The 144,179-nt window shown below is 42.4% G+C and overlaps 3 protein-coding genes and 1 long non-coding RNA gene across 20 annotated transcripts; 2 read left to right on the forward strand and 2 right to left on the reverse strand.

Moving 5' to 3' along the window:
* Positions 1–8,806: 8,806 nt before the first annotated feature.
* ZNF613 (zinc finger protein 613) lies at positions 8,807–35,699 on the reverse strand. 5 transcript variants are annotated; one of them, XM_023182373.2, is made up of 6 exons: positions 35,297–35,699; positions 32,981–33,146; positions 16,490–16,693; positions 14,097–14,223; positions 13,724–13,816; positions 8,807–10,446 (listed from the first exon to the last, which is right to left on the reverse strand). In XM_023182373.2, the coding sequence occupies exons 3-6, from the start codon at positions 16,502–16,504 to the stop codon at positions 8,828–8,830; spliced, it is 1,854 nt and encodes a 617-aa protein (XP_023038141.1). In that variant the 5' UTR covers positions 16,505–16,693; positions 32,981–33,146; positions 35,297–35,699; the 3' UTR covers positions 8,807–8,827. The 5 variants fall into 5 exon arrangements, with proteins under 5 accessions (XP_023038141.1, XP_023038143.1, XP_023038142.1 ...); XM_023182375.2 differs by lacking the exon at positions 32,981–33,146 and having other exon boundaries at positions 16,490–16,615; XM_023182374.2 differs by lacking the exon at positions 32,981–33,146.
* ZNF649 (zinc finger protein 649) lies at positions 35,475–72,757 on the forward strand. 7 transcript variants are annotated; one of them, XM_031934810.1, is made up of 6 exons: positions 45,514–45,553; positions 46,175–46,267; positions 62,021–62,222; positions 65,361–65,487; positions 65,771–65,866; positions 71,027–72,757. In XM_031934810.1, exons 3-6 carry the CDS (start codon positions 62,208–62,210, stop codon positions 72,379–72,381), a joined length of 1,593 nt encoding a protein of 530 aa, XP_031790670.1. In that variant the 5' UTR covers positions 45,514–45,553; positions 46,175–46,267; positions 62,021–62,207; the 3' UTR covers positions 72,382–72,757. The 7 variants fall into 7 exon arrangements, with proteins under 7 accessions (XP_023038148.1, XP_023038147.1, XP_023038149.1 ...); XM_023182380.2 differs by lacking the exons at positions 62,021–62,222; positions 65,361–65,487; positions 65,771–65,866; positions 71,027–72,757 and adding exons at positions 35,475–35,988; positions 44,926–44,983; positions 46,849–48,926 and having other exon boundaries at positions 45,427–45,553; XM_023182383.3 differs by lacking the exons at positions 45,514–45,553; positions 46,175–46,267 and adding an exon at positions 57,158–57,459 and having other exon boundaries at positions 62,021–62,517.
* LOC111519993 lies at positions 61,852–77,748 on the reverse strand. The gene is made up of 3 exons (XR_002724534.2): positions 77,647–77,748; positions 66,043–66,178; positions 61,852–62,192 (listed from the first exon to the last, which is right to left on the reverse strand). It is a non-coding gene; the product is annotated as an uncharacterized LOC111519993 (long non-coding RNA).
* A 26-nt stretch (positions 77,749–77,774) lies between these two features.
* Positions 77,775–111,796, forward strand: ZNF577 (zinc finger protein 577). 7 transcript variants are annotated; one of them, XM_023182367.1, is made up of 7 exons: positions 77,775–77,877; positions 78,927–79,018; positions 85,306–85,504; positions 85,783–85,861; positions 87,627–87,753; positions 88,735–88,830; positions 92,858–94,557. In XM_023182367.1, the coding sequence occupies exons 4-7, from the start codon at positions 85,802–85,804 to the stop codon at positions 94,015–94,017; spliced, it is 1,443 nt and encodes a 480-aa protein (XP_023038135.1). In that variant the 5' UTR covers positions 77,775–77,877; positions 78,927–79,018; positions 85,306–85,504; positions 85,783–85,801; the 3' UTR covers positions 94,018–94,557. The 7 variants fall into 7 exon arrangements, with proteins under 7 accessions (XP_023038135.1, XP_023038139.1, XP_023038138.1 ...); XM_023182371.1 differs by having other exon boundaries at positions 93,035–94,557; XM_031934813.1 differs by lacking the exon at positions 92,858–94,557 and adding an exon at positions 110,655–111,796 and having other exon boundaries at positions 77,822–78,417; positions 78,461–79,018.
* The last annotated feature ends 32,383 nt before the right edge of the window (positions 111,797–144,179 follow it).

Consider the following 144,179-nt stretch of genomic DNA (forward strand, 5'->3'; position numbering starts at 1 on the left):
AAGGAAAAAACAATAAATGCAAAGGTGTGGATTGGCTCTTTACTGTCTACTACATGATCTCAGTATAATAATGATAATATTGTATAATATTTAATGATATTAGATTCCTTAACATAATAAAATACTTATATAACAATATATTAAGGAATCTAATGCAATTAAATTTTATAATATTAGTATTGTAATTACTATTTTTTTTAGATGGAGTCTTGCTCTGTTGCCCCGGCTGGAGTACAGTGGTGCGATCTTGGCTCACTGCAACCTCTGCCTCCCAAGTTCAAGCAATTCTCCTGCTCTAGCCTCCTGAGTAGCTGGGATTACAGATGCATGCTACCACACCCAGCTAATTTTTGTATTTTTAGTAGAGACAGGGTTTCACTATGTTGGCCAGGCTGGTCTTGAACTCCTGACCTCATGATCTGCCCGCCTTGGCCTCCCAAAGGCTGTGAGCCACTGTACCCGGCCTATAAATACTATTTAATAATGTTCCTTATCTATGGGCAACTGGTAAAAAAAAATTTACACAAACCATGTGGCAAAAGCAGTAAGTATACAAGCAAGCTTAAATAACTCACAATGAATATAGATTTGGCTAGTTTCTAAATATCATCTTGAAAAACATGCAGAGACAGTATTAAAACAAACAAGAAAAGCACCTTTAGATGAGAGAAATAGAGGTTAAAGGAAAACCTGATCCAAAATTATGAGGGCTGCATTCAGTTATTCTACAAATCCTTATTAAATGCCCATCAAGTACTGGCCATGGTGCTGATGCTGGTGACACATAAACATATTCTTTATTCTTAGTGAGCTTACGTTCTGGTTGGGGAAAACAAAAACACAAGCAAACTAAAAAATGAGGTACCTGCAAATTATGAGAAGTGGTCTGAAGGAGCAAAGGAGACAGAGAGAGGGGGAAGAAAGGAGGATATATAATGGAGGAAGACAAGGCTCACTGATGAGTTCAAAACGAGGGGATGAAGAAAGTGAGGAATTAAGGTTTGCTCCTAAGTATTCTGCTTGAGTCAAGAGATAAGTGGAAACTGCCTTTGTGAGAGTGAATATTACTGAGGTTTGGAATGTAGGAGAAATAAGTATAGTTTTAAAAACATATACATATTTAGATTTTTATTAGATATTAAAGTACAAAGTACCCAACTGGATACCTAAATGTTGAGAAAGGGCTTGAGAAGGGCACTGTGGAAAATATCAGGACATAAATATTTAAGGATAAAAGACTAGATGAGATCATGTTCAGAGAATGCCAAAACTGAATAAAAATTAAGGCAAAGAACCAAGATGTTAATCATTTAAACATTTGGCTTGGAAAAGACCACTAAAGGGAACCAAACACTCATCAGGGAAATAAGCAGACACACTTATTTTAAACAAATATCGTGGGAGAGTCAAGTCAGAATGTCAGATTTTGACTTCAACTTATCTGCGACACTCTTAGATGGCCATCCTGTTTTTTAACATGTATGCCTTTTCTTCATTCTGTATCATCAAACTAATTTTCCCAAAGCACCAATCTCACATTTAGAGTGAAACTTATTCTCAGTGTTCAACCTTTAGCTTCACTGTGGGCACATTCTCCTGTGCTTCTAAAGAAAGAGGGAAATATGAGAAACAATGATCATTCGGAAATTTTGCAACAGGCCAATGAACCATGTTGATCTCTCCAGAAGCAGATGTGCTTCTGAATAGGATAAGATGTATTACTGAATGGGTGCCCAGATGTGTTGTCTGTCACCTTCTTCAGTCACATTTGGCATGTGGTACCTACACAGATGTCACATCTGAATTTTTCCCATTTCATTGTCCCTAATACACTGATCCCTTGTCATGTAACTAATAGCATCTTCTATAATTCTACAATTATGTCTTGGATGGCATCACACAATGGGCCTAAGGGACCACCTTCTTCCTTTTAAACCAAGACTTATGCCACCTTTAAATATTTCTTAGAGGCCGGGCACGGTGGTTCATGCCTGTAATCCCAGCACTTTGGGAGGCCAAGGCGGGTGGATCACCTGATGTCTGGAGTTTGAGACCAACCTGGCCAACATGGTGAAACCCCATCTCTACTAAAAATACAAAAAATTAGCTGGGTGTGGTTATGGGCACCTGTAATCCCAGCTACTAGGGAGGCTGAGGTGGGAGAATCACTTGAACCTAGGAGGCGGAGGTTGCAATGAGCCAAGTTCACACCATTGCACCAGCCTCGGGACAAGAGCGAGACTCCATCTCAAAAAATATATGTAATTTATATATATATACACACACATACATATATATATATTTATATTTATACTTATATATGAAACTCTGGCTGTTCCTTATTATTGCATCATTACTGTCACTGCGTGAAAGATAAGACTACCCATAGGCTAGAAAAATACAAAAGAAACTTACCCTTTACCATGCTACCTCAATTACTAACACAAAATCCAGTCAGCCTGGCAATAAAAGTTAATGTTGCTATGATTACCCCACTTATCCACATTTCCATTCTACTACTTCCCCTACAGACACCTTCTAACATTGGCTTTCATATGGCTGGCTTCATTTTGGCAGTCTCCCCCATGGCCTGACAAATTTTCCATTTAATCTCTTCATTCTCTGCCCTTCATTATCTTTATTCAAAATTTAGATATGCCTTTTACATATCATGCCATCATTCCCTATGCTCTATATATCACTTTAACCTTTATTTCCTTTACATTTCTACCATATTCCCTATCTTTGCTGATCATTTTTTAAACTGCCCTGATTTCCCCACAGAACTGATGTTAACAGTCTTTTTGAATAAATATAGACATTGACCCTCCTAGTCTTAAAGCTTGAAACTTATATTTGTCTTATCTGAGTTCGTTTCTCCTGAAACCAACCATCAGGCCTCCCAGATAGTATCAAGGAACTGAAATTGACCAGATCACTGGACCTAGACAATGAGATAGGGGACCCCTCATCCATCATGATTGCCTAACCGACCACCTGATTCCTGTTAGCCATCTCCCCTTCCTTACCCTTCCCTAATTCCTGTTTTATATCCTTGCCTGTTATATAAGCCACCAATTTCAGTTGGTTGTGGGGAGACAGATTTGATATTTATCTTCCTCTCCCACCTGATGTTACCCAAAAAAGGCTTTCTTCTCTTGCAATACTCATTATCTCAGTGATTGTCTGTGTGGCAAGGAACAGGACCTAGACCGAACCCTTGGCATTTCAGTAACATCTTGACATGTAACTTCACACAACCTAGAATTCTAACAATACCTTGTGTTCAAATCCTGTATTAAATATAGATGTTTCATATTTTTTCTACAAAAAATAATCACTATTAGAAGATATTTTCTTGTTTCTCACAAAATTCCATCCATTTTAGCATATATTAGGGCTGTGAGTTACCAAGTATGTCACAACAGCATCCCCTAGAGAATTTTATCAACACTATCAGGGATTGTACTCCAAATCAAATCAACCCAGACTCTCAGAGGAATAGGCCTTAATACATGCATTAGGTAGGCATACTCCAGCAAATATTTGGATTTAAGAAATGCTTGACTAGGAGCAGTGGCTCATGCCTGTAATCCTAGCACTTTGGAGTCTGAGGCAGGTAATGCCTCAGGTGGATCGCTTGGGCTCAGGAGTTCAAGACCAGCCTTGGCAACATGGTGAAACTTCATTTCTACAAAAAATAAAAAAATTAGCTGGGCATGGTGGCAAGTGCCTGTAGTCCCAGCTACTGAAGTGGGAGAATCCCTTGAGCCTGGGATGTGGAGGTTGCAGTGAGCCAAGATCATACCACTGCACTCTAGCCTGGGCAACAGTGTGAGACTCTGTCTCACTTTTTTAAAAAATGACTTCCTCTTCTAGAGGAATTATGAAAAAACAGTATAAGCTACTTAAGAATAAATGTAACCATAAGGTCTAGGACATAAAAAAGTGAACCACAAATCTTGGGGTGGGAACGGAAGAACTTGGGTAATTAGAGAATGAGAATGTTATATATAGAGAGAAAATATAGAAATAGAATTGAATATTTTATACTTGTCAATTCCGTCCTAATTAAGGCAAACATTTAATGTGACTCCATTTACTAAGCCACTGGTACAACCTTCTGATATGATACAGCCACTGAAAAATTTTATATGTAGTCCCAGCTACTTGGGAGGCTGAGCCAGGAGGATCCCTTAAGCCTAGGAGTTGAAGGTTACAGTGAGCTGATGGCACCACTGTACTCCAGCCTGGAAGACAGGGCAAGACTGACTCCCTCTGGATAGATAGATAGATAGATAAATAGATAGAGACAGATACATAGATATATATATAGAGAGAGATATACTATATATACATACATACATACATGTATGTATGTTTGTGATGAGAATTATAAGTGATGAAATCAAATATTTACCCAAAGTATTGCAATTGTGAAAACTGTAGGAAGAAACGAAAAAAAAAAAAGTTCCTCAATAAGAATCAGAAGTGTGGGTAATAGAGATTTTTTTCTTGTGTTGGAATAAATCTGAAAGAAAATATTTATGAAACGACACGGTAAAGTTGGGAACAAGAGAGAAAAAAAAAAAACTCGACTTTAGTAGCAAACTCGTAATTACCTCGTCCAGAAATTTCTAGACAGTGATATGAATATAGGAAGGGAAATGTTTTTCATTGTTATTTTTAAGACAGACTTGGACTTGAAGAACTGAACTGCATGTAGATCCACTAGGTAAATGTAGCTTTAATCACAGCTGTAACCAGCAGTCAATTATTAAGCCTCAACCCACCCACTCTCCAGGGCCCTTGGGCCTCCAAAGCTCCAGCCTCCTCAGGCCCCTAACCCACAGACATGTACAGGCCTCCTCAAACATTGACTCCAAATTAAATCTGAAACCTCTTTCACTAAAACCTTCTCCAGCCCCAAGCCTCTCTATCACATTAAATTGCAAACCCGGACTGGACACCAAGTTCATTCATTGACACACACTTTCCCACTCCGTTTCTCAACCACTGATTCCCAGGGCATTCCCTCAAGGACCATAAACCTTGACAGTTGGGCTATCAATCCTTAATATCTTCCAGTCTCTTAATTACTGACCGCCAGGAGCCCTATCACCAAAGCCAGTCTTCTCCAATGAGTAAACCCAGGGAGAACCCCAGGACGCAGGGTCCCACATGGTCTCAGAAGAGGAGGCTCCCCTTCATTGACCCCCACAGGCCTTTCACTTGGAGCCACATCCAGACCCCAACCCATCTGATCCTGAGTCTCTCCCGACTCCACCTAACGCTGGGACCACTGAGCCTGCGTCCAAAACGACTTCCATCTCCCTCCGCAGCCGTTGCTAGGGACTTTGAGGGCCCTCGGCATCTGGTCGGGAAACCGGGCCTTCCCAGACGTCAGAGTTCCTCCCTCAGCCTCTCATTGTGACGTATCCTGGCCACGCCCATCTCGGCGACTCCCGCCAGAGAACCCGGAAGTTACTACGGCGTTGGAAGACACTGAATTAATTTCAGGGCACCTCAAGTCACTGCGCAAACTGGATAAATTATCAGAAAATTATAAAAACTTGTAACAGACGGAGCAAAAAACTAAGATGGCCGCGCACTCTACTCCATACTGAGCCGTTAGGAAGAAGCATCATGGCTGCAGTTCATTTTAGGAGGTGTAAGTTTGCATTCACTAGGAAATAGTCTGTTGGGCGTTTAGGCCGGAATCGTATTTCCGAGGGCCTCTTCAGGACCAACAAGGTGTGCCAAAGGCGAATTGGCTGAAGGGGAATAGGGGGACAGCGGTCACAGAGTGGACCAAATTTGTGGACATTGTGAATCTCCTTCAAGGGATGCAGAAAAAAATGGGCAAGGCTAGTCTAGCCGAGAATTGTCTTGAGGCCAAATATGGGGGCGATCTCTATGAGGATCAATGCCCACGTGCAACTGCATACAGTGTGTGGTTACCTGTAATAAGGAAAAAGGAATGAGGCCTCAAATTTAATCAAATATTTCCCTAAAACACATGAAGATGGAAATGGAGCATGTAAGAGCGTTAGATTACTAGAGGCCAGGTGCCATGGCTCAAACCTGTAATCCCAGCAATTTGGGAGGCTAAGGTGGGAGGATCACTTATGCCCAGGAGTTGGAGACCAGCCTGGGAAATATAGCAAGACCCTACCTTTACAAAAAATAATAATAATAATAATCATACAAAAATTAGCAGAGTGTGGTGGCACGCACCTGTAGTCCCAGCCACTTTGGAGGCTGAGGTGGGAGGATGGCTTCAGGCCAGGAGGTCAAGGCTTCAGTAAGCCATGATCAGGCCACTGCACTCCAGCCTGGGCGACAGAGCACGACCCTGTCTCAAACAAAACAAAAACAAACAACTGTTTAAATTTTTTAAATTATTAAAATAATGCAGTCACCATTTGGCAAACGGCACGCTTAATAAATGTCGGCTACAATTTTTATGAAGGCAAGGGGCGATATGCCTTTTAAAAGAGGTAACCTGGAATTGAGGACCCAGTTAAATTTATTTAGCTGGGATGCCAACTTCTGAAGTGAGTTCAATACCTGGTCCCAAGGACAGGCCTGGGCAGCCCCGTAGCACATCCTGATTTATGTGTTCAGGGAGTAAGAAGATGCTACGACTGCTATGATGGGATGTGCAGATTCACAAGGCAAGAAGTAGAGAGAATCTGAAGTCCAGGTTGAAGAAGAGTCCATTTCTTATACTCTTAACTGCAGAGCATCTGTACTGAATCCCTCCTGTTACAGGCCACTACCTTTATATTATGTTCATCAGTGTATCCTGTGTGTACAAGTGTTTGCCACAGTGCAGATGCTCAAAAACTATTTGTTGTGATCACCCAATAACCCAGAGTTTGGGTTTCAATTGTGAGGCAGCCACTTTAAGCAAATTTCCACTTTATTTTTCCTTGTGAGCAGGACTGTTTCTAACATGGATATATCTTTATTAGATCAAAGGAAGGAACTCTGACTACAGGAGAGGACAAGGGTCTTAACCCCAGGTGAGAAGGAATGATGAAGATAAATCATATGTTCCAATTCAGCATACCACAGAGGAGTCAGGATCTTTCAAACAGTAGCAACTCTCCAAGGTGAAAGATCTGTAGACAAATTTCAGGGTTCTTATCCAAGATACCCAAAAGTATCTCACCTTTACCCATCTTACATGCTGTCCTTTATTTTTAGAGAATGAAGTTATTTTGTTCTTTTAATTGGGGTTATTCTGTGAATCCTATTCCTTCTCTGTTCTGCCCCTCTTATGACAGAAATGAGTCTCTATTCAGGATTTTTTTTTTAAGTTTTTTTTTTTTAGAATAATACTAATCCTTAGAATTTTTTTGGGGTAGCTCCTTTCCTTCAATGGCAAAAGTAATTTTATCAATTGTCCACTGGGTTATTCATGCACCTTCATTCATCTTCCAAATCTACATATAATTAATTTATATTTTGGTATCTGCTGTGGTATACACAATTGCCTACAAACTATCAAGGAATTTATAATTTAGGTAGAGATAAGACATGAACACTTTTTAGAAAAGTATTCATATCCTGTTTTATGTAAGGAAAATTGAGTCCTTTCCCCTTCCGACTCCAAATATGTCCTCTGAACAAGAAATTATCAGGACAATTTGATCTTTATACTGTACATCTCTTTGAACTGATACAGGCATATGCAGTTTTTAACTACAGCTGCTGGAGGGTAGAATAGCTTCGTGCATATAATCCAGCTTTTTAAAAATGCTAGCTTGAAATTTTGCTTTGTTTCCCACTGCCATCATCCACGGTTCCTACATAAAGGAAACAGTTTCGGGTAAAGAAAATAGATCATTCAAACTATTCTGAATGGTGTTTATGCCAACAATAAGACAAACCACAGGGTTAGGATGAGGACTACCTTCTAAATTAAGAGTATGGCCAACTGGTTATTCACGAGTTTTGAACTTCATTCCTCTGGGGTGATATTTATAAAGTTAAACAGATCCAAACTTGTATTACATTATTAAATTAAATACATTTTTCCTTTTGAAGAGCTTCAGTAGTCTCAAATAACAAGTGAAGAAATTTGGAATCAAAGAAACACAAGAGCTAATCATATAATGATCTTGGTTGGGAATAGAAGACTCATATCAAAAAAGAGGGAAGAGGTACATTGTGTTACAAATTTAACCAATGATGTGTAACACTGACAACCCCTTTTAATTAGTCATTGATGTATCAACTAGTGATTCGAGGTACATTGTCCTAAAATACACATCCTGTATAGTATCTGCTGTATAATGATGCTAGATTTGTGATCGAAATCTCTAAAATATTCCTTTTCACAGGACTTATTTGCTCATGTGTTCTTTCATATTTTGCTGAAGATGTTCTAGTTACTATTTTCATAGTTTTATTTCTATGATTTCCTCTGAGGATAACGCAGAATGTACCACTAGCAACCCTGCCACATTCACAGCCTTCGAAGGTCTTCCAACAGTTTCTCTCCTGTGAAAACCCCCTGATACCTACTAGGCTATTATTTCTGAACAAGGACTTTTCCATGATCATTATATTTCTGCCAACTATAAGCTCACTGATGATGTGACCTATGGTCACTGATGAGAGGATCTATCTTCCCATAAAAGACTTTCCCAGTCTCTACTTCATACTATTTTTCTCTTGAGTATATGCTTGTCAACCATAAGGTTTTACTCAAGGGTTTTCCACCTTGAATGTATCACAGTTTGCTCCTGTGTTTTTTGTGACATAGATGTAATTGATCACTGAAAGCACTACCACATTCATTGCATTCATAAGATTTTTATTCTGTGCAAATTCTTCTATCTGCTGAGACTGAACTTCTGGCAACAGGCTGGCTCACAATGGCTACTTTGCTATCTGCTTGGAACTCACTGTTAGTTAACGAAGTCTGAGCTGCCACAGAAGGCATCTGCACAGTCGCCATGTTAACAGAGTCTTTATCCTGTATGAGATCACTTGTATGTGATAAGCTATGACTCTCTGAGAAAGGATTTTCCAATTTGACTGAACCTACACGTTTCTCTCTTGCATGCAGCATTCCCTTATGATAAACAAGGCATGACAAGTGGGAGAAAGCTTTCCCACAATCAGAGCATCCATAGGGTCTCTCCCCTGTATGAGTTCTCCGATGTATGTTGAGAGATGATTTATCTCTGAAAGCTTTCCCACAGTCACTGCATGTATAGGGTTTTTCTCCTGTGTGAATTCTCTGGTGCTTAATGAGACCCGACTTGTGTGAACAGGATTTTCCACACTCACTACATAAAAAGGGTGTCTTTCCTGTGTGAAATCTCTGATGGGATATTAAGCATGTCTTCTGGCTGAAGCCTTTCCCACATTCATTGCATACATAGGGTTTCTCTCCAGTGTGAGTACGTCGATGAATAAGGAGATTACCCTTTTGGATGAAGCCTTTTCCACATTCATTGCATACATAGGGTTTTTCTCCAGTATGAATTCGCTGATGTACAATGAGATTTCCCTTCTGAGTGAAGCCTTTTCCACAATCACTGCATATATATGACTTCTCTCCTGTGTGAGCTTTCTGATGCACATTCAGCTGTGATTTCCAGCGGAATGCTTTGTCACATTCAGTGCATTCATAGGGTTTCTCTCCTGTATGAGTTCTCTGGTGTTCAGTGAGCCTGGACTTTTTGGAGAAGGCTTTTCCACACAGGCTGCATCCATGTGGTTTCTCTCCTGTGTGAACTCTCTGATGATTAATGAGCTGAGACTTCTTGATGAAGCCTTTTCCACAATCACTGCATATATATGATTTCTCTCCTGTATGAATTTTCTGGTGCGCATTGAGCTGTGATTTCCAGCGGAATGCTTTGTCACATTCACTGCATTCATAGGGTTTCTCTCCTGTGTGATTTCTCTGGTGTTCAGTGAGCCCAGACTTTCTGGAGAAGGCTTTCCCACATATACTGCATCCATGAGGTTTCTCTCCAGTGTGAACTCTCTGATGATAGATGAGGCGAGACTTCTTGAGGAAAGCCTTCCCGCACTCAGTGCATACATGGGGTTTATCTATCTTTCGAGTTTGCTGATGCTTAATGAACTGTGAATTTGTATTCGTAGAATTTCCACCTTCGGGGAAGTTCATTTCATTATGAAATTGTTCATGGTTGGCGTGAAGGAAGGATTTCCCATCTCCATGAACCCCCACAGACTTCTTGATTTCATACCTTTTGTTCTGGTTGATTAAACTTAAATTTGATTTCAGTATTTTCCCACGTAAGTCAAATGTATCATGATTTTGCCTTAAAGGAAAATCACTTTTCCTCTGATGAATGATGTTTCCAAAGGCATTATGTTTATGGCATTGTTCCACTCTCTTCAGACATCTTTGGTTTTGTGAGTGCATCTGTAGACGATTGTCAACTTTCTTGATTTCTAGGAAAGAAGAGAATAATAAATCTTTGCATGAGCATGGAATAGAACTGTTTCACAAATAGCTTTGTACAGGCTGGCTCTACTGACCACACTATTTCCATGGTTTAAAAAACTCCAAGTAGATATGTCTATTGTCACTTTGATAAGAATAAACCATTATAATTTAAACAAAGAAAACAAAAAATAAAAGCAGTCAGTGTATAAACAAGGTAAATTTCTCAGGAAATGGCAAGTTAATTCCTGCTCACACTCATGCCAGAAACCTTACTATCATCTTTCATTTGTATGTTTGTCTCACACCCTTTGTCTACTTCAATAGGAAATTCCATATGTCCTCCTTTATAAATATATAGTAATCCCTCATCTATGGGCGATATGTTCCAAGACCCCCCCAACCATGGATGCCTGAAACTTTGAATCATACCAAACCCTATATCCGTTATGTTTTTTCCTATACAGTGCATATACACCTATAATAAAGTTTATAAACTAGGCACAGCAAGAGATTAACAATAACAAATCATGAAATAGAAGAATTATAATAATAGGCCAGCATCACACTCTTGAGCATTGGAGACATTATCAAGTAAAACAAGGGTTACTTGAACACAAGCACTGTGATACCTTGACAGTTGATCTGATAACCAAGACGGCTACTAAGCGACACAGGTGGGTAGGGTACACAGCATGGATATGCTGGACGAAAAAATGATTCCTGTTCTAGGATAGAGCAGGATGGTGCAAGATTTCATGCTCCTTGGAATGGTGAGCAATGTAATTAAGAATTGTTTATTTCTGGAATTTCCCATTTAACATTTCCAGGCCATAGTTGACTGCAGGTAACTGAAACTGTAGAAAGAGAAACTGCGGATAACAGGGGACTCCTGTATTCTGCAACTAACTAACACTCACCCCCTCTACCTAGGTGGAAGAGAATCACTCTGTCTGGTACTATAGCAATAGCCTCCCAAGTGGACTTCAGGTTTCAACCTCTGCCTTCTCCTGTATACTTTCTACAAAGTAGTCAAAGTGATCCTTTTAAATATAAATGACATCATGTCACTCTTCTACTGAAAACTCCCTCATGTTTCCTCATCTCATAATTTTTTTAAAAAAGTAATGGCCGGATGTGGTGGCTCATGCCTGTAATCCTAGCACTTTGGGAGGCCGAGGCATGCAAATCAGAAGGTCAGGAGATCAAGACCATCCTGGCCAACATGGTGAAACCCCATCTCTACTAAAAATACAAAAATTAGCTGGGCATGGTGGCATGCAACTGTAGTTCCAGCTACTCGGGAGGCTGAGGCAGGAGAATTGCTTGAATCAGGTTGAATCACGGAGGCAGAGGTTACAATGAGCCGAGATCGTGCCACTGCACTCCAGCCTGGCGACAGAGAGACTCTGTCTCAAAAAAAAAAAAAAAAAAAAAAAATCAAGTCATTAAAATGTCTTTGAAAGGTCATAGACCTGTCTACCCCAAACTCCAGATCCCATCAAACTCCATATTATCTCCAACCACTGCCCCTCTTGTTCACTCCTCTGTATTCACACAGGCTTCCTTAAAGTTCCTCAAACGCACACCTGCCTTAGGCCTTTGGACCTGCTATTTTGTCTACTTGGAAGGTAATTCACCTGAGGGATGTACTCACATCTCTCATACAGCTGCTCAAAGGCATCTCACCAAAGACCCATTCCCACTCCCGTCATCCCTCATTATGCTTTGTTATTGATCTTCCCAGCATTTTTCACCACAAGACATTTATCCATTTTGATTAATTCCATGCCTCTTCCTTTTAGCACATAATCTCCAAGAAGAATTTTGTTGTTGTTTTAGATGTTCACAGCTGTCAGGGCCCGTATGTAATAGGCTATCAAAAAATATTTAAGGCAATGAAACAAGGAAAGTATGGGACACACTGGGGAGACTACTTTAAATGTAGTGCTTTAAATATAGTTGGCTTTGAATTTATGAAAAGGAAAAGGAAAGCAAACTCTGTGTAGGCAAGATGATACCATATCATGGAGATTCAACTAGAATATCACTTGACAGATGAGAAATTTCCATCTTATATGACTGCTATGATTCACTGGGACTCAATGACATCAGACTATGGTAAGAACAGAAAAGCTTTAAGGGAATATGCCCAGCAATATAATTTAAGAGAAACTAAATAATGGGCAGAATTAATGATTCCAAAAGAAAATTGAAGCAAAGCAGGCATGAGGTTTAGTAATCTGGTTTGGGTTGGAAAGAGAATGAGAATTCTTCAAAAATCAATTGAAAGAACAAGGACTTTAAATACAGGAGCTGAGGAGGCAGGGAAGTTTCAAGGTAACCCTATGATGGCCAGGTCGACTCAAGTAGTTGACATGCAAGTGGGTAAAAAATATGGTACAAACATGTAAGTTAGGAAATATTAGGGGAGATGTCAATCTGAGAGTCTCCATAGAGAACAAGAACTTAAGTCAACAGACCAAGTTACTAAGAGGGCACAGAGTCGAAGATAGTGTGGGAAGACCTTAGGAAAAAAACTCAACATTATCTAAAGGGGCAGAAAGGTATAGTGGCCAGGAGAGAGTGCTGATATCCAAGATCACTCTTTGGAGACAGACATGGAAGGAGGAATTTCATAGCAAGAGAAGTAGAATGAACAGGTAGAGATGCTCTGATGGGGGAATAAGAAATGATGAGATTTGAGAATCCTAAAAAGGAAGAAACCTTGAGAAAAACAAATCAAACCTAGATTAAATGAAGACTGATGAGGCCTGGCGTGGTGGCTCACACCTATAATCCCAGCACTTCGGGAGGCCAAAGCGGGTGGATCACCGGAGGTCAGGAGTTTGAGATCATCCTGGTCAACTTGGTGAAACCTCATCTCCACTGAAAATACAAAAAAACTTAGCTGGGTATAGTGGTGGGTGCCTGTGATCCCAGCTACTGGGGAGACTGAGGCAGGAGAATTGCTTCAACTGGGAGGCAGAGGATGCAGTGAGCCGAGATTGCACCACTGGGCTCCAGCCTGGGTGACAGAGTGAGACTCCATCTCAAAAAATAAAATAAAATAAATAAAAAATAAACAGTGATGAAATCCAAGAGGAGATAAAGAGGCAGATGTTCCTCTAAACACCTGAAGGAGAAAGAGCTTTTGTGTGGGGAGAGGGATACATGGAGGCCCTGTCCACACAGCCTCAGATGCCCTGACAGCTCAGACACTGCTGAACAACTATCATGTGACTTGCTAGCCACCCTCCTTGCTGGCTCTCACCCTGAACTCACCTGGACAGATTTGGCTGTGGATTTCATTTTCTACTGTCCATGGTTCTCCTTGTTCCAACTTGGAGAGTGCATCTGGCTTGCTGGCTTGATACCCTGTTCATAGGAAATGATAGACAACTTAGGCTCACTGAATTAAGCTGTGGTCTATCAACATGGGACCATGTTCTGTTTTAGGAACTATGTAATTTATGTGTCTGCAAAGCAAAGGGATTTCCCCTGTGAAGGGGGCACATTATACTCTTTTATCTGGGGCTACGGAGAGGACAGATCTACCACTTGAGAGCACCACAAGCCCTCCACAGCTTTTGAAAGCTGAGAGAGCAAAGGCCTTTGACTGGGTACTCTCTGAGTGACACAGGGCAGCTGTCCTCACCCACTGACACCAGGTTGCTATAGTTCTCCAACATCACGTCCCGGTAGAGGTCCTTCTGAGCAGGGCCGAGGAGCTGCCACTCCTCCCAGGTGAACTGCACAGCCACATCCTCCAGGGTCAGTGATTCCTGTAATAAGAGAGTCCTGCTTAATATGAAGTATTTCTCTTATTTATATGGAAGCAATGTGAAGGACATTGTTCTGCTCATTTTCATCAAATAGTCTGCATCTATATATCTAGGTGCTGTGATTTTTTAAAAAATACATTGTCACAGAGGCAAAATCCATCTCCAAAGTCTATCTATATTCAAAACCTATTTCTAGCAAAATATTCTGTAGTTGTATAATTATCTATCATTTAACAAATCAGAAGTTTCTATAAGAACCAATCATTTAATCCTCTTGCTAATCCTCTTTTTTTTTTTGAGCACATATTTGCCAGACACTAAATATATTTTAGCAATATCAGGATGAATAGAGCATACTCCTTTATTCACCATGAATCTTCAATAAATCTTCACGTGCACTATCAGAATCAATCAGGAAGAAACTCCAAACACTACAAGATATTACATAATAAATAAGTGTATTTTATATGTTAGGAGGAATAAAAGAATCTTTCCAAAACATGTCCAAAGAACAAGAGACAAGTATTATTACCCCCTACTGCTAAATGTGACTGGCTTAAAAAATAAATAAATAGGCCAGGCATGGTGGCTCATGCCTGTAATCCCAGCACCTTGGGAGGCCTAGGTGGGTGGATCACCTGAGGTCAGCAGTTCGAGACCAGCTTGCCCAAAATGGCAAAACCCCATCTTTACTAAAAATACAAAAATTAGCCAGGCATGGTGGTGCATGCCTGTAATCCCAGCTACTCGGGAGACTGAGGCAGGAGAATCACTTGAACCCAGGAGGCAAAGGTTGCAGTGAGCTGAGATCATGCCACTGTACTCCAGCCTGGGTGACAGAGCGAGACTCCATCTCAAATAAATAAAAATAAAATAAATAAATAAAAAAATAAAAAATATTCAAAAACCATACACACACATATGGTTTTGAAGTATTTATATTTACATTATCAGGCATGTAAGCAGCCTAACTGAAGAGATAGTCAATGAACTGGTAAGTAGATCTGAAAAAACTACCAAAAATGCAACGAAAGGACAGAATGATGCAATATATAAAAGACAGATTAATAAATACAGAGGATAGGTAAGGTCTAGCACGTACCAATTTAGTTTGTGAAAGAGCAAATACAAGATTCAATTCTGACACCAACTCCTGGAAGACCCATAGGTTAAGGTTTCAGTCCCACAAGACCAACCTTACTTCAGACACCAGTCACAAGTGTGAGGTCCCCAGGTTACAAAGACTTTTGTCCCTTGGCTACAAATGTGGGGATTTCTGCAACCCACCTTGAGGTTCAATAATCTACTAGAACAACTCACAGAACTCAGGAAAGCACTTTACTATTACTGGTTTATTTACAACCCCCAGGAACAACCCAATGGAAAAGCTGCACAGGGCACGGTATGGTGGTGTATGGGCATAAATTTCTATGCTCTCTCTGCATGCACAAACCTCCCAGCACCTCAACGTGTTCACCAACCCAGCTCTCCAAACCCCGCTGTTTACGGGTTTTTATGTTACACAGGCATGGTTGAATAAATCATTGGCCACTGGTGACTGAACTCAATCTCCAGCCTCTCCCTACTCCCTGGAGATTAGGGGTAGGACTGAAAGTTCCAAGCTTCTAATCAAGGCTTGGTCTTTCTGACAACCAGTCTCCATATTGAAGCTACCTAGAGGTCCACTGAGGGTAGTCTCACTAGAAAAAAAGAGCACCAGGCATAGTGGCTTACAGCTGTAGTCCTAGAACTTTGGGAGGCCAAGGGAGACAGACTTCTTCAGCTCGGGAGTTAGAGACCAGTCTGTGCAACATGGTGAAACTCCATCTCTACAAAAGAAATACAAAAAATTAGCTGGGCCTGGTGGCACACACTCCCAGCTAGTTGGGAGGCTGAGATGGGATGATTGCTTGAGCCCAGGAGGCCAAGGCTGCAGTGAGCCGAGATTGCACCACTGCACTCCAGCTGGGTGACAAAGTGAGACCCTGTCTCAAAAAAAAAGACCCTTATTCAGGAAATTCCAAGAGTTTTAGAAGCTCTATGCCAGGAACTGCAGACAAAGACCAAATATCTTTCTATGATACCACATGTGAACAATATAGTCCTGATCCTACTTTGCCTCAATGTTGAAATTAAAATCTAAATTTACTGATGCACAAATCCTAGTTTACCAATTTATAATTTTTCACTTAATTCAATTGACTTTTAAAGTCTTCCAGAAATCAATCATGTGATGAAGGAAAGAATAAAACAAACCAAAAGTCACCTGGGACTTGATCATTTTCTTCTGTTACTGGGAAATAGCCAGTAAGTAGGATGCTGTGTCTGTAGTCTCTCCTTGAGCTGCCCTCAATTTCTGGCTAGAAATCTTGGTCTCTGGTGAATTATATCCCTGCAAAAGATGGTATCCAGGTCCTGGAACCTCCTCCTCACCTTGAAGTGTCTTGCCCCTGGAGTCAGGAACTGCGGGCTGAAGAGTAAATTTATTTGAGTGTACATTCCCTGCAGGCCCAGGTGCTGTCACTGCTGCTGTGTACTCACCTTAATGCAAGGCCATCTCTAACTGTCCCTGTATTTGGGGCCCCAGAAGTTTTTACCCACCCTGGGGCAACAACAAATCCTGGGGCAACAAAATATAACATTCTATATGTATGACCAATACATTTACAAACCGTCTTTCTTCTGTGACATGGAAGTGGGGTGACTGTGAGAGAAGAGTTGGGAAAGGAGAACCAGCGCCAACATGATGCTGCAACACGAAGAGACTTCTTAGATCAGGTTTTAGAAAAAGGACAGAGAAGGTGAGGATTTAGATATTTATTTCTTTTTTTTTTTTTTTTTTGAGACGGAGTCTTGCTCTGTCACCCAGGCTGGAGTGCAGTGGCCGGATCTCAGCTCACTGCAAGCTCTGCCTCCCGGGTTTACACCATTCTCCTGCCTCAGCCTCCGGAGTAGCTGGGACTACAGGCGCCCGCCACCTCACCCGGCTAGTTTTTGTGTATTTTTTAGTAGAGACGGGGTTTCACCGTGTTAGCCAGGATGGTCTTGATCTCCTGACCTCGTGATCCGCCCGTCTCGGCCTCCCAAAGTGCTGGGATTACAGGCTTGAGCCACCGCGCCCGGCTGATATTTATTTCTTTAAAACCACATGTCCACATGCCTGGTCAAAAGTCATCATACACCTCACATGTAGGCATGCCTCAGTTTGAAGACAAATGTATTAAGCCAAGCAGACACTGTCTTATTTGATTTCTCATTACTACCTACTGCGTTATATCCTTATAAGGTATCAATCATTATTTTCCATTCCAATATTGACCTAAGGCTTACAGATTTAACTATATTGTCCAAAAGCAGAAGTAAAATCTGAACTGACACGGTCTGTGTCCAAGAACATGACCTTAGCCACTCTGAATTCCTTTGGACCGCATACTGTCATCATACATCTCAGCTCTCTTTGCTACTACCTTGAGGGAGTTTCATTCATCATGGAAGATGGCCAGTGTCACAGACATATAATGTGACCTTCTGAAATCAGCACGGCCAACAGTGACACCGGCACAAAGACAAATGGAAAGGCTGCATGCTACACCCCTGGCCTGAAAGCAGCAGGTCAGAGAGTGGCAGCCCCAGAGGCTTTCTTTAGGCCCAATTCTAAAACTCAAGTAAGAGACTCACATAGTGAGAGCATCAACTGGATGGAGTCAACCTGAGCTTTCCTTCTATCTGGATGGAATCATTGTAACAAGCGCCCGGTGGCCCTCCTGCATGCTCCAAACCCACAGGGCCTGCACTGACGCATCCTCTAACCCACAGCTGCAAATGCTCCCCTTCCGTCTGCAGTCTCAGAAGCACATAATTGTGGCAAGAGATGTTTCACACTTTTCTTCTTAGAATGCCACCAGTGGAAAGGTGTGGAACCCAAATGATCTAATATTCCTGGGCAGGAGGCGGTGGATGCAACATTTCAGTGGCATCCAGGGTATGCATTTCAAATGGCAAGGCTTCCTCTCCCATGAGCTTCCACAGCCCCTTTCCCAGGAATAGCTGAAGAGCTTCTACTTCACTTTTGACCCCTACGAGCTTTCTGGAGAATGTAATCACACCTGTTTGCTCCAGTGGCTACGTCCTTTCCCTGGAGGAGTACATTTCCTGAAAACTCATGTAGGTATAGGAAGCCATAAAGAAAATTTCCATAAATTCTAAAGCATCATTACCAAACAGGACATGTTCACAAATCATCATCATATGAAAGAAACAACAAAGAAAAGTATATTTAAAAAACATAAAACAAGACTATATATTAATTTTGGATATGTACACATTTAATAAAACATGTATTATATGAAATTAGTTCAAGAGAATAGTTATCCCTAGGGATGGAGGAGAGGAAAGGGGGTGGATTAGAGGATATCACTGAAGGTGCACTTGCATCAGCTTATTTCTTTTCTAAAACTACCAACAACAGAAAAAACAAAATCAAGTATACTGTGGAGGAAAATCTCATTGAGTAAAAATGGCAGAGTAGGTAGGTCCAAGGGTCTGTCCCTCTACATAAAAATCAAAAACTCAAGTAAAAAAACTATCAAAAAATCAAGTAAAAACAATAAAAAACGAAACAAAAACTTGGTCAGGACTCTGAAAAATACTCAAAGGTTCACAACAACAGAGCAAATGTTGAATCAAAAAAAAGGCAACTGGCTGGGCACGGTGGCTCATGCCTCCCTATAATCCCAGCACTTTTGGGAGGTGGAGGCAGGAGGATCACTTGAGGCCAGGAGTTCAAGACCAACCTGGCCAATGTGGTGAAACCCCATCTCTACTAAAAATATAAAAAGTGGCCGAGTGTGGTGGCACATGTCTGTAGTCCCAGCTACTCAAGAGGCTGAGGCAGGAGAATCATTTGAACCCGGCAGGTGGAGGTTGCAGTGAGCTGAGATCACGCCACTGCACTCCAGTCTGGGCGACAGATGAGATTCCATCTCAAAGAAACAAAACAAACAACAACAACAAAACAATGACTTAAAAATAGTAGGAAAGCTCTGTGCCATTTTTACTTGTCTTTGCTCCACCCCCTCCCCAGTTCAGTGATGGTCTTGAAGATTGCAGCCAACATCCCCAATGTGGGATCCTGGATTCAGGCCCTGGAGGGAACAGAATAGACTTCATTCACAAATAGTTTTGTTTAGCTGGGTGGAGTGGCTCATGCCTGTAATCCCAGCACTTTGGGAGGCTGAGGTGGAAGGATCACTTGAGCCCAGGAGTTTGAGTCTGCGGTAAGCCATGATCTCGTCACTGTACTCCACCCTGGGTGACAGAGTGAGACCCTATCTCAAAAATAAAAATAAAAAATTGATTGTTGTCTTTTCTAACTACCTGAAGGACCTAGGCAACAGGCCCCTTCCTGTTTTGGAACTCACTCAGGGAGGAAAAGTAATGGGCATTTCTCAAAAACTTTGTGAAGCAGAACAACAACCTTCAGCTGCCTAGGGCAAAAGATTACACTTGAGCCATAGAGGAAAGGTTGAGAGAAAAAGCTAGGAGGAAAGTGCCTTGGGGAAATCATGCCATTCAAAAGCACTCGTATAGACTGAGGAATTTATAAAGCCACATGCATGCACTGGGGAGGATGTTGGCTGAGAAAAGACCTGAGAAGACTGTAAACATTCCTTCTGGCTGATGTCTACAGGTTCAGTGCAAGCAGGAAGTGAAGGGTAAGGCAGGTTTATAGATGCCCTGGCTAATCATTAAAGGAGTAGCCCAGCACACAATCCACAACCACAAAAATATCATACTAAGTGAAAATGTCAGACACTCAAGTGCAGGAGCTCACACCTGTAATCCCAGCACTTTGGGAGGCCAAGGCGGGCGGATTGCTTTGAGCTCAAGAGTTCAAGACCAGCCTGGGCAACATGAAGAAACTCCATCTCTATAAAAAGTTAAAAAATTAGCCAGGCATGGTGGTGTGCGCCTATAAACCCAGCTATTAGGGTGGCTGAGGCATGAAAATTGCTTGAGCCCAGGCGGCAGAGGTTGCAGTGAGCCAAGAGTGCACCACTGCACTCCAGCCTGGGCAACAGAGTGAGACCCTGTCTTGTGGGGAAAAGAGAGATCAGCCTGTTACTATGTCTATATAGAAGGAAGTAGACATAAGAGACTCCATTTAGTTCTGTATTTGAAATGCTGTTAATCTATGACCCTACCCCCAACTTTGTCCTTGCAAGAGACATGTGGTGTGGTGACTCAAGGTTTAATGGATATTGGGCTGTGCAGGATGTGTCTTTGTTAAACAAGTACCTGAAGGCAGCTTACTGATTAAGAATCCTGCCCCTCCCTGGGCAATGGAACATCTCCGGGTAAAACCTATTGTGTGCTTTGTTTACTGAGTAAGGAGAAAACCGCCTTTAGGAATAAGGTGGGGCTTGCTGGAGCAATACTGCTAAAAGGTTTATGGAGATGTTTGCATATGCATCTCAAGGCACAGCATTTTCCTTTTAACTTATTCATGTTACAGGGATTTTTGTTGTTATGTCTTACTGCTGATTTCCTCCCTACAATGATCCTATTTTCTAGCCACTCCCTTATCTTTTAGATGGTAAAGATAATTATCAATAAATACTAAGGGAACAGAGAGGCTGGTGCCAGTGTGGGTCCTCTGAAAACACAGCACTGGCCCCCTGGGCCCCGCTTTTCTTTCTCTATACCTTGTCTCTGTGTCTTTATTTCTTTTCTCAAGTCTCTCGTCCCACCTAACGAGAAGCACCCACAGGTGTGGAGGGGCAGGCCACCCCTTCATCTGGTGCCCGACGTGGAAGCTTTTCTCTAAGGTGAAGGTACGCTGGAGCGTGGTCATTGAGGACAAGTCGACAAGAGACTCCTGAGTACGTCTACAGTCAGCCTTGCAGTAAGATTGTGCGCTCGGAAGAACCTAGGGTAACAATGGGGCAAACTAAAAGTAGATATGCCTCTTATCGCAGCTTTATAAAAATTCTCTTAAAAAGAGGGGGAGTTAAAGTGTCTACCAGAAATCTAAATATGCTCTTTCAAACAATAGAACAGTTTTGTCCATGGTTTCCAGAACAGGGAACTTTAGATCTAAAAGATTGGGAAAAAATTGGCAAAGAATTAAAACAAGCAAGTAGGGAAGATAAAATCATCCCACTTACAGTATGGAATGATTGGGTCATTATTAAAGTAGCTTTAGAACCATTACAAACAGAAGAAGATAGCATTCCAGTTTCCGATGTCCCTAAAAGCTGTGCAGTAAATTGTGAAAAAGAGGCAGGGATAGAATCCCGGAAAGGAAAGGAAAGTTCACACTGTAAATGTGTAGCAGAGCCGGTAATGGCTCGGTCAACGCAAAATGTTGACAATAATCAATTACAGGAGGTAATATATCCTGAAACGTTAAAATTAGAGGAAAAAGATCCAGAATTAGCAGAGCCATCAGAGTCTAAACCACGATGGCCAACTCCTCTTACAACAGCTCAGATGCCTGCAACCTTAGAACCTCAAATGCAGGTTAAACAAGTACAAACTCCAAAAAAAGATCGAATAGAGAAAGATAGAGTCTCTGTCACGGCAATGCCAATCCAAATACAATGTCCACAATATCAGCAGGTAGAAAGTAAGATCCAGCCGCCAGTAGCCTATCAATATGGGCTGCCAGCTGAACTGCAGTATCGGCAGACCCCAGAAAATCTGTGTGGACAGCCAGGAACATTTCCAGTGCCACAGGGCAGGGCACCATATCCTCAGCCGCCCACCATGAGACTTAATCCTACAGCACCGCCTAGTACACAGGGTAGTGCAATACATAAAATTATTGATGAGGCAAGAAAACAGGGAGATATTGAGGCGTGGCAATTCCCAGTAATATTAGAAGCAAGACCACCTGGAGAAGGGGCTCAAGAGGGAGAGCCTCCCGTAGCAGAAGCCAGATATCAGTCCTTTTCTATAAAAATGCTAAAAGAAATGAAAGAAGGAGTAAAACAGTATGGACCCAATTCTCCTTACATGAGAACATTATTAGATTCCATTGCTCATGGACATAGACTCATTCCTTATGATTGGGAGATTCTGGCAAAATCCTCACTCTCACCCTCTCAATTTTTACAATTTAAGACTTGGTGGATTGATGGGGCACAAGTACAGGCCCGAAGAAATAGGACTGCCAATCCTCCAATTAACATAGATGCAGATCAACTATTAGGAATAGGTCAAAATTGGAGCACTGTTGACCAACAAGCAATAATGCCAAATGAGGCCATTGAGCAAATCAGGGCTATCTGCCTTAGGGCCTGGGAGAAAATCCAAGACCCAGGAACCGCCTGCCCTTCCTTTAATACAGTAAGACAAGGCTGTAAAGAGCCCTACCCAGATTTCGTAGCAAGACTTCAAGATGCTGCTCAAAAGTCAATTACCGATGAAAATGCCCGTAAAGTCATAGTGGAGTTGATGGCATATGAAAACGCCAATCTGGATTGTCAATCAGTCATTAAGCCATTAAAAGGAAGGGTTCCTGCAGGATCAGATGTAATCTCAGAGTACGTTAAAGCCTGCGATGGAATTGGAGGAGCTATGCATAAAGCTGTGCTTATGGCTCAGGCAATCACAGGAGTTGCTTTAGGAGGACAAGTAAAAACATTTGGGGGAAAATGTTATAATTGTGGTCAAATTGGTCATCTAAAAAAGAATTCCCTAGTCTCAAATAAACAAAATGCAACTATTCAAGTTACTACAACAACAGATAAAGGGCCACCTGGCCTATGTCCAAGATGTAAAAAGGGAAAACATTGGAGTATTCAATGTCGTTCTAAATTTGATAAAAATGGGCAACCACTGTCGGGCGAGAGGAGGGGCCAGCCTCAGGCCCCACAACAAACTGGGGCATTCCAAATTCAACCCTTTGTTCCTCAGGGTTTTCAGGAACAACAACCCCCACTGTCCCAAATGGCTCAGGGAATAAGCCAGTTATCACAATACAGCAATTATCCCCCGCCACAAGTGGCAGTGCAGCAGTAGATTTATGTACTATACAAGCAGTCTCTGCTTCCAGGGGAGCCTCCACAAAAAATCCCCACAGGGGTACACGACCCATTGCCTGAGGGGACTGTAGGACTAATCTTAGGAAGATCAAGTTTAAATCTAAAAGGAGTTCAAATTCATACTGGTGTGGTTGATTCAGACTATGAAGGCGAAATTCAATTGGTTATTAGTTCCTCAATTCCTTGGAGTGCCAGTCCAGGAGACAGGATCGCTCAATTATTACTCCTACCTTATATTAAAATTGGAAACAGTGAGATAAAAAGAACAGGAGGGTTCGGAAGCACTGATCTGGCAGGAAAGGCTGCATATTGGGCAAGTCTGGTCTCTGAGAGCAGACCTGTGTGTAAGGCCATTATTCAAGGAAAATAGTTTGAAAGGTTGGTAGACACAGGAGCAGATATCTGTCATTGCTTTAAATCAGTGGCCAAAAAATTGGCCTAAACAAAAGGCTGTTACAAGACTTGTCGGCGTAGGCACAACTTCAGAAGTGTATGAAAGTACAATGATTTTACATTGTTTAGGGCCAGATAATCAAGAAAGTACTGTTCAGCCAATGATTACTTCAATTCCTGTTAATCTATGGGGTCGAGGTTTGTTACAACAATGGGGTGCAGAAATCATTATGCCTGCTCCATTATACAGCCCCATGAGTCAAAAAATCATGACTAAAATGGGATATATACCAGGAAAGGGATTAGGAAAAAATGAAAATGGCATTAAAGTCCCCATTGAGACTGAGAAAAATCAAGAAAGAAAAGGAATAGGGTATCCTTTTTAGGGGCGGCCACTGTAGAGCCTCCTAAACCCATTCCATTAACTTGGAAAACAGAAAAACTGGTATGGGTAAATCAGTGGCCGCTACCAAAGCAAAAACTGGAGGCTTTACACTTATTAGCAAAGGAACAATTAGAAAAGGGACACATTGAGCCTTCATTCTCACCCTGGAATTCTCCTGCATTTCTAATTCAGAAAAAATCAGGCAAATGGCTATGTTAATGGACTTAAGAGCCGTAAATGCTGTAATTCAACCCATGGGGCCTCTCCAACCTGGATTGCCCTCTCCGGCCATGATCCCAAAAGACTGGCCTTTAATTATAATTGATCTTAAGGATTGCTTTTTTTTTTTTTTTTTTTGAGACGGAGTCTCACTCTGTGGCCCAGGATGGAGTGCAGTGGCCGGATCTCAGCTCACTGCAAGCTCCGCCTCCCAGGTTTACGCCATTCTCCTGCCTCAGCCTCCCGAGTAGCTGGGACTACAGGTGCCTGCCACCTCGCCCAACTAGTTTTTTGTATTTTTTAGTAGAGATGGGGTTTCACCGTGTTAACCAGGATGGTCTTGATATCCCGACCTCGTGATCCGCCCGTCTCGGCCTCCCAAAGTGCTGGGATTACAGGCTTGAGCCACCGTGCCCGGACAAGGATTGCTTTTTTACCATTCCTCTGTCAGAGCAAGATTGTAAAAAATTTGCCTTTACTATACCAGCTATAAATAATAAAGAACCAGCCACCAGGTTTCAGTGGAAAGTTTTACCTCAGGGAATGCTTAATAGTCCAACTATGTGTCACACTTTCATAGGTCAAGGCCTTCAACCAGTTAGAGACAAATTTTCAGATTGTTATATCATTCACTATATCGATGATATTTTATGTACTGCAAAAACAAGAGACAGATTGACTGTTACACATTTCTGCAAGCAGAGGTTGCCAACGCAGGACTAACAATAGCATTTGATAAGATCCAAACCTCTGATCCTTTTCACTATTTAGGGATGCAAATAGAAAATAGAAAAATTAAGCCACAAAAAATAGAAATAAGAAAAGACACATTAAAAACATTAAATGATTTTCAAAAATTGTTAGGCGATATTAATTGGATTCGGCTAACTCTAGGCATTCCTACTTATGCCATGTCAAATTTGTTCTCAATCCTAAGAGGAGATCCAGACTTAAATAGTAGGAGAATATTAACCCCAGAGACAACAAAAGAAATTAAATTAGTAGAAAAAAAAATTCAGTCAGCGCAAATAAATAGAATAGATTCTTTAGCCCCACTCCAACTTTTGATTTTTGCCACTGCACATTCTCCAACAGGCATCATTGTTCAAAATACTGATCTTGTGGAGTGGTCATTCCTTCCACACAGTACAATTAAAACTTTTACATTGTACTTGGATCAAATAGCTACATTAATTGGTCAGGCAAGATTACGAATAATAAAATTGTGTGGTAATGACCCAGACAAAATAGTTGTTCCTTTAACCAAGGAACAAGTTAAACAAGCCTTTGTCAATTCTGGTGCATGGCAAATTGGTCTTGCTGATTTTGTGGGAATTATTGATAATCATTACCCAAAAACAAAAATCTTCCAGTTTTTAAAATTGACTACTTGGATTTTACCTAAAATTACCAGACATGAACTTTTAGAAAGTGCTCTGACAGTATTTACTGATGGTTCCAGCAATGGAAAAGCAGCTTACACAGGGCCAAAAGAGCGAGTAATCAAAACTCAATATCAATCAGCTCAAAGGGCAGAGTTGGTTGCAGTCATTACAGTGTTAGAAGATTTTAATCAACCTGTTAATATTATATCAGATTCTGCATATGTAGTACAGGCTACAAGAGATGTTGAGACAGCTCTAATTAAATATAGCATGGATGATCAGTTAAACCAGCTATTCAATTTGTTACAACAAACTGTAAGAAAGAGGAATTTCCCATTTTATATTACTCATATTTGAGCACACACTAATTTACCAGGACCTTTAACTAAAGCTAATGAAAAAGCTGATTTACTGGTATCCTCTGCATTCATAAAAGCACAAGAACTTCATGCTTTGACTCATGTAAATGCAGCAGGGTTAAAAAACAAATTCAATGTCACATGGAAACAGGCAAAAAATATTGTACAACATTGTACCCAGTGTCAAATGCTACACCTGCCCACTCAAGAGGCAGGAGTTAATCCCAGAGGTCTGTGTCCTAATGCATTATGGCAAATGGATGTTACCCATGTACCTTCATTTGGAAAATTATTATATGTTCATGTAACAGTTGATACTTATTCACATTTCATATGGTCAGCATGCCAGACAGGAGAAAGTACTTCCCATGTTAAAAAGCATTTATTATCTTGTTTTGCTGTAATGGGAGTCGCAGAAAAAATTAAAACTGACAATGGACCAGGTTATTGTAGCAAAGCTTTCCAAAAATTCTTAAATCAGTGGAATATTACACATACAACAGGAATTCCTTATAATTCCCAAGGACAGGCCATAGCAGAAAGAACTAATAGAACACTCAAAACTCAGTTAGTTAAACAAAAAGAAGGGGGAGACAGTAAGAGTGTACTTCTCCTCAGATGCAGCTTAATCTAGCACTCTATACTTTAAATTTTTTAAACATTTATAGGAATCAGACTACTACTTCTGCAGAACAACATCCTACTGGTAAAAAGAACAGCCCACACGAAGGAAAACTGATTTGGTGGAAAGACAACAAAAATAAGACATGGGAAACAGGGAAGGTGATAACCTGGGGAAGAGGCTTTGCTTGTGTTTCACCAGGAGAAAATCAGCTTCCTATTTGGATACCCACTAGACATTTGAAGTTCTACAATGAACCCATCGGAGATGCAAAGAAAAGCGCCTCCACGGAGACGGAAACACTGCAATCGAGCACCATTGACTCGCAGGATGAATCAAGTGGTGATATCAGAAGAACAGATGAAGACACCATGCACCAAGAAGGCAGAGCTGCCAACCTGGGCACAGTTGAAGAAGCTGACACTGTTAGCTAGAAAAAGCCTAGCTAGCACAAAGGTGACACAAACCTCAGAAAAAATGCTGTTTGCAGCTTTAATGGTTCTATCAACAGTGGTAAGTCTCCCCATGCCTGCAGTAGCAGCTGCAGCTAATCATACCTACTGGGCTTATGTGCCTTTCCCGCCCTTAATTCGGGCAGTCACACGGATGGATAATCCTATTGAAGTATATGTTAATAATAGTGTGTGGGTACCTGGTCCCACAGATGATCATTGCCCTGCCAAACCGGAGGAAGAAGGAATGATGATAAATATTTCCATTGGGTATCATTATCCTCCTATATGTCTAGGGAAAGCACCAGGATGTCTAATGCCTGCTATCCAAAATTGGTTGGTAGAAGTACCTACTCTCAATCCCATCAGTAGGTTTACTTATCACATGGTAAGCGGAATGTCACTCAAACCACAGATAAACTACTTACAAGACTTTTCTTATCAAAGATCATTAAAATTTAGGCCAAAAGGGAAACCTTGCCCCAGGAGATTTCCATAGAATCAAAAGATTTAGTTTGGGATCAAGTGGCAAAAAATCTTTATGGATTAAACACCACCACTTGGATTAAGTCTATTGGGAACTCTACTGTAGTAAATTTTGGAATTATGTGACTCTGTTTAATCAGTTTGTTTTTAGTGTGCCGGACCAGTCGAAGAATCCTGCGCCAAAATCGAGAGAATGAACAAGCCTTCATCGCCATGGCACGTTTGTATAGAGGAAAAGAGAGAGAAAATGTTGCGAGAAGTCAGAGACCTTGAACAGAGGGACTGGCTGGAGCCACAACAAAAAAACATAAAATATAAAGATTTCATGGACATTTTATTAGTTCTTCAAAATTTATACTTTTGTAATTTCTTTTTTTTTTTTTTTTTTGAGACGGAGTCTCGCTTTGTCGCCCAGGCTGGAGTGCAGTGGCCGGACCTCAGCTCACTGCAAGCTCCGCCTCCCGGGTTCACGCCATTCTTCTGCCTCAGCCTCCGGAGCAGCTGGGACTACAGGCGCGCACCACCGCGCCCGGCGGTTTTTTTTTTTTGTATTTTTTAGTAGAGACGGGGTTTCATCGAGTTAGCCAGGATGATCTCTATCTCCTGACCTTGTGATCCGCCCGTCTCAGCCTCCCAAAGTGTTGGGATTACAGGCTTGAGTCACCGCGCCCGGCTTACTTTTGTAATTTCTTATGTCTGTCTTTAATCTCTTAATCCCATCATTTTCTTTGTAAGCTGAAGAGGATATATGTCACCTCAGGACCCTGTGATGATTGCCTTATCTGCACAAATTGTTTGTGGAGCATGTATGTTTAAACAATACAAAATCTGGGCATCTTGAAAAAAGAACAGGATAACAGCGATGTTCAGGAAACAAGGGAGGTAACCTTGAACTGGCCGCCGGTAAGCCGGACGAACAGAGCCATATCTTTTCTCCTTTTGCACACAAATAGGAGAGAGATCGCTGAATTATTTTTCTCAGCAAGGAATATCCCTGAGAGAGAGAATGCGCTCTAAGGGTAGGCCTATAAACAACCCCCTTGGAGGCGTGCCGCCTTTTATGGTTGAAGCCGAAGGGATGAAATAAGCCCCAGCCTCCTGTAGTGCTCTCAGGCTTATTAGGAGGAAGAAATTCCCACCTAATAAATTTTGGTCAGTCAGGTTGTCTGCTCTCAAACCCTATTTCCTGATAAGATGTTATCAATCACTATGCATGCCCAAAATTTCATTCACAATTTTAATTTTAACACCATCCTGTGATCTCGTCCAGTCTCCATTTGCTTTGTCATATTCTGTTACTTTGTGAAGTATGTAATCTCAGTGTCGTGATGACAATAGTGGTTTTGTTGAAAAGAAAAGGGGGAAATGTGGGGAAAAGAGAGATCAGCCTGTTACTGTGTCTATATAGAAGGAAGTAGACATAAGAGACTCCATTTAGTTCTGTATTTGAAATGCTGTTAATCTGTGACCCTACCCCCAACTTTGTCCTTGCAAGAGACATGTGGTGTGGTGACTCAAGGTTTAATGGATATTGGGCTGTGCAGGATGTGTCTTTGTTAAACAAGTACCTGAAGGCAGCTTGCTGATTAAGAATCCTGCCCCTCCCTGGGCAATGGAACATCTCCGGGTAAAACCCATTGTGTGCTTTGTTTACTGAGTAAGGAGAAAACCGCCTTTAGGAATAAGGTGGGGCTTGCTGGAGCAATACTGCTAAAAGGTTTATGGAGATGTTCGCATATGCATCTCAAGGCACAGCATTTTCCTTTTAACTTATTCATGTTACAGGGATTTTTGTTCTTATGTCTTACTGCCGATTTCCTCCCTACAATGATCCTATTTTCTAGCCACTCCCTTATCTTTTAGCTGGTAAAGATAATTATCAATAAATACTAAGGGAACAGAGAGGCCGGTGCCAGTGTGGGTCCTCTGAAAACACAGCACTGGCCCCCTGGGCCCCGCTTTTCTTTCTCTATACCTTGTCTCTGTGTCTTTATTTCTTTTCTCAAGTCTCTCGTCCCACCTAACGAGAAGCACCCACAAGTGTGGAGGGGCAGGCCACCCCTTCACTGTCTCAAAAAAAAAAGAAAATATCAGACACTAAATGTCACGTTATATGATTTCATTTATATAAAATACCCAGATTAGGTAAATGCATAGAGACAGAAAGCACACTGGCTGGGTGCGGTGGCTGATGCCTATAATCCCAGGACTTTGGGAGGCTGAGGTGGGCAGATCATCTGAGATCAGGAGTTCAAGACCAGCCCGACCAACATAGAGAAACCCAGTCTCTACTAAAAATACAAAATTAGCCGGGTGTGGTGGCACATGCCTGTAATCCTAGCTGAGGCAGGAGAATTGCTTGAACCCGGGAGGCAGAGGCTCCGGTGAGGTGAGATCAAGCCATTGCACTTCAGCCAGGGCAACAAGAGTGAAACTCTGTCTCAAAAAAAGAAATGTTGGGAGCTGAAAAGGCCAAAGGGATGGTGATCAACTCAGCATTCCACTGCAGGCTACATGATCAAACAGCGAACTGTTTATCTTAAGTACAGAATGTGGGCAAACTTGCTTCTGTACCTGTCCCAGAAAGTTTGCTGAGGGCCATCACTCCCTGGCGCCAGGCTCCTTGAGGCTATCTACGGGGACATCTAGAGCCTATTGTTAAAGGAATGCAGTCTCACAAGCCTGCTGTGAACCAAAGGCCCGACTGACAATTACTCAATAATCACCTGCCTCTCCCCCAACCCCCCCGCCCCCTGCTTCTCTCTATCTCTTTTGCCTAATAAATACAGAGGGCTGCATAAAGCTCAGGGCCCTTGTCCACTAGAGGCAAGGTGCCCCGACCCCTTCTTCCAAATATACTGTTTTGTCTTTGTCTTTTATTCTAGCGTTTGCCCCGCTTTGTTCAGTCCACCAGGGATTGTGGTCGGTTACAAGTGGCGCTCCGAACAGCGCCAGAATCAGGCACTCTACAAAAAGAGACAGAAAGCACATGGGTGGTTTCCAGGGTCTACTGGAGGGGAGAATGTGAAGTGACTGCAAGTGGTAGTTGTACAACACTGTGAATGTACTAAGAGCCACTGCACTGTTGACTTTAAAATGATTAATTTTATGTCTTGTGAATTTTACCTCAATTCAAAAAATTAAATATATCCTATAAAAGTTCTATGAATGAAGAAAAAAAGTTCTATGAAACTATAAAAGCACACTCTCTAAAGTGAAGAGCAGTATCAAAGATGTACAGGATCATTATCACTATTTTAACTATTCTGGAAATGCTACCCAATTAGTTCGATAAAGAATCAAGTATAAATCATCAATATTAAAGAAGAGGAAACAAATTATATGACTAAGCAAGAGTGACAGTTTTATAGATTCAATTGAACATATATAAAAAAATAAGTTTTTATTCAGATTGATGATTTCATATCTAAAAGTTGCAAGCATTCCAAAATAGACATACTTCTTTGTCAGTATTAAGTGACTAAACAATTTTGGAAATAACACTTTGCATTGAATATGAAAGGAATCAGACACACTTCTCAGCTTCCTGGGCCCAACACTAACACATTCCTCCATACATCACAACTTCCAGGGCCCAGTGTAAACATTCCAAACTTCCAGGGCCCAGTGTAAACATTCCAAACTTCCAGGGCCCAGTGTAAACATTCCAAACTTCCAGGGCCCAGTGTAAACATTCCAAACTTCCAGGGCCCAGTACAAACACCACCTGGAGAGTACCGTTTGTACTGAAAGCACAGGAACCAATAGATAACTGCTAAATGTATAACTTAATATGTTAACCAATTGTAATGCTGTAACCTAAAGAATTCCCTTGTTTCTCTGTAACCTTACATATCCTGTTTTCATCGGGCTATAAAAAGCGAGCGCACGCATTGTTCGAGGCCCTCTTGTATGTTATGGAACGGAGGGACCAAGTTCGAACTTGCAATAAAGATCCTTGCTGCTTGGCTTTGACTCTGGACTCTGGTGGTCTTCTTTGGGGAATAAACGGTCTGGGCATAACAAATACTTTCACTGGAGATATTACTAGAACCCAAAACCCACCTTGGGAATTTTTGCAAAGGATATAGTAACACATGCATGCAAAGTTGATCTAAAGGATTCAGGTCTATTAACAGAGGATTAATTGGCTGATTAGAAGTACACACATCCAGTGAAATGGAGCTATCTAGCTATTAGAAATACTAACAATTCTATATTTAGTAAAAATACAGGTACCTCAGTTACGTATATCATAAGTACATGAAAAGCGGCTCAACATAAGTCTTCATAAAAATGCAAATCAAAACCGTAATGAGATACCATCTAACACCCATTTAGAATGCCTGCAATAAAAAACCAAAAATAACAAGTGTTGGCGGGTATATTGTGGCAATGGAAACCCCGAAATATGGCTAGTGGAAATGTTCAATGGTGCAGCCACTTTGGAAAAGTCTCGTAGTTCCTCAAATGGTTAAACATACCATATGACCCAGCAACTCCATTTCTAGGCTTATATATAAGAGAAATAAAAACAGTAAAAGCTTACACACAAATGTTTATAGCACATTATTTATAATAGCCAAAAAGGGGAAATAATCCAAAAGTCCATCAACTGATAAAAGGGTAAATACAAGGTGCTATATCCATACCATGAAATACTATTCTGGCATTAAAAAAAAATGAAGTACAGATATATGCTCCAACACAGACAAACCTTAAAAACATTATACTATGTAGGCCGGGCACAGTGGCTCACACCTGTAATCCCAGCACTTTGGGAGGCTGAGGCGGGCGATCAACTGAAGTCAGGAGTTTGAGACCAGCCTGACCAACATGTCGAAACTCTGTCTCTACTAATAATACAAAAATTAGCCGTGTGTGGCGGCATGTGCCTGTAATCCCAGCTACTTGGGAGGCTGAGGCAGGAGAATCACTTGAACTTGGGAGGTGGAGGTTGCAGTAAGCTGAGATTGCGCCACTGCACTCCAGCCTGGGTGACAGAGTAAGACTCTGTCTTAAAAAAGAAAAAAAAAAAATTATGCTATGTGAAAGAAACCAGTCACAAAAGACCACATACTATATTGTGGCATTTACATGAAATGAAATAAGAGTAAATTAGAAGAAAACAGAAATGTCAAAATAAGCAAATCTATAGAGACAGAAAGTAGATTAGTGAGTACTTAGTGGTAGGGCATAGGGAGTGGAAACAAAAGGGTACGGGGCTTCTTTTCAAGTGATGAAAATGTTCTAAAATTGACTTTGGTGATGGCTGCACATAGTAAAAGCCACTGAATTATACAGTATGTGACTAATAGACCTGTAATTTGGAAAAGCTGTCAGTAGAACTTAATTATGATAAACCTACTAAAATATTTAGGGGCAAATGTATGAATGTCTGCAACTTACTTTGAAATGCCCCAAAAAAGCAAAGCAATATTTTACAAGATGGATAAATGTGGCCAGGTGAGGTGGCTCACACCTGGAATCCCAGCACTTTAGGAGGCGAAGGAGAGAGGATCACTTGAGGTCAGGAGTTCAAGATCAGTCTGGACAACATAGTGAGATGCCATCTCTACAAAATGAAAAAAAGATGGATTAATGATGAGTAGAAGGATGATATACAGATAGATACATAATAAAAGAAACACAACAAAATGATGGTATGCCAGGTGGTAGGCATACAGGTATTCAACTGTAAAGTTCTTTAAATCGTGTTATATGTTTGAAAAGTTTTGTAACCTGGAGAACAGGGAAGCTTGCTCAGTAAGGTGACCAAAAACAATGTAAATATTTTATAAACTAATTGCTCTTCTATGTAAGAGTAAATTGGAAGAGAACAGAAAGGTCAAAAATAAAAACACACAATTTACAACTGCAAAAAAATTAAAAACCAAGGTGCTGATGAGGGTCAGGGAGAAACATGTTTGGGTAAACACAGAATCATAACCGGTTCTTAAAAGTGATAAGTGAACTTTTTAAGTCTTAAAATTCTATCTAAATATATCCATATACTTAGTGATTCAAGTCGCAATGGTGCAGTTTTGCCTCTTGATGGTATACTATTACAGAAATCTTAAAAAAAATTTTTTAAACAAAAACAGGTATGATATGTTTACTATAAGAACATTTATAATATAATATTAAATAAGGCAAATTATACCAATGTTTCAGTAGTTTATCTGAATTGTGAAAATCAAGCATAGAAAACTGAAACTGAAATATACAAAAATCTTATCAAAAGTCATTACTGGGGAACACATTTTGGGATAAGAGAGATGTTGTTTTACTTGTGTCAGAACCTGAAATAAAATATTTATGTGTGTGTATACATACATTCACACAGTAAACTTGAGGAAGAAGGACGAAAATCTTTGTCTTTAATAGAAACCTTATCATTTTCTTCTTTTGTTTTTTCCTCTCTCTCTCTCTCTTTCTTTCTTTCTTTCTTTTTCTGTTGAGACAGGGCCTCACTCTGTTGCCCAGGCTGGAGTGCAGTGGCTCAATCATAGTTCACTGCAGCCTAGACCCTCCCAGGGTCAGGTGATCCTCCCACCTCAGCCTGCGAGTACCTGGGACTACAGGCATGTGTCATCACACCCAGTTAATTTTTGTATTTTTTGGAGAGACAGGCTGTGTTGTTCAGGCTGGTCTCCAACTCCTAGGCTCAAGCAATCCGCCCACTTTGGCCTCTCAAATGCTGGGAATACAGGTGTGAGCTACCGCGCCAGATTTGATTAATCTTTGATCTTCCCCAAGGTTTCCTATTTACCAGGATGAGAGGAAGGAGAGATGTGAGAAGTCAAATGAGGTCTGTAAACCAGTCCTTGCAGAGAAACTTAAAAGGGACTGCGAGGGAATGTACTGTTGGACTTCAACACACACACCAATCAGGATGTCCCGGCTGCCAAGGTTTCAGCCTTCACAAGTGTCTCCACGACTCTCACATCTAGACCTCCCTAACACTGGTCACACCCCCTAAGATTAATCCCAAAACCTGGACCACACACCCAGGTTCACATGAACCCGGGCTCCTCCTCACTGAGTCACATATTAAATCCTGATTACAGCCTGGAGCAAAGGCTCACGCCTGTAATCCCAGCACTTTGGGAGGCCAAGGTGAGAGGATCGTTTGAGGCCAGGAGTTGGAGACCAGCCTGGGCAACATAGTGAGACCCCCATCTCTGCAATAAGTAAATAGATAGATAGATGATAGATAGATAGATAGATAGATAGATAGATAGATAGATAGATAGGCGTGGTGGTGCTCACCTGTAGTCCAAGCTACTCGGGAAAGCTAAGGTGGGAAGATCACCTGAGCCCCGAGAGATGGAGGCTGCAGTGAGCCACGATTGCGCCACTGCACTCAAGCCTGTGTGACAGAGCGAGACCCTGTCTCAAAAATAAAAAAATAAAATCCCGAATCCGCGGCAGACACCGTTTTCCTTGACAAAAACCACTCCTCACGTCAGTCCTCAACCACCGAGCCCTACAGAATGACCCGCAAAGGCACCAAACCCTGATCACGGACTTCCAGGCGTTGCTCTCGACAGACTGACCACTGACCACTGGGATCCCTCAGGGCTGAATCCAGAGACGCCCCGACCCCAATATCCCGACTCCCACTTGCTCCAGCTTCCCCCACAAACTCCACGACTCCGCACTAAACGGACGCCCACAGACACCCTCCTCCCCTCATCCTGACAGACGGACCCACACACAGACCTGATTTTCCGGGGAACCCACCGACACTTCCCAGAGCCCGCACTTTTCCTGAATTCTTCCACTTCTGGGCCCTCCCACAGCCTCCAAGCCGGCCTACGGCGGCCGACGAAGGTCTGAAGTTTCAGGTGTACGGAGCACGGGCGACTGGGCGGTGATAAGTTCGCGTCCTCTCCTCACGGATGTTGAAGGCGGCCATCTTTGAATCCTGCATGTACGGAAGGTAAAGTGGATCTTCTCTGCCCAAGTATGCAGGGATGGTTCGGGACCGTGAAGAACCCCATATTTTGGCACCTAAATCCTGCGCTCAAGTTTCATTTATTTTTAGAGGCTCGCGCTTAGCCAAGACAAACACGGCATGGGCTACGTGCACCTTAGCGGGCTGGGGAGAAAAGTCATCCGCTTTGCACAAAGAATGACGGGAATGACACAATGGGCGCGGCCATCTTAGAAGTTAGGTGTCCGTACAAGTGAAAACGCTGTCTCCGCTGAGGAAAAAGCGCAATCGCACCCTGAGTCATATACCGCGAAAACGCTTCTAACTACGTGGACAAGAGGAAGATTTTTGAGGACAAAAAGCGTGTGGAGAAGCAATTGAGGTACGAGGATATTGTTCACCCCGTCAACGGAAAGTGAAAAAACAGCGACCAGCTGGAACCTTATTTACGTTTGAGGGACATCACCGCCCAGTGCAGGTAAGGAGAGCAGCCAGGAGCCAACAGGAAAAGGGAATCCAATGTGGGAGGCGGGAATTTTTCTTAAGAGAGGAGAAGGGCTTCCCTCTGCTGGAGGTAGAGTCAATCTTAAGGTCGGGGCTTTCCGAGAACCAAGTGCCTAAAATTCTATAAAGAATAAATAAGACAGCTCTGGGAGAATGAAAAGTTGTGCAAGCCCGGGCGCGACGGCGCGCACGTGTAGTCCCAGCTACTGGGGAAACCGAGGCAGGAAGATCGCTTGAGCCCAGTAGTTCCAGGCTGCAGGGAGCTATGATCGCACCTATCAATAGCCACTGCACCACGCAGCCTTGGCAACCCCTTCTTGAGGAAAAAAAGAAAAAAGAAAAAGAGAAAAAAAAAAAAAGAAAGTTGTGCAAGAAAAGAAATCATAGAATACTACCCGACTGACCTATAAGTATTATTTACATAGTCATCATAACGTAAATTCTAATTCTGATCCAACCTAAATTAAGACAATTCCATTGGAAGAATGAGAAGGAAATTCCTGCGTTTAGTGGAGTGTTTATATTTCTAACAGAGTTTTCATGTGTCCTTCATGATAAATCTATAGAAAATGCCCCAAAATGCAAACTCCATTTCAGAAACATACCATGTTACTTAAAATATCGAATCTGTGAAGAGTAAAAAGCTTTACAGAACTATATGACTCCTTAGGAGAATTGCAAAATAAAAGCAAGAATTTTATGACTCAGGAATTCCACTCCTAAATATTTATTCAACAGTGATGAAACTATATGTCCTCACAAAGTCTCACAAGAATGTTCTTGGCCCTTTTATGCATAATACCCTGAACAGGAAACAGTCCAAGTGTCCATCAGTTGATTAACGTATAAGCAAATTGTAATATAATCATACCCTGGAATACTACTCAACAATGATAAAAGAACAAATCACAGATGTATGCACCAATATAGATAAATGTCAACAACCTTATGAAGCCAGCCCTCCACACCTATGGGTATTTCTTGTCAGGTGGGACGAGGGACTGAGAAAAGAAATAGGACACAGAGAAAGTATAAAGAAAGAACAGTGGGCCCAGGGGACTGGCACTCAGCATATGTGTTTCTTGTCAGGTGGGACGAGAGACTGAGAAAAGAAATAGGACACAGAGAAAGTATAAAGAAAGAACACTGGGCGCAGGGGACCGGCACTCAGTATATGGAGGACCCGTGCTGGCACTGGTCTCTGAGTTCCCTCAGTATTTATTGATCACTATCTTTACCATCTCGGTGAAGGGGATGTGGCAGGACTATAGGGTAATGGTGAGGAGAGGGTCAGCAGGAAAACATGTGAGCAAAGGACTCTGTGTCATAAATAAGCTTAAGGAAAGGTGCTGTGCCTTGGTATGTACGTAGGCCAGACTTATGTTTGACTTTACACAAGCATCTCAGTGTAGTAAAGAGCAGTATTGTCACCGGCATGTCTCATCTCCAGCCATAAGGCGATTTTCTCCTATCTCAGTAAATAGAATGTATGATCCGGTTTTACACCGAGACATTCTATTCCTCCCAGACGAGCAGGAGACAGATGCCTTCCTCTTATCTCAACTGCAAAGAGGCCTTCCTCTTTCACTCATCCTTCTCAGCACAGACCTTTATGGGTGTCAGGCTGGGGGGCGGTCAGGTCTTTCCCTTCCCACCAGGCCATATCTCAGGCTGTCTCAGTCGGGAGAAACCTTGGACAATACCCAGGCTTTCTCGGGCAGAGGTCCTTTCGGCCTTCCACAGTGCACTGTGTCCCTGGGTACTCGAGACTGGAGAATGATGATGACTTTTAGCAAGCATATTGCCTGCAAACACATTTTTAACAAAGCACATCCTGCACACCCCTAAATCCATTAAACTTTGAGTCAACACAGCGCGTTTCTGCAAGCACAGGGTTGCGGCTAGGCTTACAGATTAACAGCATCTCAAGGCAGAAGAATTAGTACAGAACAAAATGGAGTTTCTTATGTCTGCTTCTTTCTACATAGACACAGGAACAATCTGATCTCTCTTTCTTTCCCCCACACCTTATTCTGAGAGAAAGAAGCCAGGCAGAAAGAGAGAAGAGAGAACATGTTATATGATTCCATTTACATGGAATAACAAGTGTAGTGAGGATATGGAAGAACTGGAACCTTCACATACTGCTGGTGGAAATGTAAAATGGTGCAGCCACTTTGGAAAATAATCTGGCAGTTCCTCAAATGGTTAAACATACTGACCATATGATCCAACAGTTTCACTCCCGGGTTTATATCCAAGAGAAATAAAAACGTGTCCATATAAAAATTTGTGCAGGAATGTTTATAGCAGCATTATTTATAATAGCCTGAAGTGAAAACAACTCCATTATCCATCATCTGATGAAGGGAAAAATAAATTGTAGTATTATGGGGAAAAGAAAGAGGGATCAGACTGTTAACTGGGTCTATGTAGAAAGTAGAAGACATAAGAGACTCCATTTTGTTCTGTACTATAGAAACTCTTCTGCCTTGAGATGCTGTTAATCTGTAGCCCTAACCCCAACCCTGTGCTTGCAGAGACTGTGCTGTGTTTACTCAAGGTTTAATGGATTTAGGGCTATGCAGGATGTCCTTTGTTAAAAAAGTGCTTGAAGGCAGTATGCTTGGTAAAAGTCAGGCCATTCGCTAATCTCTAGTACCCAGGGGCACAAAACACTGTGGAAGGCCACAGGGACCTCTGTCTAGGAAAGCCAGATATTGTCCAAGGTTTCTCCCCATGTGATAGTATGAAATATGGCCTCTTGGGAAGGGAAAGATCTGACCGTCCCCCGGCCCGACACCCATAAAGCGTTTGTGCTGAGGAGGATTAGTAAAAAAGGAAGGCCTCTTTGCAGTTGAGCTAGAGGAAGGCATCTGTCTCCTGCTCGTCCCTGGGCAATGGAATGTTTCTGTGTAAAACCTGATTGTATGTTCTATTTACTGAGATAGGAGAAAACCGCCCTAGGGCTGGAGGTGAGATGTGGTAGTGGCAATGCTGCTGTTTAATGCATAGAAATGTTTGTGGAGATGTTTGTCTACATGCACATCAAGGCACAGCACCTTTCCTTAAATTTATTTATGACACAGAGACCTTTGTTCACATGTGTTTTCCTGCTGACCCTCTCCCCACTATTACTCTATTGTCCTGCCACATCCCCCTCTCCGAGATGGTAAAGATAATGAGCAATAAATACTGAAGGAACTCAGAGACCTGTGCTCACATGGGTCCTCCATATGCTGAGCGCTGGTCCCCTGGGCCCACTTTCCTTTCTCTGTACTTTGTCTCCGTGTCTCTTTCTTTTCTCAAGTCTCTTGTTCTACCTGATGAAAAACGCCCACAGGTGTGGAGGGGCAGGCCAACCCTTCAACTATAGCCATACATTAGAATATTATGCAGGTATAGGCCGGGCGCGGTGGCTCAAGCTTGTAATCCCAGCACTTTGGGAGGCCGAGACGGGCGGATCACGAGGTCAGGAGTTCGAGACCATCCTGGCTAACACGGTGAAACCCCGTCTCTACTAAAAAATACAAAAAGCTAGCCGGGCGAGGTGGCAGGCGCCTGTAGTCCCAGCTACTCGGGAGGCTGAGGCAGGAGAATGGCGTAAACCCGGGAGGCGGAGCTTGCAGTGAGCTGAGATCTGGCCACTGCACTCCAGCCCGGGCAACAGAGCGAGACTCCGTCTCAAAAAAAAAAAAAAAAAAAAAGAATATTATGCAGGTATAAAAAGGAATGAAGTGCTGAAACATGCTAAAACATAAATGAACCTTGAAAACGTCCTAAAGGAAGAAGCCAGTCACAAAAGACTTAAGATTATATGATTGCATTTATATGAAAAGTCCATATAGACAAATCTACAGGTGGGGGGGGAATGGCAGAATTAACTGGTGTTAATATTCACAGTATGAATAAGAAAAAGATAACCAATATAAAGTTGAAAAACATACTGAAGTAAATAAACAAGCAACTTATAAAATATGAAATAAAACTAAGGTAAGATTTTTATTCATGAAGGGGCCAGCCCCTCCACATCTGTGGATATTTCTCGTCAAGTGGGATGAGAGACTGAGAAAAGAAATAAGACACAGGGACAAAGTGTAGAGAAAAGAAAAGTGGGCCCAGGGGACCTCTGCTCAGTGTATGGAGGACCCACGCCGCCGGCACTGGTCTCTGAGTTCCCTCAGTATTTGTTGATCACTATTTCTACCATCTCGGAGAGGGGGATGTGGCAGTACTATAGGGTAATGGTGGGGAGAGGGTCAGCAGGAAAACATGAGCAAAGGTCTCTGTGTCACAAATAAGTTTAAGGAGAGGCTGTGCCTCGATGTGTACATATCCGAGATTTATGTTTGACTTTACACAAACATCACAATGCAGTAAAGAGCAGTATTGTCGCCAGCATGTCTCACCTCCAGCCCTAAGGCAGTTCTCTCCTATCTCAGTAAACTGAACTTACCATCAGGACGAGCAGGAGACAGATGCCTTCCTCTTATCTCAACTGCAAAGAGTCCTTCCTCTTTCACTAATCCTCCTCAGCACAGACCCTTTACAGGTGTCAGGCTGGGGGACACTCAGGTCTTTCCCTTCCCAAGAGGCCATATCTCAGGCTGTCTCAGTAGGGGGAAACCTTGGACAATACCCAGGCTTTCTTGGGCAGAGGTCCCTGCGGCCTTCTGCAGTGTATTGTGTCCCTGGGTACTTCAGACTGGAGAATGGCGATGACTTTTACCAGGCATACTGCCTGCAAACACTTTTTAACAAAGCATATCCTGCACAGCCCTAAATCCATTAAACCTTGAGTCAACACAGCACATGCTTCTGCTATCACAGGGTTGCGGCTAGGGTTACAGATTAGCAGCATCTCAAGGCAGAATAATTTTTCTTAGTACAGATCAAAATGGAGTTTCTTATATCTTCCTTTCTCTACAGTCTGATCTCTCTTTCTTTCCCCCACAATTCACCCTTAAGATTGGCAAAGATTAAACAGCTAAGGTTGTGAGGAAATATATATTGCAATAGACTTAGCCTTTCTAAGCGTTTTTTTTTTTTTTTTTTTTGAGACGGAGTCTAGATCTGTAGCCCAGGCTGGAGTGCAGTGGCACAATCTCTGCTCACTGGCATATGGAGGACCCACACTGGCACTGGTCGCTGAGTTCCTTCAGTATTTATTGATTACTATCTCTACTATTCTCAGTGAGGGGGATGTGACAGGACTATAGGGTAATGCTAGGGAGAGGGTCAGCAGGAAAACATGTGAACAAAGGACTCTGTGTCATAAATAAGTTTAAGGAAAGATGCTGTGCCTTGATGTGCAAATAAGCCAGATTTATGTTTGACTTTACACAAACATCTCAGTGCAGTAAGGAGCAGTATTCCCACAAGCATGTCTCACCTCCAGCCATAAGGCGGTTTTCTCCTATCTCAGTAAATAAAATGTATGATTGGGTTTTACACCGAGACATTCCATTCCCGGGGATGATCAGGCGACAGATGCCTTCCTCTTATCTCAACTGCAAAGAGACCTTCCTCTTTCACTATTCCTCCTCAGCACAGACCCTTTACGGGTGTTGGGCTGGGGGATGGTCAGGTCTTTCATTTCCCATGAGGCCATATATCAAGCTGTCTCAGTGGGGGAAACCTTGGACAATACCCAGGCTTTCTTGGGCAGAGATCCCTGCGGCCTTCTGCAGTGCATTGTGTCCCTGGTTACTCAAGACTAGAGAATGGCGATGACTTTTACCAGGCATGCTGCCTGCAAACACATTTTCACCAAGGCACATCCTACACAGCCCTAAATCCATTAAACCTTGAGTCAATACAGCTCATGTCTCTGCAAGCACAGAGTTGGGACTAGGGTTACAGATTAACAGCATCTCAAGGCAGAAGAATTTTTCTTTGTACGGAACAACATGGAGTTTCTTATGACTTCCTTTTTCTACATAGACATAGTAACAGTCTGATCTCTCTTTCTTTCCCCCACACTTTTCTGCCTTAGCCTCAGAAGTTATGTTGTGTCACCTCTGTTGCATTCTGTGGGTGTAAGCAAATCACCAAGACTAGCCAGATTCGAGGGGGAAGGGAATAGGCTCCATCTCTTCGTGTGGGAGTGGCAAGGTTTTGCAGGTTTTCTTTGGAATGTGAGATATTATTGTGGTCATCTTTGGGAAATGCAGTCTACCACATGGGCACAGTAAAAAATTGTTTCCTTCTCCCTGAAGATAAAGCTCCTCTAGAAAAGTAAATATTTCATGTCACTTAAATAAGACGAAATTTATTTGATGGGTCATCACATAGATCATATAAGCCAGTGGTGTAATACCAAAACCAAACTCAGTGATCAGAGTGCTTGAGGGCTCCAAAACAGTGTAGCCAAAGTTCACAGCCTCCTGATGGTCTGTTTTTTTTCAGGGATAAAATGTAGAGATTTTTAAGATGGATGGATTCTATGACCATCATATGGTCTTCCACAAAGAGTCCTCAATATTCTGTTTTTTTTTTTTTTTTTTTTTCTCTGTGGTTTCCATTTTCAGACAGTTTTGACCCTAGGTGACATTTGGCAATGTCTGGAGACATTTTTGATTGTTACACCTGGGAAAGGAGGGTGTGCTGATCGCAGCTAGTGGATAGAGGCTAAGAATGTTGCTAGGCATCCTGTGATGACAGCATCGGGCCTTAAAATAAAGAATTCTCCAAACCAAAATGTCAGTGCATGTCACAGTCTGTTCCTACAGGATTGAATGAAGGGGGACGAATGTAGAAGTGAAGACAAAGACAAAAAGATACATCTTAAAAGAAGGGCTCAGGGGGCTCCTTGCTTCTAGTGAGTAAAGGCAGCCCTGAGCTTCTACAGCCCTTCATATTTATTAGGTGGAATCAATAGGGAGAGAGAGGTAATGGTTGGTCAGCTGCTTTGATTCATCACAGGTACACATAATTACTTTCTTTATACAACAGTCTTCAGATATTCCTATAGATGACCAATGTGGAGCACCCGATTCTGTCACTGTTATGGGGTCGGGGGGGCACTATGTCACCTGCCACAATCCCTGGTGGACTGAACAAAGGGGGACAAATGTGGAAATACAAGATAAGAGACAAAAGAATATATTTGGAAGAAGGGGTCAGGGAGCACCTTGCCTCTAGTGGCAAGGGCCCTGAGCCTTACACAGCCCTCCATATTTATTAGGCAAAAGAGATAGTGAGAAGGGAGGTGGAAGAAGGGGTCAGCTGGTTGGTCCAGAGTAGGCTTGCAAGACTGCATTCCATGAACAATAGGCTCTAGATGTCGCAGTAGATAACCTCAGCGCCAGAGAGTGATAGCCTCTAGCAAACTTTCTGTCGGCAGGCACAGTCATGAGTTTGCTCATATCCTGCATTCATGAAAAACAATTTGCTGTTTGATCATATAGCTTCCAGTGGAATTCTGAGTTGATCATGTCCCATGGGCTTTCAGCTCCCTACAAACCAGAAGGAACACTGTGCCTGGGGTATGACTGCCCATGGCACTCCTTCTGGAGGCAATGCAAAATGTCAGTTTTCCAATATCCTACTTTCATGAGAAGAGTTTTCTGTTGCTCATATAGCCTCCAGTGGTATACTGAATTGGTCATGACCCCATTTTCTTGGCCTCCAACAAATGCAGATTGAGCATCCCTTATTGGAAATGCTTGGGACTGGAAGTGTTTCAGATTTTAGATTTTTTTTTTTTTTTCAGAATGCTTGCGTTATACTTACTAGTTGAGCATCTGTAATCTGAAAATCCAAAATTTGAAAAGTCATGGTCTTTGAGTGTGACCTTTGTGCATCATGTCAGCCCTCAAAAGAATTTCAGAATTTGGAGCATTATAGGTTTCAGAATTTTGAATCAGGGATGCTCAACCTGTAGTGCTGAGGTAGAGAAACTCCTATTTACATTGATTAGTAAACAGTTCCAAGTTATGCTGACAGAGTCTTAGATTTTTCCTTCATAATCTCTTCATACCCGAGAATGCAGTGTCAGCTCTCTGTTCAAAACCAATACTTACCTACTTCTTTTTTTAAAAAAAAAATTCCAATTATATTAAGCTCAAAATATTCACAATGTCAGCTGGGCAGTGGTGGCTCACCCTTGTAATCCCAACACTTTAGAAGGCTGAGTTGGGAAGATCACTTGAGCCCAGGACTTTGAAACCAGCTGGACAACATAGTGAGACCCCATCTCTACAAAAAAATATGAAAGTTAGCTGGGCATGGTGGCACACACCTGTAGTTCCAGCTGCTCAGGAGGCTGAGTTGGGAGGATCGCTTGAGCTTAGGAGGTCAAGGCTGCAGTGAGCTGTGATCATGCCACTGCCTTCCAGCCTGGGTAACAGAGCAATACCCTGTCTCTAAACAAAATCATCATCTTTATCATACTTCTCCAACTTGAATGAATTTCAAAAAAGAAAATATTCACAGTATCAAACTTTGAAACAATGTAGAAGTTTATAGTACAAAACCTGAAAGTCCTGCCTTAATCCTTTTTCACCATCTTTAAAATAATCAATCTCGAAACACTTTTGTGTATTCTTATGGTTTCCTGTATCAGCATTGGCATATCTAAATGTGAATTTGAGTGAATTTTTGCTGAGTGTCTCTTGCTCACCCTCAGGCTGAATGATTCTCTAGAACAGGGGTTCCCAACCCCTGCTACTGGTCCATGGCCTGTGAGGAAGTGGGCCAGGCCAGTGAGCAAATTTTATCTATATTTACAGCCAATCCCTATCATGTGCATAACTGTCTGAGCTCCCCTTCCTGTCAGATCAGAGGCAGCATTAGATACTTCTAGGAGCTCAAACCCTGTTATGAACTGCACATGTGAGGGATCTAGGTTGCACACTCCTTATGAGAATCTAATGCCTGATGATCTGTCACTGTCTCCCATCACTCCCAGCTGGAACCATCTAGTTGCAGGAAAACAAGCTCAGGGCTCCTACTGATTCTACATTATGGTGAGTTGTATAATTATTTCGTTATATATTACAATGTAATAATAATACAAATAAAATACACAATTAATGTAATACACTTGAATCATTTCAAAACCATCCCCTTGCTCCGATATGTGGAAAATTTGTCTTCCACAAAACCAATCCGTGGTGCCAAAAAAGTTGGGGACTGCAGATTAAATACTTTATTAAAGGATGTAAGGAGGTTCTGTTTCTCTTTTGTGAATGAATGATTAAATATGTGAATCAGTGAATGAATGGAAGTACCAAAATAGGATATTTTAACTAAAACATTTTTTTCTATATATTATAATGCAAAACTAGTTACATGGAAGGCAGCCAAATAACTTACTCTGGGAAAATGTATTATAAGAAATTATCATTTATATTAATAGCATTACACAATGGTAATTCTTTAGAATTTGAGTAGGAATGTTCTATTACAGAGCTCACTGTCATTCAAGGATGTAGCTGTGGGTTTCACCTGGGAAGAATGGTAGCTACTGGACCCTGTTCAGAAGAATCTGTACCAAGATGTGATGTTGGAAAATTATAGCAACCTGGTATCACTGGGTAAGCATAGTTTTTCTGGGTAGTGTAGGCAATCAATTGCCCTTCCTTTCTGAGTAATTAAAATGGGTCGGGCCTCACAAATACTTTACTTTTTTTAGACTTCAGTTTAATACATCATAGATTTTTAGTACTTTTCTGGCCTCTAACAGAGTGTTTTTCTCTCATTTCCAAAGGACGTTAAAGGCCTTTACTTGGCCTAGATACAAATTATTTAACCCATTAAATGTAATCTTTGGCTGGGCGTGGTGACTGACGCCTATAATCCCAGCACTTTGGGAGGCCGGGGGGGCGGATCCTGAGGTCAAGAGATCAAGACCATGCTGGCCAACATGGTGAAATCCCATCTGTACTAAAAATAGAAATATTAGCTGTGTGTGGTAGCACACAGCTGTAGTCCCAGCTACTTGGGAGGCTGAGGCAGGAGAATCACTTGAACCCAGGAGGCGGAGGTTGCAGTGAGTTAAGATCACACCACTTCACTCCAGCCTAGAGACAGAGTGAGACTCCAGCTGGGAAAAAAAAAAAAGAAAAGAAAAGAAAAGTACATAATTTTTCAGAAGTCTTGTAGCCCTAGTATTTGCGTTCATGTGTCCTTTATGATTTTCCTTGATGTTTTTCTAGGGTATCAAGTTGCCAAAGCAGATGCATTATTCTGGTTGGAGCAAGGAAAACCATGGATACTAGAGGAAGAAATCCAGAGTCAGGTTTGTCCAGGTAAGTGAAAAACCAGTCCTGTGGGGGAACTTGAAGTAATACCCCAGTTAAACAGAAATAGGGGGGCACCTCTGAAATGCTGTTTGGAGAAATGTTTTTGAAGTTCTTAAAGCTGTGAATTTGACTAAGAACAGCTGACATAAGCTCCTCACATACCTTAATACTGCCTCCACTTTTTAATCTCTCCATATTAGAACTCTTTTGCTTGACTTTTAAAAGAATCCATGTTCTTCTTTTAGGTACTCTGATCAAATCCCTCTTTGGCTCATCTCAGAACTTGCTTTCCTGGTTAATCTTTCTCCCTGGCATGTTTAGTTTACTTGCTTTTCCCTGTCTCCATCCCCCTAATCCATAGTCATAGCCCCATTTTCAAGTATTCCTAAATTTTCCTCCCTTATCTTCATTTTATGTGTGTTTCATACCTCTCATAGTTTCTTCTGTTTTTTTTCTTCTTCCATTTATAAATGTCTCAGACTTTCATTCTCTACCCAGTTTCACTTCCTCTTCTCTCCTTGGCCCTTGCTGTGAGCATCTACCCCTTTTATTACATGATCAAGTGGATTAATTGGTCTCCTTTCTAGAAGATGTCTGGCAATTCAATGATCACACAGAATGGCACCGAGAAAACCAAAGCAGCCTTGAAACTATGGAGAGGCACCACAAATATCATACATTTGGCAAAATAATATCTCATCTGAGCTCCAACCTTCATACCCCTTTTGTACTTGGGAAACACCTGAATCCTAATCTAGAGTACTTTATTCGAAATAGAAGCTATGCAAGAAATGAAGGTGAATGTAATGGATATGACGAAGTTTTTCTTTATCCTAAGCGTGAGAAAATTAATGCTGAGGAGAAATACAGTGAATATAATGAATGTGTAAAGGCTTTCAGTCATAAGTCACAGCTCATAACATGCTGGAAACCTCAAAAACGAGAGAAACAGTATGACTGCAGTGACTATGGGAAAGCCTTTTCCCAGAAGTCGGACCTCATTAAGCATCAAAAAACACACACAGGAGAGAAGCCCTGTGGATGCAGTAGATGTCAGCCAGCCTTCAGCAGGAAGTCCTGTCTCATTTTATACCAGAGAACCCATACAGGAGAGAAACCTTATGAGTGCAATAAATGTCGGAAAGCTTTTACTGATAAGTCATGCCTTAATAAACATCAAATAACTCACACAGGAGAGAAGTGCTTTGAGTGTCGTATATGTCAGAAAGGTTTTAGTGATAAGTCAAAACTCACTTTACATCAAATAACTCATACCAGAGAGAAACCCTATGGATGCAGCAAATGTCAGAAAAGCTTCAGCAATAAGTCACAGCTCATGAGCCATCAGAGAGCTCACATAGGAGAGAAACCCTATGGTTGTGATGAATGCGGGAAAACATTCCACCTTAAGTTTAGCCTCATTTTACATAAAAAAACCCATACCGGGGAAAAACCATATGGGTGTAATGAATGTGGGAAAGCCTTCATCCAGAGATCAGAGTTCAGTAGACATCAGAGAACTCACACAGGAGAGAAACCGTATCACGGCAGTGAATGTGGAAAAGGCTTTAGTGTAAAGTCATTCCTCAGTACTCACTGGAGAACTCATATGGGAGAGAAAGCCTATGGATGCAATGAATGTGGGAAAATGTTCTCCATCAAGTTTAGTCTCATCCTACACCAGAGAACTCATACAGGGGAAAAACCCTATGAATGCAGTCAGTGTCAGAAGGCTTTCAGCCAAAAGTCACACCTGAATATTCATCAGTGGTCTCACACTGGAGAGAAACCTTACGAATGTGGAGAATGTCACAAAGCCTTCAGCCGGAAGTCCTATCTCCTGATCCATCAGATAATTCACTCGGGAGAGAAACCTTATGAATGCCTTGAGTGTGGGAAGACTTTCTCTCGTAAGTTTAGTCTCACTACTCATCAAAGAATCCATACAGGGGAGAAACCCTATGGATGTAGTGAATGTGGGAAAACTTTCCCCATCAAGTTTAGCCTGGTTTTACATCAGAAAACACATACAGGAGAGAAACCCCACGAATGCAGCAAATGTCAGAAATCTTTTGCCCAGAAGTCACATCTTATTATACATCAAAGAATGCATGTAGGTGAGAAACCTTACAAATGCACTGAGTGTTGGAAAACCTTCTCCCGCAAATTCAGCCTCATTCTACATCAGAAAACACACAAAGGAGAGAAATAATAAATGGAGTGAATATCTGAAAGTTTGCAGTGAGAAGAGCTAGCTCATTATACCACAAGGTTAATATAGGAGTGAAACCTCAAGGCTGCAGAAAACGTGAACAAACTTTAATTTCAAGTTTACACATCATTTCTTATCAGAGAATAGTGTTGGGCATGATGCCAGTCAGGAAGTAATACTTTTTCCAATAAATGTCAATTGAATATAAGCCAGTGGGAACAAACAGGAAGGAACATCTATGTATAATTGATTGTGGGAATGTTGCTGGCATAAAATGCAGTTACATCAGTTTCAGATAATTGACACCAAGGGAGAATTTCTGTACTTTAGGTGAGGTGCAGTGACTCACACTGATAATCTCACACTTTGGAAGGCCAAAGTGGAAGGATCGTTTGAGCTCGGGGGTTCAAGACCAACGTTTTCAACATGGTGAAACCCTGTCTCTACAAAAAATACAAAAATTTTCTGGACATAGTGGTGCACATGTGTAGTCGCAGCTACTCAGGAGGCTGAGGCAGGAGAATTACCTGAGCCAAGAGGTGGAGGTTTCAGTGAACCAAGATTACACCAGCCTGGGTGATAGCCTGTCTCAAAAAAAGAAAAGAAAAGAAAAAATAAATTTGTATGTTAATGAATCTGGGAAATCATGCTTTTTCATCTGTATTTTTTTTCTGCTCTCATTATATAATCAGCATTATAGAAAGTATTAAATATGTAAATAAATATGCTTGTCAGAAAACAAAGCAAAAAAATCAGAACAATACCAAATATTTAAGTGTTTTGTACTTATTTTTATTATAAAAATGATTGTTCATATTTGGGAACTGTATGTGTTAACATCACAATTGTGAATTTGTAGTATGTATACTTAAATGTGCATAAAGCCTTCCCATAGAATATCTGCATTGAATCTTTGTATAATGCTACATAAATTATAATTGAACTGTGCCATGGACCCTACTGGACTGAACAAAGGAGGATGAATGCGAGAATAACGATAAACACAAAAGTATATGTTTGGAAGAAGGGGTTGGGGGCTCCTTGCTTCTAGTGAACAAGGGCTCTGAGCGTCTATAGCACTTCATATTTACTGAGTAAAGAAAATAAGGAGGACGGGGTGGTTGTCAGTCAGCTACTTGATTTAGTACAGGCCTGCATGACTGCATTATTTGAACAGTAGGCTCCAGATGTCTCAGTAGATAATCTCAAGGAGCACAGCACCAGGGAGGGATTGCCCTCAGCATACCTTCTGGCAGCAGGTGCAGATACGAGTTTGCTCACATTCTGCATTCATGGTAAACAGTTTGCTGTTTGATCATAAAGCCTCCAGTGGAATGCTGAGTCAGTCATGACCCTCAGGCTTTCGGGTCCCCACAGAACTGCAGTGGTTCATTGTTTTAGTAAAAAATTCAATACGATACTGTATATCTTTATGTCCCTAGTGTTTACTAGTATTTGTAAATGGGTCTGGAAGATGTTGTGCTGCTCTTGGGTAAAACTTTGTCTCATCAATTCTAAGGTAGACATTTTTCCAACATATTACCCCTGCTAAAAACATGTGGCATACAATTGATGGCTCAACATATTTAAATGAAGAACTTGGTGTATAAAATTGTGGTGTGCCATACAACCAAAGGTATCTCAGATTGGATGAAATATAGTAGAAGCCATCATCTTTATACAGGGTTTTGTTTCTTGTAAACCAACGAAATATTTGGGGATTGAGGAAAATGAGTCTTCCAGGTTTTATGCCCCTTCTGAATTCTAAATAGTTTGAGAAATAGTCCCTGATATCAGAGAGATGGAAATTAAATAATTGTTGCAGTCCTGGTTTTATTGCATGAATGGATAATGTGGCTTGATCCTATAGTCAAATAAAATAAGCTTCTCTTTCCTTCATAGCCAAAAGGTGTGCAAGATGTGTTTCCCTTTGAAACATCATAAGTCAAATGTAAGACATGTTTTTATTAATCCCTCTGTAGAATGTAGCAGGAAAGTCTCCTAAACTGTTTTCTTAAATTGAGAATAAATTCTAAAATACATTGAACTTGATTTTAATTTTACAAAAATATGTTTCCTTTTCAAGCACAACGTTTTTCCTTAAAATAGGGTGACTGCAATTATAGCAGTTACTCAGGGTAAGATGTTGAACAGTTTAACATGACTCCACAAGTTATATTTACATAAGACTCCAAGAAAGACAAAGGCTACAGTATAGCATGAAAAATAAAATCTAATGAAATAAAATAAGGTAAATATGACGGTGTTCTGAGACACACAGGCACAGATTCCAGGGATCTTTTTCAGTCACGCAGGATACTACTGGTCTGCAGATCACCAACCACCAAATATGGGTGAGGTATCTGTTTCAGGGGAACCAAGGCACAAGATTGCTGAGAGGTCTTTTATGTACACAGTTGCAGCCAAAATCAGACTTTTTAAACAGAGATCATCCATCTATTTTCAAAACACAGGCCAGGTACACAGGCCAGGCTCACACATGTAATCCCAGCACTGTTGGAGGCTGAGGCGAGTGGATCACCTGAGGTCAGGAGTTTGAGACCAGCCTGGCCAACATGGTGAAACCCTGTCTCTAATAAAAATACAAAAATTAGCTGGGTGTGGTGATGCACACCTGTAATCCCAGCTACTTGGGAGGCTGAGGCAGGAGAATCACTTGAACCCAGGAGGCAGAGGTTGCAGTGAGCTGAGATCGCACCACTGCACTCCAGCCTAGGTGACAGCAAGACTGTCTCAAAAAAGAAAAAAAAAAAAAAAAAAGATAGAGTAAGCAAACTGGTAAACGCACCTCAAGGGGAGTTTTGGGATTTTTTTGTTTTTTTCGCTCTTTTGAGTCAGAATCTCAGTTTGTTGCTCAGGCTGGAGTGCAGTGGTGCAGTCTCCACTCACTGCAACCTCTGTCTCCCAGGTTTAAGCAATTCTCCTGCTGAGGCCTCCCCAGTGGCTGGGATTACAGGTGCCACTTCATATCCTACACAAATCAATGTTTCCTGTATTAGACTATAAAAGTCAGCAGACTATTTTGGAACAAGACCAGATAGTAAGTATTTCAGGCTCTGCGGGCTACATACGATCTCTGTTGTATATTCTATTTATTTTACTCTTTAAAAATATTAAAAACCAATCTTAGCTCTAGGGCAAAGCAGGCTGTGGACTGGATATGGCTCATGAGCAGCAGTTTGCTAACCCCTGGAAACCTGAATTGAACAGTAAAACTCTAAAAGTGTTAGAAGAAAAGATAATGTTTCTCCTGCCTCTGCCTCCCGAGTAACTGGGACTACAGGTGCCCGCAACCACGCCCGCAACCTCGCCCGGCGAGTTTTTTGTATTTTTTAGTAGAGACAGGGTGATTTGGTTTTCTAAGACCACCAGAGGGGGCACAAAAGAACCAGCGGGTAGGCAAGGGTAGGACCAAAACTGCAAGTTTATTTTGGTAACCTAAGGTGTGGGGAAGAGGTCTGTCGGCCTCTGGCAAAGAAGGCTGGCAGAGTCCCCCGGTGGGGCTCTCGGGTGGAGTTCCCGACACAGTCCTGACATCCCGACAGGAGTGGGGCTGGGAAGTCTGCGTGGCGCGCTGGCTGAGAGTGGCTTTTCTAGGAGTGGGAGGGCAATAGGCGGGGTATGGGCATGTTGGGGGGCGTTCCGCAGGTGCGACCAGGTAAATCTTGGTCTCTTCGGATTGACGTCATCTGTCGCATGCCTGGTTGGTCTGCACCTTCCCAGGCACCGGCTGCATTTTCGCGTGCACGGGAAAAGCTGGTGAAGAAGAACCCGGAAATGCGCCATCCTGCCTCCGTTCGTCCAAACAGTCCAACCTTTTATTGATAATAGTGATAAAGGGGCGCCGTGGTCTGTCTGGCTACTTCCTGCTGTTAAGGGGCGTTGTTAAGGTCATGGCCTATGGTTGGTATTTGGATGTACGGATGAAGAATAAAATAAGGCACAGTATTAGTATAGGAATGAGGAATGGAAGCATTTGTTGGAATATGGGCAAAACCCAGAAGGATAGTCCTGGCAAGGCTGAGGAGTATGAGATAGTTAAGAAAATTTAGTAAGTTTGAGGTGAGTGGGGGAAAGCCAAACTGATTTCCACTGATTGCTTTCGGTAGGGGCCCTTTTTAGCTGGGAATGAGGAACAAGTGCGCAAAGTAGTTGTTGTCCAGGCAGCAATTAAGGAGTGGAGTTTTTCGTGGAGTGGATGGCTTTCCCCTTACTCCTACTACAGAGATATTGGATGGAAGGCTAGGTCCAGAGAAGGATGGCAAAACAGAATAGGTAGCCTCACTGTCGATTAAAAAATTAATTGTCTTAACCGCTACCAGGAGAGTTACCCGCGGCTCGGCGAGGGTGATGGGGGTCCCCGAGTCTCGGCACCTTCAGTTGTCATTGTCGTCCAGATGTAGGAGCTGGAAGGAGCTCCCAGGATCCTGGGAAAGGGGGTCACATGGAGACCCAGCACCTGTTCTCAGGGTGGGGCAATCAGACTTCCAGTGTCCTCCCTGCTGGCAAGCAGGGCAGGGGGTTGCTGGTGGATGAGGGTTAGGACATTCACTGGCCCAATGTCCTGATGCCTTGCACTTATAGCAAGGCTGCGTTGGGGCTCAGGGACCTTGCAGACACCTGTTGGCAAAGTGTCCTGCCTTGCTGCACTTATAGCAGGCTCCTTTTGTAGCTTTGGAGTCTGCGGGGTGTGTGCTCTCTGGCCGGGGGTTACAAATGGGCTGTAAAGCCGCGGCTAGGAGCTGGCTACCAGTTGATGAGGAGCAAGGAGGAGGAATCTGTGCAGGAAGGGAGGGGGTGGAGAGAGTGGGGAGAGAAGGAGTATAGGGACGAGAGCGTAAGGCCCAAAAGCCTTGTACGTAATTAATTTCGGACCACTTGCCTAGCCGCTGGCAGAAATTGCTGAGGTTGATCACGCCACAGTGGAAAGGAAAATTAACCACTTCCTCCTAAGGTCTTGTTCGAGCTGTAAGGTTTTTAAATTGGCTAGGAGGCACCCTAAGGGGGTGCTCTTTGGAAATTTGGACTGGGGGTTTCCCATTTGTTTCCTCTTTACTTACACAATGGACACAATGGAAATGGAAGTGGATCTCTGCCTGGCTTCAAAGCGTCCTTTGGAAACAGCAGAGACAGACTGGAGGCTCATGGAGCCAAAGTGGAAATTACCTTCAGGCGGACGTCTCCGTCCTCAACAGGTCTCCTGAGCCATTTGGTGGCTCAAAAGTGGGCCTCGGACCTGCGCAGGATTTTTGGCCGAGGGAGGTAAAGAGGAGACAAGGGCACTTACCCCAGAGAGGCTGTGAGAGTGAGGGAAGCGGGTCTCAGGTCCTGGTCCGTCTGTGGCGTGGGAGCAGGAGGAGGTTCCTCAACCTTTAGAGGCCTGAGGAGGGGTCTCCTCCCGGGTCTTCGGCACCAACTGATTTGTTTTTCTAAGACCACCAGAGCGTGTACAAAAGAACCAGCGAGTAGGCAAGGGTAGGAGCAAAACTGCAAATTTATCTTTGGTCACTTAAGGTGTGGGGGAGAGGTCTGTCGGCCTCCGGCAAAGGAGGCCGACAGAGTCTCCCGGTGGGGCTCTCGGGCGGAGTTCCTTACACAGTCCCAACATCCCGACAGGAGTGGGGCTGGGAAGTCCGCGTGGCGCGCTGGCCAAGAGCGGCTTTTCTAGGAGTGGGAGGGCAATAGGCGGGGCACAGGCGTGTCGGGGAGCGTTGCACAGGTGCGACCATGTAAATCTTGGTCTCTTCGGATTGACGTCACCTGTCGCATGCCCGGTTGGTCTGCACCTTCCCAGGCGCCGGCTGCATTTTCGCGTGTGCGGGAAAAGCTGGTGAAGAAGAACCCGGAAATGCGCCATCCTGCCTCCGTTCGTCCAAACACAGGGTTTCACTGTGTTAGCCAGGATGGTCTCGATCTCCTGATCTCGTGATCCACCCGTCTCGGCCTCCCAAACTGCTGGGATTACAGGCTTGAGCCGCTGCACCCGGCCCATGTTACATTTCAAAAGAATTCAGGGGCCCCACATTGATGTTAGATAGCAACTTTTATTTTTTTGAGATGGAGTCTTACTCTGCCGTCCAGGCCAGAGTGCAGTGTGACGCAATCTCAGCTCACTGCAACCTCCGCCTCCCAGGTTCAAGCAATTCTCCTGCCTCGACCTCCTGAGTAGCTGGGACTACAGGCATGTGCCACCACACCTGTCTATTTTTTTTTTTTTTTTTTTTGTATACTTTAAGTTCTAGGGTACATGTTCACAACGTGCAGGTTCATTACATAGGTATTCATGTGCCATGTTGGTTTGCTGCACCCATCAACTCGTCATTTACATTAGGTATTTCTCCCAATGCTATCCCTCCCCCAGTCTCCCACCCCCCCAGTCTCCCACCCCTGACAGGCCCCAGTGTGTGATGTTCCCCTCCCTGCATCCATATGTTCTCATTGTTCAACTCCCACTTATGAGTGAGAACATGTAGTGTTTGGTTTTCTATCCTTGTGATACTTTGCTGAGAATGATGGTCTTCAGCGTAATTTTTGTATAGTAGAGACAGTGTTTTACCATATTGGCCAGGCTGGTCTCAAACTCCTGACTTCGTGATCCGCCTGCCTTGGCCTCTCAAAGTGCTGGGATTACAGGCGTGAGCCACTGCACCCGGCCTTTGATAGCATCTTTTATTGAAGTGGCAATGCAGAACAGCAGCAGAGGTACTGCTTCTTGTGGAGCAGTATGCCCAGAGTAGCATCTCAGAGGTAGCCCTTCAGTCGTATTTCTACCCACTTTTAATTATATGCAAAGTAAGTGGTGGATTATGCAGAAATTTCTAGGAAAATGTGGTAACTTTCAGGTCATCAGCTTGTCATGGAAAGCAGCAATAACTCCCAGGTGTTACCATGGAAATGGTAAACATGACATGGCATACTAGTAAGTATGTCTTATGAAAACCTGCTTCTGCCCTGTTGCTGTTTTAGCTAGTCCTCTATTTGGTCTGGTGTTGGAGCCTGGCCTCTTGAGTCAAGTCCCACCTCCTACCTTGATAGTGGCTTTCGTATCCAGTTTTTTCATAGAACACAATTTCAAATTTCTATGCTTGGTGTTTTCCAAACAGCCTGAAGCAAAAAGCAATCTTTAATATGAATATATATATCGATCCTCACTCACAACTTTAAAGTCAATAACTGAGATGCAGGGACTTGTCACGAGCCTTGACTACTCAAGCTAAGTGGCCTATTTTTCCCCCCTTTCTCAAGGCATGTTTTCTGCTGTAGGGACACCTGAAATTCCCCTAAGATGGCCATGCTCAGTTGTGGGGAAAAGAAAGAGAGATCAGTCTGTTACTGTGTCTATAGAGAAAGAAGTAGACATAAGAGATACCATTTGGTTCTGTATTTGAGATGCTGTTAATCTGTGACCCTACCCCCAACCTTGTCCTTGCAAGAGACATGTGCTGTGGTGTCTCAAGGCTTAATGGATTGTGGGCTGTGCAGGATGTGCTTTGTTAAACAAGTGCCTAAGGGCTGCTTGCTGGTTAAAGGTCATCACCATTCTCTTAATCTCAAGTAAGAGAAAAGCATTTGTTTCCTGCCTGTCCCTGGGCAATGGAACATCTCCGTGTAAGACCCGATTGTATGCTTTGTTTACTGAGCAAGGAGAAAACCGCCTTTAGGAATAAGGTGGGACTTGCTGGAGCAATGCTGCTAAAAGGTTTATGGAGAGTTTGCATATGTATCTCAAGGCACAGCATTTTCCTTTAAACTTATTCATGTCACAGGGATTTTTGTTCATATGTCTTATTGCTGATTTCCTCCCTACAATGATCCTATTGTCCTGCCACTCCCTTATCTTTAAGATAGTAAAGATAATTATCAATAAATACTAAGGGAACTCAGATACCGGTGCCGGCATGGGTCCTCTGTAAGCTGAGCGCTGGTCCCCTGGGCCCCACTTTTCTTTCTCTATACTTTGTCTCTGTGTCTCATTTCTCAAGTCTCTCGTTCCACCTAATGAGAAACACCCACAGGTGTGGAGGGGCAGGCCACCCCTTCACTCAGTGGGCTGCCTCTTGACAGTTTCCTAGTAGTCAGTCAATCAAGGGTGCAGTCACCTCTCCCCAGCTCACTGAGGTAGACATAGTTGGTACTGTGCTGACCTTGGTTCCATTTGAGCCTCTGAATATCTGTGTGGCTTGTGCAGTGTTGTTGGTGCTCCAACCTCACAGTGCAGGGGTTTAGGTGTCAGGAGAGGGAACACATCAGTGCCATTTCACTGTCTCCTGTGTCAAAGCAAAATTAAAATGCAGACCAGACTTGAACAACTCCTGAGCAAACAAAACCTGGTAGACCTTAAAAACAGCCTTAACTTTGCTTGACCTGCAAACATAAGCAACAAATCACTTGAGTCATTTCTGGTAAATGGTTGTGTTAGGGAAAGACAAAACTCAATCTCAACCGATCAAAAGCGGCCAACTCACATACTATTATGTCATTAGGGACTTTCCAAGGCAAATAAGAAAATCCATTTTTATAATTGTAACTGATCAGATAATTTCTTTGTTTTACTTCTTCATTCACCCTATGAATACCTGCGTCTAATGCTTTAAGCATAGGACCACGAGACTTCTTTTGGTTTGATGCTTCCCAATTCATGAACTGCTGTTTGTTCAGATAAACTCTAGAAAATGTTTACTGCGCTCCAGATTTTTGTTTTCAGGAGAGCCATCCCGGGTTAATGACACAAGAACAACTGTTTCCCTTCTGTACGTCAGATCTACCAAGATGGCTGCGCCCAGAGAGCCGTGGCACAGGGTGCGGACATGTTACGTCCCCGAAGAGAAGCCTAAATCCGATCGTACTAGCGCTGCAGAATTGACTCGCGCCCTCGTCGGCCGCCGTAGGTCGGTGCCAATGCCAGGATTTAAGGGCCAGAAAAAGAAGCAATCACGGAATTTAGATGTAGGCAGGAGAAAATCAGGTGAGCGTTTGGGTCTCTCTGTGGAGTAGGTTAAAGTGACAGGGACCTTCTGAGGAGCCTATGGGGAGAGCTGGCGGCCTGGGCGGTGGAGCCTTTGGGTTGGGGTGCCTTTGCGGTCCGGCATGGGAGAGTTCTGGTGGTCGGGCGTTAAGGGTCAGTCGAGTTCAGCGACTGGGATTCGGCGTCAGAGTTTGGGGTCTCTGAGGGTCACTCTGTTAGTAGGGCTGTCGATCTGTAGGGGGACGCTGCCCAGCAGCACTCCGGCGTCATCACCGACCCCATTGTTATCACTCCAAACGCCGCAGTTTAAAGTCGGTGATGAAGCCGGAGTGCTGGGCAGCCTACGAGGGTGTCTGGTGTAGGTTTTGGGGTGAATCAGGGATGTGTGTTAAGTGTTTAGGGAAGGCCCAGGCATATGGGGCTCAGAGGCTTGTAAAATCTGATATTTTACAAGCCCAGGCCCCTGGCTGGTAGTTGAGTTGTGAAGCTATAACCGCCCACCCTTGCCGGCTGCCTAGACAGAACCGATTTGTCAAGATAGGGAAATTGCAATGGAGAAAGAGCAATTCATGCAGAGCCGGCCGTGCTGGGAGACCGAAGTTTTATTAGTACTCAAATCAGCGATGAAAGAAAATTTTTCAGCCGAATTAAATTTAAAGGAGTTTAAATGAGCAATGAACGATTCGCGAATTGGGCAGCCCCCAGAATCACAGCAGATTAACAGAGACTCCATGGGTGCCTCGTGGTCAGACCAAATTTATAGACAAAAAATTGACATACAGGAATTGGACGCGAGGTCCAGAAACAGTGAGATTGGTTACCACTCGTCGTTTGCCTTATTTGAACGCCGTCGTTTGCCTTATTTGAACGCCGTTGGAACATTCAGCATTCTATGAGTATGGCCGCTGGGATTGGCAACGCTCAGCTATTGTTACAGGTGCATGCGATTAAGTTCGGTTTTCAGTTTTGTCTGCAGTTTATCCACAAGGTCTCAAATATAGAAGTATGGAGTCCTTCTCAGGCAATATTTATTTTGCTTAAGCATCAGTCTCCTCGAGCATTTGAGGATCAAAGTTTCCCCCCATCAGCCAGACGGAATCTAGCTCTGTTGTCCAGGCTGGAGTGCAATGGTGAGATCTCAGCTTACTGCAACCTCCGCCTCCTGGGTTCGAGCGATTCTTCTGCCTCAACCTCCCGAGCAGCTGGGATTACAGGTGCGCACCACCATGCCCGGCTAATTTTTGTATTTTTAGTAGAGACAGAAAAGTTTCACCATGTTGGCCAGGCTGGTCTTGAACTCCTGACCTCAGGTGATCCGCTCGCCTCGGCCTCCCAAAGTGTTGGGATTACAGGTGTGAGCCACCGTGCCCAGCTATGATTGTTATGATTTATAAGAAATGTGTGCTTGGTCTTTGTCCTGTTTCCTGGCACATGTCTCCTAAAACCCTTGGAACCTCTTCAGGGATAAGTGTCTTCATGTGGCATTGAGATGGCAGGTGACCAAGGGCTTCTGGCTGACCTTCGGATGGGGGAGGCTGGTTGCCAGGGCAACTAACTATGTGATTTGAGGGTTGGAAATTTTAGCTCTGCCTGGCAATAGGGAGGTTGAAGGTTGAGTTGATCACCAGTGGTTAGTGTTTTAATCAAGTATGCCCGTATAATGAAACCGGCATAAAAACTCAAAAGGATTGGTGAACTTCTGGGGAACTTACAGATTCTTGAGCAGGTGAGGTGCCTGAGGGGTGGTGCACTGAATCTCATAAGCTTCCTTGGAGGGCGTGGAAATCCAACGCCCCTTGCCACAAACTTTGCCCTGTGCTATCCCTTCCATCTGGCTCTTCATCTGTATCCTTTGTAATATCCTTTATTCCTTTTCCCATTTGCCCTGAGAATATTCACCGTTGATGCTTGCAGCTGGAGCATTTACCCCGAGATAACTTTGTCATGAACGATCTCACTTTTATTATTTTCACATCGTTCTAGTAGATCGACTTTGGAAACAAAAGACATCATTCTATTTATAGCATTCTGTTTTTAGTAGTGGTATTTCCATTTACAAAATGTGGTAGTTCTCAATCACTGAAAATGTCTAATCCTAGAAAACATAGCATTCCTACACGTGATGTTAACATCATTCTCAAGCAGTTCTTGGCCGAAGACTCGCTGGATGGAGCCGATTTTTCCAAATAGACAATTCTGATGATTCAGACGATTCTAATGTTAGTTCTGATTAGAAATAACTCCTAGGACAGCTTTTATATTTTATTTCCACATTGAAAATCAGATCTACTGCAGCCTCAAAGAGCATATTTATGACAAGTTAAATAAGCGCTGGCAGCAAGCTACACGTTTTTCTAGACAGGAAAAGGGTTAAAATAAACCAGTAAATGTTAAGTGTTTTCCTGAGTTCTGTGAGCCATCCAGCAAATTAATCGAACCTGAGGAGGAGGCTGTGTGAATCCTGATTTATAGCTGGTCCATCAGAGGTACAGGTGACAACTTGCTGCTTGCAACTTGCATCTGAAGTTAGGGGCAGGCTTGAACTGAGCACTTAATCTGTGGTATCTGACACTATGTCCAGATACACAGTCTCAGAATTGAATTAAATTGTCGGATGCTGCCTTAGTCTTGTTGGTGCTGCTATAACAAGATAGCTGAGACTGGATAATTTATAAACAACAAAAATGTATTGGTTATAGTTCTGGAGACTGGGAAATCTAAGATCAAAGCACCAGCGGGTTTGGTGTCTGGGGAGGGCCCGATTTCTGCTTTCAATAGTGTTTCGCCGCTATTTCTCCGGAGGTGAGTAATGCTGTGCCCTCATGTGGCAGAAGGCGGAAGAGCAAAAAGGGCCGATCTGTGAAGCCTCTTTTATTTTTATTGTTACTATTATTTTCTTCTTTCTTTAGGCTTTTTTTTTTTTTTTTTTTTTTTTTGATACAGAGTCTCACTTTGTCACCCAGCCTGGAGTGCAGTGGCATCATCATAGCTCACTGCAGTCTCAACCTCTCAACCTCCCAGGCTCAAGCAATCCTGTCTCGGCCACTTGAGTAGCTGGGAATACGGGCATGTGCCACCACGCTGGGATAATGTTTGTATTTTTTGTAGAGATGGCATTTTACCATGTTGCCAAGTCCTGAGCTCAAGTGATCTGCCCACTTTTGCCTCCCAGAGTACTGGAATTACAGTTGTGAGCCACCACACCCGGCCTTTTTTTTTTTTTTTGAAGAGACAGGGTCTTGCTCTGTTGCCCAGGCTAGAGTACAGTGGTGCAATCACAACTCACTGCAGCCTCAAACTCCTGGCCTCAAGCGATCCTCCCACCTCAGCCTTCCAAAGTGCTGGGATTACATGCATGAGCCACTGCGCCTGGCCAAAGCCTCTTATGTAAGGGCCTTAATGCCAGTCACAAGGGAGGAGCCCTCATGACTTAATCACTTCCTAAAAGCCCGTCTCTTGATACCACTGCATTGGAGAGTAAGTTTCAACATGAATTTTGGAGGGCACAAACATTCAAACCATAGCATCTGGCATTTGGGAGCTTAGAGTTTTGGAAGCTGTCTCACCATTTCCTAATAAGAGTGGCTCACTGTGCCTAAGTTGTTTTTTCAAACAATGTGGTTTATCCTGAACACCTGCTTTCCTCTAGGATTCTGGAGTTTTGGTGTATGTTAGGCAGTGAGTACCTTCATGATCAGCCCCCAGTAAAAACCATGGACACACAATCTCTCTCTAATAAACTTCCTTGGTCTATAGCGTTTCACGTGTGTTGTCACAACTTGTGGCTGGAGGAATCAAGTGTATCCTGTGTGACTCCAAAGAGACTGAACTTGAAACTTTTGTCTGGCTTCCTCCAGACTTTGCCACATGTACCTTTTCCCTTTGCTGGTTTTGCTCTGTATGTTTTCACAGTAATCAGTGGTTGCCATGAATATGATTACAAACTGAGTGTTGTGAGTTCACCTAGTGAATCACTGCATCTGGGAGTGGTCTTGAGGGACCCCTGGCACAGCTGCCTGCATTCATTCACCCGTCTCCCCTTTTCCAACAGACTCAGGTGTCCTTGACTTGTGGCAGCATCACTCCAGTCTCTGCCTCCATCTTCACATGGCCTTGTCTTTTCCCTGTGTGTTTCTTCTCTGTGTGTCTCACGATTGTTGGGAAAAAGGCTTATAGGGTACCGGTATAAACTGGTCATAAAAGCATGGGAGAATACATTGTGGAAAGCCTCAGGAGGCCTCTGAGGAGGAAAGCCGCCTTATTGCCATCACGTTGACCTGCTCTTTTATCTATCAACACTGTGCTTAAGGAGAAAGACACTCCTTTGAAGCACTGGAATGTGGGCCAGATATGCCGGCTCCTAGTGAAGCCCACTCCCATATGACTCTCCACATTCAGAGTGTTGTTTTATTGCCCTGGGATGTAAAGACTTGGAGACACCTGACAAAGGGATGCTTAGATGTATTGCTTGGCCTTGACTTCAGGAGAGTTTACGCAGCAGAGACAGCATCTGGGCCCGGAGGGAATGTGTCACCAAATGAACTTGATTTTTACTCCGCAGATCCTGGCTCCCCAGAAGCAAGAGACTTCAAGTGAAGGAAGGAGGAGTTTCCTGGATGTGGATGTCGTCATTTCTGGGAACACTCTTAAATGGAAACTCAGATTTCTTAGCCAAAATTTAGGGAGGATCCAGAAGAAACCAAAGATGAAGCATCCCAGTTCTTGGGTATTTCCTGAAACCGAAGAAGATGACAGAGGCCCAGGTGACTTTTGGTTTGTTTTATTCTTAACTCGATTCCCTGATGGATTTGTGGAAGTCTGAAGAAATCAGTTCCTTTACATTAAAAGTATAAATTGGGAAAAATGAGCTCTGGGGAGAAACAGACTTAGACCGTACCTTTTAACCAGGACACAGTGGGATCATGAATACACTGTTCACATAGCTCACACGTGACCAGTGTTGGAATATAATGTGTGACTCTGGTGGACCCTGTTGGTTACATTAAGTGTCAATTTGTGTCCAAAATCTTTGGCCACCATCACACCCAGAGAATCATGGTAAGTTACATGATGTGCACTGATTCTGAGGAGAATGCGGGTCCCTTCCTCAGGGGATGTCAGTATTTCATGGCACTTAAATCTTGGAAAATTCGTTTGATACTTTTTGCTAGAGGTGACAAGATAGACTTTTTGTCATTAACAGCTTTCTTCCAAAAGATATACAAGCAAGTTTCGTGTGGCTGTTTCTACACGATTATCCTGAGTCCTCTCTGGGACTATACCAAGCAGAATTTAATGAACAGTATTTCAGGAGCCCCCAGCACCGCAGCCTATATACCCAACCTTGTTGCAGTGTGTTTATCTGTGAATAAACCTATTTGCCTAAACAATGCAAGGTTTGCTTTCAAAGGCGCTCCTTGAACAGGTCACTAAACTGGCGTTTAAGAACAGATTTGACCATAGGGAGTTGAAAGTTCCCTTTGGCAATGGCTTGGGTTGTTGAGATCCACAGGGTTTGCTTTAGAATGTCATGTTGTCTCAGAAAATATAGAGCCCTTCCCTGTTTTCAAATCCAGTTGTTAACCTCTCACCTCTTTTAATGCCTTAACTTGAAAAAATTATGCAAATGACTCATTATAGTTTTAAATGTGTATATATTTGGTCTCTGTCTCTGGTTCCTGGCACAGAGCTCCTAAAACCTTTAGAATTTCCTGAGTGATAGGAGTGTATTTTGTTCTTCATAACCAGCCCCTTTCAACTGTACCTAAGTTTATGGTAATGAGGTGACTCAGGGTGGGCTCCTAGACAACCTCAGGATGGGGCTGGTTGCCAGAAAGACCAAGCCTTGATTACAGAGTTGGGACTTTCAGTCCCACCCCTGACCTCCAGATTCTGTCACCAATGGTTGATGATTTCTTTTTTCTTTTCTTTTTTTTTTTTTTGAGACAGAGTCTTGCTCTGTCGCCAGACTGGAGTGCAGTGGCACAATCTCGGCTCACTGTATCCTCCACCTCCTGGGTTCAAGCAATTCTCCTGCCTCAGCCTCCTGAGCAGCTGGGACTACAGGTGGGCACCACCACACCCAGCTACCTTTTTTTTTTTTTTATTAGAGACAGGGTTTCACTATGTTGGCCAGGATGGTCTCCATCTCTTGACCTCATGATCCGCCTGCCTTGGCCTCCCCAAGTGTTGGGATTACAGGCATGAGCCACCACGCCCAGCCATGGTTGATGATTTAATCATGCCCACATCATAGAATCTCCATAAAAACCCCCATGGGGTTTGGAGATCACATGTGGAAGTGGGGGGTGGGGGAAGGGTGCGCTGCAATTCCACAGGAACAGAGGCTTCTGTGCTCGGCACCCTTTGGACCTTGACTTCTGTACCTCTTCACCTGGCTGTCATTTGTATCCTAGATAATAAACTGTAATTGTGTGACATTTTCCTGAGTTCTGTGAGTCATTCTAGCAAATTATCGAACCTGAGCAGGAAGGTTGTGGCAGCCCCCAATTGTGGTCAAGTTGGACAGAAGTGTGATAATGTGGGGACCCCAGCGTGGCACATGATGTGAGGGCAGTCTTGTGGGACCGAGCCCTTAAACTTGCAGAGTCTGATGATAACCCTCAGTGGTTAGTGTTAGCAGAGGATCGAACTCTAGGATACCCAGTTGGCATCAGAGAATCAGAGGGTTGGAGAAGTGTTGCTGGAGAAGACAATGTGTATTTGGTATCAGAAAGAACCACAGATTCATGGATAGGTTTTTTTTGTTTGTTTGAGATACAGTCTTACTTTGTTAAGTATCTCCACGCAGTGGTGTGATCTCCGCTCACTGCAACCTCTGCCTCCTGGGTTCAAGCGATTCTCATGCTTCATCTAGGCGCCACCATGCCCAACTAATTTTCGTATTTTTAGTAGAGACCAGGTTTCGCCATGTTGGCCAGACTGGTCTCAGATTCCTGACCTCAGGTGATCCACCCGCCTTCACCTCCCAAAGTGCTGAGTTTACAGGCATGCGACACCACGCCTGACCTCATGGATAGATTTTTCAATGTGAAAGACTCAAGTTAAATAGTACACATAGTGAGAAAACGAAGTTCCCCCTCTGTATACTTTTTTTCCTAATTCCCTAGTATGTCATTAACAGATGCTTGTCTGCCTGTTCTAGGGATTTACCTGTGAGGACATCTATGTCTGCATGTGTGTGTATGTGTGTGTACACATGCGTTTGTATACATATACATGTATCTATGCATGTCAATGCTTACATGTATGATGGCTTATTTTTTACGGCCACTGCATAGTTTATTTGTTGTTTTGCTAAATATCATGGTATAGTTCACATGAAGGGAATCATGCTAGATTATTCTGCTCATGCTATATGACTATAGCATATAGTTCAGGGTTGCAAGTAGGTGCTGAAAAACACTGCAGATGTTCTTATGTTAGCAAGAGGATTTAATGGCTGCATATTACAGAAACTTATGATTTGTTGGATTAATGGATGGCTGCATGGTGATTATAAAATATAGAATATTTTACTATGACTTTGCTTCTGTCAAAGTATATTGAAAGAACTAGGAATACAGTTTATTTGTGAACATGCTGAGTTTGTACTGCAAGGGTCCACTTATATCCAAGCTTGAATCAAAAATATAATATTCTCAGGATGTGCAACTCACTTATACACAGTACCATAAGCAGATTCCACCAGGCCAACTATGGGTCATGAGTATGCACAGTTTCAGTATATGCGGGGCATCCTGAAACCATTCCATTGAGTATACCAAGGGACAACTGTACAGGTGCAACTTATATCGTGAAAATGGGCAGAACAACTTCATATTTCTTCCATGTCAATAAAAGAGAAACACTTCATATTAAGCAGGACTGTGTTATTACAGGAATCACTGACCCTGAGGGATGTGGCTGTGGACTTCACCTGGGAGGAGTGGCAGCTCCTGGGCCCTGCTCAGAAGCATCTGTACTGGGATGTGATGTTGGAGAACTACAGCAACCTTGTGTCAGTGGGTGAGGACAGCTGCCCTGTGTCACTCAGAGGGCGCCCAGTCAGTGGCCTTTGCTTTCTTAGCTTCTGGAAGCTTTGGTGTGTTTGCTTTGCTCCCAAATGGCAGATCCTCAGGCCCCTCTCGTCCCAGAGGAAGAGGCACTATCTTCCTTCATCTTAGAAAAAAAAGGCTTTAATTTGCTAACGTGCAAATTATGCAGTCCCTAACATGTACCTTTCTCCTCTCATCAGAGCCACGTAGTGCAATTCAGTGAGCCTAAGTCTTCTCCCATTTCCCATAAACAGGGTTTCAAGCTAGCAAACCTGATGCCCTCACCAAGTTGGAACAAGGAGAACCACTATGGGCATTAGAAGATGAAATCCACAGTCCAACTCATCCAGGTAAGTGAGAGAGAACCAGCAAGAGAGGAAGGCAGTGAAAGTCACATTCTGGTCATTTAGAAAAGGCATGACAGTTGTGAAAGTGTTTAGGGAGACAGAAACAGCTGCCACATATCCTTCTCCCCATATGATACAAGAGCTCTTTTTCTTATAGGAATTTAGAGAAACATACCTACCCCTTTATCTCTTCTTGGAACTGAACTGATCCCTATTCATTTCTTCTTAGATGTTGTTTCCCCTAAGTTCTTCTCGCTTGGATTTTCACATCTTCCCGTTCTTCTTCATCACTTGTCAGAGGATCATTTTGTGTTTCTGAGGCAAAAACAACAAACTTTTTTTTTTTTTCTCTCACATAGTCACTCAACACAGCATTTATGCCACTGGATATATAGGGGTTGTTTTCTCACACCTCAGACAATTCTCCAGCAGACATCAGCCGGGTGTCCTCTATTTCAAATCAGCTCTGACACTATCTACCTGATGCGGCATCAGATCCCACAGGTTGAGGGATCGGTCCAAGACTGTCTCCCACTTCAAATGCCAGTGGCAAGTCCCAGGTTGTCACCTCAGCTTCTGATCAACCAGCTGTAAAGTAGGGGTTCCCAAGACCTTCTCCTCAAGTTTGATGAATTTGCTAGAACAGCACTTATATGTATATGCATGTGTGTGTATATATATGTGTATGTGTCTGTAGGTGTTTATATACATTTATATATATATACTTTATCTATATCTATATATACATTTATATAAGAGAGAGTGCCATAAGCATTGTCTAGAGTTGCTGATGCATCAAATGAGATAAGAACTGAGGCATAGGAGGCCAGGCACGGTGGCTCACACCTGTAATACCAGCAGTTTGGGAGGCCGAGGCGGGCGTATCATGAGGTCAAGAGTTTGAGACCAGCTTGGCCAACATGGTGAAACCCCGTCTCTACTAAAAATACAAAAATTATCTGGGCGTGGTGACATATGCCTGTAGTCCCAGCTATTTGGGAGGCTGAGACAACCCAGGAGATTGCAGTGAGCTGAGATCGCGCCATTGCACTCCAGCCTGGGTAACAGAGTAAGACTCCATCTCAAAACAAAAAACAGAAAAACAAAAAAACCTGAGGCATAGGTATGTGACTATGGTTTGTTTTTTGCATTCTGACAGTATGTATTTTTCACCTTGAATTTTCTTTTCATGACATGGTTTATAATACACTACAATATAATAGTATCTTCCATCTCTAGATTCCCATTCTACTTTGCACCCCAATCACACACAAGCCACTCCCATAGATATCATATCAGTGGGATTTGGTGGTGCTTGAGGTTCCTTTGCTACTCCAGAGTCAAGGGCCTGGTTTTCATTCTTCCTCATATAAGACTGAAATACATCTTGGTCATTCATGCATTTCTTTATCGAAGGACAGATTAGCCAGGCTGAAGAGAGGTCATACTTTTCTATCTATTAAGCATTTCTTAAAGGCAAGATCTTTATTAAAGGAGTTTTCATGACACTGTCCATACCAAGGCCTCTTGCTCTGCAAGTCTGGTTTTGTTAGAATTGGGTTGGGGGCCTGGGCTTGTCTTTACACAAAGCTCTCTCAGGGTCTGTTTTCAGAGTTGATGAACTGTAGCCATAATACACAGTAGAGGAGACTGAATTTACTGAGAAACAGAAATGTCTTTCTTGAGCAAAGATTTTATTAGCAAAAATAGGGCAAATTTTTATGTAATATTTACAAATTAAACTTTCGAACATATGAAATGTTTTTGTTACAATTCAGGGCTATACAAAGAAAAAGTGAATAGTAAATACAGAAAGAATTGTAGGACTTTAGAAGAAATGTAACCTACAGTGGTCTAGACAAGATGGAGAATGACAGACTGATAAAATATCTTATGTAAGAGACATAGCTGGGTATTGAATTAAGATGAAGAACTATGACAAGACAAGAAGTTGTAAAACTGGAAATGGAAGGCCATGTGGGGACTGTCAGAAGATTAGCCTGAAGGCCAGGTGCAGTGGCTCATTCCTGTAATCCCAGCACTTTGGGATGCCAAGGTGGGCAGATCACCTGAGGGTCAGGAGTTTGAGACCAGTCTGGCCAACGTGGTGAAACCCTGCCTCTACTTAAAATACAAAAAATTAGCCAGGTGTGGTGGCACACGCCTGTAATCCCAGCTACTCAGGAGGCTGAGGCAGAATTGCTTGAACCCGGGAGGCAGAGGTTGAAGTGAGCAGAGATCGTGCCACTGTACTCCAGCCTGGGTGACACAGCAAGACTCCATCTCAAAAAAAAAAAAAAAAAAAAAAGAGATTAGCCTGAAACTGGTCACATGGAGGCCAGTGGTAGAAGATATTTGCTGGGAAACGGTCAAGTGGGAACTTAAAGTGGATGCATCTGGTAATGGTAAAACTTTTATTGTTCAGCTCCTGCTGTGAATTTTCTGTGCCAGTAATTTAGGATGGTGGTGGGGGTAAAGTTGTGTATTTTTCTATCTCTACGTAGAGGTTACCTTTCACCTGGTGGCAGTATTGTAGCAATAATACCGTATAGTTGATGTTCAAAGAAAAACTAAAAGTAAAGCTGCCTCAAGTCTTGATTCAGACGTAGGAAGGTGTTCCTTCAGGGTTCCCTTCACCGATGCCAACAGAGACATAAGTACAAAATTCAGGAAGTAGAGGCTGTTAGTGGCAAGGTGAGGGATTAGTATATTAGGGACAGTAAAGTGGAAAAAAACATCCAATATGACATCTATGCAAGTAGGGCATGATGAAGAAGGTGACAGTTTCCACATGTGGTGCAGTGGCAGAGCTGTGTGGAAAGGACTGTGTGTTCCGCTTGCATGTTCTGAAAGTCCATAGGGATCCCTGTGTTTCTCTTTCTGTTGGAACATAAGAGAATGTGTCATAGCCAGGTAGATACAAGGTGTTAATTGAAAAATCGAGGCCGGGCGCGGTGGCTCACGCCTGTAATCCCAGCACTTTGGGAGGCCGAGGCGGGCGGATCACCAGGTCAGGAGATCGAGACCATTCTGGCTAACACGGTGAAACCCCATCTCTACTAAAAATACAAAAAAAATTAGCCGGGCGCGGTGGCGGAGGCCTGTAGTCCCAGCTACTCGGGAGGCTGAGACGGGAGAATGGCATGAACCCGGGAGGCGGAGCTTGCAGTGAGCCGAGACTGCGCCACTACACTCCACCCTGGGCGACAGAGCGACTCCATCTCAAAAAAAAAAAAAAAAAAAAAAAAGAAAGAAAGAAAAAGAAAAATCGAAGAGACAAAGAGAAACTTTATATTCTAACAAAAGATGATTCGCGGCCGGGCGCGGTGGCTCAAGCCTGTAATCCCAGCACTTTGGGAGGCCGAGACGGGCGGATCACGAGGTCAGGAGATCGAGACCATCCTGGCTAACACTGTGAAACCCCGTCTCTACTAAAAAAAACAAAAAACTAGCCGGGCGAGGTGGCGGGCGCCTGTAGTCCCAGCTACTCGGGAGGCTGAGGCAGGAGAATGGCGTAAACCTGGGAGGCGGAGCTTGCAGTGAGCTGAGATCCGGCCACTGCACTCCAGCCTGGGGAACAGAGCGAGACTCCGTCTCAAAAAAAAAAAAAAGATGATTCGCAGGTCTGAGTAATGTGACCTTGGGGAAGTGAAAGAAACACACATCACTGAAGAGAGGGGAAACTTTTTTTTTTTGCCTTGCAGGAGGCTTTTTGCCTTGCAGAATTTGCTTTGCATACCTGTTCAGTGAGAGATGGGGAGTCTTATGAATATCTTTATGAGAATCATCAAACGTGTGCATAGTAAGCAAACATATATGTAACATATCCATGTTCATTTTGGAGTGGAGTTTTAACATTAAAATGAGGTGGAATTTGACTCTGTGCTAGGAGGTCTTTTACAGGATATAAGAAAAGTCTGCACAGACTCCAGCAACTGACCAAAACAGCCTCACTGGTGTTTCTCAGGAGAAAGATACTGAGATCAGTCTCCTGTCCAATCAAAGCTGCAGTTAGGAATGCTGTTGGGGGTGAGGGGCATCAGTTAGTCAGCCTCTGGTGGTCGGGGAGCTGCAGTTGTTTCAATATTGCTTGTCCCAAGGCCAGTGTTTGTTTAGCTGCTACGGAAAAAGAAAAAAACAGAACAAAAAAAGTGGTGGCAGTTAGAACATAGTTTATTCTTTAAATATAGGGGGTGTACGACTTAACCCTTGCCTGTGTGTCCTTAGGCCTAGTTTATAATTTGGTATCTTATTGCCACAAAGAGTCTGTTCCATCAGTCTTGTGATCTCTATTTTAACAAAGGTTAGAGTACTGACTGCAATTTTCCTGCAAATGTGAGATAGGTGCTCTAGGAAAGTTAGTGTGATGATGGTCTACAGAATGGAGAAGGGCATATTTTAGCACCCAGCAGTCTAATAGAATTAGGATGAAGTCAAATGCTGTGTATCTAACATTCTAACTTGCCTTTCTATTTATTCTAATCCCTATGTCTGCTGTTTCCCTACTCAGGATTACTCTTTTTCAAATTAAAAAAAAAATGTTTCTGTAGAGACAGGGTCTCCCTATGTAGCCCAGGCTGGTCTCAAACTCCTGGGCTCAAGCGATCCTCCCACCTCATCCTCCCAGAGTGTTGAGATTAGAGGCATGAGCCACTGTGCCTGGCTGGCAAATTTTTTGTTTTTGTTTTTAGATGGAGTCTCGCTCTGTTGGCAGGCTGGAGTGCAGAGGCACAATCTCGGCTCACTGCAACCTCCTTCTCCCAGGTTCAAGCAACTCTTCTGCCTCAACCTCCTGAGTTGCTGGGACTACAGGCATGTGCCATCACGCCCAGCCAATTTTTCGTATTTTTAGTAAAGACGGGGTTTCACCATGTTGGCCAGGATGGTCTCGATCTCTTGACCTCATGATCCACCTGCCTTGGCCTCCCAAAGTGCTGGGATTACAGGCATAAGCCACCGTGCCTGGCCGGCAAATTTTATCTTATGTGTATTTAACTACAATTCTTAAAAGTTTTTTAACAGATAGGGAACATTTATACTTGGAATTCCTTCCATGTTGGTATCATAGGGTTTCCAGTAAAAAGCCAGCCAACCCTGAGGCATCTTTGAAGCAGTTTTATTCCATGTGATGATCATGGAAGGATTTATTGTTCTCTCTCTTAGAAATTGAGAAAGCTGATCATCTGCAGCAGCATTTACAAAACCAAAGAATACTGAAGAGGATGGGACAACACTATGAATATGGAAGAACTTTGAAATCATATTTAGGTTTAACCAACCAGAGCAGAAGATACAACAGAAAGGATCCTGCTGAGTTTAATGGAGATGGAGCTTTTCTCCATGATAATCATGAACAAATGCCTATGGAAATTGAATTCCATGAAAGTAGAAAACCCATCAGCACTAAGTCACGATTCCTTAAACATCAGCAAACACGCACCATAGAGAAAGCCCATGAGTGCACTGACTGTGGGAAAGCTTTCCTCAAGAAGTCTCAGCTCACTGAGCATAAGAGAATTCATACAGGAGAGAAACCCCATGGGTGTAGCTTGTGTGGGAAAACCTTCTACAAGAAGTACAGGCTCACTGAACACGAGAGAGCTCACAAAGGAGAGAAACCGCATGGGTGTCGTGAATGTGGGAAAGCCTTCCCCAGGAAATCTCAGCTTACTGAACATCAAAGGATTCACACGGGAAATAAGCCCCATCAATGCAGCGAATGTGGGAAAGCTTTCTCCAGAAAATCACTCCTCATTGTACATCAGCGAACTCATACAGGAGAGAAGCCTTACACATGCAGTGAATGTGGAAAAGGCTTCATTCAGAAAGGCAATCTCATTATACATCAACGAACTCACACTGGAGAGAAACCTTATGGATGCATTGACTGTGGTAAGGCCTTCAGCCAGAAGTCTTGCCTTGTAGCACATCAGAGATACCATACAGGAGAGACTCCCTTTGTATGTCCTGAATGTGGGCAACCCTGTTCACAGAAGTCAGGACTCATGAGACATCAGAGAATTCACTCAGGAGAGAAACCCTATAAATGCAGCGACTGTGGGAAAGCCTTCATTACAAAGACAATGCTCATTGTACATCACAGAACTCACACGGGAGAGAGACCCTATGGCTGTGATGAGTGTGAGAAAGCTTACTTCTATATGTCTTGCCTTGTTAAACATAAGAGAATACATACAAGGGAGAAACAGGGGGATTCAGTGAAGGTGGACCGTCCTTCCACAGCAAGTCACAGCTTAAGTCCTAGTGAACACACGCAGGGGAAAAGCCCTGTTAATATGGTGACTCTACAGATACCTTCTGTGACCCCACAGATGCCATTTAACACCAGCAGGCTCCTAGCAGATAGGAACGTAGTCCTTGTGGGACAGCCACTTGCCAGATGTTCACCCTTGGGAGATAATAGAAGCTTTGCACAGGACAGAAGCCTTACAAATGCAGTGAACATGGTCGTGCCTTCAGTCATCAATTACATCTTCTTTTGTGTTACAAACACCTAATTGAAAACTGTATATGAAATGCGGAAAAACCTTGACCAAAAGTATCTAGTTGATTATCTGGTTAAGTCCTCCTTCATAAGATTTCAAGCTTATGTTTCAATACAAAACTTGAAATCCTGTGAATGCAGAAAGTAGGAAAGCCTCTTTTGGAAGAGGGACCCTATCATTGGTGATCACCATGGCAACAGTGAGCTCATAGTGGGTAGAAATACAGTGATGGTGGGAGAGCCTTTGTCCTTAAGAGGTGTCAGTACACACTGGAGAAAAACTCCTGGAAGGTAGTGAATGTGACAGCATTTTCAGTGGTACATTCTGCCACATCCTTTAGCAGGTGAAATCATATAGAAATAAAACACTGTGAACCCACTACTGTGAAGTGCCTTTATCAAAATATTAAAGTACTCTTGAAACAAGCCCTGCCGAAATGAGGATTGTTTGAGAGCTTTCTGTTCCATTCCTGACTTCATCATATGTCAGATAGTATAACTGATGTCTATTTTTAGACAGAATATCTTGAACTATTACTATTTACTGTGTTAATTATTCCAAAAGTTAAAGGGGATAGTGTCTGCACCACATCACTGGTTAAGGTTATCACATTGAGGGAGGAAAAAAGGAAAAATTAATTGGGCAGACAGCTAAAGCTGGCCTTTGGCAAAATTCTTTTAAACAGAAAGCCTGAAAAATCAAGCACAGGCACGAAGAGAGCAGAGTGGGGAAAACTCAGGCAGCAGCTACTCTGATAAGAAAGTAAGGCCCAGCATAGAAGCCTTTTGTTCTTTGTGTGATTAGTGGGCTCCCATGAAGAAGTTTCCTCCCCTTTTCAGGCATGTACATGGTGAACTCCATGGGGGCTTGCAGGGGGAGTGAGGAGTCTTACTTAAAACAGACCCACAGTTACACAAACAGGAGAAGCTATGCTTTGTGCTTGCCTAAAGACAGCTACACAGATAAGGGGAGTTGCACAGACAGCTTCACAGATAAGTTACACAAATAGCTACAGAGATGAGTTTCATAGAAAAGCTTTTGAATTCAGTTGTAAAAATGGCAACCCATTCAGGCTCCCTTTCTGCTGTGGAGAGCTTTCTTTTTTCACTTATTAAACTTTCACTCCAACCTCTCCCTTTGCGTCCATACTCCTTAATTTTCTTGGTTGTGAGACAAAGAACTCTGGGTGATACCTCACAACCAGGGACTGCTACATTGTGATGCATTGGTGAGACTGTAACAACATTATATTCACTTCTCCCATTTGTGGGTTCCTTTTTTTAATTGTCTATCTTCAGTGCCCAACCAAGATCATATGACAATTAGCTATTAAATTTCTGACCCTAAAGTTAATTCAATATTATTTCAGAAAATGAGTCCTTCAAAAAGAAAGGGTAAGGGACAGGACCAAGGAATACCACAGTGCTAGGTTCTCTCTAGTGGGGCCAGAGACAGCTGATCTTTCCAGTTAGGTGTGCAACATATCAGACGTCAAGTTTATATAGGATGTGACCTCCCTTCCTGGACTAGGCAACTGAAACTGAAAGGTTTGGGTCAATCAACAGGGACTGGTATAAATAGACTGGGTTCCTACCCCAACTCAGCTCAACCCCTATCCAATAGGTAGGGAACATCTGAGGCCTCAGGAGAGTTAGGGGGAGGGCACTAATCTATCAATATGCTTTTTTCACAATGACAAGGCAGCAGAGACCTGGAAACATAAAGCTTTCCTTAGGCTCTCCCAAGCTCTGGCCACCAAGAGTAACCTGATGAAGCCCTGCTAGATCTGCCATCCTGGCCCACCTGTCACCACCTAGAGTGACCCTCCCATCCTACCAGTGATAAACTACACCAGTATACCCAACATGACAGCATACACCAGCAGAACTCGAGTGACTTACTGGCTTACCGAACATGGGAAGGAAGCAGAGGTGCCCTGTTTTAACTTAACCAACTGTGACAAAATGCCACAGCCACAACTAACAACACTTTGGTGGGCTGGCACTTTGATGCACCGCACTTTTGATTACATGAGGAGTGTCCCACTGATGATGATGAAAAGAAAGACTGGAGTGTTGTTAGCCATTTGTGCAGGGGCTTCATGAACAACATTGTGTGGGAGAAACTAAGTTCCTGTAACAGGTTTGAGACTTGGATGGCAAACACCAATGCCTCCACACCCACGAATGGGCCACTGAACAAGAAAATGGAGAAGGGATGTTGTGTGCACCTGAGAGCTACACCTACATTTTTATCTGTGGGTGGTCTGGGGTTTATACAAATATAGGACAGGCAATGCCATACCTGATCCAAATTGTTGTTTTCAGAATCCTGGGAATATGAACTTGTAAACTCCTAGTTAACTGACCAGCTACAACCTTCCTTGTGGAATGGAACAGACCCAACATTCCTCCTGGCATCTACCCTCATTTCCTCCCACTGCAGAAGTACTCTCAGGTAAGTATCCTCGTGCCGTATGAAAAGAGATCTTTAAAGGAGAATCAACTGTGTCCTGGTATCTCATGTTCCACAGAGAGCTGAAGAGGCTAAACAGGATTAGGGGAAGACAAAGAGGTTCTGGAAGAGCTGAATCTAGTTGCAAACTGGAATACTGCAGGCCTTTGTCCAATCTGGATGATATTTTCCGAGGCTGATAGATATAATAATTGAACTGTGGTCAGTGGTAAAGTCAATAGGTGCTGGCACAAAACTGATACTAGCTTAAGGCTGAGGTCAAGTCTATTACCGGAAAAGTGATACTTGAGGAAGAGCTTGAAGTCTTATCACTTAGGCCTGTCAGTAGGTAAACTGTCTTAATTAGGGCAAGTTTTAAAAAAAATCAGTGTATTGTGGGGAAAAGAAAGAGAGAACAGACTGTTACTGTGTCTATGTAGAAAGAAGTAGACATAAGGAACTCCATTTTGTTCTGTACTAAGATAAATTCTTCCTTGAGATGCTGTCAATATGTAACCCTAGCCCCAACGCTGTGCTCACAGAGACATGTGCTGTGTTGCCTCAGGGTTTAATGGATTTAGGGCTGTGCAGGATGTGCTTTGTTAAAAAAGTGCTTGAAGGCAGTATGCTTGGTAAAAGTCATCGCCATTCTCTAATCTCAAGTACCCAGGGACACAATACACTGTGGAAGGCCGCAGGGACCTCTGCCCAGGAAAGCCAGGTATTGTCCAAGGTTTCTCCCCGTGTGATTGCCTGAGATATGGCCTCATGGGAAGAGAAAGACCTGCCTGTCCCCCAGCACGACACCCGTAAAGGGTCTGTGCTGAGGAGGATTAGTGAAAGAGGCCTCTTTGCAGTTGAGATAAGAGGAAGGCATCTGTCTCCTGCTCGCGCCTGGGAGTGGAATGTCTTGGTGTAAAACCGGATCGTACGTTCTATTTACTGAGATAGGAGAAAACTGCCTTATGGCTTGAGGTGAGACATGCTGGCAGCAATACTGCTCTTTAATGCATGGAGATGTTTGTGTAAAGTCAAACATAAATCTGGCCTATGTGCACATTGAGGCATAGCACCTTTCCTTAAACTTATTGATGACACAGAGATCTTTGCTCACATGTTTTCCTGCTGACCCTCTCCCCACCATTACCCTATAGTCCTGCCACATTCCCCTTTCCGAAATGGTAGAGATAGTGATTAATAAATACTGAGGGAACTTAGAGACCACTGCCCGTGCAGGTCCCCTGGGACAACTTTTCTTTCTCTATACTTTGTCTCTGTGTCTTATTTCTTTTCTCAGTCTCTTGTCCCACCTGACAAGAAACGCCCACAGGTGTGGAGGGGCAGGCCACCCCTTCAAGCTCCAGTCTTAAGGCGGTTTTCTCGTATCTCAGTAAATAGAAAATACAATCGGGTTTTACACCGAGACATTCCATTGCTCTTTAATGCACGGATGTAGGGAAAAAATAGGTTAGCCTATTACTGTGTTATTATAGATAGAAGTAAGTTTAAGAGACTCCATTCGGCTCTATATTTGAGATGCTGTTAATCTGTGACTCTACCCCCAATCTTGTCCTTGCTAGAAACATTGCTGTGCTAATTAAAGTTGAAAGGATTTTGGGCTGTAAGGAATGTGCTTTGTTAGGTAAATGTTTAAAGCCTGCTTGGGTTGAAGGTCAGTACCATTCCTTTAAATCTCAGTAAAAGAAAAACATCTGTCTCCTGCCCGATCCTGGGAAAATGCAACAGCTCCGTGTACCTGTATGCCTTACTGCTAATTTACTCCCTTATCTTTTAGGCAATAAATACCGAGGGAACTCAGAGGCCAGTGCCAGTGTGGGTCCTCTGAAAGCACAGCACTGGTCCCCTGGGGCCCCACTTTTCTTTCTCTATACTTTGTCTCTGTGTCTTTATTTCTTTTCTCAGGTCTCTCGTTTCCACCTAGCGAGAAGCACCCACAGGTGTGGAGGGGCAGGCCACCCCTTCACACGGAGATGTTTATGTATGTACACATCAAATCACAGCACCTTTTCTTAACTTTGTTTATGACACAGAGACATTTGTTCACATGTTTTCCTGCTGACCCTCTCCCCACCATTACCCTATTGTCCTGTCACATTCTCCTCTCTGAGATGGTAGAAATAATGATCAATAAATACAGAGAGAACTCAGAGACTGGTGCAGGTGCGGGTCCTCCTCCTTATGCTGAGCGCCGGTCCGCTGGGCCCACTTTTCTTTCCCTATACTTTGTCTCTGTCTCTTATTTCTTTTCTCAGTCTCTGGTCCCACCTGACGAGAAACACCCACGGGTTGTTGAGGGGCTGGCCCCCTTCAGTTCCCCACTTTGGTCGGCCGCTGATCAACCCTGTTCTCCATTCTCCACGCCGATTATAACCTAAGCTTTGCCGTCGTTTTACCCATTCTTTGACTGACTCCTTCCTCTGAGGCTACATCTGATGTAGATGTAAAGATACTTCTCAGGCAGTTCTCAAAGGCAGCTTTCTCCATGAGGTCCCTCCAGCTAGAAGCATCCTCAGGATAATAGCCCCTCCGATTGTTGCTCAGGTCCCTGCTTCTTGACATTCCTCTCAGATTGCCGTGCCCACATGGTTTCTTTCCATTCTTCTTAGGATTAAAGTGCCTAAATGTCTGTGACCATCTCTACCCAGCCTGCAGACAATCAGGGCAGGCTTGAGCCTTTGAGAAACTAAGCAGTTTATGTAGCGCCCCTGGCGAATGTTGCAAAGCCAAAGTCCAGCAGTTCACGTGGAATGGAAAAAGGGTGGAATGGCTCCTTTTCAATCGCTTTTCATCGTCAAAGCCTACCTGTCTTATGGCGCGAAAAGGGGAACTCCGCCTGCTGTACGGCATTAGGGTTGAAAATGGCTGCTCCTGGCAAGCATCCCCTGGGCGCAGACATATTGCATCGTGAAGGGACGGCAGGAGCCGGATTCCGCGTCTCTGGAAAGACGCTGTGTGGCCCTCGCCGGCCGCCATCCCCGAAACTTGCGAGTGTCGCGTCTGCAGCTTGCGGGGTTCGCGGAGCGGCGGGCAGAGGTGAGTGTTCAGGGATTTAGGGTCCGCGACTCGCCTCCAGCAGTGGAGACAGAGGGTCATCGGTCTGGTCTGCGTGGGCTTCTGGGAATGTTTCAGAGCCAGGGAGAACGCGTTGAGTTTTGTTGTTGTTGTTGTTCACTAGCGCGTGGGGTCCGTGTTGCGGGGAGCTCGGGGGGAGTCCTCGCTGGGGATTCGTTTCGCAGAGTGGTGTTACGGTTCCCAGAGTCTGGGAGCTCATGGACTCCGTATTGGAACAAGCGCTTGGGAGGTCTTCGTTGCACAGTAGCACTAGGGCGTCGTGGTGGGGAAGCGAATCGTGTCGGTGTTGGAGACAGCTCTGGGCAGTTCGTGTTCATTGCTTATCACATGCGTGCTTAAAAAGGGGTCTGCTGGTCCCCTTGCTTCCCTACTTCTGTATATTCTGTAGAAAATTTGCTTTCAGGATCATTGCGAGCCAAGTAATAACATCCCCATCATTTTAAATACTCCTCCAGAAAATAACTCTGGTTTAGTGTATTTCATGTTTAGCGTTGGGATCAGGTGTCTGGGTATTAGTATAATTTTACTCATATTTTGGGTTCAGGTGTCTAGGTATTGGTATAATTTTATTCGTATTTAATCTAACATCTTGCCAACTACGTATTCCCATATTACATTCTCTTTGAGAGTTTTCTTTTTTAAACTGCTGCGGTTCCGGCAGGTGGTTGCTTTAATTTGAGTAGAACTGATGTAGATCTAGATACAACACTTTCAGGAACATGTGATGGATTTCCATTAACCCAAGATTTTTATTTCTTTGACTAGCTATAGTGTTTTCCATACGTGTCTTGGACATTTCTGGTTATGCTTATTTCTACATAGTTAATACTTTTTGATGTAAATCGTGACTTTTTTTTTTTTCGCATGAGACCCCTCCCTCTTTACTTTTTTCCTTTCTAATTTTACTTAGTGGACAAGAACAGAAGTTAAAAATATATGTTTATTCTGTCACTTCATTCTACTCATGTCATTACACATAACTTATAAATTGATGTCTTTCTTTTTTCTAGTTGAGCATTTTTGTCATCTGCTAATAATTTTAGCCAGGTGGCAAGTGGATGGACTGTGGAGTAAGAAGTACCTGCCTCTGCCTCTGACTTGGGTATGTTAATCTCTGAGTCAGTTTCCTTATTTGTGGAAAAAAAGCTGTCCTAGTTTCTTTTTCATGGAATCGTTATGAAGATTAAGTGAGCAAATGTTGTTTATGTTCAAAGTGTAGTACTAGGTACACAGTATGGTCTGAATAAATAATGACTGTGATTTATCAAGTTTTTGTTTCTCTTTCCTAAGGGCTTTTGACCTTTACAATTATTTTCATTTATATTTTTTTCTCTTTAAAATTTTCTTTGATTTATGTTGCTCTATTTCCCAATTTCATGTATTCCTGAGGAAAAAACCATACTTGTCAATAATGGTTTGTTCTTTTAATATGAGACTGGATTTTATTGGCTAAAATTTTATTTAATATTTTTGCATCAAGAAATGAAAAGAGATCTTGGATGAGCTTGGGAATAATCCATAATCCATTGGTGGAGAGGGACTGAATGGTGGTATAGATAAAACAAAATTAGGTGTGAGTTCATCATTCTTTAAGTCACATGATGAATATGTGGAATTTGAGTATACTGTTCTTTTGCTTGAAATTTTTCACAGTAGAAAATTAAAAAAAAAAATTTTGCCTATACATTGATAAGAGAAATTTGTCTGTAGTTTTCTTAAGTTTTTTTTTCCAAGTGATTATACTTGAAAAATCACTAGGTTAAGAAAATAGAATAATGTAGCATCCCAGAAGCCCTCATCTTCTCTGTCCTCTCCAGAGGTAATTGTTATCCTAAAAACATCATAGATGTGCTTGGTTGTCACCTTTATGTAAATGAAATCCTAAGGTACACATTCTTTTGTGGCTGGCTTCTTTCGCTCAATGTTTTTATTGTGAAATTCATCTGCGTTGCTGCATATGGCAGTCGCTCATTTCTTTTTCATTGCTATGTAGTATTCCATTGATGATTATACCCCATATTATTTACCCATTCCACTATCAAGAGACATTGTTATGGTTTATGGGAGTTATGAGAATTGTTGATATGAACGTTTTTCTGTAAGTCTTTTGGTGCATAAAAGTTCTATTGAGGGCTGGGCGTGAGAGTTCACGCCTGTAATCCCAGCACTTTGGGAGGCTGAGGCGGGTAGATCACCTGAGATCAGGAGGTTGAGACCAGTCTGGCCAACGTGATGAAACCCCGTCTCTACTGAAAATAGAAAAATTAGCCTGGCGTGGTAGCAGGTGTCTGTAATCCCAGCTACTCAGGAGGGATGAGGCAGGAGAATCACTTGAACCCAGGAGACAGAAGTTGTAGTGAGCTGGGATCATGACATTTCACTCCAGCCTAGGCAACAAGAGTGAAACTCTGTCTCAAAAAAAAAAAAAAAAGTTCAATTGAGCATATACTTAGTGTGTTAAGTGTAGAGGAGAGGAGTATGCTAGACACAAGGACGAACCACAAATGCCCAATCATAATGGGAAATTCTTTTTTTTATTTTTTATTTTTTATTCTTTTTTGAGACAGAGTCTCACTCTGTCGCCCAGGCTGGAGTGCAGTGGCCAGATCTCAGCTCACTGCAAACTCCGCCTCCCAGGTTTATGCCATTCTCCTGCCTCAGCCTCCTGAGTAGCTGGGACTACAGGCACCCGCCACCTCGCCCGGCTAGTTTTTTGTATTTTTTAGTAGGGACGGGGTTTCACCGTGTTAGCCAGGATGGTCTTGATCTCCTGACCTCGTGATCCGCTCGTCTCAGCCTCCCAAAGTGCTGGGATTACAGGCTTGAGCCACCGCGCCCGGTGGGAAATGCTTAACATACCTCTCTCAGTTACTGAGACAAAAAGCTAAAAGGGTATAGATTAACCATTGCTGGCAAACTTTCTGTAAAGGTGCAGACAGATGACAAATATTTTAGTCTCTGCCGGCTAAATGGTCTCGTCTGCATCTACTAGGTTCTGCAATTATAGAATGAAAGTAGCTATACAGAATGTATAAACAAATGGGTGTGGCTGTGTTCTGATAAAACATTATTTACAAAAACAGGCAGCTAACCCACAATAGTCCTAACCCCAAAAAAGTTAGAATGACATAAATGATTAACAAACTTGACCAATCTAAAACACTGCACTCAATAATTTTCCTCAGATGCACATAGAACATTTATAAAAACTCACCATATGGTTAGCCATCAGGCAAGTCTAAGTAAATTTCAAAGGATTAAAACCATACAGAATTTTTTCTCTAACTACAGTGGAATTAAGCTATAAATCAATATCAAAATGATTTATTTGCCATAGAATAGTCATGTGACTTTTTGGAACTATCAATTCAGAACGTGTTTTTTTCTTGTCAGAATGATTGGCAGTTATGCCATACACTTCTAAATAATCTGAGTTCAAAAAAAAATCACAGTGGAAATATTTTCAATTGCATTTTAATAAGAATTCTACATGTAAACCCTTGTTGAATTTAACCTAAGCAGTCAGTGGAGGAAATTTATAACCTTGAATGCAAGTATTAGAAAAGAAGGAAGGATGAAAATGAATGAATAAACACCTATCTCTATAATTCTTTTTTTTCTATTCTATTGATTGGTGTTTGGAAATGCTGGTTTTATGTAATTGTTAGAGAGGCTTCACTTTTTCTGTGATTTGTGAATGTTACGTAATATTGGAGTCATCTATACTATAAAGATTAGATAGAACTCATCAGGCTCTGATGACTCTTTTTAACTTTTTTTCATGGAAATTGAGAGTATAGTATAATATTTGCCCATAACTTAGCTTCAACAGTTATCAATTCATATTCATCTATCATATCAGTCATATTTATCTGTGCCTCCACTTTTGTTTTACTCTGGAGAATTTCATAGCAAATCCAAGCCTTCATGCCTTGAAACTTGTAAGTATCCCAGTATGAATCTCTAACCGGTGTGGTCATTAAAAAAATTTATAACCACTAGACCATTTCCTTTTTGTTTTTTCTTTTAGAGATGGGATCTTGCTGTGTTGCTCAGGCTGGTCTTGAACTCCTGGGCTCAAGCAGTCCTCCTGCCTTGACTTCCCAAAGTGCTAGGATTACAGGTGTGAGCCAATTCACCCATCCTAGACCATTTTCAGTCTATCCAAGTTAATAATAATTTCTTTCCTTATCTTTTTGGGCGGACAGACATTCGCTCTGTCACTGAGGCTGGACCGTAGTGGCATGATCTTTTCTCACTGCAATTACCGCCTCCTGGGTTGAAGCAGTTCTCCTGCTTCAGCCTCCTGAGTAGCTGGGCTTACAGGCATCCGCCATCACACCAGGGTAAGTTGTGTATTTTTTGTAGAGATGGGGTTTCATCCTGTTGGCCAGGCTAGTCTTGAACTCTTGACCTCAAGTGGTCTGCCCATGTTGGCCTCCCACAGTGCTGGGGTTACAGGCGTGAGCCACTGTGCCCAGCCTATTTCTTTAGTTCATTGAATAGCTAGTCCGTATTCAGTTTTTTTCTGATCATCTCATCATTGTCTTTTAACATTGGATTGTTTAAATCATGATCCAAATGATGTGGGTGCTTTCGATTTGCTTGCTGTATCTCTTAGATCTCTTTAATTTTATAACAACTCCCCTTTTTTAATTTTTTTGTTATTTTTTGCTCTCATACCTCTTCATATGTTGCGGTGGGAAGTACACAGCACCATCCACGAAGGATTCTTACCTAAAAAAATTGAACATGGGACTAATCAAACCTCTAAGTTGAACTACTCACTTAATTAAAAGGAAAAATTGGGAGTTGGGTAGGTAGAGAACAACAAGTTAAACTATACCATGAGGCTGGGAGCAGTCACTCATGCCTGTAATCCTAGCACGTTGGGAGGCTGAGGCAGGAGGATTGCTTGAGGCCAAGAGTTGAAGACCAACCTGGCCAACATAGCAAGACCCTGTCTCTATTAAAAAAAAAATTTTAGCCAGGTATAGTGGCTCACGCCTGTAATCTCAGCACTTTGGGAGGCTGAGGCAGGTGGATCATGAGGTCAGGAGTTCAAGACCAGCCTGGCCAAGATGGAGAAACCTTGTCTTTACTAAAAATACAAAAATTAGCTGGGCATGGTGGTGGGCACCTGTAATCCCAGCTACTTAGGAGGCTGAGGCAGAGAATTGCTTGAACCCAGGAGGCGGAGTTTGCAGTGAGCTGAGATCGCGCTACTGCACTCCAGCCTGGCGACAGATTGAGACTCCTTCTCAAAAAAAAAAAAAATTTTTAGAAAACCCACACAAAATGATACCCTGATACAGCAGCCAGCCAAATCCAAAGGTAGGCCATCATATGAGAGAAATTACCTGTTTCCTTCCTCTCTGCTTCATTCTTCCCAAAAGCAGATAAGGCTGAGGGCTTGTAATGGTTTGGAAGCATCCTAACTTTTATTTGAAGTGGAGGGCTTTTTTTATTGCCTTTTTTTTTTTTTTTCGAGGCAGGATCTTGCTGTGTTGTGCAGGTTGGAATGCAGTGATGCGATCATAAACTCAATTCAGCCTGGAACTCCTGGGCTCAAGCGATTCTCCTGCCTTACCATCCTAAGTATCTGGGGCTACATGCATGCACCACCATGCCTGGCTGATTTTTAAATTTTTTTGTAGAGACAAAGTCTTGGTATGTTGCCCAGGCTGGTCTCGAACTCCTGGCCTCAAGGAATTCTCCTGCCTTCACCTCCAGAATTGCTGCAATTACAGGCCTGAGCCAACACAGCAGGCCCTAGTTTTTTTTTTTTTTTTTTATTGGATACCGTTGGCTGCCAATCTGACATCCAAGCCCCTTTTGTTAAGCAAGTTCCTCTTTAATTTAGGTGGCTGTCCCTCTGGATATTTGACCTGAACCTCAGTTCAGTAGGAAATCCAGATTATTCTTACCACTGAGGGTGGTATATCATTGCCATTCTCAGTTACATTGCCGTGTTCTCCGCGTGAGTATCTGGTGCAATTCTGATGTACTACATATGACGGAAAGTCTGCCATGAGCTTCTGGGAAATGGCTGGATCCTGGATGTTTCAGCTCTGGAGATCTCAGCTCCAACCCATTCATGCATAACTGCCTTCTCCACCTCTTAGCCATCCATACGGATTTCTACATTTGGGTCGGGTACCACTGTTTTTGGACTGGCCCTGTAGGGAGTCTAGGCTGAAGGGCTGGGGCTGGGATGAAGCAGTCTCAGGATTGAAGGTAGAGGAGGTTTGCATTTTGACCAGTGTGTTTACCAATGGGTCAGAAAATGGCTTGGAGATGAGCTCTCTGGGTGTAAAGGATACAGGCTTGCTAGAGAGTCTTGAGAATGACTTGCTGGGGTGACAGCAGAATTCAAGTTGGTCTCACAGTGTGGGTGTTCTCAGAGTGTGACTTTCTAGAGTGGCTCTTGGGGAGACTTATCTCTGAACTGCTGCTTCTGGGGCAAGGATAGGACCACCTTTGCTTTCCTGCCTGTGTGGAAGGAGCAGGCTGCGCACGCACACTGAATATTGCATTAGGAGATCGCAGGCTCTTGTTTATGTAGCTGTGACTGTGTGACCACCCCGCAGTGTAAAGCACTGGGAAGTAAAGTTCTAAAAGTGAGCGGGAAGGAGAACAAATTTGCACCGTGAGGCTGTTGTAGGAGGGAAGTGTCACAAGGGAGAGAGCCAGATGTAGATTCAAGTTCCCACGCTTCTAATTAGGAAGAATGTTAACCTGCACAACACACTTCGTCTCAGCAAGCCTCAGCTTACTCATGTTTAAAATGGAAATAATAACGAGTACCTTATAAAGTAGTATTGAGGGTTTAGTAAGACAGTGCGTATGGTTTGTTTGATTAGTAAGACAGTGCAGTAAACAAAAAATTTAGGAGCATGTGGCTGCCGGTGAATTTAAGTCGGTTTCCTGAGCCACCACTTCTTTTATGTTTTTATTTTTAGAGACAGTCTTGCCATGTTGTCCAGGCTGGTCTTGAACTCTAGAGCTCAGGTGAGATCCACCCATCTCAGCCTCTACAATAGCTGAGACCCTAGGGCCCATGCCACCATGCCTGGCTTTACCACTTCCTTCATTGTCTTACCTAAAACATATATGTGAGAACTTGGCAGTAGACAAGACCATAAGGTGGTTTTTGTTTACTATCTCCTGTTTCACATCCATTCTATTTCTGACGTAACCCCCCCCAAAAAAAGGCATTCCTCCTGCTCATTCCATATCTTCCTATGGACCAGTGCCCCATGATTCCAGGGTGTTAAGGAGACCAACGAAATATTGGAACCTGATGTTAATGTGAGTCCAGATGGCAATTGGAGGCTTGTGGTCCTAGGAGCACGTTTCTTATCATTGAATTTGGTCTTGAATCCCCAGGTTCTAGCCTATGGGAACAAGACATTTTCAGTAATGGAAGAAAGAGCTTCCAGGCTAGGGAAGATCATCGTTTCCAGTGGTAGCTTGACCTGAGATGATACCTGACCACAACTTCTGGGAAGGCCCAGAATAGACAGAAGAGAGAGAACACCCTAGAGTTGCTAGCCCCTAAGAGTTGAAGAAAATGGCCAAGGCCCAGGTGAGGTTTGTTTTACCTATTTTGTCTTTTGTTTCCCAGTGGATCTGTGGAAGCTTGTAAAAGACAGTCTGGTTAAATGAGATAGTGTATTCGGATAAAAATCAGGATCTGTCAGAAAATAAGTTTAAGTTGGAATCTTAAAATCCTGGCAAATTAAGAAACGAGATATATAGATCGGGGGGTTTGTGCCAAGTTCTTAATGTCGGAACATAGCTAAGTGACTGTTAAGACCCTGTGGGTTTTCTCTGCTTTAAACTGTGTCTCCTTTTTTTTGGCAGCTGAAATAACAGGAAACACATGAAAAATGCCACGATTGTAATGTCTGTGAGGAGAGAGCAAGGCAGTTCTTCAGGGGAGGTAAATGTGTCATTGCTGTTAGATCTTGAGAAATGTCTTTCCTTCAGAGAGCTTTTGTGGTTGACAGTATCCTCAAAGTCAGCCTTGTAATAAAGGCATGGGATGTTTTCTTTGGCTTTTTCCTTTTATTTAGTGGGGTAAACTAAGGAGTAATGCCAAAGGAAAACTGGATTGGACAAAATTCTTTGAAAATAGGGTACTTTGAAAATAGACGCTCTGGTCATCTGACTTTGCCCAGAAGTAAAGCCTAGAGTATCCAATAGAATGAATGGCCTGCCTGACCTTTGATCCTCCATGAAGTAGAATTCTCTCAGCCAGATTTTTGTTATTGATACAGCAGGAGACAACTAACAGCTCCATTCTTTGGTAACAGCTGGGAATGCAGATACTGACAATGCTTCTTTCTTACCTTCTTAACTCCAGGTTCAAAAAGACAAAGCACCAGTTCTACCTGTTTTGCTTTTTCTATGTTTAATTACCGAAATGATACATGGCTACATTTGCATGCAAGAGATGCAAGCAAACGGAAGCATTTGTATCAAAAGACAGTATCTCCTTTCACCCTTTTTCTGCCCAAACTTCAACCCAAAGGGTAATAAATAAGTGTTCATAGTTTGGGTCTCTATCTAGTTCCTCCTGTGATTGACATCTGATAGAATATATTTTTATTTAGGTACATTTCTGTATACATACGTGTGCACTTATATAATTGTATATATTATTACTTTTTTTCCCCCAAGATGGAGTCTTGCTCTCTTGCCCAGAGCTGGAGTGCAATGGCGCAGTCTTGGCTCACTGCAACCTCCGCCTCCTGGGCTCAAGCAATTCTCCTGCCTCAGCCTCCCGAGTAGCTGGGATTACAGGTGCACGCCACCACACCCCGCTAATTTTTGTATTTTTAGTAGAGATGGGGTTTCACCATGTTGGCCAGGCTAGTCTCGAACTCCTGACCTCATGAGCCCCCTGCCTCAGCCTCCCAAAGTGCTGGGATTTCAGGTGTTAGCCACCACACCCAACCATATTATTACTTTTTTTTTTTTTTTTTTTTTGGAGACAGAGTCTCACTCTGTTGCCCAGTGGCGTGATCTTGGCTCACTGTAAGGTTCACGCCATTCTCCTGCCTCAGCCTCCCGAGCAGCTGGGACTACAGATGTCCCCCACCATGCCCAGCTAACTTTTTGTATTTTTAGTGGAGGCAGGGTTTCACCGTGTTAACCAGGATGGTCTTACTCTCCTGACTTCGTGATCTGCCCTCCTTGGCCTTCCAAAGTGCTGGGATTACAGTTGTGAGCCACCACGCCCAGCCATTTTAGTACATTTTTAAAAATATGTCTTAGATCATATATTATTTGGGAGCTTAATTTTTTGCGTTTAAGAGAATTCCTTGGAGATCATTGATAATCATGTGGTTATGTATACATCTACCTCATTGATTTTAACATTTTTGTAGTATATTACAGCATGGAGGTGCTGTAATTTATCCCTGCCTGCTTTTGATAGACATTTAGATTATTGATAAGTTTTTCGTTACCAGAAACAAAGGAATAATGAACATTCTTATTACACGTTCTTATCTATGCAAATACTGCCTTAGTGCTTTTTTAGGGTAGGAAGTATTGCTGGAATTCCATGGTCCTTTGGTATGTGAAATAGTCATGGTGTGCATAATTTGTCATGGAGAAAAGGATCAAGACGTGTCCCTGTCCCTCTTTTCTGCATCATCTATTGTTATCCACCTCAGATTCCATTGGAATTGTTCTCATAGGGATCACTGTCATTCGAAGATGTGGCTGTGGACTTCAGCAGGGAAGAGTGGCAGTCTTTGGACTGGTCTCAGAAGGTCTTGTACAAGGAAGTAATGTTGGAAAACTACAGCAACCTAGTATCAGTAGGTAAGGACAGCATCACAGTCGCTTACCTTTTCTTTCTTATTTGGTGACCTCTGTAGGGTCCTGTAAATATTTAATGGTTTAGACTAAAGCATTGTATGCCACAGATTTTTTGTTGTTGTGATAAAATGTATAACATAAAATTTACCATCTTAACCATAAGTGTGCAGTTCATTGGGATTCACTCATAGTGTTGTCATGCACCCACCACCACTACCTTCTGTCTTCTAAAATGGAAACTCTGTACTCACAAAACAACTACCCATTCCCCCACTTCTCCCCAGCCCCTTGCAACCACCATTCACTTTCTGTTTTTAGGATTTTGACTTCTCTAAGTACCTCATATAAGTGGAATCATATAGTGTCTGTCTTTTTGTGTCTGGCTTATTTCACTTAGTATGATGTTCTCAAGGTTTATCCATGTTGTCGCGTGTGCCTGAACTTCCTTTTTAAGGCTGAATGATATTCTTTTGTATGTATGTACCACCTTTTGCTTATCCACTTATCTGTTAAGGAACACTGGGTTGCCTCCACGTTTGAGGGCTTGTGAATCATGTTGCTATGAATATGGGTGTACAAATATCTCTTCGGGACCCTGATTTCCATTCTTTGGGGTATATACCCGGAGGTGGAATTGCTGGGTGATATGGTCATTCCTTTGTTAATTTTTTGAGGAACAGTTTTCCACAATATCAGTACCATTTTACATTCCCACCAAGAGTGCACAGGGTCCCAGTTTCTCCACATTGTTGCCAACAATTGTTATTTTCTGTTTTTTTTTTTGTTTGCTAGTAGCCATCCTAATGGGTATGAGTGTGTAATAGACTTGTATTTTCCTCCCTGGCACAAAGTGGTTGTGTGTTTTACTGAGTGAAAGATTTTTACTTTATCAAAGTGCAAATGCTGTGGTTCCTGAGACATAACTCTATCTTCATCCATTCCCCAAGCACATGTGCCAAGTGTTCAGTGATCTCCTGTTTACAGGGTATCAAGGCATCAAGCCAGATTCACTCTTCAAGTTGGAGCAAGGAGAACCCCCATGGATAGTAGAAGGAGCAGCCCACAGTCAAACCTGTCCAGGTAAGTGAGTGAAAACTAAGAAAATGGGGAGAAATGGCATGAAAATCCCAGCTGGTCGGAGAAGGGTTGATGCTTTTAAAATGTTCTTTAGAGGACTTTACAGTAGGTGGTGGCCCAGAAACCTAATCAGCCTTTCTGCCTCATTGTCCATCCCTAATAGAACTGTCCCTTCCCGGCTCTCAAAGGATAATGTCTTCTTTTTTTTTTTTGAGACGGAGTCTGGCTCTGTCACCCAGGCTGGAGTGCAGTGGCCGGATCTCAGCTCACTGCAAAGTCCGCCTCCTGGGTTTACGCCATTCTCCTGGCTCAGCCTCCTGAGCAGCTGGAACTACAGGCGCCCGCCACCTCGCCCGGCTAGTTTTTTGTATTTTTAGTAGAGACGGGGTTTCACCGTGTTAGCCAGGATGGTCTCGATCTCCTGACCTCGTGATCCGCCCGTCTTGGCCTCCCAAAGTGCTGGGATTACAGGCTTGAGCCACCGCGCCCGGCCCAGGATAATGTCTTCTTTTCTTCTATTTTCTGGATCTAATTTCAGTCCATCTCATTGAAGACCTTGAATTCTTACCTGGTTCCATTCTTCCCAGCCTGCTCCCGGCTTTTGTCCCTTCCCGCTCCCTACCTTACTTGCTTTGAAATTCCTCTTGTAACCCATCTGGATTGTGTTGCCTTTTTTTTTTTTTTTTGAGACAGAGTCTCGCACTGTTGGCTGGGCTGGAGTGCAGTGGTGCAATCTTGGCTCACTGCAACCTCCACCTCCCAGATTCAAGTGATTCTCATGCCTCAGCCTCCCGAGTAGCTGGGATTACAGGTGCCAGCTACTGGCAAAATACAAAAAAATAATTTTTTTGTATTTTTAATAGAGATGGGGTTTCACTACATTGGCCAGGCTGGTCTCGAACTCCTGACCTCATGATCCGCCCACCTTGGCCTCCCAAAGTGCTAGGATTTCAGGCATGAGCCACTGCACCTGGTTCGATTGTGTTACTTTTAGCACTTCTGTCGCTTAAAAGCGTACCCCGGCCCCTTTGGAAAGGGCCGATTTCCTTTACTGAAAATCACCTCACCTTAGCACATGTCAAAGCCCCCACACCTTGTCTCTCAGGGCATCTCTGTCGACTTACTCACCCACTACTCCCCACTTTTCCAGCTTCTGTTTTCTTTTTATCTTCTGCTGATTCTTCTGGTAGAAGTTTAATTCACCCTCAAGGCCTAAGCTCTCTGTTCCCTACTGGAGACTCGCAAATAGACATCTCTGCTGCTAACGTCTCATCTGCACTCTAACCCGCTGTGTGTCGCCAGCCGCCAGGACAGCTCTCCAAATGTTTCCTTCTTCCAGTATGTGAAACCGGAATCCTCCTTTCTCCCAGATGTTTCTCCCATCATATAGTATACTCATATATACTAAAGATTTCAGCTCTGTCTTCTGACAAATGGCTTTATGCAGATATCTCCTTTTCCGTAATCTCACCTACCTTCTTATTCTATATTTTGCCAGCACCCAGGACGAGTATTCTGTGAAATTCTTCTTCCCTCGGCTTCAGGGTTAGAAGCTGGAATTCTCTTTCCTCCTGGAAAACCCTTTCCCTCCCTGTGCATTATATTTAGGTTCTGCTGTATTGCCCACCACTCTGGTTCCTGCTCACCTTGGCGTTGCTTTGAGTCTTCTCGGTTTACTCTGTTCTATGTCTGAATGTCTCAGCTGCTCCTGTTAATTTTTATTGTTTTGAACACTCCACTCTCAAGCCCCACCTCACAGTAGGCCATGGTAATAGAGGTTCGCATCACCTCCATTGCTGCACCTTTGACTGACTTCCGTTTTTCTGTGAGTTCCGTTTGATGTGATGGCTTCATTCCCCTCTGGGCAGGGGCCGTCAAGGCGCTGGAACTTGATGAGAAGACATGAGGAGTGAGTGTTGCTTGAAGAAACAAGAGGTCCACATATATTCAGAGATTCAGAAGAGAAGAACCCAGCCACATAGAAAAAGTATTAGGGTTGTGGTAGGAGAATCAGAAGATGTCCATGAAATAAGTGACAAAATTATTCCAAGGAGGAGGAAGGCATATGTTTTATTGAATGCTAGAGATAAGAGGAAGGCATATATTTTATTGAATGCTACAGATAATGTCAAATAACATGAGGACTGACATCTGTGCATTTGATCATGTTGCATTTTTACATCCAGATACTGCTGTCTTTCACTGTCACCTCTTGTTTTACTTCCAAGAAGTAGTTTTTGACTATTGCAGGGCACATTTGGAGCTCCCTCTTTTTTTTTTTTTTTTTGGAGACAGAGTTTTGCTCTTGTTGCCCAGGCTGGCGTGCAGTGGCCCAATCTTGGCTCACTGCAACCTCCGCCTCCCAGGTTCAAGGGATTCTCCTGCGTCAGCCTTCCAAGTAGCTGAGATTATAGGTGCCCACCACCATGCCCTGCCAATTTTTTTTTTTTTTTGTATTTTTAGTAGAGACGGGGTTTCACCATGTTGGCCAGGTTGGTCTCAAACTCCTCCCACCTGCCTTGACCTCCCAAAGTGCTGGGATTACAGACGTGAGCCACTGCGCCTGGCCACCCTCTTTTCTGACTTTTACCTCCTTTGTGTCTATGCTGCACTAACTTAGTAACGGTCATGTATTGTTTTGTGCGTGTATTTTACTGGTTGGTATGAGGCTTCTTTTACCCTCATTTTATTAAATGGCACCAGCACCTACATAGGTGTTTAAGCTACATATTGAACAATTATCTTCAATTCTTCCCTTTTCTACTGGCAATATTTGTTCTAAGAGTGAATCCTGTCTTTCCCTCCTCCATACTTATGTCCTTGTGTTTTCACATTTCTCCATCTCCACTGTAATTATTCCTGATCAAGCCACTTGAATTCTGCCATAGCCTCTGGGGTATTCTCTTCTATAATTTCATCTCTCCAATTCATTCTCCATAGAACAATCATGTTTTGAAACTGTCAATTCAGAGCATGTTTTCTTGGCAAAAAATGTTTGGTGGCTTACTGCCATTGTTCTTAGGATAAATTCCAGTTTCTAACAAAGTCTTCCTCCAAAATCTCTATGTTGTTAATTCTGCCAGCCTTGCCAAACTTTTGTAGTTCTACTTCACTCAAGCTCAGGATATTCCAGGTAAACCAGCTTCTCTTACATTTTTTTTTTAATCACCTAGGTTTTTTCTGCCTCTGGGTTTTCACACTGGCTATTCCCTTTTCTTGGAATATGTTCTTTATTTTGTTCCTTGCATAACATTGCTCATTCTTAACCCTATGATGTGAGCCACTTCCTTTGTACTGTTCTTCACGTTCTGTAATTTTCTTGCTTCTTTGCATACCTGTTGATTCTCTATCTTTACCTGAATGATAGGTTCATGGAGAGAGAGAATATATTATTAGTCACTGTAGTATCCCAAATACCAGTCCATTCAGTGTTTGTTGGGTGAATATATCCATCCCCTCCATCTATTTTTGATTTATTCCGGTTGCACTGTGTTTCTGTTTCTACTCTGTCTCCATTTGCAAGGTCCGATTTGGGAGGCAGCCCAAGTTGTATTGATTCATTGTAGAGTATTTAGTAGAGACAGGGTTTCACCATGTTGGCCAGGCTGGTCTCAAACTCCTCCCACCTGCCTTGACCTCCCAAAGTGCTGGGATTACAGAGTTGCTAAAGTTGTTGTATTTTCCTTTTACTGTTTTATAGTATCATCCTTTTTCACAGAGGGTGAGGTACGCTACTCTGAGACCTGAGATCTTATAAAAGCCAGCCAAAACGATGGCATTTTTGCACCTTCTGCTACCTCCACAAAAAATTACCATGGATGTTCTTATTGTTCTTTTTCCTAGAAGAAATTTGGGGGGATTGACCATATGCAGTGGTACCCAGAAAACCAAAATAAGCTTAAACATTTCAAAAGATGTCAGTAAAGTTACGCCCTTGGAAAAAAGTTTGATTTATTTAAGAGCGTTGTTCCTTTAATATAAAGACACAAGAAGTTTGGCTCACGTTGTAAAAGTTTGAAATCTCATTTAGGGTTTGTTATCCAGAATAGAAGATACGCAGGAAAAGATTCTGATGCATTTGGTGGATATGGGAAATCATGCCTCCATATCAAGCGTGACAGAACTCTTACTGGAGTTAAATACCATAGATGTGTTAAACCCACCAGCCCTAAATCACAGCTCAATGACCATCAAAAAATTTGTGTAGGAGAGAAACCACATGAATGCAGTGTGTGCGGGAGAGCCTTCTCCAGGAAAGCACAGCTTATTCAACATCAGAGAACTGAAAGAGGAGAGAAACCCCATGGATGTGGTGAATGTGGGAAAACATTCATGAGGAAGATTCAGCTCATTGAGCATCAGAGAACTCACACGGGAGAGAAGCCCCATGAATGTGGTGAATGTGGGAAAGCCTTCTCCAGAAAGTCACAGCTCATGGTCCATCAGAGAACCCATACAGGAGAGAAACCCTACAGATGCAGCGAATGCGGAAAAGCCTTCAGCCGGAAGTGCCGGCTCAATAGACATCAGCGATCCCATACTGGAGAGAAACTCTATGGGTGCAGTGTGTGTGGGAAAGCCTTTTCTCAGAAGGCTTACCTCATTGCACACCAGAGACTTCACACAGGAGAGAAGCCTTACAAATGCAGTGATTGTGGAAGAACTTTCTATTTTAAGTCAGACCTGACCAGACATCAGAGAATTCATACAGGAGAGAAACCTTATGAATGTCATGAGTGTGAAAAAGCCTTTAGAAGCAAGTCAAAGCTCATTCAGCATCAGCGTACTCACACTGGAGAGAGACCATATTCTTGCAGCGAATGTGGCAAAGCCTTTGCCCACATGTCAGTCCTCATTAAACATAAGAAAACTCACATAAGAGAGAAAGCCATACATTCACTGAAGGTGGAGAAACCTTCTTCAAGGAGTCATACCTCCTTATACATGAGTGAACACATGCAAGAACAAAAGACTGTATCTATAGAAATGCCTGCCTCAGGATCCCCGCCATTGTTAAACAAGAGTGAGCGCCTAGCGGGTAGAAATGTAGTCATCGTAGAACAACCTTTTCCAAGAAATCAAGCCTTTGTAGTTAATCGGGAATTTGAACAGGGAATAAGCCTCGCAAATGAAGTGAATGTGGCCCCATCAGTAATAAACTATATCTTGTATGTTACAGATATTATATAAGAATAAATCTTCTGATACCAGAAAGGTGGGAAAATCTTTATTAGGAATCCTGCAGCCACTATATGCCAGAGAGCTCATTTAGGGCTGAAACACTGGAGGCAGTGGTCGTGGAGGACATTTCTGTGAGAAGTCAAACCTGTTAAATGCCATTGAAATCATGTTGGGCAGAAATGCATCTGTTATGAGGAAGCCTTTACCTGGATGTGATATCTCAGTTGGTATCAAAGAATTCTTACAGGAATATTTATGAAAGATTGTGATGGTGCTTTTAGCACTAAATTGTGCCTTGTGTGCCAAAGAAACAAGGACAACTGTAGAGGCAATGGATATGGAAAACATTTTTAGTAAAATATGGGAGAATTTATAGAAAAGAAAAGCTCTTGAAAGTAAGACATGATGGAAACTCACCAAATTAACTCCTGTATCACACTTTTATGTCTTCAGAGTCTTGGAGGGACATGTTTAATAAATGAAATCTTGAACCCCAGGAATGGTATTATGTAATGAAAACCTATGAATATAACAAATATGGAAGTAAAATTATGTTAGTTTCTTATGAGTGCTGCACCCAACTAACACAGATTTAATGACTTAGAACAACACAAAATCATTATCTTAGAGTTCTGGAGGTCTGAAGTCCAAATGCATCTCATGGGGCTACATCAAGCTGTAGACAGGGCTGCTTTTCTTTTTGGAGGCTCTAGGGGAGCATCTTTCCTTGCCCTTCCAGTTCCTAGAAGTTGCCCAGATTCTGTGGTTTGGGGCTTCTTTCAAAACCAGCAATGGCCAATCAGTCTGACATCACTCAAACACTTGAGTGTTCTGTCTCCCTCTTCCATGTTTGAGGACCCTTGTGGTTACACTGGGAAAACCCAGATAAGCCAGGATAATCTCCCTATCTGATTATGATCCAGGTATGTTAACATTTTACTCTGTAATCACAGAATCTTATGCTATGATTGTTATATGTGAACATTGTAGATGCTCTTGAAATGTTAAAATCGCATCAGCACTGGAAAATAACTCCTAAATGTCCAGAAAAAACATGAGATTTATGATGCTTGAAATGTTGCTAAACATAAATTTGTATCTGTTCCGAAATTATGTAAATTAACGTACCCGGCCAGGCCCAGTGGCTCACACCTATAATCTCAGCACTTTGGGAGGCCAAGGCAGGATGATCACTTGAGCCCAGGAATTTGAGACCACTCTGAGCAACATAGTGAGACTCTATCTCTACAAAAAAATAAAAATAAACAATAGCTGGACATGGTGGTGTGTGCCCATAGTTCCAGCTACTTGGGAGGCTGAGGCAAGAGGATTGCTTGAGCCCAGGAGTTCTAGGCTGCAGTGAGCTGTGATTGTGCCACTGCACTCCTGCCTGAGTGACAAGACTCTGTTTCTAAAAAAAAGGTTGGGGGGAGGTGGAACTAACATGCCTTATTATGAGTATGGAATGCATATGACATAATGCACCTGGATATTGACTAATCTTTTTCATAGCCAACTCCAACAGTCCCGTTTTCTTTTACAGTAAATGTCTAATGTATATAATCTCCTGCCTTAAATGTCTAAAAAAGATACACAAAATGTATGAATGAACTTCATCAGACATTGAGAAGCAAAGGGCTCAGGATGGCTTTCCATGAGAGAAAGGAAACAATGAAATGAGCCTTATGATTGCCCCAGCTTAGTGCCTGGAGAAAGTTTCCAGTCTGCAGCAATGAGAGGAGAAAGCCAAGCAGATCCCAGCCATCTTTCTGAATTGAGACAGAGTTTAGGGTTTGAGGAATTCAAGGTGACCCAAATTCATGAGTTGGATTACTGGAGAAGAGCTGCACTCAGGAATTGAGAGTCCTATCGAGTTTCCCCTACAAGCCTTTGAGTCGTAATCAGCACATGTATGTGAGGAAAACCCCCCTAGGCTGGAGGAAGAACAGGAAGAAATGAACATGCAGAAAAATCCTTGGATCATACACAAGGTTGGGAGTAATTGGCATTTCCACCAGCTGGAATGGAAACACCTCCTAACATTTGGAGAATCACAGTGGACCTTAAGTAAGAAGTATTGCCTCTGTGGGTGGCTCAGATTTGCTCTACAGTAAAGGCTGACTGGAACCCTCCTTAGAAAGCATACATGCAGTCCACGAAAAGGCCAAACTTTCCAAGTAATTTAGCAGTTTTCCAGACAGAGACTAATAAAGAAATAGAAAGCAGTCTATCAGTCAGTAATTGGCCATGTCTGGCATCCAATCAAAACTTACCCAGGTGTGCAAAGAAGCAGGAAAATATAACCCCATAACATGAAGAAAAGTCAGTAGAGACCCAGAAGTGACACACTGATAGCAGAAAAGGATGTTAGAAACAGCTGCTATAAATGTCGCATATGAATCAAGTGGATTATAAAAATTATAATTTGCTGATGGGTTCCCCCACCTGAACAAGAGGCAGATGAAGCTCAGTGTAGGCACTGGAGCCAATGCCCCTAGGATGTTCATCCTCCCAGGGAGGCACCAGAAGGAGGCAGTTGACAGCAGTCCACACCAGGTTCCCTGGGAGGCAGAAGCAAGCTCAGCTGAATTTGTGGAGCGTAGTCTACCCAGTGTTTAGCTCCTCTTTGCCTTTTCTTGGAACTGAGGCTTCTGAGCAGGGCTGCTGAGCTTCCTAGGAAGTGTAGTTTGGCCATGGGCAGTGCCTGAGACACCTGTGCTGGGCTGTTGAGGTTTCTGGGAAGTATAGTTAGGAGGCCTAACAACTGTTATTCTAGGTAGCGGCTAGTGTGTCCTGACTGTTTAGCCCCTGTAGGGGTTTCTGGCCACATCTGCCTTTGGCCATTTTTCTCCACGTGAGTGAATTCTTTCTGGGTGTCAAGGCAGTTGAAGAGGGTAACAGAACCTTAGCCAGTGCTTGCTGGGGCAGCATTATGAGGGAATTGGCCTTGGGCATATTAATTCTGAGCTCATCTGACAGTTCTGCTTTGGCCGGGACAGACTTTGGTGGCACCGTCAGAGCCAGTCAGTTCTTGGTGAGTCTGCCCTGCTGTGTGGCTGAGGTGGGAAGCAGCCCTACAGAATCCCGTTGTTGTGTGGGACATGTTTGCCCTTGTTCTTCCTGCCATCGTGGGCCAGATGGATCCCATGTTGGAGGCTGGGGAGGGCACTCAGGGCATGGGTCTTACTTAACCCTACTCTGCTGACTTTCTCCTTTTACACGCCAGATGAAGCTTTTTTAGGTATGTAAGTGTCTGTGTGTCCTATGGGGTGTCCACAACTGGCCTATTAACAACTGCATCACTGTTAACAGAAAGCTTCTAGAACAGTGTCTACAGTGCAGTGCTTTGAGGACTAAGCAACTTTTAAATAGAACTTTTGTTACAAGTGGGAAGATTTATGTATAAAGAAATTTGACACACTTAGAAACTTACAACTCCTGGTGCACAGACTTACAGATTCCATCCACTTTGTCTTGATTCCCAGTGTAGAACTTGGGTCTGTAGATTCTAGAACCTGTCAGACCTCAGAGTAGAAGTTCAGTGTCAGCTCTCCCACCAGAACTTGCCTGACTGTGATCCCATGCAAGGGAGAAGACAGTCCAGATTCTCATTGCCTTGCTCTGTATCTGTATTTAGGAGTGGGGGTAGAGAACTGGGAATTCCTCATTGGTGCGGATAAGTCTGCCCTCCGAAGGCTTTTTTCCAACTCTAGCTTTGTTTTTTTTGTTTGTTTTTGTTTTTGTTTTTCGTTTTTTTGAGACGGAGTTTTGCTCTTTTGTCCAGGCTGGAGTGCAGTGGCGTGATCGTGGCTCACTGCAACCTCCGCCTTCCAGTTTCAAGTGATTCTCCTGCCTCAGTCTCCTGAGCAGCTGGGATTACAGGTGCCCACCACCACACCTGACTGATTTTTTTTTTTTTTTTTTTTGTATTTTAATAGAGACAGGGTTTCACCATGTTGGCCAGTCTGGTCTCGAACTCCTGACCTTGTGATCTGCCCACCTCGGCCTCCCATAGTGCTGGGATTACAGGTGTGAGCCACCACACCAGGCCAGCTTTGTATTTTTAAAAAGTTGTCCTTCGTTAAGGGAGGGAAATTGAGTAATTGTCACAATTCTAAAAGCTGGGCCTCTCTCTGAAATGTCTGCTTTACTCTTGATAAGAGATCTTTTGTCAGATGTTCAGAATCAGAAAAGACAACAGCTAGATCATACCTTAGAAATGATAGCCTTTTCCTAAGAGCCGAAGAAAACCATAAAAGCCCTGGTGAGGTTTTGTTTCTTACTTTTGCCTTTCTTTCCAATGGCTTTGCAAGGCTTCAGACAAATAGCTATTAAATGGAAATACATTTCTAATTTAAAAATTTCAGAAACCATCAAATCAAGGTTCAGGCAAAGATAGAACGAGGAAATGTAGCTTCATACAGAGTGCCTCAAGTTTGAATACAGGTGAATAAATATGTAAGAATGTATGCTGTACTTAAGTTTCTGGTTTTGTTTGTTTTGTTTTTTTGAGACAGAGTCTTACTCTGTCGCTCAGGTTGGAGTTCAGTGGCACGATCTTGGCTCACTGCAACCTCTGCCTCTTGGGTTTGAGTGATTATCTTGCCCCAGCCTCCTGAGTAGCTGGGATTAAGGTGTGCCACCACGCCTGGCTAATTTTTGTATTTTTAGTAGAGATGGGATTTCACCATGTTGGCCAGGTTGGTCTCAAACTCGACCTGAAGTGATTTGCCCACCTCAGCCTCCCAAAGTGCTGGAATTGTAGGCATGAGCCACCACAACTGGTCTGTTTCTGATATTTCTGGTGTCAATAATGTATTAATTTTCTGTTGATGCCAAAACAGATTCTCACAAACATTTGGCAGCTTGAAACAACACAAATTTGTTATCTCCCAGTTCTTTAGGTCAGAAGTCTGGATTGGCTTGACTGGTTTCTTTGATCTGGATTTCAAAGACTGAAGTCAAGGTGTGGGCCAAGAGGGCTCTTACTGGAAGACTCTCGGAAGAATCCATTTTCAAGCTTATTCAGGGTGTTGGCAGACTGATTCTGAGATTTGTTTCTTTGCTGGCTGTCAACTGGGAGTTGTTCTCTTATTTATTTATTTTACTTTTTTTTTTTTTTTTCACTTGTAATTTTTTTTGAGACAGGATCTTGCTCTGTCACCCAGGTTGGAGTGCAATGGTGCAATCTCAGCTCACTGCAACCTCTGCCATAGTAGATGTTGAATCTGCCAAGCTGGAAGTGTGTCAGTTCCAGAAACATTTCTGTGCTGTTTCATAGACACTTCCCATCAAGCCCAATTATAAGTGTTCAAGTCTGTCATTTCCCATAAACAGGCTCTCAAGCTACCAAACCAGATATCTTTAATTTTTTTTTTTTTTATTTGTTTTTGAGATGGAGTCTTGCTCTGTCACCAGGCTGGAGTGCAGTGGCAGAGGCAGTCTCTGCCTCCTGGGTTCAAGCAATTCTTCTGCGTCAGCTTCCTGAGTAGCTGGGATTACAGGCGTGTGCCACCACACCCAGCCAGTGATATTTAATTTCAAACATGGAGAAGAGTCATGGAGAATAGAGGGTAAAATGCAAAGTCAGTGCATTTCAGGTGAGTGAGAACCAACAAGATGGGAGACCTGGAAAGTAAAGTAACTGGTTATGAGGGGTGGACCCCTTCCAAATGTGTTTAACAGGGCTAAGACTTGGAAGGTGACTACAGATACCTAGATCGTTGATGAGGCTCTCTTGGTTGGCGTTTCAAAGAAAATGTGCCTTTTTTTCTCTTTATATTGACTCAGATTCTCACAATTGACACATCATCACAGCACTACCTTTTTTCCTGGGGTAAGAGTATTTGGCCTGAGTTTTGTATTTCCTACAGACCTCAGTGAGTCATATGAGAATGTATCAAAGCAACCTAGAAGGTGGGAATGCTCACCACAGTGGTGTTCCTGTAAATATGGTGTTAGAAATCTTTGGGAAGGCTGGGCATGGTGGCTCACACGTGTAATCCGAGCACTTTGGGAGACCCAGGTGGGTGGATCACCTGAGGTAAGAAGTTCAAGACCAGCCTGGCTACCATGGCGAAACCCTGTCTCTACTAAAAATACAAAAATTAGCTGGGCATGGTGGCGAGCACCTGGTAATCCCAGCTACTCCAGAGACTGAGGCTGGAGAATTGCTTGAACCTGGGAGGCGAAGGTTGCAGTGAGCCAAGATTGCGCCATTGCACTCCAGCCTGGGTGACAAGAGCGAAAGTCCGTCTCAAAAAAAGAAAAGAAAAAAAAGAAATCTGTGGGAAAGTTCATTGACTGTTGCATGTAGAATTAAAGAAGAATGAATCAGTGAGGCAGGATGACTGCACTTACCTTTATGTGAAGAGCTGAGAAGACTTCATTCTATCTTGCTTCCGACAGATGTTGGTTCCTAAGACTTAAGTTGGCCTCTTTTCTTGGTACTCATTGTTTGAACCTGATGGATGGACTTTTTCCATTCTCTGGGCATCTCCTTCTCCTAAAGCCTTCAGAGTCAGACAGCATAAGGGTGGTTCATCGTTGGTAATTTCCTTTCTTTGTTCCCAGTGTGATCTCTTCGAATTCATGGACTTAACAATACTATTTATATGCTAATGACTCACAGATTTCTCTCTACAGGCTGGATATTTCCTTATCCTCCTACATTTGCCTGGGAATTTCTTGGAGATCTAATAGCTAACTCAAACTTCAAGTCATCCTTGCTTCACCATTTCACTCATCCCACAAATGCAGTCCATTTAGCAAGTTTAGTCTTCTCCTTATATCCCAAGGTCCTCTACTCCTTTCTCTAACAGTTATTTTCACTCAAGCTTCGATGTCCATTATCTCTTACCAAAATTATGATAGTTTTCTCTAATAGACTTTCAGTCCTTTACTCTTGTTTCTATTCTCCACGTAATACCCTTAAGGAATTTATTTTACTATTTTTATTTATAAAAATGAATATGGGAGTCAGGGGCAGGAGTCAATGTTTCTAGCCCCTCACCTCCAAAATCCCTAAACATTAAGATAAACATCAGAAACATCTTGATTCTTAAAGACTTCAGGTTTCGACAAAAGTGTGGAAAGTAATTAAAGCTTCATATAAGAAGGTAAATCTTAGTTGGAAGATGCAAATATCTAAATTATGGTCTAGGCTGGGCGTGGTGGCTCAAGCCTGTAATCCCAGCACTTTGGGAGGCCGAGACGGGTGGATCACGAGGTCAGGAGATCAAGACCATCCTGGCTAACACGGTGAAACCCCGTCTCTAATAAAAAATACAAAAAAACTAGCCGGGCGAGGTGGCGGGCGCCTGTAGTCCCAGCTACTCCGGAGGCTGAGGCAGGAGAATGGCGGGAACCCGGGAGGTGGAGCTTGCAGTGAGCTGAGATCCGGCCACTGCACTCCAGCCTGGGCGACAGAGCAAGACCCTGTCTCAGAAAATAAATAAATAAAATAAATAAATAAATAAATAAATAAATAAATAAATAAATAAAGGTCTAAAAATGCTATATGATGTAGCAAATTTATACTCTTCACAGGGCACAAGCCTAAAAATATTTATGCTGTAATATTTAAGACATAGTCAATGTTAGTTACTGAAAAACATACACACAGGATGTTGCTTTTAAATTGGAAATCAGGACATGTCATCCTGCTCCCGCTATCATTGGGAATGGCATCCTGTTACTGTTAGCACAAGATCCAAATTCTTTTCAGGATCCTCCTACAAAGGAGCATTCCATGATTTCTGCCTAGATGTTTTTGTTTACTTATTAATGAAAAGTGTTTTGGTATAACATACATATAATGTAATTCTACAGCTAGGTAACTTTCTAGTCAGCACACTGTGCAACCAGCACCTAGATCAAGAATCAAGAGTTCTGTGCAGAATGGCATTGGGTGAATCTTACACTGTTTATCTGTTTTACATTCAGGCCATTATACTTACTGTCCCTACGTATGTTTTTTAGGAATATCTTTATTTATTTTTTCTTTTCTGCTTTTGAAAATGCTTATCTCCAAATGGTCTAGACTTAATGAGAAGTTCCAAAATAATATACAAATTTCTTGCGCATTCTTTTTGCAAGTTTCCCAAAATATAATATTTTACCAATTTGCTTCATCTGTACACACACACCACACACAGGTATGTTTTTTCTGAACTCTTTATAACTCGTGTGTATTTCATAGAAAGGGCATTCTTTTGTATAATCAGAATACTGTGATCAAAATAAAAATATTGACATTGATACAGTATTATTATCTAAAATACAGAGCGTACTCAAATTTAACCATCTTACTAATATTTTTTATAGTAAATGGGAAAAGAAGCCCTTTTCTGGACCTCTTCTTGTTATCTCACTTACTCTATTGTGCATACACTAGCTTTCATAACATCCAGAAGTCAGAGCTTGCTAATTATAACCAATACTTTTGGAAAGAAATCATATGGATGCAATGAATGTGCAGTGAATACTTGTAAACTACTCATGACCATACCTGAGAGAACTCATGCGGGAAAGAAATCCCAGGAATATCATGATTTTAGGAGAGCCCTTCCCAGTGAGTTAAAGCTCATCGCTCATCAGCAAACTCAAACAGAAGTGAGACCCTACTGATGTAATCAATGTCATAAAGCCTTCATTGCAAATTCAGGGCTTGTGTGTCATCAGAAAACTCATCATAGAGGAGGGAAAGTCTGTACATGCAGTAAATGTGGAGAAGTTTTCCCTTGGAAGTCAAAATTCATTTTACATCAAATAAATCATTCAGGAGAGAGACCATTCATTTGCAAAGTATGTGATAAAGGCTTCGTGGTTAGGACACATATCACTGTACATCAGAGAGCTCACACAGGAGAGAAACCATATGCTTGCTCAGATTGTGAGAAAGCCGTCTCAAAAAAGGCTTTACTCATGACTCATCAGTGAATTCACACAGGAGAGATACCCTATTAATGTGTTCAATGTCAAATAGCTTTGAAGACCAGATCTGAGCTCAATTATCATCAGGAAGTTTTTCATAGAAAAGGAAAATTCTAGGGATGCAGTAAATGTGGGAAAGCTTTTCCTTGGAAGTCAAACCTCATTTTGCATCTCAGAACTCATTCAGGAGAGAGACCTTTCAGGTGCAAAGTCTGTCATAAAGCCTTCATTGTTAGAACACAGCTAACTATACATCAGAGAACTCACACAGGACAGAAACCATATGCTTGCTTGGATTATGAGAAAGCCTTCTTGAAAAAGGCTCAGCTTATGAAGCATCAGTGAATTCACACAGGAGAAAGACCCTATAGATGCAGTGAATGTCAAGAAGCTGTCATCTGGAAGTTGGATCTCAACAATCATAAGAAAAGTCATCATGCAGTAAGGAAATCCCATGAATGCAGTGAATGTGGGAAGGTTTTATCCTCCCAAAAAAAACTTTGTTATATGTTGGAGAACCCATACAGGTGAGAAACCAATGCAATGTATGTGATAAAGCCTTCACATTAAAGGGAAATATCATTGTATGTCAGAGAACTCATACAGGAAATAAATAATATGAATGCTGAGACTGTGATAGGGCCTTCTCCAGTGAAGTATGTCTCATGAATCATCAGCCAGTTCACACAGGAGAGAGACCCTATCAATGCAATGAAGGTCAACAAGCTTTCACCCAAAAGACAGGTCTCACTAAGCATGGTAAAACTTGCCATGCAAGAATGAAATCTTATGGATGCAGTGAATATGGGAAGGTTTTGTCCTATAAGTTAACTCTCATTATATAACAGAGAACCTATACAGGTGAGAAACTCTTCATATGTAGTATGTGTGATAAAGCTATCATGGTTAAATCCTGTCTCACTGTACATCAGAGAATTCATACAGGAGAGAAACTATATAAATGCTGTGATTGTAAGAAAGCATTCGCTACTTTGTCAACTCTCATTGGTCACCAGAGAACTCACACAGGAAAGAGGCCCTGTAGATGCAGTAATGTCAAAAAGCTTCACTCAGAAATTGGCTCTTATTAATCATCAGAAGACCCAGCATAAAGGAAGAAAGTCTTTCATGCAGTGACTTGGAATATGAGAAAGCTTTTTTGATTAGTCACATCAGCTCAGACATAATAGAAGTTCCATGAATACTATGATTGTAATGGGCTCTTTTGGAACTCCTGTGGGAGAGAAACCTTATAGATGCAATGAATATTTTAAGCCTTCTTTTTTGAAGATATCCCTCATTTACCATAGGGATCTCACCAAGAAGAATGATTGGCCAGGCACAGTGGCTCATGCCTGTAATCTCAGCACTTTGGGAGGCTGAGGCAGGCGGATCACTTGAGGTTGGGAGTTCGAGACCAGCCTGGCCAACATGATGAAACCCTGTCCCCACTAAAAATACAAAAAAAAAAAAAATTAGCCAGTTGTGGTGGTGCACACCTGTAATCCTAACTACTCAGGAGGCTGAGGCAGGAGAATCTCTTGAACCTAGGAGGCGGAGGTTGCAGTGAGCTGAGATTGCACCAGTGCACTCCAGCCTGGGTGACAGTGAGACTGTCTCAAAAAAAAAAAAAAAAAAAAAGGGTGGGGGAGAGAGAGAGTCATTATGAGTGCAGTTATTGTCAAAGGAGCTTATTAGAAAATGAGAGGCTTTGCATTTAGTAGGCAGCACCTGTGGATGTAATGAAAATGATAAGTCATTCTCAAATTATATTTGTTACACATTAGGGTATTCATTCAGGAGAAGGACCCTACAGATCGAGTGAATGCAGGAAAGCTAAGAAGAATCACACCTCATTGCAGGTAAAAATTAAAATCTCATGAACGTTTTTACAATGAGAACTTTCTCCAGAAAGTCAAAACTCTTTGAATATCTTGTTTAAGAGAGAAATCTCGTAGATACAGTGAATGTGATTGTGATAAAGTCTTCCCAGTTAATGTTTATCTTCCTAATTGTAGCAAACTCATACAAGAGGAAACCCCTATTAATGCAGTAAATGTAGTAAAACCTTCATGTAGATACCAAAGGTCACTAATTATATCAGCAAACCCATGTAGTAGATAGGTCCTTCTGAAACGGAATGTGGAAAGCTTTTGAAAGTGATATATACATCAGGTACTTAAATCAGAAGGGAAAACGATAGAGTTAAACTTGGCCGTTGGCCGCAAAACCCATTGCATAGCAGGAAAGAATTGCAGTGATTGTCTAAAATTCTTATTTAAAATTCAGAGCTCCTGAATTTCCCCCTAACTCACTTATCAGGGAGATCCTATTCTCAAAGAAGGCAATATATAGGTTCAATGCAGGCATAAAATCCTAATGGAGCCATATCTATTCTGCTTCAGCAGATTCATATATTTACCTAAAAGCTATGGTTATAGTCACAGGAAATAGTTTCTGTGGAGGATTAGATAGCATTAAGCATCATAAGTTTTTAAATATAGGAGCAGAATTTGCTCCATACAGTGATTTTATGAACGCAGTGAAAGTGGTAAAAGCATCAGTGATAAGTTATTTTTTATTTCATGGATTCACTTCTTCACATCCTACCATGTCTTAAATTGTGAAGCATCTTGTGATCTGGAATATCATAGTAATTGTCAGGGCTTTTTAAATGTGTGATGGCACTTTAGATTTGAGTAATTACACTTGCCTGTACATATAATTTTACAATGGTTTTGCATTATTGTAGAAAGGATTCCAGAAAATATTCTATAAATATTAGACATTTCATTGTCAAATATTCCTTTTGAATATATGAAAAATAAGAATATAATAAGGATTAGTCAAATAGTGACAAAGGATTTTAGGGGTTATGTTGTGGACTGTACTATGTGACATGGACTTTATATATTTATAAACTTAATAGTGTTTATTTGGAATTACATGAAGAAACAATTTTCAGGGTTAAAGAAATTCTCAACATAAGACAAAATGTTGAATAATACAAGGTAGTGCAAATAAAATGTTTTTTTCTTATGAATCAAAATGTCTTGTAATACATAATTTGACTCATTATTAAGGAGTTTAAAGGATTATACCACTTAAGTGTGAATTCCTTATTTTTACTGTCATTTGTAGTATTTTTGCCAACTGTGATGATCCATCACAAGTAAAAGTTTACATTTTTCTAGAGCCTTGTGACTCTGAAACATCCAAAGATTATAAAAGATTTACCTAAAATTTTTAAAATCCAGCAACACATAAGAGTGATGGAAGAAAAAAGTGTGAGGTTATATGAGGTGAGTTTATGGCTATATATTTCAAGTTTGTGTCACACAGAAACTTTTGATTTGTTATGATAATATGCGGTGGTTCCTCAAAAACTTAAATCCAGAATTACCATATGAATTCCATTCCTAAGTACAATACCCATGAGAATTGAAAACAGGTACTCAACCAAATATTTGTCCATGAATGTTTATAGCACTGTTCACAATAGCCAAAATAGCATTTGGTTGAAAAACTCAAATGCTTATCGAAGGATAAATAAATGAAATGTGCCACATGCCTGTACACATGAATACATAAATGAATATTCAGCTGTACAGATGAATGAAGTACTGATGACATGTTGCATGAATGAGCCCCAAAAACATTATACTAAGTGAAAGAAGCCAAATGCAAATTCCACATTTTATACTTTCATTTATATCAAATCCTCTGAATAGGTAAATCTATAGATAGATAAAGCAAATTAGTGGTTACTGGGCACTAGAGGGGAAGGGAGAATGGAAACCATCTGTGTAGCATGTATGGGGTTTTCTTTTAGAATGATGAAAATGTTTTTGAACTAGTTAGAGATGGTGGTTGCATAATATTGTAAATGTACTAAGCTTCACTGAATTGTACACTCTGAAATTAATATTTGAATTTTTATATGAAGAAAATTATATTTAAAAAGAAAAATATTGCATGAACTCTGGCACTTCAAGTATGGACTTTTTTTTAACAAAATGAGACTGACTTGACTGAATCGTCTATAAAACTTCTAGTGAGTATTCTAGTTATTAAAAATCAAGGTTTTTATTATCTCCATGTGAAATAACTGACCTATTTTAGTTATCAGTGAAACCTATTGTTTTGCAAGGAATTCTGTAAAAATGTACCAGCAAAATCTTGCTTATTTTTTTCTCCAGATTTTTGCCCCTTCCCCACTTTGTTTGACAGTTGTCAAGAAACCTTTTCTTCACCATTTTATTATGAAAATCTTCAGACATAAAGATGTTTAAGGAATACTAAAGTAAACACTAATCTGGATTTGACCATGGCAACATTTTTCTGTGTATGTTTGTGTGTGTCATATATTCTGACAACCTCCTATTCACCCTGGTGGGTGAGAGAGGGATCCCCTACCCTAAATGGTATGGCATGGCTGAACACAACACCTGACACTGGCTAGTTGAAATTGACAGCAGTTTATTAGTCACAGATACTCACAGCCTGAGAGGGATGGTCATTGCATATAGGTATTGCACTCAGGAATAGAGTGAACAGGCACGGAGATTGTGGGAAGTAGGCTTTATAGTAATGGAGAGGGTAATGTGCCCATGGTTTCCATGGAAGAATGCAATTGCTTTGTGTACTTCCATGGGCTGAATATTGATTGAGGACCACGTTGGGTGCAGCTTGTTCACCTGATTGGGGAGTTGGCTGGCTGGGAGCCTTTCCTGTGCAGTGGGAGCATATCTGGTGAGAGTAAGGGAATTCAACGATAGGCCTTCAGGGCTCTGTAAAGCTCAAAGACTAAAAGCAGGCCAGACACAATGGCCTGCACCTGTAATCCCAGCACTTTGGGAGGCCAAGGTTGGAGGATCCCTTGAGCCCCGGAGTTTGAGACCAGCCTGGGTAACACAGCAAGACTCCATTTCTATAAAAAATTTAAAAATAATACTTTTAGAAAGATTTAAAAGCAGCGCATGAGATAATAGGTTCTTAGAGTTCAGTATATGTGTGCGTGTGTGTGTGTGTGTGTGTACAGATACATATGTATCTTGTGTGTGTGTGTGCAGATATATATGTATCTATGTATTTCTGGTGAGCAGCCTGAAAGCTACAATCACTTGCCACTTGAGCAGTTTTCAGGCAGTCACCCACCTGAGAACTGGATGGTGGATGGATGAGGTTCAAAGACAGAGCTTTGAAGAACATTGGTTTCTCCTGTTTTCTGTATTGGTTCACCAACCTACTAATAAAAATATTTGTTCTTACACATGTAGAGGCCCTCTGGCATATTCCCAGTTCTGTCAAGATATAAAATTGTGGTCTATGCTCTTCTAAAAATCCTGAAACGTCTACTACAAACTATACATTTATTCTCCTTTCTTTTCTTTTCTTTTTTTTTTTTGGAGATGGAGTCTCACTCTGTCGCCAGGCTGGAGTGCAGTGGCATGATCTCAGTTCACTGCAGCCTCCGGCTCCCAAGTTCAAGCAATTCTCCTGCCTCAGCCTCCTGAATAGCTGGGATTACAGGCATGTGCCACTACACCCAGCTAATTTTTGTATTTTTAGTAGAGATGGGGTTTCGCCATGTTGGCCAGGATAGTCTTGATCTCTTGACCTTGTGTTCTGCCTGCCTCGGCCTCTCAAAGTGCTGAGATTACACAAAATACACATTTCTATTGACTTTCCCAGATGTTGTGTTCATGGGACTCGTGGTTGGAGCCAGTATCTACATGGTACTCCTCCTACATAGACACCACTGGAGAGTGAGGCATATTCACACCCTCAGCAACTCCTACAGATTCTCCCCTGAGGCAAAAGCCATTCAAATCATGCTGCTTCTAGGAAGTACTTTCATTTTCTTTTACTTCTTCAATTTTGTCCTGCTCATTTATAATGCTGTTCTTTTCCAATCAAGCCTCTGGCTGCAGCATACTACCACCTTTCAGGCAGCATGTTATCCCTCCCTCAGCCCCCTGATCTTGATGCTTCGAGGTCCCCGAGCACTAAGTTTCTGGTCTTAAATGGTGAAAAAAAAAATCCAAAGTTACTGATGGTCCTGTTCACAACAGTGTCTCTTCTTCAAAGAATCTGGTTATTCACTTAATAAAGCAAGGATGTGTGAAGGGGGCCAGCCTCTCCACACCTGTGGGTGTTTCTCGTCAGGTGGGATGAGAGACTAAGAAGAGAAAGAAGACACAGAGACAAAGTATAGAGAAAGAACAGTGGGCCCAGGGGACCGACGCGGAGGACCCGCGCCGGCACCAGTCTCTGAGTTCCCTCAATATTTATTGATCACTATCTCTACTGTCTCGGAGAGGGGGATGTGGCAGGACTATAGGGTAATAGTGGGGAGAGGGTCAGCAGGAAAACGTGAGCAAAGGTCTCTGTGTCATAAATAAGTTTAAGGAAAGGTGCTGTGCTTTGATATGCATGTACACAGACATCTCAGTGCATTAAAGAACGGTATTGCCGCCAGCATGTCTCACCTCCAGCCCTAAGGCAGTTTTCTCCTAGCTCAATAAATAGAACACACAATCGGGTTTTACACCGAGACATTCCATTCCCAGGGACGTGCAGGAGACAGATGCCTTCCTCTTATCTCAGCTGCAAAGAGGCCTTCCTCTTTCACTAATCCTCCTCACACAGACCCTTAACGGGTGTCGGGCTGGGGGATGATCAGGTCTTTCTCTTCCCATGAGGCCATATCTCAGACTATCACATGGGGAGAAAGCTTGGACAATACCTGGCTTTCCTAGGCAGAGGACCCTGTGGCCTTCCGCAGTGTATTGTGTCCCTGGGTACTTGAGATAGAGAATGGCGATGACTTTTACCAAGCATACTGCCTTCAAGCACTTTTTAAACAAAGCACATCCTGCATAGCCCTAAATCCATTAAACCTTGAGTCAACACAGCACATGTCTCTGCGAGCACAGGGTTGGGGCTAGGGTTACAGATTAACAGCATCTCAAGGCAGAAGAATTTCTCTTAGTACAGAACAAAATGGAGTTTCTTATGTCTACTTCTTTCTACGTAGACACAGTGACAGTCTGATCTGTCTTTTCCCCACAGATGTGTGGATGTCTAGAATATGACAGACATGCACCTAAGATACGGATGATTAAAGGATTTGCATGACATTGACTTAGCGACTAGAGGCTTTACTCAGAAGGCAGGCACACAACCAAATAAACACAAAACTGTGTGGTAGCATTATCCGGATGCTCTCTGTATTTTTCCTTTGAGACACTTGATGGAAGCATGGAGGTGAGGTTGGGTACAAATAATCTGGGGATATGTTTGAATTTTTAACAGTTCATTAGCACAATTATTAAATTGGTGCAGTATTATGTATTGATAATATCAACAGTAATGGCTTTGTGCATCAACTGTATAACCCATGGTCAACCATTTAATCATTAGAAGAGTTAGGGTATTTACTTGTAAAATTAATAAATTTTGTCGTAGAGATTACTGTGCAAAAAATAAATTACGTGATAAGGTGTGATGTCCAGAATAGCAGAGGCAAGGCCTCTGTATATCCATTCTTTCATTAAATCAACATAAATATCATCACAGTCAATTTTGGAAAATAACCACAGGCTTACAATATTTTGAACAGCATTTTTTTTGAAGAAAAACATTTTGAACTTCATTAAAAATACTGGAGTATATGGAATTTTGGCCTACTTCCATATCCCTTTCCCCAGATCTGCATTACCTTGGGAAAACAGCAGCCTCAGAACCACAGTAGCCATGAAAACCATCAGCCTTGTAACCACCACCCTTACGTCAGAGGAGACAAATAAGCTTGGAAATCCTCAAAAAGCCTCATACTCAGAGCAATGTCATTATGTATCTTATCTTGCAGCTCCATGATGCAGTTCCATTCTTTGTCCTAAGTCATTCTTTCACCTGACTCAAAGCTGACTCTAAAGGAAAAGTACGATACTAGGGCACTGGTAAAAAAAAAATCAGCTTCAAATGTTTAACATTATAGTAGCCTAAGCCTGCAGTGCCGTTAGGGAGCAAACAAGAGCTCTGAAAAATTGTTAAAGGGACATCTGAAGAACAAGATGTTAATAGGGAGCTCTTGAATACTCTGACATATTCCTGAGGATCTAGAAGGCCCAACACATACACAGGGATGTGTGCATGCCCTTGAGATACCTGAGGGTACCAGTAGTTCACCTCTGGCTGATCTTGAAGCCCTTGAGAAGAAGGAAGAGAAGGCTAAAGTAGACTTATAAACTGCTTGAGCATTGAAGTAGACACACACACACACACACACACACACACACACACACACAGCGCCCTCAGCAAAGAGTGGAAAACTTACCGGCTCAAAGAAATGAAGGAAATCTTGATTAATCATTAGCTAACCAAGAAGAGACTTCAAGTGACTGCACACTGCAGGGAATACATGAATTACTCCAGGAATGCCACTAAACAAACTGCAGCAACAACAGCAACAATAAACCCTGGGCAGAGAGGGAGTCTGATTTCCAAAGTAACAACTTTATATGATCTAAAATTTCTATATTCAACAAAAATTTGTGACACACAAAGAATCAGAAAAGTATAGTCCATACTCAGGTAATGAGGTTGTCAACTGAAACTATCCCTGAAGAGGCTCATGTGCCAGACTTAATATGCAAAGATTAAAAGTCAGCTATGTTAAATATGTTCAAGGAACTGAAGTAAACCATGTATAAAGACCTATAAAGTAGCAACAAAGATAACAGGTCTCAACAATAGATTTGAGCTGGCAGAAGAGAGAATAAGCAAACATGAAGCTGGGTCAATGGAAATTACCAGTCTGTGGAACATGAAGAAGTGAAACAGAAAAAAAGTGAAAAACATAAAGTGAATGGACCCTCAGAAACATATGGTATACCTTCCAGCATACCAACATATATGTAATGTAAGTCTCAAGAGCATGAATAAAGGGAATAAGAAGCAGAATATTTGAAGAAATAATGGTCAAACCTTCCCAAATTTGATGAAAATTATTCTGTCCATCTAAGAAGGTCAATACATTTCAAATAGGCTGGCACAATGGCTCTCACCTGTGAACCCAGTACTTTGGGAAGCCGAGATTGGAGGATTGCTTGAGTCCAGGAGTTCAAAAGAAGCATGGGCAACATAGCGAGACCTCATCTCTTAAAAAAAAAAAAAAAATGGCTGGGCATGGTGGCGCATGCCTGTAGTCCCAGCTACGCAGGAGACTGAGGCAGGAGGATTGCCTGAGCTCAGGAGGTCAAGACTACAGTGAGCCACGATCGTACCACTGCACCCCATCTGGAGTGACAGAGTGAGATCCTGTCTCAAAAAAAAAAAAAAAAAAAAAAAGAAAAAAATCCAAATAGCATGAATTCATTACCTTCTCCACAGGCTTCCATCCTGGTAAACTAGACAGAAACCTGGTCTTTCCCAGATGGGTGCAGAATGTATTATTATCAGATGAGCACTGAGAATATTTATGCCAATGATATATGATAGACAGAACCTCCACTTTATTCTTGGATGTCCTGCTACACAGAAAACAAGCAACCCAAGAATCAATTACATACAATCTAGTATCAGTCACTGGTAGATTTCTCAAGGTTTTTATTATAAAAATTTTCAGACATATAGAAAAACTTAATAGTATAGCAGAGACCCTTACATACATCACATAGATTCAACAAATGTTAATTTTTGCCATATTTGCTTTATCTTCTACCTATAATCTATCACTCTTCTATCCAATTTGCTTCTTTTGACTGAACTATTTGAAGGTAAATAGCAGACATCATAACCCTTCACCCACAAATGCCTCAACTTGGATCTTACAATAATGTGTTGTCCTACAAAGTACAACACCATAATGATGTCAATCCTTTAAGGGTGTGGTACTTAAGAAAGAAGGGGACTGGCCGGGCGCCGTGGCTCAAGCCTGTAATCCCAGCACTTTGGGAGGCCAAGATGGGCGGATCACAAGGTCAGGAGATCGAGACCATCCCGGCTAACCCAGTGAAACCCTGTCTCTACTAAAAAATACAAAAAACTAGCTGGGCGAGATGGTGGGTGCCTGTAGTCCGAGCTACTCGGGAGGCTGAGGCAGGAGAATGGCGTAAACCCGGGAGGCGGAGTTTGCAGTGAGCTGAGATCCGGCCACTGCACTCCAGCCTGGGCGACAGAACGAGACTCTGTCTCAAAAAAAAAAAAAAAAAAAAAAAAAAGAAAGGGACTTACACACTGAAGAAGACTAGCAAGCTGAAAAAGAGAAACTTAGTCTCAATGAAAGTTTCAAGCAAGAAAGCAACAGTGAGACTTTCTGAAGCCAAGAAGCCCACAGATCTGGGGATATTATAGAAGGTTGCAACAGAGCCTTCATTATATTTAAAGATCATATGGCCAGGTTCAGAACCAGGCTCTACTACATAGACTCCCATACAGTTACCTGTTCTGGAAACTGCACAGCCACTATCCTCTAGATTGGTCCAGTTGAGCACTGAAATCCTCTAATGCATCTGTAAAAAGATGAATACAATGCAGATCACCCAAGATCCAGCAGGTAAAAGAGAAAGAGAATAAATGTTAAATCTTAGGATAGTGCCCTTTTCACATGAGATTACTGGCTCCTGGCTCACTTTTTACTTGTGGCTGGCCAAAAATTGTTGCCCTATTGGGAAGTTTGAGATAGTGGGTTCTAAGTAGTGTCTGTAATTGCTGAGCAGATCACTGAAGACCCAATGGTGTTGAGTTAGAGAAAGGGAGTAAGGAGTAGGAAGTAAGAAAACTGTCTTTTGGGTCAGGGCCCATCACCTGGCTCATGCCTATAATCCCAGCACTTTGGTGAAGGGGTGGCCTGCCCCTCCACACCCGTGGGCGTTTCTCGTTAGGTGGAGTGAGAGACTTGAGAAAAGAAATAAGACACAGAGACAAAGTATAGAGAAAGAAAAGCAGGGCCCAGGGGACCGGCGCTCAGCTTACAGAGGACCCATGCCGGCACAGGTCTCTGAGTTCCCTTAGTATTTATGGATAATTATCTTTACCATAAAAAAGATAAGGGAGTGGCTGGACAATAGGATCATTGTAGGGAGGAAATCAGCAATAAGACGTATGAACAAAAATCCCTGTGACATGAATAAGTTTAAAGGAAAATACTATGCCTTGAGATGCATATGCAAACTCTCCATAAACCTTTTAGCAGCATTGCTCCAGCAAGTCCCACCTTATTCCTAAAGGCGGTTTTCTCCTTGCTCAGTAAACAAAGCATACAATCGGGTTTTACACCGAGATGTTCTATTGCCCAGGGACGGGCAGGATTTTTAACCAGCAAGCTGCCTTCAGGTACTTGTTTAACAAAGATGCATCCTGCACAGCCCCAAATCCGTTAAACCTTGAGTCACCACAGCACATGTCTCTTGCAAGGACAAGGTTGGGGGTAGGGTCACAGATTAACAGCATCTCAAATACAGAACCAAATGGAGTCTCTTATGTCTACTTCTTCTATATAGACACAGTAACAGGCTGATCTCGCTTTCTTTTCCCAACATTTCCCCCTTTTCTTTTCAACAAAACCACCATTGTCGTCATGACACCAAGATTACATACTTCATAAGGTAATAAAAGATCACAAAGCAAGTGGAGGCAGGATGAGATCACAGGATGGTGTTAAAATTAAAATTGCTAATGAAATTTTGGCCATCCTGGCTAACACGGTGAAACCCCGTCTCTACTAAAAAATACAAAAAACTGGCCGGGTGAGGTGACGGGCACCTGTAGTCCCAGCTACTGGGGAGTCTGAGGTAGGAGAATGGCGTGAACCTGGGAGGCGGAGCTTGCAGTGAGCTGAGATCCCGCCACAGCACTCCAGCCTGGGTGACAGAGCGAGACTCCATCTCAAAAAAAAAAAAAAATTTTTGGACACGCATTGTCATTGATAACATCTTATCAGGAAACAGGGTTTGAGAGCAGACAATCTGACTGACCAAAATTTATTAGGTGGGAATTTCCTCGTCCTAATAAGCCTGGGAGCACTACAGGAGGCCGGGGCTTATTTCATCCCTTCAGCTTCAACCGTAAAAGGCGGCACGCCTCCAAGGGGGTCGTTTATAAGCCTACCCTCAGAGTGCATTCTCTTTCTCAGGGATATTCCTTGCTGAGAAAAAGAATTCAGTGATATTTCTCCTATTTGCATTTAAAAAGAGAAGAAATATGGCTCTGTTCTGTCCGGCTCACCAATGGCCAGTTCAAGGTTACCTCCCTTGTTCCCTGAACACCGCTGTTATCCTATTCTTTTTTCAAGATGCCCAGATTTTGTATTGTTCAAACACACATGCTCTGCAAACAATTTGTGCAGTTAAGGCAATCATCACAGGGTCCTGAGGTGACGTATATCCTCCTTAGCTTACAAAGAAGTTGATGGGATTAAGAGATTAAAGTAAAGACATAAGAAATTACAAAAGGATTAATTTTGGAGAACTAATAAATGTCCATGAAATTTTCACATTTTATGTTTTTCTGCTGTGGCTTCAGCCAGTCCCTCCATTCAAGGTGCCTGACTTCCCGCAACATTCTCCCTCCCTTTTCCTCTATATAAATGTGCCATGGCGATGAAGGCTTGTTCGTTCTCTTGATTTTGATGCAGGATTCTTCGACTGGTCCGGCACACTGAAAACAAGCCAATTAAACAGAGACACATAATTCCAAAATTTACTGCAGTAGAGTTCCCGATAGACTTAATCCAAGTCATGGGGTTTAATCCATAAAGATTTTTTGCCACTTGATCTAACGCCTCAGCTCCAGGCACAATATTTAAGTGACTTTGAGAGGCTTCAAAAATTTGTTCTTTTAATTTAGAAATGTCTAAAGTGAGATTATCTTCTCTTCCCTGTAGATGGCATCTAACCATGTCCCAGTGATGTTTAGACTCATTATAAACTTGGGGTGTAATACAAAAATCTGACGTATTCCAGTCACACTGTAACTGGAAACGATGTTCCAAGCTCATGAGTCTATCTCCCATCCAAATGACAGTTTGTCTAAGATCATTAATTTGATTTGCCAATTTTTGATCGATACCAGATTGTGAATTCCACAACCTTGTGGAATTCTTTTGCCAATTGTCAACAAATCTTACTGTCTGAACAGAAGAGTGCAATGCAACTCCTGCCACAGCGGCTGTAGATGTGACTGCAATTAATCCCATAATCACTGCAATTAAAGTAAAAAACGAATCTTTTGGATCTATTTAAAATGCCTTTTAATACTTCAGTCAAAATATGGATGGAAATGGCAAGGCCTTCCATGGTCGATCCATGGACACAGGGATCCACACGCCTTCTCTTGCTCTCACTAGCAGAATACGGTGCTACCAGTCAAAAGTCGAATCAATGCAAGTAAACAATTTGCAGTTTTTACAAGTTATAGTTTGGGAGTCTGGTTTAATAACTATATTTCCTATGACTAACATATAAGGGGGCTTTATACAACTTTGTAAAGGAACTGTTAGACTGGAATTTAGGTTGATAGAGTAAAAGGGCTTATAATCTCTTGTTTCTGTAGTTTGATTTCCAGACCAAATTCTAAGGCGGTATGAAGCTACAGTAAGCCTCCGTAATTCTGGATGTTCAGGACCAAAAACGGGACTTATAATTTTTGGTCTTGGAGTAGAGATTCCCTTTTCTCCCCATTTCCAAGGGTAGAAAGACTGTAATTTTTTGTGCTTATGTTTGTCTAAATTTTCTGTTAAGTCACTATTAACAGTTGGACTCACTAGTGCACTGGGACAGAATTGAGTTTGTCCTGTGCAATTGTGGTAGAATTGACCTCGAGGCGCCCAATCTATAACAGTTCCGAATGTATTGTTTTGTAATATCACCCTACTATCGGCCTCACATTCTTCCCAAACTAAATCTTTTGATTCTTTGGAAATCTCCTTGGGGCAAGTTTTCCCCTTTGGCCTAAATTTTAATGATCTTTGATAAGAGAAGTCTTGTAAATAGTTTACCTGTGGTTTGAGTGACATTCCGCTTACCATGTGATAAGTAAATCTACTGGTGGGGCTGAGAGTAGGTACTTCTGCCAACCAATTTTGGATAGCAGGCATTAAACATCCTGGTGCTTTCCCTAGACATATAGGAGGATAATGATACCCAATGGAAATATTTATCATCATTCCTTCTTCCTCCGGTTTGGCAGGGCAACGATCATCTGTGGGACCAGGTACCCACACACTATTATTAACATATACTTCAATAGGATTATCCATCCATGTGACTGCCCGAATTAAGGGTGGGAAAGGCACATAGGCCCAGTAGGTATAATTAGCTGCAGCTGCTCCTGCAGGCATGGGGAGACTACTCACCGTTGATACAACCATGAAAGCTGCAAGCAGCATTTTTTCTGGGGTTTGTGTCACCTTGTGCTAGCTGGGCATTTTCTAGCTAACAGTGTCAGCTTCTTTAATTGTGCCTAGGTCGGCAGCTCCGCCTTCTTGGTGCATGGTGACTTCATCAGTTCTTCTGATATCATCACTTGGTTCATCATGTGAGTCAATGGTGCTCGATTGCAGTTTTTCCGTCTCTATAGAGGCGCTTTTCTTTGCATCTCTGATGGGTTCATTGTAGAACTTCAAATGTCTAGTGGGTATCCAAACAGGAAACTGATTTTCTCCTGGTGAAACACAAGCAAAACCTCTTCCCCAGGTTATCACCTTCCCTATTTCTCATGTCTTATTTTTGTTGTCTTTCCACCAAATCAGTTTTCCTTCATGTGGGCTGTTCTTTTTACCTGTAAGATGTTGTTCTGCAGAAGTAGTAGTCTGATTTCTGTAAATGTTTAAAAAATTTAAAGTATAGAGTGCTAGATTAAGCTGCATCTGAGGAGAAGTAAACTCCTTACTGTCTCCCCCTTCTTTTTGTTTAACTGAGTTTTGAGTGTTCTATTAGTTCTTTCAACTATGGCCTGTCCTTGGGAATTATAAGGAATTCCTGTTGTATGTGTAATATTCCACTGATTTAAGAATTTTTGGAAAGCTTTGCTACAATAACCTGGTCCATTGTCAGTATTAATTTTTTCTGGAACTCCCATTACAGCAAAACAAGATAATAAATGTTTTTTAACATGGGAAGTACTTTCCCCTGTCTGGCATGTTGCCCATATGAAATGTGAATAAGTATCAACTGTTACATGAACATATGATAATTTTCCAAATGAAAGTACATGAGTAACATCCATTTACCATAATGCATTAGGACACAGACCTCTGGGATTAACTGCTGCCTCTTGAGTGGGCAGGTGTAGCACTTGACACTGGGTACAATGTTGTACAATATTTTTTGCCTGTTTCCATGTGACATCAAATTTGTTTTTTAATCCTGCTGCATTTACATGAGTCAAAGCATGAAGTTCTTGTGCTTTTATGAATGCAGAGGATACCAGTAAGTCAGCTTTTTCATTTGCTTTAAAGGTCCTGGTAAATTAGTGTGTGCTCAAATATGAGTAATATAAAATGGGAAATTCCTTTTTCTTACAGTTTGTTGTAACAAATTGAACAGCCGGTTTAACTGATCATCCATGCTATATTTAATTAGAGCTGTCTCAACATCCCTGGTAGCCTGTACTGCATATGCAGAATCTGATATAATATTAACAGGTTGATTAAAATCTTGTAACACTGTAATGACTGCAACCAACTCTGCCCTTTGAGCGGATTGATATTGAGTTTTGATTACTCGCTCTTTTGGCCCTGTGTAAGCCGCTTTTCCATTGCTGGAACCATCAGTAAATACTGTCAGAGCACTTTCTAAAGGTTCATGTCTGGTAATTTTAGGTAAAATCCAAGTAGTCAATTTTAAAAACTGGAAGATTTTTGTTTTTGGGTAATGATTATCAGTAATTCCCACAAAATCAGCAAGGCCAATCTGCCATGCACCAGAATTGATAAAGGCTTGTTTAACTTGTTCCTTGGTTAAAGGAACAACTATTTTGTCTGAGTCATTACCACACAATTTTATTATTCGTAATCTTGCCTGACCAATTAATGTAGCTATTTGATCCAAGTACAATGTAAAAGTCTTAATTGTACTGTGAGGAAGGAATGACCACTCCACAAGATCAGTATTTTGAACAATGATGCCTGTTGGAGAATGTGCAGTGGCAAAAATCAAAAGTTGGAGTGGGACTAAAGAATCTATTCTACTTATTTGCGCTGACTGAATTTTTTCTTCCACTAATTTAATTTCTTTTGTTGCCTTTGGGGTTAATATTCTTTTATTATTTAAGTCTGGATCTCCTCTTAGGATAGAGAACAAATTTGACATGGCATAAGTAGGAATGCCTAGAGTTGGCCGAATCCAATTAATATCGCCTAACAATTTCTGAAAGTCATTTAATGTTTTTAATGTATCTTTTCTTATTTCTATTTTTTGTGGCTTAATTTTTCTATTTTCTATCTGCATCCCTAAATAATGAAAAGGAGCAGAGGTTTGGACCTTATCAGATGCTATTGTTAGTCCTGCGTTGGCAACCTCTGCTTGCAGAAATGTGTAACAGTCAGTTAAATTGTCTCTTGTTTCTGCAGCACATAAAATATCATCAATATAGTGAATGATATAACAATCTGAAAATTTGTCTCTAACTGGTTGAAGGACTTGACCTACGAACGTTTGACAAATAGTTCGACTATTAAGCATTCCCTGAGGTAATACTTTCCACTGAAACCTGGTGGCTGGTTCTTTATTATTTATAGCTGGTATAGTAAAGGCAAATTTTTCACAATCTTGCTCTGCCAGAGGAATAGTAAAAAAGCAATCCTTTAGATCAATTATAATTAAAGGCCAGTCTTTTAGGATCATGGCCAGAGAGGGCAGTCCAGGTTGGAGTGGCCCCATGGGTTGAATTACAGCATTTACGGCTCTCAAGTCCATTAACATAGCCATTTGCCTGATTTTTTTTGAGTTACAAATACAGGAGAATTCCAGGGTGAGAATGAAGGCTCAATGTGTCCCTTTTCTAATTGTTCCTTTGCTAATAAAGGTAAAACCTCCAGTTTGTGCTTCGGTAGCGGCCACTGATTTACCCATAGTGGTTTTTCTGTTTTCCAAGTTAATGGAATGGGTTTAGGAGGCTCAACAGTGGCCACCCCTAAAAGGGATACCCTATTCCTTTTCTTTCTTGATTTTTCTCAGTCTCAGTTGGGACTTTAATGCCATTTTCATTTTTTCCTAATCCCTTTCCTGGTATATATCCCATCTTAGTCATGATTTTTTGACTCGTGGGGCTGTATAATGGAGTGGGCATAATGATTTCCACACCCCAATGTTGTAATAAACCTTGACCCCATAGATTAACAGGAATTGAAGTAATCATTGGCTGAACAGTACTTTCTTGATTATCTGGCCCTAAACAATATAAAATTATTGTACTTTCATACACTTCTGAAGTTGTGCCTACGCCAACAAGTCTTGTAACAGCCTTTTGTTTAGGCCAATTTTTTGGCCACTGATTTAAAGCAATGACAGAGATATCTGCTCCTGTGTCTACCAACCCTTCAAACTGTTTTCCTTGAATAATGGCCTTACACACAGGTCTGCTCTCAGAGACCAGACTTGCCCAATATGCAGCCTTTCCTGCCAGATCAGTGCTTCCGAACCCTCCTGTTCTTTTTATCTCACTGTTTCCATCTTTAATGTAAGGTAGGAGTAATAATTGAGCAATTTTGTCTCCTGGACTGGCACTCCAAGGAATTGAGGAACTAATAACCAATTGAATTTCTCCTTTATAGTCTGAATCAACCACACCAGTATGAAATTGAACTCCTTTTAGATTTAAACTTGATCTTCCTAAGATTAGTCCTACAGTCCCCTCAGGCAATGGGCTGTATACCCCTGTGGGGATTTTTTGTGGAGGCTCCCCTGGAAGCAGAGAGACTGCTTGTAAAGTACATAAATCTACTGCTGCACTGCCACTTGTGGCGGGGGATAATTGCTGTATTGTGATAACTGGCTTATTCCCTGAGACACTTGTGACAGTGGGGGTTGTTGTTCCTGAAAACCCTGAGGAAAAAAGGGTTGAATTTGGAATGCCCCAGTTTGTTGCGGGGCCTGAGGCTGGCCCGTCCTCTCATTTCCTGACAGTGGTTGTCCATTTTTATCAAATTTAGAACAACATTGATTACCCCAATGTTTTCCCTTTTTACATCTTGGACATAGGCCAGGTGGCTCTTTATCTGTTGTTGTAGTAGCTTGAGTAGTTACATTTTGTTTATTTGAGACTAGGCAATTCTTTTTTAGATGACCAATTTGATCACAATTATAACATTTTCCCCCAAATGTTTTCACTTGTCCTCCTAAAGCAACTCCTGTGATTGCTTGAGCCATAAGCATAGCTTTATGCATAGCTCCTCCAATTCCATTGCAGGCTTTAACCTACTCTGAGATTACATCTGATCCTGCGGGAACCCTTCCTTTTAATGGCTTAATGGCTGATTGACAATCAGGATTGGCGTTTTCATATGCCATCAACTCCACTATGACCTTATGGGCATTCTCATCGGTAATTGACTTTTGAGCAGCATCTTGAAGTCTTGCTACAAAATCAGGGTAGGGCTCTTTAGAGCCTTGTCTTATTGTATTAAAGGAGGGGCAGGCGGTTCCTGGGTCTTGGATTTTCTCCCAGGCCCTAAGGCAGATAGCCCTGATTTGCTCAGTGGCCTCATTTGGCATTATTGCTTGTTGGTCAACAGTGCTCCAATTTTGACCTATTCCTAATAGTTGATCTGCATCTATGTTAATTGGAGGATTGGCAGTCCTATTTCTTCGGACCTGCACTTGTGCCCCATCAATCCACCAAGTCTTAAATTGTAAAAATTGAGAGGGTGAGAGTGATGATTTTGCCAGAATCTCCCAATCATAAGGAATGAGTCTATGTCCATGAGCAATGGAATCTAATAAATAATGTTCTTGTAAGGAGAGTTGGGTCCATACTGTTTTACTCCTTCTTTCATTTCTTTTAGCATTTTTATAGAAAAGGACTGATATCTGGCTTCAGCTATGGGAGGCTCTCCCTCTTAGGCCCCTTCTCCAGGTGGTCTTGCTTCTAATATTACTGGGAATTGCCACGCCTCATTATCTCCCTGTTTTCTTGCCTCATCAATAATTTTATGTATTCCACTACCCTGTGTACTAGGTGGTGCTGTAGGATTAAGTCTCATGGTGGGTGGCTGAGGATATGGTGCCCTGGCCTGTGGCACTGGAAATATTCCTGGCTGTCCATATGGATTTTCTGGGGGCTGCCGATAGTGCAGTTCAGCTGGCGGCCAGTATTGATAAGCTACTGGCGGCTGGGTCTCATTTTCTACTGGCTGATATTGTGGACACTGTATTTGGATTGGCATTGCCATGACAGAGACTCTATCTTTTTCTATTTGATCTTTTTTTGGAGTTTGTACTTGTTTAACCTGCGTTTGAGGTTGTAAAGTTACAGGCATCTGAGCTGCTGTAAGAGGAGTTGGCCATCGTGGTTTAGACTCTGATGGCTCTGCTAATTCTGGATCCTCTAATTTTAACGTTTCAGGATATATTACCTCCTGTAATTGATTATCGTCAACATCTTGCATTGACCGAGCCATTACCGGCTCTGCTACACATTTACAGTGTGAACTTTCCTTTCCTTTCCGGGATTCTATCCCTGCCTCTTTTTCACAATCTACTGCACAACTTTTAGGGACATCGGAAACTGAAACGCTATCTTCTTCTGTTTGCAATGGTTCTAAAGCTACTTTAATAATGACCCAATCATTCCATACTGTAAGTGGGATGATTTTACCTTCCCTACTTGCTTGTTTTAATTCTTTGCCAATTTTTTCCCAATCTTTTAAATCTAAAGTTCCCTGTTCCAGAAACCATGGACAAAACTGTTCTATTGTTTGAAATAGCGTAATTAGGTTTTTGGTAGAGACTTTAACTCCCCCTCTTTTTAAGAGAATTTTTATAAAGCTGCGATAAGAGGCATATTTACTTTTAGTTTGCTCCATTGTTACCCTAGGTTCTTCTGAGTGCACAAGCTTACTGCAAGGCTGACTGTAGACGTACTCGGGAGTCTCTCGTCGACTTGTCCTCAATGACCATGCTCCAGCATACCTTCACCTTAGAGAAAAGTCCCACGTTGGGCGCCAGATGAAGCGCTGCCCCTCCACACCTGTGGGTGTTTCTCGTTAGGTGGAACGAGAGACTTTAGAAAAGATATAAGACACAGAGACAAAGTGTAGAGAAAGAAAAGCGGGGCCCAGGGGACCGGCGCTCAGCTTACAGAGGACCCACGCCGGCACTGGTCTCTGAGTTCCCTTAGTATTTATTGATAATTATCTTTACCGTCTTAAACATAAGGGAGTGGCTGGACAATAGGATCATTGTAGGGAGGAAATCAGCAGTAAGACATATGAAGAAAAATCCCTGTAACATGAATAAGTTTAAAGGAAAATGCTGTGCCTTGAGATGCATATGCAAACTCTCCATAAACCTTTTAGCAGCATTGCTCCTGCAAGTCCCACCTTATTCCGAAAGGCGGTTGTCTCCTTGCTCAGTAAACAAAGCACACAACATCTCGGTTTTACACTGAGATGTTCCGCTGCCAAGGGACAGGCAGGATTTTAAACCAGCAAGCTGCCTTCAGGTACTTGTTTAACAAAGATGCATCCTGCACAGCCCAATATCCATTAAGCCTTGAGTCGTCACAGCACATGTCTCTTGCAAGGACAAGGTTGGGGGTAGGGTCACAGGTTAACAGCATCTCAAATACAGAACCAAATGGAGTCTCTTATGTCTGCTTCCTTCTATATAGACACAGTAACAGGCTGATCTCTCTTTTTTTTCCCCACACAAAGGGATGGTTTTGAGAATGTTTCTGATTAGAGGCAGAGGCTGTAGAGTGGAGAATGTTGCCAGAGATCAAGGTGAACTTGTTGAAGACTTACTTGGGGAGAAATAGTGTGACATAGATGAGGTGTCGTTTAGGGAGAGATTGTCCAGGCTTAGTAGATGAGCCTTGGAGACTGGATGGCTATGGACAGTGAGGAAGAATGAGTGCTCTTTATAAATCCCACGTTCCTTAAGTTGTGATTGCTTTATTGTAACTCATCTGCTATGATGTGAATGTTTGTTTCTCCCCTCCCCAGTATGGAGCGTAGATGGAGCCTCAAACCAGTATGGAGCTTCCACCAATATACAGAGGGGAGAAACAAACGTTAGTATGGGAAATTCTAATCTCCAAGGTGATGGTATTAAAAGGTGGGGGTTTTAGATTATGATTGTTCTGCCCTCATAAGTAGGATGAGTGCATTATAAGAGTCTTATAAGCACTTGTCTTTCCCTTTTACCTTGTGAGGACTGATAGAAAGGACTGTCTGTGAGTAATGGCCCTCACCAGATGTTGAATCTGCTAGCACCTTGATCTTGGACTTTACAGCCCCCAGAACTGTGATCAATAAATTTATGGGGTGTGTGTGTGTGTGTGTGTATGTGTGTGTGTGTGTGTGTGTGTTGAGACAGAGCATCACTCTATCACCCATGCTGGAGTGCAGTGGCATGATCTTGGTCCATTGCAACCTCCATCTCCAGGGTTCAACCAGTTCCCTTACCTCAGCCTCCCCAGTAGCTAGAACTACAGGTGAACCACCATGCCATGCTAATTTTTATATTTTTGGGTAGAGACAGAGTTTCACCGTGTTGGCCAGGCTGATCTCAAACTTGTAACCTCAGGTGATTCACCCACCTCAGCCTCTCAAAGTGCTGAGATTACATATCAGGGGAACTTACCCCTGATAATTCATGTAGGTTCTTTTTTATTTCCATAAGTGTCAGCCAGTCTGAGAAATAAAGGGAAAGAGTACAAAAGAGAGAAATTTTAAAGCTGGGTGTCCAGGGGAGACATCACATGTCGGCAGGTTCTGTGATGCCCCACAAGCCGCAAAACCAGTAAGTTTTTATTAGTGATTTTCAAAAGGGGAGGGAGTGTATGAATAGAGTGTGGGTCACAGAGATCCCATGCTTCACAAATTAATAAAATATCACAAGGCAAATGGAGGCAGGATGAGATCACAAGACTGGGGCAAAATTAAAATTGCTAATGGAGTTTCGGGCATGCATTGTCATTGATAACATCTTATCAGGAGACAGGGTTTGAGAGCAGACAACTGGTCTGACCAAAAATTATTAGGCGAGAATTTCCTCATCCTAATAGGCCTGGGAGCGCTACAGGAGACCGGGGCTTATTTCATCCCTCATCTGCAACCATAAAAGACAGACATTCCCAAAGCAGCCATTTCAGAGGCCTCCTCTTAGGAACACATTCTCTTTTTCAGAGATGTTCCTTGCTGAGAAAAAGAACTTAGTGATATATCTCCTATTTTCTTTTGAAAGGAGAAATATGGCTCTGTCCTGCCCGGCCCACAGGCAGTCAGACTTTAAGGTTATCTCCCTTGTTCCCTGAAAATCACTGTTATCCTGTTCTTAAGGGGCCCAGATTTCATATTATTCAAATACACATGCTCTACAAACAATTTGTGCAGTTAACGCAATCATCACAAAGTCCTGAGACGACATTCATCCTCAGCTTACAAAGATGATGGGATTAAGAGATTAAAGACGGGCACAGGAAATCACCACAGTATTGATTGGGGAAATGATAAGTGTCCATGAAATCTTCACAATTTATGTTCAGAGATTGCAGTAAAGACAGGTGTAAGAAATTATAAAAGTATTAATTTGGGGAACTAATAAATGTCCATGAAATCTTCACAATTTATGTTCTTCTGCCATGGCTTCAGCCGGTCCCTCCGTTCAGGGTCCCTGACTTCCTGCAACAATTACAGGCATGAGCCACCATGCCTGGCCTAAATTTATGTTGTTTACAAATTATCCAGCATAATAAATTTTGTTATAGTATCTTGAATGGACTAAGAGACAAATTAGTCTAAATGACCGTAATGCGTGTATCAAGTGAATCTTCTAGGAGGAGGATGTCCTCAACGTAATGCTGTATCTGTGCTCATGGAGATTGTGGATGTCGTTATGCTCTTGTCTGCAAAGCTTGTGTGTGATGACAAAGCTATGAGGGTACCCCCAGGTGGCCTGGAAAGGTATATTGTGTTTCTTCAGAGGTAGAGGCAACTGTAGCTGAGGGTCTGTAGAAATAAGCACTTAACAGAACATGCTAGCCTAATGAATTAGAGCAAAATGTTTATCAGTTCTTGACTGAATAGTATTAGCAATTTTTAATAATATTAGATGTTAGATATGGGGGCCCTGATAGATGGGACTACAGCCTTAATGCTGTAGTCATCCATCATAAGACATTCTTTATGATTTTTTTTCCAGATATGGGAACAAGAAGCACTTTGAACTGTTAAATGGAGATGCAGTGTGGATAGTCACCCTTTTATTAATCATGTTTTGTGTAACAAATTTTAATTATTGAAGGCCGTGTTTCACCCTACATTGGGCCGTATTAACTCTCTTAACTGGGGGACTAAGTGATCCGATTTTATCAAGCCAATCTCTAAGTGCAAACAACTTACTTTAATTTTAATGTGTTATTTATTATGTCTACTCTACCTCCAACATATTCTATTTTAGAGCAACGTACCTCCAACATAGGCTATTTTAGAACAATAGGTATGACCATGGGTAATTTAGGCAAGGCTGTAGTTAAAGTGAGGAATACTCATTTTTCAAAATTTTATATATAGTTACCTTCTCAAGACAATAGGGGCAGAGTGAGTGCAATTAGTGGGATCCTTGCAGGGAGCTGAAGACCCCATGGATCTTCTGAGCTGGGAACCCATCAAAGTTCCCACTGGTATTTGGGGACCTGTACCAGCAGGATATGTGGAACTAATTTTAGGCAAAAGCTGCCTTAACTTACAGGGCATTACTGTAGTCCCAGAAGTTGTTGACTCTGATTATGGAGAAATTCAAGTAGTTTTAATGTCACAAAATCTTTGGGGTTTTGAGCTGGGAGAATATATTGCTCAATTATTGCTTATTCTCTGCAAATCACACCCTTCTCCATGAAAGGAGAAACGAGAAAACAAAGGGTTTGGGAGCACAACTACATGGGAAATCTATCTGTCCCAACCCATAGCCTCTAATAGACCCATCTGTGTAGTACAAATTAAAGGAAAGAAATTTTATGGTCTTATGGATAAGGAAGCTGATGTGTCAGTAATATTTAAAGACAGTTGGCCCCCATCCTGGCCTTTGCAATTAACTTCTACATCCTTAGTGGGAGTAGGAACAGCTCAAAGTGTTCAACAGAGTGCTGAGATTTTACCTTGTCTTGGTCCGGATGGACAGTCGTGTACTTTTCAGTCTTATGTTGCAAATATAGCTATTGATTTATGGGGTTGAGACTTACTTACAGCACGGGATAGGAGACTTACAAATGAAAACTTTCATAACCCAGGATTTAAAATGTTGAAGAACATGGGATATCAGAGGGGAAAAGGTTTAGGAAAATGTCTTCAAGGAAATCCTAACCCAGTATCAGTAACGGAAAAACAGAGAGAAAAGGGATAGGATGTCAGGATTTCTGATGAGGGTCATTGATATTTCTCCTCCGCCCACTGCCTTTACCATTAGAATGGCTCAGTGAAAAACCTGTATGGGTGAATCAATGGCCCCTATCTCAGGAGAACCTGATGCAACTTCAGCAGCTTAAAGTAAAGGAACAATGGGATGCCAGACACATAACCCTGGAATTCTCCAGTGTTTGTTATTCCAAAAAAGTCCAGAAGATGGCGACTACTACATGATTTAAGAGCTATTCGTGTACACATAAAACTGATGGCTGCCTTACAAAAAGTTTTACCATCTCCAGCGGCTATTCCAGGAGACTGGCCTCTTGTATAATAGATCTTAAGCATTGTTTCTTTACTACACCCTTACACGAGAAGAATAAGCCTGTTTTACCTTCTCTGTGCCTTCTATTAACCAAAGAGAACCTGTTTCCCATTATCAATGGAGAGTTTTACCCCAAGGCATGCTTAACAGGCCTACGCTATGTCAGCATTTTGTAGGACAGGCATTAAAGGAGCCTCAGAATATGTTTCCTCCCGCTTATGTCATTCATTTTATGGATGATATTCTTTTGGCCGCTCCTACAGATCAAAAGCTACATCAGTTATTCAGAGAAACGAAGCAGGCTCTGACTAAATGGAATCTCAAAATAGCTCCAGAAAAGGTACAAATAACTTCCCCAGACCAATATTTAGGAACGATTGTTACAGAAAGAAGTGTACAGACTCAGAAAGTAGTTCTCCGTAAAGACAGGTTACAGACTTTAAACGATTTTCAGCAATTATGAGGAGATATTAATTGGCTACGCCCGATGTTAGGTATTGCTACCTATCAACTTACACATCTTTACCAAACCCTGCAAGGAGATTCTTCCTTCAATTCCCGGCAGCAACTAACTAAAGAGGCAGAAGCCAAGTTACAGCTTGTAGAACAAATGTTACAGCAGAGATATGCCTCATGGTTACAACCACAAAAACGTTTGCTTTTGTTTATTCTTCCTACCCCCCACCCTCCAACAGGACTTTTGGGCCAGACAGACTAGTCTGTAACAGTAATACAATGGTTCCTTCTATCTAATCAAACAGTCAAAACCTTGCAAGTTTATCTTTCTTTAATTACACAAATTGTAACTATCGGCAGTCATAGGTCACAAATGCTTATGGGATACGATCCTGACAAAATTATTGTTCCTTTAGACTCCCAGCAACAAGCTGCAGCTTGGGAAATGTCGACTGCCTGGCAAACTGCTTTCGCAGACTTCATGGGTGCCATAGATAGATAACCATTACCCTCAGACAAAAGTTTACGTTTAATAAAATCCATTCTTTCATTCTTCCTGTTACTCATCACAAACCTATTCCAGGTGGGCACACTTGTTGTACTGATGGCTCTTCCAAAGGTCATGCTGCTATCTATGGACCAAAACATACTCAAACAATAATGATCTCGGGTTTCAGCGCAATGCTCAGAGCTAACTGCAGTCAGCTGCAAGGTTTCACAGCTCACAGCTTCAGATCCTATCAACTGCAGGGAGACGAAGGCCCATGGGATGTGAGCAACTCAGCATTCCGCTGGAGGCTATATGATCAAACAGCAAACTGTTTCTCATGGATGCAGGATGTGGGCAAACTCACACTGCCCTGCCACCAAAAGGTCTGCAGAGGGCCTCACTTCCTGGCTCCTTGAAGTTATCTATTGAGAGTTATCTATTGAGAAATCTAGCGCCTATTGTTTTAAGAATGCAGTCTTGCAAGGCTGCTGTGAATCAAGCTGCCTGCCAACAGCCATTTCCCCTGCCCACACCCCAGTTCTCACTATCTTTTTTGCCTAATAAATACGGAGGGCTGTGTAAAGCTCAGGGCCCTTGTCCACTAGAGGCAAGCTGCCCCCTGACCCCTTCTTCCAAATATACTCTTTTATCTCTTGTCTGTTATTCCCACGCTCACCCCCTTTGTTCAGTCCACCAGGGACCATGGCAGGCTACAATCAACATTGTCAACCATAAAGACAGGTTACAGACTTTACATGATTTTCAACAATTATTAGGAGACATTAATTGGCTACGCCCAATGTTAGGTATTGCTACCTATCAACTTATACATCTTTACCAAACCCTGCAAGGAGATTCTTCTTATTCAGCTTATGTTGTAAATGTAGCCAGTCGCATAGAAACTGCTACAGTTAAAAATACACTAGACCCAGAACTGCTTAATTTGTTTCGGCACTTATTCTCATATGCTGCCTGCTACATGCCAAACAGGTGAGACAACTGGTCATGCACAGTGACATTGTCTGTCATCATTTGCTCATGTGGGGATACCTAAACAATTAAAAACTGACATTGGACCCACTTATACTAGTCATGCTTTTCAAAATTTCCTACAGCTTTGGGCTATAACCCATAAAACAGGAATTCCTTATAATCCTAGAGGACAAGAAATTATAGAGCGGGCACATCAAACATTACACTGCATGTTGAAAAGACAAAAACGGGGTATAGGAGGCCAACTACCACCTCAATCAAAACTACATTTAGCCTTGCTTACTTTAAAATTTTTGACTCCTGGTATGGATGGTAAGACTCCAGCAGAAAGACATTGGCAAGTGTTAGAGGAAGAGAGGAGAGTTTATCCGAAAGTGTTACGGAAATCCCCGGAAGAAGAACAATGGAAAGGCCCGGTGGATTTACTGACATGGGGAAGAGGATATGCTTGTGTTTTACAGGAGATGGACAAGCTATGTGGGTGCCCTCAAGGTGCGTGCGACCATGGAATGGGAGACTGGAAGGACCCAGGGTGGTCAACCATGGGCCCAGTCCCTCCGGTACGAGCCATGAGTCAGCTAAGCCTGAGTGCAGAGATGGAGAGAAGGCCGACTGGAGTCATGACACAGTCTTAATGTTACATTTGTAAAGAATATCACCAATTTGCGGTTTGTGTTTTTAATCCCTATGTCTTTTTGGCAGCTAAGAAGGACCAGTTCCAGGTAAACAACACCCAGTTGACCTGTAAAGCTTGCCAGTTGTATCACTGCATTAATCATAGCACATTGCGAACACATAATATCTCTACATTGATCATTTTAGGTCGCATCCCTGGGCTATGGATTCCTGTTCATCTTTCCAAGGCTTGGGCTGCCACACCTGCTTTGCATTTTGTGAAACTTCTTCTAACTCAGCTTACTCATTGTGCCCGTAGAGCCTTAGGCATAATAATTTTTGCTATCGTTTCCTTGGTCACACTAATAACTTCTGTTGTGATGTCCTCTGTAGCTTTGCATAATTCTGTTCAAATGGCTCAGTACGTAGAGAATTGGACACGTACAGACAACCAAGTGTGGCTACTTCAGAATAAAGTTAACACTGAGTTACAAACTGAAGTGGCAATGTTGAAATCCACGGTTCTGTGGTTAGGGGAACAAGTATAAAGTTTGCAGTTGCAGCAGCAATTGCATCATCATTTTAATCACACTCATATTCATGTAACAAACTTAGAATACAACCAAAATGAGTATCCATGGGACCTCGTGAAAGCCCATTTGCAGGGAGCTTTCACATCCAACCTCACCTTTCATATTGGTGAATTGCAAAACAAAATTCTTCATTTAAATAGGCAAACTCAAGAATTTCAGCCTTCTTTAGAAGACTGGACTGAATTCCAGGAAGGCCTGGAGAACCTCAACCCTTGGACCTATCTAAAGTACCACAGTAACATCTTATATGTAGTTCTTGGAAAAATGTTGTTTCATCTCTATCTTCTGTTTATAAAATCGAATGGACCGCCAACTGGAGTATGAGAACTGCCCAGAAAGGGAGATATGCAGGGAGCCGAAGGCCCGTGGGATGTGACCAACTCAGCTATATGATCAAAGAGCAAACTGTTTATCATGAATACAGGATGTGAGCAGACTCACAACAGCTCCTGCCGCCAGAAGGTTTGCAGAGGGCAGTTGCTTCCTGGCGCCGAGCTCTTTGAAGTTATCTACTGGGACATCTAGGGAATGCAGTCTTGCAAGCCTGCTCTGGACCAACCAGCTGACCTCTTCTTCCACCCCACTTCTCACTATCTCTTTCGCCTAATAAATATGGAGGGCTGTGTAAAGCTCAGGGCCCTTGCCCACTAGAGGCAAGGTGCCCCTTGACCCCTTCTTCCAAATATACTATTTTGTCTCTTGTCTTTTATTCCCATGTTCACCCCCCTTTGTTCAGTCCACCAGGGATCATGGCAGGTTACACAGTGGTGTCCCGAACAGCGACAGAATCGGGTGCTCAACAGATCCTCATGTATAATTTGAGCCCCAATGTAAAGTCCATAAATTTTTGTCAATTTGAGAATTTTTGCTGTCGTTGAAGTTAAGTTAGTACCTATGTTGTAAAGGCACAAAACCAAATCAGTGCATTTTTATCTTTTTGTTATATAATTTTTGGTATAAAAATTAATATATGAATTTTGAATTGCCAAACAAATCAAATTGTAAAACTGTTTTGATGCGGTTATATATTAAATGTACATAATCCACCTATTGTCATATATTTACATGAAAATATATACATATATACATATGATGTATTGAATTTCCTTTTATCACCCTCCCATTAGAAGTTTGTTCATAAATCAGTAAGTATTCTAGGGCTAGTATTATGTTTCCTAGACCTGGATTCTGCTCAGTACTTAAAGTTCTTTTTTTTTTCTTGGACTCATGACTGTGGTGTAGAACTGGAAACTGTGTCAAGGGTGACTGAGCCCTGAGCCTCATATGAGAAAATTAAGCTTGTATTCAGACTGGATGCTGAGGCAACAGACCCTTATAAGCATTCACTGCAGTGAAGAAGAGTGATGAATGTTGGGTAGGCAGCTGTGAGTCTTGGCCAGAATTATGCCTTCGGGTACTCAAGATCCCTTTACACTCTTCTCCCAAATAGAAGAAGTAGAGCCATCCTTCCCAAGGATGATATCCTCAGCGTTTTATGTTGAAGTTTCTTTGTGATAACTGTTCCATAACTTAAAAGAATACTCAGCTTCAAAACCCCAATATACCACGATGCAATGAAAATTGTGAATCCACAATGGAAACTCCTAATGAGGAAAAGAAAAATGGGGAGATGCAGCAGGCACTGTTCTACTGCAATTAACCAAGGCCAGTGGGAAGGAATAGTAAGAATCCCCTGTCCTGGCAGTGGAGGAAGTCTCTTAATTAACCCATCTGGAAGCCCTGGCTCTCCTATCTAGAGGTCACACACTGTCCTTCGTGGCTCCTGACTTTCTCTCTTGCATTTTTTTCATTGTTCCTCATTTTCTATGGCCACAACTTAGTTGGGCATTAAAGAATACACATTTTTTTTTTTTTTGAAATTGAAAGCATTTATAGGAGTTAAAAGGTGGAACGAAATGGGCAAACTGCTCTGCCTTGGAAATGCACAGAACTCTAGGGAAGACAGGAGAAAAATGAGTGAGTAAAGCAGTGGAGTAAGAGAGGACATTGATAAAAGGCCTCCTTGATATTCTTGTTGAGTGGTGTCTTTTGCCAGTGCATCAGGAAAGTCTGTTACACAATACAAAAATGACAATTTCTGAGTGTTTACGTGGAGAAAGCAAGGTAAAGGGCTGAGTTATGAGCTGGTTGATTTAAATACAAAGTCATTAGGCAGTGGTTAGCGAGAGTACTCTATTGAAGTGGAAACTCAAAGTTTAAGGTGTTCATGAAAATGGAAGCCACCTGGGAATTTATAAATATTGTGCACATGAGGATGAGAATTTACTAGACATGACTTGGTTCATGTTATGAGGGCTGGAGATAATTTTAGACATCGTTTCTCACCTAAATATCTAGGTGACACTACTATTTATTGATTCATTAATTCAGTATTTATTGAGTGCCTACCACATGTCAGACACTATTTTACACATAGGCGGTGAGGATCCATCTGTAAGCAATACAGACCACAACCTTTGCCCTCAGATAGCTTACACTCTTATTATATGAAAGGAACCATGTGAAGTTTGTATACAGTTGTTATCCCACTTCATGCCAATAAACTCCATAGTTGGGATGAAATGGCCAAATTTCTTGAAAATAATAGTTTACCAAAATTGAAAGATATGAAACAGAAAACTGAACAATGTAATAATTGTTAAAGAAGTTAAACCTATATTTAAAATCCTTCCCAGAAAGAAAACCCAAGACCCAGTTGGCTTCATGTAAATGTTTTTAAAAAGTATTTTTAATAAACACTTTTTATAAATTTTGAAGCCAGGTGCGGTGGCTCATGCCTGTAATCCCAGCACTTTGGGAGGCCAAGGCGAGCAGATCACTTGAGGTCAGGAGTTCGAGACCAGCCTGGCCAACATAGTGAAACTCCATCTCTACTAAAAATTAGCCAGGCATAGTGGCGCATGCCTGTAGTCCCAGTGACTCGGGAGGCTGAGGCATGAGAATCGTTTGAACCCAGGAGCCAGAGGTTGCAGTGAGCCGAGATCACGCCACTCCATCCTAGGTGACAGAGTGAGACACTGTCTCAAAAGAAATTTTTTTTTTTGAAAATTAAAAAAAAAAAGTTTAACTGTAACAGTGTTGAAAAAGATATAATACTAACAGAAGACAATCAGAAAATCACTTTCCAACTCCATTCAGGAGACCATTAGGAGGGGATGTAAAACCTAACAAGGACAGTAGAGAAAAGTGAAATAACAGAGCCATCTTTACATAAACATAAATACAGAAATTCTAAACAAATCTAGAAGATCAATTACAAGTATCTAAGATATATCATGAGCAAGCGTGATTCATTTCAGAAATGCAAGGGTAGTATAACATTGAAGAATTCATCTACCTAATTTGTAATGATGAAAAGGAAAGAATAAAAATAATCATGTTAATATTGGCAGAAATTACATTTAAAAAAATTTAACATCCATTCATAATTTAAGCAATAGAAGAAGAAAACTCTTAAAAAGTAAGATAGAGGACACCTTCAATAATCTGATTAAAAAGAGAAACATACAAAAAGGTGACAGCAAACATTATACTTAAGGGTAAAGTAATTAAGTTTTCCCTTTAATATATACGATCTCATCTAAGCCTCACTCTGTTTTCTTGTAGTTTTTTTCCACTTCAGTTACCCCAGGGTACAGGCTGAGGTCCAGAAATTAGAAATGACACCCACAATAGCCTCATTTTCTATTTCTTACTCTCAAATCGGGGGGCACAGAAGTGTTTTTTCCTGATTAAAAACTTGATCCACTCATCCTTGAATGACTTAATATGACTCAAGGGTAGGTGAAGCTGGAACTGGCATGAGGGTAGGATGAGAAAGAGCTAAAAAATATCCCTGAGGCCGGGCACGGTGGCTCACGCCTGTAATCCCAGCACTTTGGGAGGCCAAGACGGGCGGATCACGAGGTGAGGAGATGGAGACCATCCTGGCTAACACTGTGAAACCCTGTCTCTACTAAAAACACAAAAATTAGCCAGGTGCGGTGGCGGGCACCTGTAGTTCCAGCTACATGGGAGGCTGAGGCAGGAGAATGGCGTGAACCCGGGAGGCGGAGCTTGCCATGAGCTGAGATCCGGCCACTGCACTCCAGCCTGGGCGACAGAGCGAGACTCCGTCTCAAAAAAAAAAAAAAAAAAAAAAAAATTCCCTGACCCCCTCCTCACATTGCCTGTAACTCCAGCTCTGCAGGAGGTGAAGCAGTGTTGGTAGCTCTGTCACTAGTCTGGGCTAAGGGGTTGAGGCAGCCCTCAACAGCCCATCTGCTGTAGTCATCCATCATAAGGCATTTTTATGAATATTTTTTATTTTTAGAACTTTTTAGAACAGGAAGAACTTTTGGGTTGCTAAATGGAGATGTGGTGTCGATAATCACACTTTTATTAATCAGGTTTTGTATAATACATTTTAATCCTTGAAGGTGCTGTTTGAACTTCTGTTGGGCTGTAATAAATTATCTTAACTGTGGGACTAAGGGGCCCCATTTGATCAAGCCAATTTTTAAGTGCCAAAAGCTTACTTTAATTTTAATTTGTTATTAATTGTGTCACAGAGTCTATGTCCAACATGGGATATTTTAGAGCAATGACTGTATGACTATGGGAAATTTAGGTGACACTACAGATAAAGTGAGGTCTACTCATTTTTCAAAATTTTAGTTAGCTTCTCAAGATTATGGGGGTAGAGTAAGTAAATTTAATGGGATCCCGATGTATTACTGTAAGTTGAGTCCCACTATTAAGTCCATAAATTTTTGTCAATCCATGCGGCTGGAGTGTAGTAGCACAATCTCGGCTCACTGCAACCTCCACCTCCCAGGTTCAAGCAATACTCCTGCCTCAGCCTCCTGAGTAGCTGGGATTACAGGCACCTAGCATCACGCCCGACTAATTTCTATAACTTTTAGTAGAGATGGGTTTTCACCATGTTGGCCAGGCTGATCTCGAACTTCTGACCTCAGGTCATCTGCCCACCTCGGCCTCCCCGAGTGCTGAGATTATGGGCGTGAGCCACCACACCTGGCCACTAATGTTAAAAGTTAAGTTAGAACCTATATTGTAGAGGAACAAAAGCCAATCAGTGTCCTTTTTGTCTTTTTTTTACATAAACTTTTACTACAAAAATTAATATATGGATTTTGACTTTCTAGTCAAATCAAATTATAAAACTGTTTCAATTTGGTTATATATTATGTATACATAATTTATTATATATTTACATTAAAATATATGCGTATATAATGGATTTAATTTCCTTTTGTCACCCTCATATCTAGAAGTTTCTTCATAAATTAGTAAGTAATCTAGGGCCAGCATTATGTTTGTTAGACCTGGTTTTGGCTCAACACTTAAAGTTAAAAGTTTCTCTTTTTTCTTGGACTTGTAACTGCCTAGAGAGTCAGTCTCTCTGTTATTTTTTTCTATTTTCTTTTTTCCCCCATCAGTCTTTTAGCCACTTGAAGCCAAAATTCTTAGTTTCTGTCCTGGTTGATAAGAGAAAAAGGGGAAGGAGGAAAAGGGCCCGGTGCCACTAAATAGTCACCTCTCTCTGGGAAGGATCCCATTACAAGACAATGAGTCCCTCTCCTCTCTTTTTTTCTATTTTCTGTCAAATCTTTAAAATGGCTTGCATTTCTAGGCATCTAATATTTATACACTTTTTATTTCCTATCCTCACTCTCCGGATGTTTACTGGACAAGGTCCCAGTGGTATGGAGTAGCACTCTGCTCTTTTCGCTTTACACATTGTTACCAAAAAAGGGGGAAAAAAAATGGTAATGAGAGTTAGTCCAAACTGCACCGCTTTGTAAGCCCCCCACCATTTTGCAGACCTTGGTCAAAGTGAAACATTCCACGGGATTTCGGGCCATGAGAAACATCCTGCCTAACCACCTGACCACGAGGCAGAAGAACATCCTTATCATACCCTGCCGGGCAAAGGCCCAAGGCATGTCACTATCACATTCTACAGGAACAAGTGCCAAACCGCCTCATCATGGGAACATGTTATCAACATTTTCCCAGGCAACAGGCCATGCCCCGCTTCCAGACCTCCCCTACCCAGGCCTGGAATTGCCCAAGCCTGTAAGCAGTGGTGGGCACTGGCACCGCTGCAGGTTTATGCTGGACGTAAATGCCTGCATTTGCTGTTGAGATGCTCTCTCCCTCTTTGAGTGTCTTTCTTTAACCTCACTTTCTCTTCAAAACCGAACAATGAGCTCCACTTGCACCAGCCTTGTAGGCAGCTGCTTCTCTTTCCAGGGTGACCCGATCAACCTCTGAGGGGCTGGGAGAATGAGAAGTGATAGCACCAAGGAATGCAGCAACCAAGGAGGCGCTGGCCTCAGCAGCACCTATTCTCGCAAGGTGCCCTGGGGACTCAGGTACGGTTGCCCTGTCACAGGTTAGAGTTAGGCGACTGGATCCTTTCACCCACCTCCCCTTCACTGACACAGTGAAGCCAGCATTCTGTCATCCTCTACAGCTTCGCTATGGGGGAATTGCTGCTCCCCAGGAGCCTGGTGGCCCATGACCCTGTCATCAGTGAGATGGAGGTACAGCTGAGGATAGAGCCATGGCTACCAGGTGGCCAGCTCACCATCCTGACCAGCTGTCTCTGGCCGGAGGCCAGTACTTTGCAACTTAGAGCCAATACAGGCCGGACCACTACCGAGACCCTAGGTCACCAGAGAAGCAAGTATGGCTCAAGGGGCAACATACCCTCCAGTAGTGGCCCCCCTGTCAGAGGCCTGATCCCAGAAAGGGTGTCTGATGTCCCACCAGGAAACACCCTCATTACGATAGGATCTGCCCTCCAGCAGCTGCTGGGGAGCCCAAAGCCTCAGAGAGCCGTCCACAGCCACTGGAATTTCTGGAGAATCTCCAAGGTAACAGCTGAGGACAGCAGTACTAAGCTGCACAAAGCAGCAAAATCAAGCACCAGCAAGCAATAGTGCCATCCTAGGCCGACTGGGCAGGAAGTGTGTGAGTCATCCACATACACAGACATTGGGATTGTGTCCAAGACACAGCCAAAAGCCTGCCTGGTGTGCCAGTGCTATTAAATTAAGCTCTTTAAGTTTCTCTATCAACTCAGCTGGTAGTGACCATCCTCAGCAGCCACCAGAAGCCAGGACAGAAGAACATCAGGAGGGGATCCACCTGCGCAGGTCACGTTCGGGCAACCTCACATCGCGGGTCAGATTGTGGGCGCAGCTTCAATGATGCCACCATAGTGTTAAAGTTTGAGAGGTTTTAGTATTCACAGACCCTGCAGGTACATGAGACATCCGGAGGCCACACTCAGAGGAGCAAGAGAACAGGCAGGAAGGGAGCTGACAGGGGTGACAACTGGCAGTGGAAGTAGGGTGTGGCGCACTTCAAGTTCAGGGGCAAATGTCTGTAATGGTTCCCTTTTTCCCTCTGTCACCCAGGTTGGAGTGCAGTCGTGTGATCTCGGCTCACTGCAACCTTTGCCTCCAGGGTTCAAGTAATTCTTCTGCCTCAGTCTCCCCAGTAGCTGGAATTACAGGTGACCACCACCACGCCCGGCTAATTTTTTGTATTTTTAGTAGAGATGGGGTTTCACTATGTTGGCCAGGCTGGTCTCGAACTCCTCGGCCTCCCAAAGTACTGGGATTACCGGTATGAGCCACCGTGCCCAGCCAAGCTACGGTCATTTTCTATGATCGTGAAAATTTGAGAATCTTCCCACCGTGGGCTGTTTAACCTCTTTAAGAATGATAGCAATTATCCAGCACTTGTTTACATCAAATACTCATAATAACACGGTGAGGTAGCCGTGATTAGCCCTTTGTTACCAGGGAGAATCCATGCCCCAGGGACTTGTGTAGTTTTTTCAGCATCATGCTCAGCCAATCAGTGGAGGCAGCAAGATTTGAAAACCAGACTGAACAAGCCCAGAGCCACTACCTTTGCACGCTCAAGCGCTGCCACTGAAAGGCGTTCTCCCAAAATGACCAGGATAGGGTCCTGCCCTCATATAATACATTTTTTCTCCTACTTCTTTTACGCATTTCCTCCTTTTTTTCCTGTCATTACCAGTCACTTTCACTGAGGTCTTCCAAGGGACATTGTTTATTGTAGCTCAGGTTTTGTCATCCTTGGCACCAATGGCATTTAGGGCTGGTTAATTCTTTGTTGCGGTGGACTGTTCTGGACACAGTAGGATGTTTAACGGCACCCCCGGCCTCTATCCACAGATGCCAGTAGCAACTCCCCATTCAGGAGTGAGAACCAAAAGACATTATCAAAGATCCCTTGGGAGGCAAAATACCTCCCCACCCCCTCCCCCTGCCAGTTGAGCGTCACTGTGACCGTGGAAAGAGTACCAGGCTCCGGAGTCAGTTAGATCTCTACTCTAATCGTATCTCTGACACCTCGACAGTGTAAATTCTTGATCAGTGACATCTCTTTGAGCCCCTGTTTTCCCCTCTGCAGAACTGAAATGGTTTTTTGATGAACACTGATTTTCAGAGGAGGATTAAATAACAATAGACATGGACATGAGGCTGAGGCAGGGGAATCGCTTGAGGTGCCGAGGGTTAGAGCTTCAACATAAGAATTTTCTGGGAGTCACAATTTCATCCGTGACACAGAGGTGTGAGAAGAGATGTTGAGACCAAATGCTGAAGATGGGCCTGAAGGGAGAGATGGCTCAAAATGATATGTCTGGACCTCAGGGGCAGGTCTGAGCTAGAGACGGGGATCTGGGGAATGTTAGCTGAGGTGTTGTTTCAGTATGGATAGGTTCACCAGAGAGAATGTGAAACAGGAAATGAGGAAGTTTTTGTTATTACTAAGATATTCGTAACATTTATTCCACTGGAACTAATGTTAAGTGCTTTGTACCACCGGTCTTATTTGTTTTGCTCCAGAAAAGACCTCTGTAAATACCTTTACTCTCATTTCCGGTGAAGTGATGGAGACTTATTCACTCCTGTTAAATCAGGGGTCAAATCTGTCCCAACACCTGTTTCTGTGTGGCCTGAGAGCCATGAATGGATTTTACATTTCATACTGGCTGAAGAAAAGCAAATGAAGAGTGTTTTGAGACATGTACAAATTATATAAAATTCATTTATAGTGATTTAAATAAAGTTTTATTGGCACACAGTGTGCTCATCATTTATGCATTGCCTGTGACTGTACTGATGCTGTAACAGCAGAGCCAAGGAGCTGTGATGGAGACCCTATGGCCTGCTGAAAGTAATATATTGACTATATGGCCCTTTACAGGAAGTGTTTGGGACCCCAGGGTTAACTGGCCTGTCCATGCACAGAGCTCATGAACAGTAGGCCTAGGATTCCAGTCCAGCCAATCTGGCTTCACCATGGCAGCTCTGTCATTGACTGAGAGTCTCTGCTACTCATAGAGTTCATGTCAGACCTTTCTGTTACCAAAAGAGTCAGGGATTTTTGCTGTATAGGCAGAAATTTTCCCTACTCAGGTCAACCCCAGGCCACTTCATCTTCAGCCTTACTCAGATTAGGTAATGGAGTTTTGCCCCATCGGAGTGAAAGTTCATTTTAAGACTCTTCTTCTGTTTACTTGCCTCTAGGTGTTTTTGTTAATCATGGGCCATTTGGTAGCAAGAAAGCAAACTTACTTATGTTTTGTTTTTTCGTTGGTATTTTTGTTTGTTTGTTTGTTTTTTGAAAAGGAGTCTCGATCTGTCAACCAAGTTGGAATGCAGTGGCGTGATCTCAGCTCACTGCAACTTCTACCTCCCAGGTTCAAGTGATTCTCCTGCCTCAGCCTCCTTACTAGCTGGGATTACAGGCATGCGCCACCATGCTTGGCTCATTTTTGTATTTTTGGTAGAGACGGGGTTTCGCCGTGTTGGCCAGGCTGGTCTTGAACTCCTGACCTCAGGTGATCCATCCACCTCGACCTCCCAAAGTACTGAGATTACAGGTGTGAGTCACCATGCCCAGCCGCTTATGTTTTAATAACGAGAGTTTATGGGAAACATGCAGAGGCATCCAGGAGCCCCGTTTTAGGGAGAACAATCAGACTTCAAAAGACTTGCAAATGTGTTTGGCAATTATTCTCTGTGGGGTCCTTTGTCTCTTTTTTCCCTTGACGTCTGCATCCTTCTCCTTTGTGCGTAATGGTGTCCTCTGCCATTTCCCTTATTTTAATTCCCCCTCCCAACCACCGCACACACACACACAATATTTTGGTTTCCTTGTGCCTCTTTGACACATCTATACTTCTTACCCTTCCTTCCTTGGGAATCTTCTAAAATGCTTCTGGTTATTAGGACCCAAAAATACATTTTTATAAAATACATCTGAACATATCTCACCTCAGATCTAAATCTTCAGCATTTTTTCATTTCAGCCCTATCTTCCTGGCATGAGATGTTGTATTGTGAGGTCAGGAGCTATCTTGGGGCTGTGAGGTGGCAATTTCCAGGAAATAAAACAAACAAACAAAAACGCTAAACTAGTGATGAAAAAGTGAAAGGATTAAAATAAACTTTTTTTATGATATTATTCAGACAGAATGTAACTGAGTACTACTCACTTGCAAAATCTTTGGAAAGTAAAGCATAAATGCTGTCTTTGGTTTATGTCATTGTTAGATGCAATTTTAAATTTTAAACTACTTAAAATTGTAAACAGCCTTAATGACACAAAGCCTTGGGAATCATGCTTTTAGGATGACTACTTTATTTCTGCCTCTGCTTCCCATTTCTCTTTACACCACTCTGATATCTTTGGATAGAACCCAATATTTCAGAAAGCCCACCACCTGTTTGCACTGGAAACCTACAAATGAGCTTCCAATAGAGCCCAAAATTATGGGGTTAATCTTGGCAACGTGCCTGGGTGTGGATGCTCTGTCCTGTCAACTTCTCTGCCTCCCTTCAGTCTCTCTGTGGTTTTGGTCTCCATCCTTCTCACCTTCCCAGATGTTTCCCTCTGATTCTTCTCACTGTTACCAGAAGGTGGTCCTAATCCAGACCCCAAGAGAGGATTCTTGGATCTCGCGCAAGGAAGAATTCAGCGTGACTCCATAGAATAAAGTGAAAACAAGTTTATTAAGAAAGTAAAGGAGGGCCGGGCGCGGTGGCTCAAGCCTGTAATCCCAGCACTTTGGGAGGCCGAGACGGGCGGATCACGAGGTCAGGAGATCGAGACCATCCTGGCTAACACAGGGAAACCCCATCTCTACTAAAAATGCAAAAAACTAGCCGGGCGACGTGGCGGGCGCCTATAGTCCCAGCTACTCGGGAGGCTGAGGCAGGAGAATGGCGTGAACCCGGGAGGTGGAGCTTGCAGTGAGCTGAGATCCGGCCACTGCACTCCAGCCCGGGCGACAGAGCAAGACTCCGTCTCAAAAAAAAAAAAAAAAAAGATTCCACTGTTACCTGACGGATGTAGATTTCCCCCCCAGCGCCCCCCACCACCCCGTGCCGTTGGATTCTTAGCCAAGCACCGAACGTCTGAACCTGCAGTGCGGTAACATGGCAACAGATGTCACTGTTGTCCATAGTAAGAGTAGCCCCGGTGCGGTAATCAGGAAACGAACCCATATAGAATGGGTTGTCGTGAAAATGTGAAATGAGGAAGTAGAGAACTGAAGTGGAAGTGCCCCTTGAATTTGCTGTCAAGGAGAGCAGAGATTGATTGTAACGTTCAGGAGGAGGTGTGTTCTACAAGGAGTTTTTCTTTTAGTTAAATTAGAGTATATATATATATGTCTATATATGGCAATAATGAAATAAAATTTAATGATACAGTAGCGAGACAGAGAGAGACCACCTCCATCTCTTCCTCTCAATACCTACCCATTTATTTTAGTTAATGTTTTATCATTCCTCTGTTTTTTCTCAGAATATGCGATTTTTAAGAGAAAGTACAGAAGCGATAAAAGTAATATGACAGTTTTTAGATGGAGCAAAATATAAAGCCTTATTATTTCAATGAGAAAATAAGCAGACATTATTGGCATTTCAAAACACAGTTCATAATTACACAGTTTCCATAGATAAATAAAAATAATTAGTACTTATTAGGTACTAATAATATTAGTTCTAATTCTCATGGTCTAATATTCTTATTATGTCCTCTAGTTAAGAGATCATTTATTCAACCGCTAGAAAGCAGGGGAATCATTGCTGGGCACAGTGGCTCACACCTGTAATCCCAGCACTTTGGGAGGCTGAGGCAGGCAGGTCACTTGAGTCCAGGAGTTCAAGATCAGCCTGGGCAAACTGGCGAAACCTTGTCTCTACAAAAAAAAGAAAAAAAAAAAAAAAAAAGCAGAAATAAGCCCCGCGTGGTGGCGTGTGCCTGTGGTCCCAGCTACTCGGGAGACAGAGGTGGGAGGATCGCTTGAGCTAGGGAGGTTGAGGCTGCAGTGAGCCATGATCGCACCACTGCACCCCAGCCTTGATGACAGAGCAAGACCCTGACTCAAAAACAAAACAAAACAAAACAAAACAAACAGGGGAATCTGATTGCACATTACAATTTACCAGGGACTACATAAAGGGAACAAGGTTAATCTGTGATTAAATACAGATTACTGCGCTGTGCTCCAAACTTTATAAATCAAGATGCTTTGATGTTGCAGTGACCTAACCCACACTAAAACAAACAAACAAAAAACACGTCCCCAACTGATTCTGATGAAACAGCATCAGTGTAGGTCAACATTTGGGAAGCAGTTAACTAGATGGTGTTTGGAGCTGAAGGAGGTATGAGAGGGAAAGATAGAATGGAATCACAGTTGAACAGTCCCCAGCATTTTAAGGGCATGAAGCATTTACATGGATTTTCTTTTGTCTAATGGCACTGGTAACTCAGAATGGGATGAGATACAGGAGAGATCTCCAGCCTCCACCGTCTCTGGATTGTACATTTTGGAACGAAGAGGACTTCCTGTATTGAAAAAACAAAGTTACTTTTACAGATGTGCTTAGAAATTTATTCTGGGCGAGCTAGCCCAGAAATAATCAAGCTTTCCAAGGGTTATCTCCCAATGCGGTCTTGGAAGTGGGAGTGAAGCAAGACTTGCATTTCCTTGTTTTTTCTTTTAGCTGCCACAAGGTGGAGCTCGATTTCTAACGAGTTCGTTTTCACGAGCAGTGGAGACGGGGCCAGTCATGCCGGGGACGGCTTCCTCCCGCTGCCTTTGACCCTGAG

This window comes from Piliocolobus tephrosceles, chromosome 21 (genome assembly GCF_002776525.5).
Source record: "Piliocolobus tephrosceles isolate RC106 chromosome 21, ASM277652v3, whole genome shotgun sequence".
Classification (NCBI taxonomy): domain Eukaryota; kingdom Metazoa; phylum Chordata; class Mammalia; order Primates; family Cercopithecidae; genus Piliocolobus; species Piliocolobus tephrosceles.

What these genes read in the sequence shown, in the direction of transcription:
- ZNF613 (XM_023182375.2), bottom strand. An exon ending in TAGCAACCTGGTGTCAGTGG is followed by an intron (nt 13,817 to 14,096) that starts GTGAGGACAGCT and finishes TCCTATGAACAG; the next exon opens with GGTATCAAGCCAGCAAGCCA. An exon ending in CCACAGCCAAATCTGTCCAG is followed by an intron (nt 10,447 to 13,723) that starts GTGAGTTCAGGG and finishes CTTCTTTCCTAG; the next exon opens with AAATCAAGAAAGTTGACAAT.
- ZNF649 (XM_023182380.2), top strand. Translation starts at nt 45,520, where the DNA reads ATGTTGGAAAATTATAGCAACCTGGTATCACTGG. An exon ending in TAGCAACCTGGTATCACTGG is followed by an intron (nt 45,554 to 46,174) that starts GTAAGCATAGTT and finishes ATGTTTTTCTAG; the next exon opens with GGTATCAAGTTGCCAAAGCA. An exon ending in CCAGAGTCAGGTTTGTCCAG is followed by an intron (nt 46,268 to 46,848) that starts GTAAGTGAAAAA and finishes TCTCCTTTCTAG; the next exon opens with AAGATGTCTGGCAATTCAAT.
- ZNF577 (XM_023182367.1), top strand. Translation starts at nt 85,802, where the DNA reads ATGAAAAATGCCACGATTGTAATGTCTGTGAGGAGAGAGCAAGGCAGT. An exon ending in CAGCAACCTAGTATCAGTAG is followed by an intron (nt 87,754 to 88,734) that starts GTAAGGACAGCA and finishes TCCTGTTTACAG; the next exon opens with GGTATCAAGGCATCAAGCCA. An exon ending in CCACAGTCAAACCTGTCCAG is followed by an intron (nt 88,831 to 92,857) that starts GTAAGTGAGTGA and finishes AATCTCATTTAG; the next exon opens with GGTTTGTTATCCAGAATAGA.